The sequence below is a fragment of the Scyliorhinus canicula genome, chromosome 6 (assembly GCF_902713615.1).
Source record: "Scyliorhinus canicula chromosome 6, sScyCan1.1, whole genome shotgun sequence".
NCBI lineage: Eukaryota > Metazoa > Chordata > Chondrichthyes > Carcharhiniformes > Scyliorhinidae > Scyliorhinus > Scyliorhinus canicula.
In genome coordinates this window covers 210,282,798-210,426,976 of record NC_052151.1, presented here as the reverse complement: position 1 = coordinate 210,426,976, position 144,179 = coordinate 210,282,798, and the positions used below count along the sequence as shown (strand labels likewise).

The 144,179-nt window shown below is 44.9% G+C and overlaps 1 protein-coding gene, 1 long non-coding RNA gene and 24 other non-coding genes across 27 annotated transcripts; 1 reads left to right on the top strand and 25 right to left on the bottom strand.

Annotated features, from left to right (window-relative positions):
• Positions 1-2,997: 2,997 nt before the first annotated feature.
• trnat-agu lies at positions 2,998-3,072 on the bottom strand. The gene has a single exon. It is a non-coding gene; the product is annotated as a tRNA-Thr (tRNA).
• Positions 3,073-3,514: 442 nt separating this feature from the next.
• On the bottom strand, positions 3,515-3,587 carry trnak-uuu. The gene has a single exon. It is a non-coding gene; the product is annotated as a tRNA-Lys (tRNA).
• Positions 3,588-5,810: 2,223 nt separating this feature from the next.
• On the bottom strand, positions 5,811-5,883 carry trnak-uuu. The gene has a single exon. It is a non-coding gene; the product is annotated as a tRNA-Lys (tRNA).
• Positions 5,884-10,445: 4,562 nt separating this feature from the next.
• On the top strand, positions 10,446-12,996 carry LOC119968007 (probable G-protein coupled receptor 139). Its single transcript, XM_038801109.1, has 2 exons — positions 10,446-10,512; positions 12,062-12,996. Exons 1-2 carry the CDS (start codon positions 10,446-10,448, stop codon positions 12,994-12,996), a joined length of 1,002 nt encoding a protein of 333 aa, XP_038657037.1.
• A 12,387-nt stretch (positions 12,997-25,383) lies between these two features.
• On the bottom strand, positions 25,384-25,456 carry trnak-uuu. The gene has a single exon. It is a non-coding gene; the product is annotated as a tRNA-Lys (tRNA).
• Positions 25,457-53,679: 28,223 nt separating this feature from the next.
• trnak-uuu lies at positions 53,680-53,752 on the bottom strand. Its single transcript has one exon. It is a non-coding gene; the product is annotated as a tRNA-Lys (tRNA).
• A 1,052-nt stretch (positions 53,753-54,804) lies between these two features.
• trnat-agu lies at positions 54,805-54,878 on the bottom strand. The gene has a single exon. It is a non-coding gene; the product is annotated as a tRNA-Thr (tRNA).
• A 439-nt stretch (positions 54,879-55,317) lies between these two features.
• trnak-uuu lies at positions 55,318-55,394 on the bottom strand. The gene has a single exon. It is a non-coding gene; the product is annotated as a tRNA-Lys (tRNA).
• A 3,215-nt stretch (positions 55,395-58,609) lies between these two features.
• trnak-uuu lies at positions 58,610-58,682 on the bottom strand. Its single transcript has one exon. It is a non-coding gene; the product is annotated as a tRNA-Lys (tRNA).
• Positions 58,683-59,748: 1,066 nt separating this feature from the next.
• trnat-agu lies at positions 59,749-59,822 on the bottom strand. Its single transcript has one exon. It is a non-coding gene; the product is annotated as a tRNA-Thr (tRNA).
• A 654-nt stretch (positions 59,823-60,476) lies between these two features.
• trnak-uuu lies at positions 60,477-60,549 on the bottom strand. The gene has a single exon. It is a non-coding gene; the product is annotated as a tRNA-Lys (tRNA).
• A 1,580-nt stretch (positions 60,550-62,129) lies between these two features.
• trnak-uuu lies at positions 62,130-62,202 on the bottom strand. Its single transcript has one exon. It is a non-coding gene; the product is annotated as a tRNA-Lys (tRNA).
• A 1,380-nt stretch (positions 62,203-63,582) lies between these two features.
• trnak-uuu lies at positions 63,583-63,655 on the bottom strand. Its single transcript has one exon. It is a non-coding gene; the product is annotated as a tRNA-Lys (tRNA).
• A 6,938-nt stretch (positions 63,656-70,593) lies between these two features.
• trnat-ggu lies at positions 70,594-70,667 on the bottom strand. The gene has a single exon. It is a non-coding gene; the product is annotated as a tRNA-Thr (tRNA).
• Positions 70,668-71,109: 442 nt separating this feature from the next.
• Positions 71,110-71,182, bottom strand: trnak-uuu. The gene has a single exon. It is a non-coding gene; the product is annotated as a tRNA-Lys (tRNA).
• Positions 71,183-76,402: 5,220 nt separating this feature from the next.
• On the bottom strand, positions 76,403-76,475 carry trnak-uuu. Its single transcript has one exon. It is a non-coding gene; the product is annotated as a tRNA-Lys (tRNA).
• A 1,579-nt stretch (positions 76,476-78,054) lies between these two features.
• trnak-uuu lies at positions 78,055-78,127 on the bottom strand. Its single transcript has one exon. It is a non-coding gene; the product is annotated as a tRNA-Lys (tRNA).
• Positions 78,128-79,712: 1,585 nt separating this feature from the next.
• On the bottom strand, positions 79,713-79,785 carry trnak-uuu. Its single transcript has one exon. It is a non-coding gene; the product is annotated as a tRNA-Lys (tRNA).
• A 20,818-nt stretch (positions 79,786-100,603) lies between these two features.
• On the bottom strand, positions 100,604-100,676 carry trnak-uuu. The gene has a single exon. It is a non-coding gene; the product is annotated as a tRNA-Lys (tRNA).
• Positions 100,677-102,629: 1,953 nt separating this feature from the next.
• Positions 102,630-102,703, bottom strand: trnat-agu. Its single transcript has one exon. It is a non-coding gene; the product is annotated as a tRNA-Thr (tRNA).
• Positions 102,704-114,091: 11,388 nt separating this feature from the next.
• trnat-agu lies at positions 114,092-114,165 on the bottom strand. The gene has a single exon. It is a non-coding gene; the product is annotated as a tRNA-Thr (tRNA).
• A 443-nt stretch (positions 114,166-114,608) lies between these two features.
• Positions 114,609-114,681, bottom strand: trnak-uuu. The gene has a single exon. It is a non-coding gene; the product is annotated as a tRNA-Lys (tRNA).
• Positions 114,682-116,264: 1,583 nt separating this feature from the next.
• On the bottom strand, positions 116,265-116,337 carry trnak-uuu. The gene has a single exon. It is a non-coding gene; the product is annotated as a tRNA-Lys (tRNA).
• Positions 116,338-117,406: 1,069 nt separating this feature from the next.
• trnat-agu lies at positions 117,407-117,480 on the bottom strand. Its single transcript has one exon. It is a non-coding gene; the product is annotated as a tRNA-Thr (tRNA).
• A 443-nt stretch (positions 117,481-117,923) lies between these two features.
• Positions 117,924-117,996, bottom strand: trnak-uuu. Its single transcript has one exon. It is a non-coding gene; the product is annotated as a tRNA-Lys (tRNA).
• Positions 117,997-124,315: 6,319 nt separating this feature from the next.
• On the bottom strand, positions 124,316-141,873 carry LOC119966863. 2 transcript variants are annotated; one of them, XR_005460864.1, is made up of 3 exons: positions 141,814-141,873; positions 125,576-125,693; positions 124,316-124,583 (listed from the first exon to the last, which is right to left on the bottom strand). It is a non-coding gene; the product is annotated as an uncharacterized LOC119966863 (long non-coding RNA). The 2 variants fall into 2 exon arrangements; XR_005460865.1 differs by lacking the exon at positions 141,814-141,873 and adding an exon at positions 141,736-141,803.
• Between the last annotated feature and the right edge of the window lie 2,306 nt (positions 141,874-144,179).

Genomic DNA, 144,179 nt, shown 5'->3' with positions numbered 1-144,179 from the left:
AACACCTCATGGAGTAGATGGAGGGGTGGGGGGTAGAGCCCTGGATGTTCAACCATCTGAGAGAGAAGGACTTCTCTTATTCCAGGTCCACAAAGTCCAAAATTGGTAATTTGATGCTTCCAGGAGGTAATAGGGGTGGCATACTCAGCAATAGTAATCTCCAATCAAGCACCACACGACATCTTCACAAGGTTGGAGATGGGCCGGGATCAGATCCTCCCCATGGAGGCTGAACACAGCCATCTGCGTTAACGAGGTGTTCTGCAAAAGAATATCACACGCCATTGACGGATATGCAACTTGCAACCAAAATGGAAGGTCTCACCCTCTACGTTTTGGGAGGCACTGAAGGCGGTGGGTGATAAGGGGGAGACAGTAGTAGAGTATAGGGCACTCAGGGACAGGAAGGAAAGGGTGGCGAGGCAACGGCTGATCGACTCTATATTGCATGTGGATCAGCGGTACTCCACCGCTCCGGGGAAATACTGGCGGAGAGGGAAAAGCTACAAATAGAATTTGACCTGCTTTCCACTGGGAAACCTGTAAAGCAGCTCTGCCAGACATGGTGGACCTTTTATGAACATGGAGACAAGGCCAGCCGCCTGCTGACTCACCCGCTGAGAAAGCAATCAGCCACGAGGGAGATAGCGCAAGTGAGGGAAGGGATGGCACACCAGCCACGATGCCAGACAAAACTAATGAGGCCATCGCAACATTCTACTGAGAGTTGCATGGTGGCACAGTGGTTAGCACTGCTGCTTCACAGCTCCAGGGACCCGGGTTCAATTCCAGCCTCAGGTAACTATGTGGAGTTTGCACTTTTTCCCCATGTCTGCGTGGATTACCTCAGGGTGCTCCGGTTTCCTCCCACATTCCAAAGATGTGCAGGGTAGGTGGATTGGCCATGCTGCATTGCCCCTTAGATTCCAAAAAAGGTTAGGGGGGCTTAATGGGTTACGGGGATAGGGTGAAAGCGTAGGGTGCTCTTTCCAAAGGCTGGTGCAGACCTGATAGGCCGAATGGCCTCCTTCTGCACTGTAAGTTCTATGATTCTATGAGTTGTACATCTCCGAACCCCCGGAGGCAGACTCGAAGATTAAGCTGTATCTGGATCTGCTGGACATACTATTGATGGGGGAAAGAAAGGAGGCAGGGACTGGAAGCACCAGAAGAACTGGGGGAAGTCATGGACAGCATTAACTCCATGCAGTCAGAGAAGGCACCGGGTCCAGGTAGATTTCCGGTGGAACTCTATAAAAGGTTTGTGGCAGCACTGACACCGCACCTGCAGGATATGTTCAATGACTCGCTGCCAAGGAGGGTACTGCCGCCCACACTGGCACAAGCCTCAATATCGCTGTCCCCGAAAAAAGACAAAGACCCAATGGACTGCAGCTCATACTGACCTATCTCACTCCTAAACACGGACTGGCAAATGTCCTGGCGAGGCGACTGGAGGTTGTTGTGGAGGTTCATTCGGGCTTGGTCAAGGGCAGGCAACTAACGACGAACATCAGGCGCCTACCTAATATGGTCATGACCCCACCAGGGGAGGAGATACCAGAATTGATCATCTCCCTAGATGCATATAAGGCCTTCAACAGAGTCGAATGGAGGCACCACATGGAGCAACAGGAACGGTACAGATAAATGCCACCATTCGGAGTACTCCGGCTGTACAGAGGCACGAAGCAGGGATTCCCATTGTCCCGCTGGTATTCCGGCAATTGAGTCATTGGCTATCAATCTCAGATCAGCGCAGGATAGAGAGGCATCCAGAGGGGACACAAGGAGCAGAGTATCACCCTATGTGGAGTGACCTGATCCTCTACAGCGCAAAACTCCTAGCCAGCATGGGAGGAATAATGAAGCTGCTAAGGGCAGAGCCTCAAGCAAAATACAGCTAAAGGTAGTGCACAAGGCGCACTTGACCAGAACGCGTATGAGTGGGTTCTTCCCAGAGGTGGAGGACAAATGTGAATGGTGCCAGGGAGGCCTAGCTAACCACACCCACATGTTCTGGCCTTGCACCAGACTTGTCAGGTTATGGACCGCCTTTTTTATAACATGTAGGAGGGACATGGGGGACTTAACCCTTCCGAACCTCAATACACGAGCCACATGTAAATAGTCAAACAGTACGGTTGTTGTAACCGACCACTGGGGGCCCAATGTAAACAGGCCTCGTAGCTGCATATATGTTTCCTATGTATTCATAACTGATTGCCCGGTTTCCCCTCCTTTCGTTTTATTTTTCAGTTTATACGTTGTACTCTGTTGTCTTTGTGTTGTGCAATATAGTCACAATTAAATGCAAAAACTAATGAAAAATATATTTTTTACAATAATGCAGTGTCAGGCATCGAGTTATTCAAAATACAATCTCACACACTCTGGCACTTACTCCAATTCCTGTTTTTTTTCTGTCTTGGTTCCTCAGAGCCGTAGACAATAGTTTCACTCCTGAATCTCCCAGTTCGTTATCCCTCAGTCTGAAAACAAATAGGCAGGGAGTGAGAAACAGACATTGGAGCTGAAATAATTACCTTAAGGAAATAGTTCACCAGATTTTCCTGTCAGTGATGGTAAATCTCACTCTGTCCATTATGTATAAGGTCCGTATGAAGCTTTTAAATATCACCCCCATCTGATCACATTTCCTGATTATCAGAATTACCCTCCTGAAGCTCAGTCAGCAGAAACTAATTTTACTTCTGTTGCTCCTCGTATCCTGAATTTTTTGAGAATATGGTAAATTTCTTGGAATGATTTTTTCTGAAACAATAATCAATACCTTTTATGTTATTCTCTGTGCAATATATTAATATTTACAATGAACCTGGGAGTGTAATATTGCGAAACTGTACTAAATGCTGCTGTAAAATTTGTTGTTTAAATGTTTGTTGTCGCAGAGCGTGAACACAATTAAACTCATCATGTTTTGCATTCACCATTGAATTCGAAACATTTCTTGACAGGTTTATAGCTTTGACCCAAAGGCACTGCTGAGATTTGAACTCAGGGTCTTCCTGTATACTAAACAGGTGCTTTAACCATCTAAGCCACAGCGCCAACCTTGATTGAGAGTTTGCAAGTTTAGAACAGATTTCAATTATTTTAATTAAACACCAGTATTGTTGATTTCTTATGCTGACTTTGAGAGTGCAAATTAAAATATTCATCCGCAATGGGATTTGAAACTGTAAAAATTGCAGTAATTTCTGAAAGTTATTAATTTATAGCAGTCCTGCAGGGAAGAAGTAAACAAACAGGAAATATTTTACGAATTTTGAAGTGATTAAACATGACTTGAAAACTATAGTGGTATAATGCAGGACAAGACCAGGAGCGAGTTTTTACATTAACCGAAAATCTAGCAAAACTTCTTGATGGCTGTTGCAATTTGGCCAACACAACATTGTCACAATTCTTCCACTTTTCATAAATCATCCTGCATTTTTTATTCTTTTTTCCTACTGTTCATTGGGGAGCAAGCGCCTTGAGACAAAATGAAAGCCCTGACAGGGACTTAAACCCTGGGCCCTCAGATTAAAAGTCTGATGCTCTACCGACTGAGCTACCAGGGCCCATTCTTTAAAATTCCTCATTGCTCACTTCAAACTCTCATATTGTACCTTTTGAATTTTCTTCATTGTTAATTCAGCCTCTCTTGCTCATTTTCCTCACAAGCAGGGCGACAGCCTTCCTTTGGCATCCTTTCTCAAATTCTTCAGCTTGTACTTGCTTTTTACCAGTGACATGTGATGTGACAACTGTTGTTACCCAGAATTGTTGATTTCTTCTGCTGACTTTGAGAGTGCAAATTGAAATATTCATCTGCAATGGGCTTATTAAACTGTAGAAATTGCAGTAATTTCTGAAAGTTATTAATTTATAGCAGTCCTGCAGGGAAGAAGTAAACAAACAGGAAATATTTTACGAATTTTGAAGTGATTAAACATGACCAGAAAACTATAGTGGTATAATGCAGGACTAGACCAGGAGCGAGTTTGTACATTAACTGAAAATCTAGCAAAACTTCTTGATAGCTGTTGCAATTTGGCAAACACAATATTGTCACGATTCTTCCACTTTTCATCAATCATCCTGCATTTTTTATTCTTTTTTCCTACTGTTCATTGGGGAGCAAGCGCCTTGAGACAAAATGAAAGCCCTGACAGGGCCCTCAGATTAAAATCTAATGTTCTACCGACTGAGGTACCAGGGCCCATTCAGAAATGTCCCTCATTGCTCACTTCGAACTCTCATATTGCATCTTTTGAATTTTCATCATTGGCAATTCAGCCTCTCCAGCTCATTTTCCTCACAAGCAGAGCGGCAGCCTTCCTTTGGCTTCCTTTCTCAAATTCGTCAGCTTGTACTTGCTTTTTACCAGTGACTTGTGATGAGACAACTGTTGTTACCCAGGCACCTGCACTGGTACTTCGAGACATTGAAGATGGCATATAGTTTGATAAGAGATGAGTGGGAAGCTGCAGAGACACTGATTCTAATTTTAGAGATAGAATAAAGGGTATCATCTGATGTTTGTTGTGGCAGAGCGTGAACGCAAGTAAACTCATCTAGTAAAGGAGCAAATTATGCAAATTGCAAAGTTTCAGGGTGCAAAAGTGTGTCTGCACCACAACTTCATGGAAAACGCCCCATCAGTTATCCCGCCCGATTCGTTCTTGCTAACATACAGAAATATGAATCGTTCAATATAAAAGCAAATTACTGTGGATGCGAAATTTGAAAAAAAAAACAGGAAATGATGGAAAATATCAGTGGTCTGGCAGCATCTGTGAAGAGAGAACCGAGCTAATGTTTCGAGGCTGGGTCACTCTTCATCAGAGTAAAGCATTTAATCATTCGATCGTTGCTCACAGATATCGCTGAGAAACAGTCAAAATGTTCTTTCTGGTATTCCTCATGTAAATCCTGTCATGCATTCAAAGGAAAATACTGCGGAAGCTGCGACTCTGCGTGAGAAGCTAAAAATGATAGGATTGAGGCTCAAAAAATGAGAGGATATCTTTGGAGCCAGACGCAGTGTTAATTTTTCAAATCCGTGTGATCTTTACTCAGAGCTGAAGCGAGGAGTACATGGAAAGGAGCAGGTGAGGAAAATGGAAGCTGCATGAAATATGGGAGCTATGGAAGGTTGAATCAAGTTTGTCAAAAATTGAGGTAAAGCAAACTAGAAGCTCGGTGCCACAGATATTCTGCCAACGTGTTCTGCATTCACCATTGAATTGGGAACATTTCTTCACTGGCTCCGAGCTTTGACCCAAAAGCAATGCTGAGATTTGAACTCAGGATTTCCTATTTACTAGCAGGCACATTAACCATCTAAGCCACAGCGACAACCCTGTTTGAAGGTTTGCAAGTTTAGAACAGATTTCATTTATTTTGAATAAACACCAGAATTGTTGATTTCTTAAGCTGACTTTGAGAGTGCAAATTAAAATATTCATCTGCAATGGGCTTTTGAAACTGTAAAAATTGCCGTAATTTCTGAAAGTTATTAATTTATAGCAGTCCTGCAGGGAAGAAGTAAACAAACAGAAAATATTTTACGAATTCTGAAGTGATTAAACATGACCAGAAAACTATAGTGGTACACTGCAGGACAAGACCAGGAGCGAGATTTTACATTAACCGAAAATCTAGCAAAACTTCATGATTGCTGTTACAATTTGGCAAACACAACATTGTCACGATTCTACCACTTTTCATAAATCATCCTGCATTTTTTATACTTTTTTCCTACTGTTCATTGGGGAGCAAGCGCCTTGAGACAAACTTAAAGCCCTGACAGGGACTTAAATCCTGGGCCCTCAGATTAAAAGTCTGATACTCTCCCGACTGAGCTACCAGGGCCCATTCTTAAAAATTCCTCATTGCTCACTTCAAACTCTCATATAGTACCTTTTGAATTTCCTTATTTGGTAATTCAGCCTCTCCTGCTCATTTTCCTCACAAGCAGGGCGGCAGCCTTCCTTTGGCTTCCGTTCTCAAATTCGTCAGCTTGTACTTGTTTTTTACCAGTGACTTGTGATGTGAAAACTGTTGTTACCCAGGGACCTGTACTGGTACTTCGAGACATTGAAGATTACATTTAGTTTGATAAGAGATGAGTGGGAAGCTCCAGAGACAGACATTCTATTTTTAGAGATAGAATAAAGGGTGTCATCTGATGTTTGTTGTGGCAGAGCGTGAACGCAAGTAAACTCATCTCGTAAAGGAGCAAATTATGCAAATTGCAACGTTTCAGGGTGTAAAAGTGTGTCTGCACCACATCTTCATGGAAAACGCCCCATCATTTATGTCGCCAGATTCGTTCTTGCTAACATACAGCAACATAAATCGTTTAATATAAAAGCAAATTACATTGGATGTGAAATCTGAAATAAAAAAACAGGAAATGATGGAAAATATCAGTGGGTCTGGCAGCAACTGTGAAGAGGGAACCGAGCTAATGTTTCGAGGCTGGGTCACTCTTCATCAGAGTACAGCATTTAATCATTCAATCGTTGCTCACAGATATCGCTGAGAAATGGAAATGGAAGTTGCATGAAATATGGGAGCTATGGAAGGTTGAATAAAGTTTGACAAAAATCAAGGAAAAGCAAACGAGAAACTCAGTGCCACAGATATTTTGCCAACGTGTTCTACATTCACCATTGAATTGGGAACATCTCTTCACAGGCTCCAAGCTTTGGCCCAAAGGCACTGCTGAGATTTGAACTCAGGATCTCCTGTTTACTAGACAGGCACTTTAACTATCTACACCACGGCGCCAACTTTGGTTGTAGATTTGCAAGTTTAGAACAGATTTCAATTAATTTGATTAAACACCAGTATTGTTGATTTGTTATTGTCTCATCACAAGTCACTGGTAAAAAGCAAGTACAAGCTGACGAATTTGAGAAAGGAATCCAAAGGAAGGCTGCCGCTCTGCTTGTGAGGAAAATGAGCTGGAGAGGCTGAATTGCCAATGATGAAAATTCAAAAGATGCAATTTGAGAGTTCGAAGTGAGCAATGAGGGACATTTCTGAATCGGCCCTGGTCACTCAGTCGGTAGAACATTAGATTTTAATCTGAGGGCCCAGGGATCAAGTCCCAATCACAGCTTTCATTTTGTCTCAAGGCGTTTGCTCCCCAATGAACAGGAGGAAAAAAGAATTAAAAATGCAGGATGATTGATGAAAAGTGAAAGAATCGTGACAATGTTGGTAAAAAGCAAGTACATGCTGAAGAATTTGAGAAAGGAAGGCTGCCGTTCTGCTTGTGACGAAAATGAGCAGGAGAGGCTGAATTTCCAAATAAGAAAATTCAATATGAGAGTTTAAAGTGAGCAATGAGGAACTTTAAAGAATGGGCCCTGGTTTATCAGTCGGTAGAGCATCAGACTTTTAATATAAAGTCCCAGGGTTCAAGTCCCTCTTAGGGCTTTTATTTTGTCTCAAGGCGCTTCTTCCCCAATGAACAGTAGGAAAAAGGAATAAAAAATGCAGGATGATTTATGAAAAGTGGTAGAATCGTGACAATGTTGTGTTTGCCAAATTGTAACAGCAATCATGAAGTTTTGCTAGATTTTCGGTTAATGTAAAAACGCGCTCCTGGTCTTGTCCTGCAGTGCACCACTATAGTTTTCTGGTCATGTTTAATCACTTCAGAATTCGTAAAATATTTCCTGTTTGTTTACTTCTTCCCTGCAGGACTGCTATAAATTAATAACTTTCAGAAATTACTGCAATTTTTACTGTTTCAAAAGCCCATTGCAGTTCCAAATTAAAATATTAATCTGCAATGGGCTTTTGAAACTGTAAAAAGTGCAGTTATTTCTGAAAGTTATTAATTTATAGCAGTTTTGCAGGAAGAAGTAAACAAACAGGAAATACTAAATAGCACCCACCGAAGCCTGCATCGGAGTCAGGGAGTGAGAATCCCTGTTCACCATTTAGAATATCGACCTTTTTTTTGGTATAGGGGGAATTCTAAGAATAGTGGTGGGTTCTCAAATACACAGTCCTGCAGGGAAGAAGTAAACAAACAGGAAATATTTTATGAATTTTGAAGTGATTAAACATGACCAGAAAACTATAGTGGCATAATGCAGGACAAGACCAGGAGCGAGTTTTTACATTAACCGAAAATCTAGCAAAACTTCTTGATGGCTGTTGCAATTTGGCAAACACAACATTGTCACGATTCTTCCACTTTTCATAAATCATCCTGCATTTTAAATGTTTTTTCCGACTGAGCTACCCGGGCCCATTGATAAAAGTACCTGATTGCTCACTTCAAACTATCATATTGTATCTTTTGAATTTTCTTCATTGGTAATTCATCCTCTCCAGCTCAGTTTCCTCACAAGCAGAGATCAGACAGTGTGTAACCCGGGGAGGATCGAGCCAGTGAGATCAGACAGTGTGTAAGCCGGGGAGGATGCAGGCAGTGAGATCAGACAGTGTGTAACCTGGGGAGGATGGAGCCAGTGAGATCCGACAGTGTGTAACCCGGGGAGGATGGAGCCAGTGAGATCAGACAGTGTGTAACCCGGGGAGGATGGAGACAGTGAGATCAGACAGTGTGCAACCTGGGGAGGATGGAGCCAGTGAGATCAGACAGTGTGTAACCCGGGGAGGATGGAGCCAGTGTGATCAGATAGTGTTTAACCCGGGGAGGATGGAGCCAGTGTGATCAGGCAGTGTGTAACCCGGGGAGGATGGAGCCAGTGATATCGGACAGTGTGCAACCTGCCAAAGATGGAGCCAGAGAAATTGGATAGTGTGTCTCCCATGGAGCAACGGCGCACCTTCAATTAAACACACAGCGGTGGCGGCACTGTGGAGCAGGATTAGCTGTGCTGTCTCACAGCACCATGGACTCGGGTTCAACCCGGGCCTCGGGTCACTGTCCGTGTGGAGTTTGCACATTCTCCCCGTACCCCGCATCTGCATGGGTCTCACCACCACAAAGCCAAAGGGTGGGTAGATTGGCCACACTCAATTGCCCCTTATTTGCAAAAAAAAATAATTGGGTACCCTAATTTTAGAGGAAAAAAAGAAGCACAGAGCCTTGCAGCGTGGGGCCCAGGCCATTATGTGCATGTTGGAAGGGTGGGGGCTGGAGAGAGAGAGAGATGCGGGGCACACTGAGAAGCTAATGTGTGGGAAGACCATGAGAATACCCTAACGTTATTGTCAGTCTGAAATTTATGAATGTCTACGTTATCCATACTCAGTTAGTGATCTTCCACAGCCCTCTTGGGTGGGGGGGGGGGGGGGGGGCTCGGAGAAGTTTCAAAGATTAACAGTCTTCTATGTGAAGAAATTCCGACTCACCTTGTTCCAAAGTGCCATTCATTATATTGTGAAATTGTGCCCCTCGACTCAACAAACTTGGGAAACATCTTACCTGCATCTACCCTGTCCTTTGATCTAAGGACTCTTTTGGTTTCAATGCGGTTACCTCCGATTCTTCGAACCTCGAGAGAATTGAGGCCGAGGTTGCCCAATCTGTCTCCCTAAAACAGTGATCTCCGGAATAAGTTTGCTGAACCGTTATTACACTCCTTCTCTGGTGGCTTTACAAGGTGCATGGTTAGAATCTAAAATGAACGGCCTGAGAATGTGGCGAAGCCATATTCAATCAGAATTAAATTGAAAAAGCAACAATTCACAAAACAGCGATGAGGAGGTTGGAAAGTGAGTTGAGCTGAGTTGGTTTTGCAGGGAGCCGACGTTGACAAATGGACAGAATGGCCAACAGCAGAGTTACAAACATGATGTCATTTGTTTCCATTCAAATAATAATTGAAATGAATTGGGCCAGGTAAATAGAACAGCCACATTTCCGAATACAGAGTGTCTGAAAAGAGACTGATGTTAGGGATTTAATTACAGAATGGTCAATCAGAATGAATGCCACCTCTGAAACAGTATACGTTCTCCAGGTATCTGCGTGGATCTCACCCTCAAAACACAAAGGTGCAGGGATAGGCCAGGCTACATTTCTCCTTAATTGAAAACAATTTGGGTACAGTAACTTTATATTTATATGAATTTTAAATTTATATGAAAAATCTCTGAGACAGTATGAGATCAAGCGATGGAAGTCATGATGTTTACTGGAAATTCCCATCGCTGTTTAACACACCTTCCAATTATTAGAATGTGTCTAGTCAATGAGGAATAATGTGGTTCAATTAAATCCCGATGCCTCAACGTACATTACCTCAACAGAGAATTGTCACAGATGTCGTAATCTGTGTGTTAAACTTTTCAGAAAAAAAACAATTTGAATAATTTTGCAATGTCAGTATCTCCATGGAGATCCTGGAGTGTATAAAGTTAGAGCAAAGGGAATATATCACCCAGACTTTAATACAGAACACAGTCGACTGCTGGAAGGGACAGATTGAATTGGCGCAAAAATGCATCGACCAATTCAATGGGTCAGAAAAATATTTTATCCAATTCTTGCAATTGTTGGTGTGCCAGGTAAGTACCACAGACACATTTTGTTAATTAAGCCCGTGTATGCGGTGCTTGTGCTATTATTCTGTGGATGAATTCTTATTATGGTAACTTTGGTCGAATTATTACAGTTATACACTCGCACTTCAATAATATGAATGCAATACATTTTGGGAATTCTCCGTGTGGTTATATTCTGCTGCATCTACTGCTCCAGGTTACAATTGTTGCATTCAGTGTAATGTTATGTCCCGTTGAATCAAATAGCGAAGCAGGAAACCAATGAGAAGAACATCGTAGCTATGAGAAGAAGGCATTAGTAGGTTCCCTGTCGCTGTAGAATTCTACTGAATGAGGTGACTAAATGTAGCGGATCACCAAACCACAGTGCATGTGTCTTATTCTGTATCAGTTTTTGTCAATCTAAAATTTCACCCAGATTACTAACTTGGACTCAGCGCATGAAAACAATGATATGCGTTTCATTGGATATCTGACATTGTACAATTGTATTCAGTGCTTGACACCGTCTTACACTTACTCCAAGTAGAGTTAATTACAGCACTTTCTGGTCCTGATCAATGTCGTTCCGAAAGGTAGTGTTGAGCGCATTGGGTTATGTGCAGTCTTTTTATAAATAATCAATCAGAATATCACAAAAAAAACACTGATAACTATAATTAATTAAAACTCAAGTTACAGGTTTCACAGCAGGGAAATACGTCCGGAAATGGTTTCAATGTGTCTTCAGGATCGATCCGAGCTCCTCTGACCTCCATTCCATTCTCACACAAGTAAAAACTTTGCTTCTTCTGAAATGTTTTTCATCCCAACTACCCCAATCAGTAGCATATCCACATTCTCACCACTTTCCGAATAAAACATTCTCTCTTGATCAATTTTGCGGATTTATGTGGATTTTAGCCTCATATTTCTGTAATTCAGAATTGGACACATGCACAGAGTCTCAGGTAACCTCTCCATATTTCCATTCTCAAACCTCTTTGGAATTGTAAAGACCACCATTAGCTCTCACATCAGCCTTCTCTATGCAAGGCGCATATTTCCCGTTAATTCTCGCCTCATCGTTCTGTTATTTTGTTCAGACAGACGATGTGTCCGTGTGTCACATTCTCAACAATTTGTATTGTGATGGGAAGCACGTTGAGTGACTTTAATTGCAGGTCCGTAAAAATAATTCAGTCTGTCTTCTTGTGAACCAGCAGCAATGAACTCCGGTGCTTTGAAAACATTTACATTTACAGCGATAGGTTTGCAGGCGTACTTCTTTCGAAGTGTAATAACTAATGCATCTGTTACCACGTACCACTGTCACTCTCAATGATCCGAGATGAATGTCATCTCTCTGTCTGATGAACTGCCACTGATCTGGGGGTTGGTGTCCGAGTCGAGGGAGGGATTTAAAGGTGAATTTGAATGCCAACTGAAATCATGGTTGAAATTTGTTAACCTCTGACATTTATAACTCACCATTATTGAATATCAAATTCCACGCTGTGTATACTCAGAAAATGAGTTTTTTGTCACGAAGTTTGCTTCCCTTTCCATACAGTTAACGGAGTCGCAATCGTGATCCTGTCCCATGGAAATATTGGCCTCTCCACCTGCACCACTCGATACTTGGTGGCAATGGCGATGGCGGATCTACTGGTCATTATCACTGAGGTTATTTTCAACCGAATCAATAGTTATTATTTTCCAATAAGTCTCCTCAGAATCACCCCTGTGTGCAGTGTTATCCATGTCCTGAACCGTGCGGCCCTAGACTGTTCTGTTTGGTTTACCGTCGCTTTCACTTTTGATCGATTTGTCGCCATTTGCTGGCTGAAGCTGAAATCGAAATATTGCAGCAAGAGAACAGCGGCGGTGATACTGGCATCAACCGGCATTTTGCTCTGTTTAAAAAATATTCCCATCTATTTCAGATTTAAACCCAAGTATATCGTCTACAATGTACCATTCTACTGTTCTAACAAACCAAGCTATTTTACTGACCCGAGATGGATTGGTTTTAGAAAGTTTGAGAAGATACTAACCCCATTGATACCATTCGGGTTAATTCTGTTGCTTAATGCTCTGACAGTCAATCACATTTTAGTGACCAGTCGAGTTCGTAAAACACTGAGGGGTCAGAGCAAGACAGAGAATCACCATGACCCAGAGATGGAGAGCAGAAAGAAGTCTATTGTTTTACTTTTCAGCATATCCGGCAGCTTCATACTCCTGTGGTTGGTGTACATTTTATATATTTTTGATGCAGCAAGCGGATTAGATGACGATGATTTTTATACCTTTGAGAACATCGCTTATATGCTGCGGAATTTAAGTTGCTGCACAAACACATTTATTTATGTGACAACTCAGTCCAAATTCAGAGAGGGTTTGAAGAAGGCGGTGAAATATCCGTTTGCATCAATTATTAAATTAATTAATAAAGACAAAAATGGAAAGCAGCTCAAAGATCCAGAGTTGTGGAGCAAGAGGTGACTGCTGAAGGACTAAAAGAAAAGGTCAGTAGGATTAAAAACATCAAAGTGTGTTCAGGGGAAGAGGAACAGAGTGACAGAGGATCAGTAGATTAGCAGCAGGTATGTCAAACACCGAGCAGCAGTGAGTCCGGAGGAAGTCAGACACTCAGGGGACCTGAAATAAAGGAGCCAAAGTGATCTGACACAGTGTTGAGCAGTGGTCCAAACACAAAGGAAGATTTCAGATCACCTGCGGTAACCCTGCAGCAGAGTCACAGACAGCAGAGGGCAGAGGGACGATGGCGACAGATGACATGTGGATTCGCGGTTATACGTTAACAGGAGTATCCAGGGGGGCGAGGAAGCAGAAACAAAGGATGAGAGATGATCTTTGGGATAGTGTGCATAATGGGGCCAGGAGGATAATCAGAAAACTCCCCAAACGGACAGGAGGTAAAACAGCGAACACGGTCTCCCCAACTCCTCCTCTGGCTCCATTCCCATCTCCTGATACCTTCTCAACATCCAAGAAAAATCGTTCGTACAAAGACAAAAGTGTGAAACTGAATAAAGCTTGCTTGGGCAAAATATTACTTTAATTTTTTTGTCTCCGTCCTTCTTCCCACCCGTCTGTCCGTCCATCTATTCATCCTTCCGCCCCTCCCTCTTTCTGCCCATTCCACCCTCCGTCTGTCCCTCCGTCCATTTCTCCCTCCCTCTCTCCCTCCCTCTGCCTGTCCCTCCCAGTCATGCAGGACACCTCTGGGCTGGATGGCATTGGTCTCATTATCTGAGGGACGATGCAAATGCATCAGAAACAGTTTGGAGACATTTCACTGGCAGAATAAAAGGACTGGGCGAATTGTCTGATGAGGAAAACTGGGCGAAGTTAGGTTTGCATCCAGTAGAGTTTCAAAGACTGAAGGACGACTTGATGGAATATTTTAAGATCCTGAGGGGTATTTACTGGGTGGATTTGGAAAGGATGTTTCCTCTTGTGGGAGAATCTGCAACTAGAGGCCAATGTTTGAAAATAAGTGAGTCGGACTGTTCCATCCTTCCAGTGAATCATGGATCAACTGATTTGAACCTGACCCTACATTCTTGCCATTCCCCTTGAAAATCAAGGATGTATCCAGCTCAGCCTTAAAAGACCACCTCTATTGCATTTAGAGGATGAGAGTTGAAAGACTCAAATCCAAATGAGCTACACCTTAGATTTAAACAGTAACCCGAGATCCAAATTCTCTGACAAGAGGAAACGTCCTCTCTATATCCACTCTGTCAACAAACCTCTGGATCTTAAAAAGATTTGATCAAGGCGGCTCTTACTCTTCTAAACTCTAATGGGTAGAAACCTAACAACTCAAAGCTTTCCTCATCAGACACCCACTCATTCCTGTTATTAGTCCAGTAAAGCTTCCCTGAACTGCATCTAATGAATTTTCATTTTTCGTGAAATACGGAGCCAAATACCGTGCACTCCAAAGTCAGTCTCACCGATGCCTTCCGCAAGTGGAGTATAACATCCTGGCTTTTGGAAACAACTGCCTCCCAACAGGCAATCGCATTCTGTTACATTCCTCATAACTTCCTGTACACATATACTAATCTTTTGTGATTCATGCACTAGGACACACAGCTCCCTCCGCATCTCAGTGTTCTGCAATCTCTGACCAATTAGATGGCTTAATTTTTATTTGTCTTTAAAAATGGAAAACTGTTTTTCTTCCACATTGCACCCATCTGCCAGAACTTTGCCCACTCACTTTACCCAACCATGACTGTCTGCAGCCTCCTTATGTCCTCTTCTGAAATTACTTCCTTACCTACATTTCTGTGGTTAGCAAATTTCACAAAAGTACCTTCAGTCCCTTCATCCAAGTCCGTCAAAAGAAACTCTAAAAATTACCAGCGCTGATCCCTGTGCACATTACCAGTCACATTCTGCCAATCAGAAAATGATCCATTTATGTAAAATCTCTATTTCCTGTTGGGCAATCAATCTTCTATCCACGATGAAAGGTTACTTCGTCATGAGTTTCTATATTCCACAATAACCTTTAAAGAACACCTCATCAAATTCCTTCCAAGAATCTCAGTGCAGTACAGTTCCTCTCTATCCACAGCACATTGTTCCATAAAAGAAGCAATAAGCTGTTTAAATGCGATTTCTCTTTCACAAAACCGTACTGATGGTGCCTGACTGTCTCGATTATTTCTATGTGCCATGCGATAACATATTAAACAATAGTTTAGAATCTGTTCCCTCTGATTTCTTTTGAGTTACCTGATCTGCAGTTTCCTGTCTTCTGTGTCCCGACATTTCTGAATAGAGGCGTTATATTTTTTATCTTCCAATCTAATGGAAACTTCCCCTCATTTAAGGGATTTTGTAAAATTAACAGCAATGCATCAACTATCTCACTGGTCATTTCTCTCCATCATTTCGTATGTAGTGCATTTGGGTCCCAGGATGTGTCTGCCCGCAGACACAACAATGTTCTCAATTCCACTTCCCTGGTGAGAGTTCTTTTTCTGAGTCCCCAATCTATGGACTGAATTAGTCAATTGATTTGTTAGTGCTGGGGTAGATCTGGAGTATTACTAAACAAATAAAGACAGCGGAAGTTTTTTGTCATCAGGACCTTTCACAAGAATACCTGTAAGGACGCATCAAACAATTTGTACAGAAAGAGAAGATAATACTGATTGGTTGCGCAGTTTTCTCATGGCACTCCGTCACCAATGCTCAAGAAACTAGAATCAAAGCTTTGCCCCTTGTAAATCTCGAATATCTTTGCTGCCCACCTCCTAACGCAGCCCCCCCCCCCCCCCCCCCATATCAGCGGCAGGACCTGGCTGCGTGGTAAGGTCCGCAGTCCAAGTGGGAGGTGAGAGATCCGGGGCTGGGAGTGATGGGCAATGAGAGGTAATGGTTTCCCTGAGCCTTTGTTGTTGGCTGTGCACCGTCCCCATGCCTCCCCCTGGAATACATTTCCAATTACGCTGTGCGTAAATCCTCCCTATCTCTTTCACGTTCCCGAGCCCTACAGAAATAAATGGCGTTGGAAGGTCTTCCAGACCATATAATTCTTTCGAGTTGTATGAGCTCCTCTAGTCCCCACAGCCCTGCCTACCTCCGCAACACCGTCCAGCACCTATAATCCTACATTTATTTGCCATCTCCTCCTGATGCTATCACACTCCATTCCTTTGTAACCGACTGCATTCCCGACAATTTCCTCGTCTCTGCAAACTGCTGGATCCCTAAATATCCTATCTTATTTTTAGCGTCGTCCCAACCACTTCTATCTCTGTGATATCTTCCAACTCCTCCAACTCTCCCTGTATCTGTAAAGTCGTCAAGGCCCTACCACTCTCCCTGAATCTGCATAACCTCCTGCAACCCTTTAAATCTTCCTTTATCTGTAGGCCCTCCTCTAGCCTCTCCACTCTTTCTGTATCTTTCTAACCTCCGCTGCTCACCACAAGTCTCACACTCTCTGTACCCTTCCGAGTCCTGACAACCATCCAGTATATCTGTGCATCGCCATTATGCCTCCCCATATCATCATTACTAATCGCTCCACCATTGGAGGGCATTCCTGCAGCAGTTTGACAGACAAGCCCTGGGATTCCATCTGCAACAACCTCAACCCCTTCCTTGCTGTCATATAGTGAGCATCATAACATCCTTCTCTCCACCATAACACGTCCTTACAATCGGTATAAAGATTATACTGTTTATAATTTTCCTGAGGAGTCTTAAAATGTTTTACTGCAAGAAATTAATCCAATCAATATTCGCTGTTATCAACTAAAACCGTCTGTACCTCCTATCTCTCTCTCTCTTCCTGTCTCCCATTATCTCTGACACTTGTGTATCTTTCTGATGCGTTCATTCTCCCGCTACCATTCACTTCCCATCTCTTTCTCACCTGTCCATTTTGTGTCTCACATTCCACACGATTCTTTCCATCTGTTTTCCATGCAGCCACATTTCCACTCGTCTTACCTTCAGGTTTCACTGCCTGTTTTTCACCTGAGGAACGAGCTGCGTTCCGAAAGCTCGTGTTTGAATCAAACCTGTTGGACTATAACCTGGTGTTGTAAGACTTCTTACTGTGCTTTTTAAAACACATGTTCTCTCTTTCTCTTTCTCGTATATCTTTATTTTCTCTGATTCTTCACCTCTGTCCGTCTGCCCATATCTCGATTCTCTTTCTCTAGTTCTCTGTTCTGTTTTCTCTCCCTTCATTTCTCTCCTCCCCCTCCCTGTTTACTCCCTCTCTTTCTCTCCTTTGACTCCTCTCTCAATCTGCCTCGATCACACTTTTCCTTTCAATTTGTATCCGTCCCTCTTCAGTTCTACCTTTGCAATTGACTGTATTTCTCGTTTACTCATTGCTGACGAATTCCCATCTCTTCCACCCCCCCCCCCCCCCCCCCCCCATCATCCTGCACTGCTCCCTATCCTTTCCAAATTCACTCAGCTTTCTCCTCTGCCCTGTGGGCGCTCTTTTGTCTCTGTCTCGCAACTCTCTCTTCTCACATTTCTTCCCCTTCTCCCAATAACGTCTATAGCTCCATTTATCACTCCACACCTCTCAGTTACTCACCGCTACATCGCTCCCTTATATTTATCTCTCTCCTCTTGCTATTTTATCCCTCTCTCTTGTTCTCTCTCTCTCTCTCCACCTTAGTCTTTGTTCGGATCCGAATGATAGTAATGTTTTGGAGGGCCTGTCTCCGTGCCGTGGGTTCCATGAATCCATTAAAAGGCATTTGGCCAGATACGTGGATAGGAAAGGTTAAGAGGTCTCTGGGCCAAATGTAGGGAAATAGGGTTAGCTTAGATGGACGTTTTGATTGTCATGGACCAGTTTTGGCCGAAGGGCCTGGATCCATGTCGTAGGTTCTATGATTCGAACTCGCTAGTACACTCAAGAGGAAGCTGCCAAGACTCATCACAAATATGCCCAAGAGATTATGGCACTGCTGAGAAAAAACAGAAACTACTTTCAGCTGGAGAAACCTCAGCATTCACAAATTGCTCGAAATATATCATACTCTGGACACACCGTTGAAACAATGGGTACATTTACTAACTTCCAAGGCGTTCATTCCTCTTTCAAAGGTTTGAGAACTCTTCCCTCATGGAGGTGATCGTCCTTCAGTAATGCAGTGCTAATGCAGTGCCTATGTCTATTTACTTTCACTCCCAAGAAAACAACAAAATATTCAACATTACTACTCATACTGTGGGTGTTTGTGTTCTGGCCTTTTATCTCCTCAGCATCTTTGAAATCTGCAGGTCCCTAATCTGCCTTGATCTTATGCCCCACTACTAGGATGTTTGCTGTGCAGATCCATCTGTGTGATTATGTTGGCTGACCCCCATTAGGGATATCTGCCTGCACCCAAAAATATCCTCCACCAGCCAAATTTTTTCTGTTTAGCCACCTGTGTGGCATTTCCCCCCAATTTCTGACAGCTACAAAAACTTTGCAACTGTGTTGACTCTTGCTTATATTACTTTGTCTGGATAGGCTTTCTTTCTCCATTATGATGTGTCGTCTTTTACCGCCTTGACCTCCATCCGTCTGTTGAAGTGTGTCCAGGCGAGGAATACTAAATCACCTGAATACGCTATCTTAGGCCATAAGACCCTACTCAAGCCCACGCCTCTACGCTATCCTTTTAAGCCACCTATTCTTTTGGACACGGGGATAATTTGTCATTGACAATCCATCTAACCTGCACATCTTTGGACCGTGGGAGGAAACCGGAGCACCCTGAGGAAGCCCACGCAGACACGGGGCGAAAGAGAAAACTCAAAGCAGACACTCAGCAGACGCCAGTATTGAACTGGGGTCTCTGAAGCTGTGAGGCCTTTTAATAGAGCTGTGAACTCTCAACACCTTCACTCTATCTCGGCCTCCCAGTCTTCTGTAAGTTTCAATGAGATCGCCCCTCATCCTTCCAAACTGCATCGAGTACAGACCCGGAATCCACAACTGCTCCTCATATAACAAGTCCTTCATTCCGGGGATCATTCTTGTGATCCTCATCCGGACCCTCTCCAAGGCCAGCACAGCCTTTGATACGGGTCCGATACTGCTCACAATACTCCAGTTGGGGTCTGACCAGGGCTAAATAGCCTCAATAGAACATCACTGCTCTTGTATTCTAGCCCGAGTGGCATGAAGGCTAACATTGCATTTGCCTTCCTAACTGCCATCTGAACCTGCCTGTCAATCTTAAGAGAATTCTGAACTAGGACGCCCAAGTCCCAGTGTGCTTCTGATTTCAGAAGCCATTTAGAAAACAGTCGATGCTTCTATTTTTCTGAACAATGTGCGCATCACACATTTCTATATTGTATTCACTCTTCCACTTCTTTGCCCAGTCCCCAGACTTGTACACGTCCTTCTGAAGATTCCTGGGGAATCATATAACTAGGGCTGGAGATAAGGCTTCAAGCTAAATCGCGGTGGTGTGTGTGTGTGTGTGTGTGTGTGTGTGGGTGGGTGGGTGGGGTGGGTGGGGGTGTAGTCAATTGTACGGAAGAATACAAAAGCTCTGCTTCATCAACAACCTGTCCCTCTACGTATCTTTGAATCATCTTCAAACTTTGCAACAATGCCCTCAGTTCCTTCTTCGAGATCATTCATATATAGAACATAGAACAGTACAGCACAGAACAGGCCCTTCGGCCCTCGATGTTGTGCCGAGCAATGATCACCCCACCTAAGCCCATACATCCACCCTATACCAGTCACCCAACAACCCCCATTAACCTTACTATTAGGACACTACGGGCAATTTAGCATGGCCAATCCACCTAACCCGCACATCTTTGGACTGAGGGCCTGAGGGCAACAGTGGAAGATCTGAAGAACAGGTCGAGGCGATAGAACCTCAGGATGGCCGGACTGCTGGAGAGAGTAGAGGGCTCGATGCTAACCGAATACTTCTCGGAGATGGTCTCTCGGCTAGTTGTTGTGGCGGGTCGGGGTGGGGGCGTGGGTTGAGGTGTTTACTTCTCCGGAGATGGTGAGGACCCATTGGGCACTCGGGCAGAAGCCACAGCTAATTGAGCTGCCATGTACAGTGATTATCCGCTTTCATTGTTTCCAGACATAGGAGGAATACTGCAGAGGGATAGGAAGAACCTGTACATTTACTGACAATGAGACGTGCGGCCTTTAACAAGGTGAAGGTGTGTTTTTCTGCAAAGGAGTCCGGTCTGGGGTGGTGTGTCCGGCGTCAGTGAGAGTAAGGTGGAGTTAAAAGGTCAGTTTCTAGATATGCCAGAAAGATAGAGGCCTTAATTGGAAAGAAGGGACTGGGACCGCAGTGAGGGGGTTGTTGGGGACATTGTATACTGTTATGGGCCAGGGTTTAGAGAACCCCAAAGTGTATCATGGTGTTCACCTGACCCACCACATTCAATAGATTGTGGTTATGGGGAGCACACGGGCCTACTTTAGAGGGGTGGTGCAACAGAGTTAAAGTACTTTTAAATTAAAACACTGTTTGTTTATGAAATCAGTGAACACTTTATAAACCCACAGTAAACATTTGAACAACTATCAACACCAATCATCCCACAGATATAAAATTCTATAAGTAACCCTTAACCTTTCCCTGCAACATCCAGAAGACAAAATACCTTTTTAACACAGAGATCAGGGTGGAATTCTCTCCTGACAGCAGTTATCACATTGAATTACCATACCGGCCTCTCTGAGCAGACACCAGAATGTGGCGACTAGGGGCTTTTCACAGTAACTTCATTGAAGTCTACTTGTGACAATAATCGATGATAGATATAAAATCACACATATGATCTGGAGAAAGTCTTTAGATTCCAGAGAGAGTCTTGCGCAGCTGTTTGCTTTTCCTGTAGCTATCCAGCTCTCGAAACTAAATTAAACACACCCTGCAGCAGACAGTCCAAAGCGAAAGGACAAGCAGACAGACAGCCCAGCTCCACACACTCACTGACATCACTGCAGCTATTCGATAAACACCCATTTCTTAATGGTACATCAACTACAGCAATTTCATAAGCACCCAGACCTTAAAGGTTCTCTCACATGACACCTCCCCCTAGAACGAAAATAAACCATCAACTTCAAGATGGTTTCTTATTTCACCTTTTCACTATCCTTTAAGTAACATTGACAGCGAATATACTTTTTTTTTCAAAAAATAAAACACGCATACATTTAATAATCTCAATCGTTGAAAACTTTTTCTGGTCATAATTCAGTTTATTTGAAAAATAACCAATAGCACTGCACGTCCGCCCACATCACTCGCATCAACAGCCACTTTGAATGATTTGGTATAATTTGGGATGGCTAACACAGGAGTAGTGGTTAATAGAGCCTTCAGGCAATCAAATGCCTGTTGACACTCCGCTTTCCACTGAAATATGCTACCCTTCTTTAGCAAGTCGGTCAGTGAAGCAACAACACTGCTAAAATGTGGCACAAATTTCCAATAGAATCCACTCATGCCAAGAAATCGCATTATTTCCCTTTGTGTCGATGGTTTTGGGAACTCCCCAATAACTTTTGTTTTCACATCCCGTGGGTCCATTCGACCCAGCCGATTGTATGGCCCAAGAAAGTGACTTGGGCTTTTCCAAATTCACATTCGGCGAGGTTCATCTCTAAACCCGCCTCCTGAAGTCGATCAAATAGGTCCATCAGATATTTTAAATGTTCTTTCCATGTCTGGCTGAAAATTACCAGATCGTCGATTTATACCACACAATTGGGTAATATGGAAACAACTCTGTTATTTAACCGTTGAAATGTGGCTGGGCGTTTTTCAAGCAAAATGGCATAACTTTGAATTGGTATATATCATCTGGAGTCACAAAAGCTGCAATCCCCTTGGCCCTTTCGGATAAAGGCACCTGCCAGTAACCTTTAAGCAAATCCAGTTTGGAAATATAAGCTGATTGTCCCACTTTCTCAATGCAATCCTCCAAACATGGGATTGGATCAGAGTCCATTCTTGTAACTGCATTAACTTTTATATAGTCCACACATAATCGTTGGTTACCATCTAGTTTAGGTACCATCACTATGGGTGAGCTCCATTGGCTACAACCCACTTCAATTATGCCAATTGTAAGCATACTCTCAATTTCCTTGTTAACCTGTCCCAGTTTGAAATGGTTAAGTCCATATGGATGTTGTTTAATTGGAACAGCATTTCCCACACCTACATCATGGATAGCCATTTTAGTGCTTCCAACGTATCTCCGCAAACTTGTTCATGTGACATCAATAACGCTTTCAGGTCAGCCCGGTTTTCGTCTGGAAGGTACCTCAACAATTTATCCCAATTTTTAAGAACATCCTCGTTTCCCAATTTAATTTGAGGTATGTCAAAATCAAAGTCATCTGGATTTGGTTTGTCAGTTTGTTAGAATCATTAAAATCTCACGCTTTAGCTCTCCTTCCCTTTCAAAGTACCTTTTAAACATATTTACATGACACACTCGGTAATTTTTCCTTCTATCTGCCGTTTTTACCACATGGTTCACCTCATTTAATTTCCTTCCCATTTGATGAGATCCACAAAACCTTGCTTTTAAAGGATCGCCTACCACTGGTAACAATATTAAAACTTGTTCTCCACTGGAAAAACTACGAACTTTGGATTTCTTGTCCACTACCCATTTCATCACATGTTGTGCATTTTTTTAAATGCTGTCTCACCAATTCACCTGTTCAACTTAATCGTGCCCTAAAATATGACACGTAATCCAATAATGTAAGTTCAGTTGTCTCACTCACCAATTTTCCCTGAATCAATTTAAGTGGTCCTCTTACCTCATGACCAAAAATTAGTTCAAAAGGACTGTAATTGGTTGACTCTTTCGGTGCAGCCCTCATTGCAAACAGTATGAATGGAATTCCTTGATCCCAATCCTCTGGATAATCTTGACAATAAGCCCTCAAAATTGTCTTCGTGTCTGATGCCACCTTTCTAATGCGCCCTGTGATTCTGGATGGTACACAGTTAATTTAAGTTGATTTATTCCGAAGCTATCCATAACATCTTTGAATAACTTTGAAGTAAAATCCGATCCTTGATCCGATTGAATTTCTGTGGGTAGTCCATATCTATTAAAGAATTGAAGTAACTCCTCCACAATCCATTTAGCTGTGCTATTACGTACTGGAATGGCATCTGGAAACCTAGTAGACACACCCATTATAGTCAAAAGATATTGATTAACACTTTTTGTTTTAGGAAGCGGTCCTATGCAATCAATTAAGACTCTTGTAAAAAGTTCCTCAAATGCTGGAATGTGTATTAGGGGCGCTGGTTTTATCACTGCTTGAGGTTTCCCTATCAGTTGACATGTGTGACTTGATGGACAAAAATTAACTACATCTGTACGTAGTCCAGGTCAATAAATATGTTTTTGGATTTCAGCTTGAGTTTTCCTTACTACCCAATGACGTCCCACTGGTACCTCAAGTGCTACTCGCAACATCTCCTTTCTCTACCCTACCGGCAATAGCACTTGAAGAACTTCGGCCCACATTTCATCCACCTGCATATCTGAAGGTTTCTATTTTATCATTAAGACATTATTTTTAAGTTAATAACATTCCAGTATACACGCAGATTCCTCTTCCGTGTACGATTCGAATACATCCGTTTTATTTCTAAAACTTTCTGTTGTTACTCCGCCAATTTTTCTGAACAAAAAACATCCGCCCCATCCTGCACTTGTTCTTGCTCTTATTTGAACATCTGATCAAAAATCGATTCTGATAATGGCACTTCAACTTTACCTTCATTCTCTGATTTCTCCTCTTGTCTTAAACTGTGACTTTGCAACCTTGTTACTATACAATCCGGAAAAATCCCAGGATACTCGTTCTTCAACACTTCAGTTGTTTGATTTTCCACTGGCTTATATACCACAGTAGGCATCACTTCCACCTGCGATCCAGCAATATGAAAATGAAAAATGAAAATTGCTTATTGACACGAGTAGGCTTCAATGAAGTTACTGTGAAAAGCACCTAGTCACCACATTCCGGCGCCTGTCCGGGGAGGCTCGTACGGGAATCAAACCATGCTGCTGGTCTGCTTGGTCTGCTTTAAAAGCGAGCAATTTAGACCAGTGAGTTAAACCAGCCCCTATAGATTCACACCTAGTCGCCACATTCCAGTGCCTGTTCGGGGAGTCTGGTATGGGAAGGCTGGTATATCATAACCCAAGATAAACTGTATTCCTGGACAAGATAGTTTCTCGATTATCTCTACTACCAACTTCACCAGTCTTCACTGGACTTTCCTAACAGGGCCTGCATTCTCCCCTACCCGGCGGGGCGGGGGGGGGGGCTGTCCCGGCGCATAGGAGTGGCATCAACCACTCCGGCATTGGGCCTCCCACACGTGTGGATTCTCCGTACCTTTAGGGGCCAAGCCCTCACATTGAGGGGCTAGGCCCGCACCGGAGTGGTTTACGCTCCGCCGAACGGCACGAATGGCCTTTGGTGCCCCGCCAGCTGGGGCCGAAAGGCATTTGCCAGCTGGCAGAAATCCGCGCATGCACAGGTGCGTCAGCGAATGCTGATGTTATACCGGCGCATGCGCAAGTGAGCGTGTCTCTTCTGCCCCCACCAGGGTGAATGCCACGGCGGGGCAGAAGAAAAAGAGGCCCCCACGGCACAGGCCCGTTGGCCTAGCCACCATGGGGGAACCCCCTGGTGTCAGGCAGCCCCACGCCCACAATCCCGCGGCACCAGATGTGTTTTGATTCCTGCCAGCGGGAGAGGCCTGTCAGCGGCTGGACTTCGGCCCATCACAGGCCGGAAAATCGCCGCGGGGAGCCCGCCAACCGGGGCGGCGCAATTCCAGCCACCTGCCAATCCATTGAATTGAATTGGGAGCATTTCTTCACAGGCTCCTAATTTTGAACTCAGGATCTCCTGTTTACTCGACAAGCACTTTAACCATCTAAGCCACAGCACCAATGCAGAAAGCAGGTTTGCAAGTTTAGAAAAGATTTCAATTATTTTGATTAAACACCAGTATTGTTGATTTCTTCTGCTGACTTTGAGAGTGCAAATTAAAATATTCATCTGCAATGGGCTTTTGAAACTGTAAAAATTGCAGTAATTTCTGAAATGTATTAATTGATTGCATTTCTGCAGGGAAGAAGTAAACAAACAGGAAATATTTTACGAATTTTGAAGTGATTAAACATGAAAATGGAGCAAAACTTCTTGATGGCTGTTGCAATTTGGCAAACACAATGTTGTCACAATTCTTCCTCTGTTCATAAATCATCCTGCATTTTTTATTCTTTTTTCCTACTGTTCATTGGGGAGCAAGCGCCTTGAGACAAACTGAAAGCCCTGACAGGGACTTGAACCCTGGGCCCTCAGATTAAAAGTACAATGCTCTACCGACTGAGCTACCAGGGCCCATTCTTAAAAAATCCTCATTGCTCACTTCAAACTCTCATATGGTACCTTTTGAATTTTCTTATTTGGTAATTCAGCCTCCCCTGCTCATTTTCCACACAAGCAGAGCGGCAGCCTTCCTTTGGCTCCCTTTCTCAAATTCTTCAGCTTGTACTTGCTTTTTACCAGTGATTTGTGATGTGACAACTGTTGTTACCCAGGGACCTGCACTGGTACTTCGAGCCATTGAAGATTACATTTGGTTTGATAAGAGATGAGTGGGAAGCTATAGAGACACAGATTCTATTTTTAGAGATAGAATTAAGGGTGTCATCTGATGTTTGTTGTTGCAGAGCGTGAACGCAAGTAAACTCATCTAGAAAAGGACCAAATTATGCAAATTGCAAAGTTTCAGGGTGTAAAAGTGTGTCTGCACCACATCTTCATGGAAAACGCCCCATCATTTATCCGACCCGATTCATTCTTGCTAACATTCAGCAATATAAATCGTTCAATTTTAATGCAAATTCCGGTGGATGCGAAATCTGAAAAAAAAACAGGAAATGTTGGAAAATATCAGTGGGTCTGGCAGCATCTGTGAAGAGAGAACCGAGCTAATGTTTCGAGGCTGGGTCACTCTTCATCAGAGTAAAGCATTTACTCATTCAGTCGTTGCTCACAGATATCGCTGCGAAACAGTCAAAATGTTCCTTCTGGAATTCCTCAGGTAAATCCTGTCATGCATCCAAAGGAAAATACTGCAGAAGCTGTGACTGCGTGAGAAGCTAAAAGTGATGGGATTGAGGCTCAGAAAAGGAGAGGATATCCTTGGAGCCAGACACAGTGTTAATGTTTCAAATCCGTGTGATCTTTACTCAGAGCTGAAGCGAGGAGTGCATGCAATGGAGTAGGTGAGAAAAATGGTAGTTGCATGAAATATGGGAGCTATGGAAGGTTGAATAAAGTTTGACAAAAATCAAGGTAAAGCAAACTAGAATCTCGGTGCCACATATATTTTGCCAACATGTTCTATATTCACTATTGAATTGGGAACATTTCTTCACAGGCTCCTAGCTTTGACCCAAAGGCACTGCTGAGATTTGAACTCAGGATCCTCTATTTACTAAACAGGTGCTTTAACCATCTAAGCCACAGCACCAACCAAGAAATTGTGAAGGATCACCTATGCACGTTTCATCGAGTGCCTTTGGGTGCCCTCTTTGTGTTCCCTGACCTTAGCAAGTTCCTGGGCGTCTTCTCTGTCTTTGACTATGGGAAAAATAATTATCTGACAATCTACTTGGAGCTATGTCAAAGGGGACATGCATTACCAAAACCGGGAACCTCTACCTATCACAACTATTATCCTTATCTGTAAACATTTTATTACAATCTAAAAACCTTGTCCATTCACACCACGTACATATCACTTTCTGACTCGGCAGTCGAGTTCAGAACAATATAATACATTGGTATCCTTTATTAACATAGTGCTTTATTCATTAAGGGGCTGGGGGGATTGGTGAAAACCGAAAATAGGGGATTGAACTCCGTAAATGGTTGAGGGGCAGGAACGGGAAGCTCTCCTTTTCCATTTCCTCAACCTGAGGGTCTGAACAATTACGCAGAGGATTGCAATCACCAACAGTGATTCAATCACGTACGACATTGAATACCATGTGATAACCTTTGTGCACCAGGTCTGAACTTCGCTGATCAGAGCTGAGCATGGGGGAGTTGGTGTGAGGGAAACATTGACGGCGGGGGTTGTGGGGGAAACGTGACTTGCTTCCACATATACAAATACAACATTTAACAGTAATAGGTAGGCTTCCATCATGGTCTTCTCTTCGTTCTCTTTGTTCTCTTCCTCCTGTATGGCCGATCCTTGCCGTGAACCGTCTTTCGTCCTTCGAAAGCTATGGGATCAAGCACAGTATCTGTCAATACACAGTTTAATATCCGTACTTGTTAGTGTATCTGTCCTCTCATTCCAATTGACCCATTAAATGACTGGCCAAGTCACACCCTGTGACTACCCTCATTTTATTTTTTAAAAGCTAATTTTAGGAACAGAATACACCTAACAACTTTCCTCCTGCGAGCCGTCTCGCAGGCTTTGCAAATTTACCATCCGTATGTTCCTGGATGTAAATAGCATGTGGGATGGCGGCCGAAGGGCTACCTAACGAAAAATGAAAACAAATATTGAAACAAAAGGTCGAAAGGGTTGCGTATGGGCCGCTACTGGTAAGATTTGGATGGGATCCCCGGGTAAGGCGTGCTGTGCCGTACCCGAGCTTGGCTGGCCAAAGTGGGTTCTCAGACAGGGCGGGTCCTCAGTGCCGTTTGTCCACTGCCTGAGTAACCTGGAATGAACGGGCAAGAATGTGTTTACCGTGGGTTTGCAGCCTCTATTCACCGAATACAGGGGCACCTAAAACAAGGGAGGAGCCAAGATGCTCCAACATCTAAAAACAGGGAACAAGTCGTGAACCGTGTCGGTTCACCAGAGGATACAACTGAAGTTCTCAGAGGTATCTGCAGATAAACTAGTGTGCGTGTGAGGTGGTCACAATCAAACCATTGGATTGGGAACTGAAGTTCTCAAAGGTTTCAGCGGAGAAACTTAAAGCGCGTGCGAGGTGGTCACAATCTTTTCAGCTGAAAAGAAGGTGGCCAACCTCCAACTGAACCATTAACATTACAAACAAACAAACATAAACTTACAAACAAAACATCCGTGCAGGTTCCATCAGAAAGGATATTGCTTCCCTCAAGCGGTTCCTATTTTACATAATCTGGACACCTCACTTTTCCTCTGCCTCTGTGAACAGGGTCACAATGGGGTTGCCGTATCGGGAGTCAGACACCGTGCCGTCCTGCTCTCCCGGATCCCACACCTTTGTGTTGATAAGGCATGCAATTTTTGAATTATGTGACCGGGGGTCACTTTCATCGTTACGGAGAAGTCTGTATGAATTGTCCCTGTGCCAAAGTGTTGGGTTTAAACCTGAAGGGGTATTGTCCGGGTAGTCGGGGTCGGGTGGTGGGTCTGGATATTTAATGTAGGAGACTTCCATGGGGTCACTGGAGTCGTGGTCGTAGTCGCTACATTGTGGGCTGTGGGGTTGTGTGCTGTGGCTGTCCTCAAAGTCAGTGTCAGTATCGCTGTCTCTGCTGTGGCAGCTTGTGGGCGTTTCGGGGCGTGGTCTGTTGTGGTCAGTGGGCGGAGTCGTGGGCGAGTCCGATGATGAACTGGTCTGTGAGGGGGATGGTGGAAATGTGTCTCTCGTGGGCGGGGCGAGATGTTCTGCTGCGTCCAGTAAGACATGGTGTGCATTGTTAGACTGTGTTCCATATGCCTTCAGTTGGTTAATATGGAACCATGCAGTCTTTCCATTGGGGGTATTTTATCCTGTAAACTGAGGGGCTAATTTTGTCCGAAATTGAACATGGGCCTGAAAATTTTGGTGCCAAAAAACTGCTGGGGTTATACACAGATAGCATTACCTGGTGCCCAACCTGAAATTCTGTGGGGTGTACGTTCTTATTAAAGCGGGCTGTGCTTTGTTTGCGTCATTTTCCTAGTTGAACTGCGGCTGCGATCTGTGCAGACCTCACAGTCTCAACTAGGTCTTTAACTGCCTTTTCATGTGTGAGGGCCGTCACTTCGGGGCTAGTCATGTCCAGTCCTAAAAGGAATTCTTTACCTTTCATAGGGCGTCCGGTCATGAGTGTGTCTGGGGTGAATCCTGTTGATGTGGAAACCATATTTCGGATAAACTTTAGTGCAAATGGGAGTACCGAATCCCATGTTGAGTTGTTTTCCTGAACCATTTTTCTAAGGGTAGATTTTAGGGTCCGATTCATGCGCTCTACAATCCCGCTGGACTGTGGGTGATACGCAATGTGAAAATTTTGTTTAATGCCGAATATGGTCAGGACGTTCTTCATGACACATCCTGTGAAGTGAGATCCCTGGTCCGAATCTATACTTCTGGGTAAACCCCATCTCGTGAAGATGTGGTGGGTCAGGATTTTTGCAGCTGTCTTAGCTGTATTAGTTCGTGAGGGGAATGCCTCTACCCATTTGGTAAAGGTATCAATTACAACCAGCGCGTATTTATAGCCATTCCTACAAGGGGGCAATGGTCCTATAAAGTCGATCTGGAGGTTTGTCCAGGGGCCATTAACTGGTCGAGTATGCCGAAGCTGTGCCTTTTTGGAATACCTCTCCGGGTTATTCTGGGCGCAAATAAGGCAATTCTCAATGTAATGGGTTACATCGGTCCTTAAGTTAGGCCACCAACAGAGTTGCCTGAGGTGCCTCGTGGTTGGGTCGATCCCTTGATGTCCGTCATGGAACAAAGCAATCATTTGGGTTCTGTACTGCTGCGGGACCACATAAAGCTGGTCCTTGATGATCACACCCTCATGTGTGGTCAGAGCGTGTCTAAACTTATCATACTGAGGCACAAAGTTGCCTTTAAAAATCTCCCTGAGATCCTCATCCTGCTTCTGTGCCTCGGCTAAATCCTTAATGTCTGTCTGTGAGACTTGAACTGCACTCACAGGGGCGCTAGCTGGTGCGCTAGCTGGGGGTGTCCAAAGGTGTCCTCGCCTGGAACCTGCTTTTGCCAGTGCGTCGGCTTTTACATTCCCAGGGGGGGATGACCTATGGTGGCTTCTAACTTTTATAATGCCTAAGGTCCTATCCTTCGCTTTGTCTAGAATGTGGCGGAGTAAAGGGGCTGATGGAAAGGGTTTCCCGTCTGCGGAGACAAAACCTTGTGTCCTCCACAGGGGTAGAAAATCCGTTAAGCTGTTGCAGACATATAGACTGTCCGAATATATGTCCGCCGGGCTGGGGAAAGAATCTGGGTGGTCCACTATGTAAGCTATGGCCGTGCGCTCTGCTGCCTGCGCGCCTAAGTGACCCGGCAATTTTAGTGCTATTTCTTCGAGTGCGTGACCCTGCGCGTCCTCGACATAGATGCCGCATCCAGTGATACGCTCACCATCTAAAACCGTGGATGAACCGTCCACGTACATCCTCAGTGGGCCACACGTGTCTGTGTGTTGTGGGCTTTGTCTTGGGTTCCCTATCTTCCTGGGGGGTGTCTTGGCTATGATGGGTCCTGTGTTGTGTAGGGGTGCTACAATTTCACATTCATGGGGCTGTCCTGGATATTGGAGGTTGTCGGCTAAAAATGTGTGTGTGCGGGTCCGTTTTACCGTAATGTTGCGTCCTTGTAAAAGTAGTGTCCACCTAGCTGCCCTAATCTAGCTAACTGAACCGTCCTTCATGCGACCGTCGAGGAGTAACTGTGTGGGGATGTGCTCGGTCAAAATGGTGATGGGGTTGAGTCCGGTAATGTAGGAAAAGTATTGCACTGCCCAGAAAACTGGGGGTCTGTGGTGGGGAGAAACGGAGTGATCTTCTCACACGCGTCCCTGAGTTGGGTTACAGTTAAGGGGGTGGTGTAGGTAATATCGGGTGCACCTTCTGTGGTCGCTTTCCTTTGGGTGGTGACTGGATTCATGGGTGCGGTAGCTATTTGATCTGTGGGGGGTTGGGGTGCTTGTCTTTTCTGCTGCGCTGCTGGTGCACATGTTCCTTGAACATAGCGCTGCGCTGTCTCACTTAATTCCTGCCAGTCTGGGGCATTCTCCTCATCTAGCTGTGTTCCAAAAGTACTTTGGAACCCATTTTCTGCACTGAAAGCAGCGATTGTAGCTCCGCAATCTGCTTTCTACACTTCGCATGATCCACTGTACTTTGCCTTTGTTCTGTGGTGGCAGCATGGAGTGCTCTTAAAGCTGCCTTAAGGTCAGAGCATTGCCTCTGCAATACCTCTACCTGCTTCTCTGATTCTTCTCTTATCAGGACGGCACGTTGCACGTCCTGATAGGCCTTTTCGTACTGGGTCTGGGAACTGCTCAGATGGGCTAGACAAGACTGATGTGCCCTCTTGGCATCATCCACCTCTCTACCCTTCTCTGCCAGCTTCCCGCTAAGTTCCATGTTTTCTTTCTCGATGTCCCTGACATCAACTTTGCTCATCCTATTTCTCTCTTCTAATTCTGCCCGGAGCGTCTGAACGACCTCCTCTGTGCCTCGCAACTGTGCCAAACAGGACACGATTGCCATCAGCTTGCGTGCTTTACTGAGGTTTATCTTATGAATTTGAGAGAGGTTCTCCCACCACGTATGTCCTATACTTCCGGGACCTGTCTCCTCATTCATACAGAACTCTTTCCAAAGGGGCCATCCCTTTCCTTGCAGATACTTGCTGAGTTCCAGCTCCCACACGGGACACTGACCTACTCGGCTACTGCTGGTCGCTGCGACCACAAACCGTTCTGGGTTCATGAGGCGTTCCATTGCCTGCATTGCCATTTTCTCTTACTCACTTAAATTTGGAACAGGGGGTGTTGAGGTTATGTTTTACGAGACGGGTAAGGCATACGCTATGTTCCGTTCACAAAACTCCCGATAGTTCGTCGCAACAAAAGCTCTCAGGTTTACCTTACAACCCTGTTAGTACGCATGCACAAAACACACTTCCGAATTATCTTCATTCGTTTGAACACCTTGATTACTTGTGATTTTGCTTTTTCTTTAAACAGATTTCTAATTCAAATTTCTGGGTCCTCGACGGAGTGGGGGTGCCACTTGTAACCGCGTCCCATCAGGATGTCGCCACTAAATGTTGCTCGTTTTACTGGAGTGTATTAACACGCCTCCGTTTAAAGGCCGTGTGCTTAACACTACTATGGCTCTGTGCATGTCATTATGCTCAGGAGTCGCAAGGTGCCGTATTTAGATGCCTCACAAGTACATCAAGGTCAGGTTCAAAGTAATAAATCTGTACACCGATTAGTAAGTCCAAACGATTGTGTTTATTATAACAAATATAATAAATACACATGCATACGCTAAAAAGACTAACTTACTTCTAATACTAAACAACTAAAATACTTATCTAGAACAGAACAGGCAAGGTCAGGGAGCAAGGCCTTCGTCCCGTTCTTGGTCTGCAACTCTCAGGTATTTAAAGTCGTCAGGGTCTAGCAAAGTCTGGATCACGTAGCGATCGTTGTGGTGGCACTTACAGTTCGATGGCTGATGCTCAACGGCCGGTGCTGAAACTGGAGTCAGGATGCGATTTAACAAGTCTGGGCCGGAGTCTGGAAGCAACAGACCGAACCATGTGCGGGGTCTACTTTTATAGGTCCCCCAAAGTCCGTGCCCCTTCGGGGCGGTCTTTTACCTGCCATGTATCGATTGGGCCTTTTCCCAATCGATATCTTCCAAACCCCCCCCCCCCCAATCTGAGGGTCGCTTCTCGATGGGTGGGGCGGTACCTATGGTTCTTTGTGTTGGATACTATGGTGTCATTCTGTCTGGGCGTCTACTCAAAAGTATCAATTCACACTTAAATGTTTCTATTGTGTGGGGTCTGGATCTGGATCACCTCATTACTATGTAGATCTTGTTGCCATTTACACCTTTGGCTGATACTCTGCACCTGGCCACAAACTGGTTTCTGTACGTGCAGAATGCTAATTAGCCTTCTGCAAACTGCTTGTCCTTGCTAAGACTGTTTTTCCCTGTAGCCTTAGCTGTTCTCCATTTTGTAGCCCAGTGTCCATCTTAGATGGCTACCAGTGAGATCAGACAGTGTGTAACCCGGGGAGGAGGGAGCCACTGAGATCAGACAGTGTGTAACCTGGGGAGGATAGAGCCAGTGAGATCAGACAGTGTGTAACCCAGGGAAGATGGAGTCAGTGAGATCAGACTGTGTGTAACCCGGGGTAGGATGGAGCCAGTGAGATCAGACAGTGTGTAACCCGGGGTGGATGGAGCCAGTGAGATCAGACTGTGTAACCCGGGAAGAATGGAGCCAGTGAGATCAGACAGTGTGTAACCCGGGGAGGATGGAGTCAGTGAGATCAGACAGCGTGTAACCAGGGGAGGATGGAGCCAGTGAGATCGGACAGTGTGTAACCCGGGAAGGATGTAGCCAGTGAGATCAGACAGTGTGTTACCCGGGGAGGATGGAGCCAGTGAGATCAGACAGTGTGTAATCCGGGGACGATGGAATCAGTGAGTTCAGACAGTGTGTAACCCGGGAGGATGGAGTCAGTGAGACCAGACAGTGTGTAACCCGGGAAGAATGGAGCCAGTGTGATCAGACAGTGTGTAACCCGGGAAGAATGGAGCCAGTGTGATCAGACAGTGTGTAACCCGGGAAGAATGGAGCCAGTGTGATCAGACAGTGTGTAACCCGGGGAGGATGGAACCAGTGATATCGGACAGTGTGCAAACTGCCAAAGATGGAGCCATAGAAATTGGATACTGTGTCTCCCATGGAGCAACGGCGGACCTTCAATTAAACACACAGCGGTGGCGGCACTGTGGAGCAGGATTAGCTGTGCTGCCTCACAACGCTATGGATTCGGGTTCAACCCGGGCCTCGGGTCACTCTCCGTGTGGAGTTTGCACATTCTTCCCGTACCCCGCTTCTGCATGGGTCTCATCACCACAAGCCAAAGGGTGGGTAGATTGGCCACACTCAATTGCCCCTTCTTTGCAAAAAAAATAATTGGGTACCCTAATTTTAGAGGGAAAAAAAGAAGCACAGGTCCTTGCAGCGTGGGGCCCAGGCCATTATGTGTATGTTGGAAGGGTGGGGGCTGGAGAGAGAGAGAGATGCGGGGCACACTGAGAAGCTAATGTGTGGGAAGACCATGAGAATACCCTAACGTTATTGTCAGTCTGAAATGTATGAATGTTACCGTTATCCATACTCAGTTAGTGATCTTCCACAGCCCTCTGGGGTGGGGGGGGGGGGGGGGAGACAATTTCAAAGATTAACAGTCTTCTATCTGAAGAAATTCCGACTCACCTTGTTCCAATGTGCCATTCATTATATTGTGAAATTGTGCCCCTGGACTCAACAAACTTGGGAAACGTCGTACCTGCATCTAACCTGTCCTTTGATCTAAGGACTCTTTTGGTTTCAATGCTGCGATTCTTCGAAACTCGAGAGAATAGAAACGAGGTTGCCCAACCTGTCTCCCTAAAACAGTGATCTCCGGAATAAGTTTGCTGAACCATTATTACACGCCTTCTCTGGTGGCTTTACAAGGCGCATGGTTAGAATCTAAAATGAACGGCCTGAGAATGTGGCGAAGCCATATTCAATCAGAATTAAATTGAAAAAGCAACAATTCACAAAACAGCTCTGAGGAGGTTGGAAAGTGAGTTGAGCTGAGTTGGTTTTGCTGGGAGCCGACATTGACAAATGGACAGAATGGCCAACAGCAGAGTTACAAACATGATGTCATTTGTTTCCATTCAAATAATAATTGAAATGAATTGGGCCAGGTAAATAGAACAGCCACATTTCCGAATACAGAGTGTCTGAAAAGAGACTCTGATGTTAGGGATTTAATTACAGAATGGTCAATCAGAATGAATGCCACCTCTGAAACAGTATGCATTCTCCAGGTATCTGCGTGGATCTCACCCTCAAAACACAAAGGTGCAGGGATAGGCCAGGCTACATTTCCCCTTAATTGAAAACAATTTGGGAGCATTAACTTTATATTTACATGAATTTTAAATTTATATGAAAAATCTCTGAGACAGTATGAGATCAAGCGATGGAAGTCATGATGTTTACTGGAAATTCCCATCGCTGTTTAACACACCTTCCAATTATTAGAATGTGTCCAGTCAATGACGAATAATGTGGTTCAATTAAATCCCGATGCCTCAACGTACATTACCTCAACAGAGAATTGTCACAGATGTCGTAATCTGTGTGTTAAACTTTTCAGAAAAAAAACAATTTGAATAATTTTGCAATGTCAGTATCTCCATGGAGATCCTGGAGTGTATAAAGTTAGAGCAAAGGGAATATATCACCCAGACTTTAATACAAAACACAGTCGACTGCTCAAAGGGACAGATTGAATTGGCGCAAAAATGCATCCACCAATTCAATGGGTCAGAAAAATATTTTATACGATTCTTGCAATTGTTGGTGTGCCTGGTAAGTACCACAGACATATTTTGTTAAGTAAGCCCTTGTATGCGGTGTTTGTGCTATTATTCGGTGGATGAATACTTATTATGGTAACTTTGGTCGAATTATTAGTTATACACTCACACTTCAATAATATGAACGCAAAACATTTTTGTAATTCTCCGTGTGGTTATATTCTGCTGCATCTACTGCTCCAGGTTACAATTGTTGCATTCAGTGTAATGTTATGTCCCGTTGAATCAAATAGCGAAGCAGGAAACCAATGAGAAGAACATCGTAGCTATGAGAAGAAGGCATTAGTAGGTTCCCTGTCGCTGTAGAATTCTACTGAATGAGGTGACTAAATATAGCAGATCACCTAACCACAGTGCCTATGTCTTATTCTGTATCAGTGTTTGTCAATCTAAAATTTCACCCAGATTACTAACTTGGACTCAGCACATGAAAACAATGATATGCGTTTCATTGGATATCTGACATTGTACAATTGCATTCAGTGTTTGACACCGTCTTGCACTTACTCCAAGTAGTGTTAATTACAGCACTTTCTGGTCCTGATCAATGTCGTTCCGAAAGGTAGTGTTGAGCGCATTGGGTTATGTGCAGTCTTTTTATAAATAATCAATCAGAACATCACAAACATACACTGATAACTATAATTAATTAAAACTCAAGTTACAGGTTTCACAGCAGGGAAATACGTCCGGAAATGGTTTCAATTTGTCTTCAGGATCGATCCGAGCTCCTCTGACCTCCATTCCATTCTCACACAAGTAAAAACTTTGCTTCTTCTGAAATGTTTTTCATCCCAACTACCCCAATCAGTAGCTTATCCACATTCTCACCACTTTCGGAATGAAACATTCTCTCTTGATCAATTTTGCGGATTTATGTGGATTTTAGCCTCATATTTCTGTAATTCAGAATTGGACACATGCACAGAGTCTCAGGTAACCTATCCATATTTCCATTCTCAAACCTCTTTGGAGTTGTAAAGACCACCATTAGCTCTCACATCAGCCTTCTCTATGCAAGGCGCATATTTCCCGTTAATTCTCGCCTCATCGTTCTGTTCTTTTGTTTAGACAGACGATGTGTACGTGTATCACATTCTCAACAATTTGTATTGTGATGGGAAGCACGTTGAGTGGCTTTAATTGCAGGTCCGTAAAAATAATTCAGTCTGTCTTCTTGTGAACCAGCGGCAATGAACTCCGTTGCTTTGAAAACATTTACATTTACAGCGATAAGTTTGCAGGCGTAGTTCTTTTGAAGTGTAATAACTAATGCATCTGTTACCACGTACCACTGTCACTCTCAATGATCCGAGATGAATGTAATCTCTCTGTCTAATGAACTGCCACTGATCTGGGGGTTGGTGTCCGAGTCGAGGGAGGGATTTAAAGGTGAATTTGAATGCCAGCTGAAATCATGGTTGAAATTTGTTAACCTCTGACATTTATAACTCACCATTATTGGATATCAAATTCCACGCTGTGTATACTCAGAAAATGATTTTTTTGTCATGAAATTTGCTTGCCTTTCCATACAGTTAACGGAGTCGCAATCGTGACCCTGTCCCATGGAAATATTGGCCTCTCCACCTGCACCACTCGATATTTGGTGGCAATGGCGATGGCGGATCTACTGGTCATTATCACTGAGGTTATTTTCAACCGGATCATTATTTATTATATTCCAATAAGTCTCCTCAGCATCACCCCTGTGTGCAGTGTTATCTCTGTCCTGAGCCGTGCGGCCATAGACTGTTCTGTTTGGTTTACCGTCACATTCACTTTTGATCGATTTGTGGCCATTTGCTGGTTGAAGCTGAAATCGAAATATTGCAGGAAGAGAACAGCGGCGGTGATACTGGCATCAACCGGCATTTTGCTCTGTTTAAAAAATATTCCCATCTATTTCAGATTTAAACCCAGGTATATCGTCTACAATGTACCATTCTACTGTTCTAACAAACCAAGCTATTTTACTGACCCGAGATGGATTGGTTTTCGCAAGTTTGAGAAGATACTAACCCCATTGATACCGTTCGGGTTAATTCTGTTGCTTAATGCTTTGACAATCAATCATATTTTAGTGACCAGTCGAGTCCGTAAAACACTGAGGAGTCAGAGCAAGGCAGAGAATCACCGTGACCCAGAGATGGAGAGCAGAAAGAAGTCTATTGTTTTACTCTTCAGCATATCCGGCAGCTTCATACTCCTGTGGTTGGTGTACATTTTATATATTTTTAATGCAGCAAGCGGATTAGATGACGATGATTTTTATACCTTTGAGAACATCGCTTATATGCTGCGGAATTTAAGTTGCTGCACAAACACATTTATTTATGTGACAACTCAGTCCAAATTCAGAGAGTATTTGAAGAGGGCGGTGAAATATCCGTTTGCATCAATTATTAAATTAATTAATAAAGACAAAAATGGAAAGCAGCTCAAAGATCCAGAGTTGTGGAGCAAGAGGTGACTGCTGAAGGACTAAAAGAAAAGGTCAGTAGGATTAAAAACATCGAAGTGTGTTCAGGGTAAGAGGAACAGAGTCACAGTGGATCAGTAGAAAATTAGCAGCAGGTATGTCAAACACCGAGCAGCAGTGAGTCCGGAGGAAGTCAGACACTCAGGGGGCCTGAAATAAAGGAGCCAAAGTGATCAGACACAGTGTTGAGCAGTGGTCCAAACACAAGGGAAGATTTCAGATCACCTGCGGTAACCCTGCATCAGAGTCACAGACAGCAGAGGGCAGAGTGACGATGGCGACAGATGATATGTGGATTCCCGGCTATACGTTAACAGGAGTATCCTGGCGGGCGAGGAAGCAGAAACAAAGGATGAGAGATGATCTTTGGGATAGTGTACATAATGGGGCCAGGAGGATAATCAGAAAACTCCCCAAACGGACAGGAGGTAAAACAGCGAACACGGTCTCCCCAACTCCTTCTCTGGCTCCATTCCCATCTCCTGATAGCTTCTCAACATACAAGAACAAACGTTCGTACAAAGACAAATGTGTGAAACTGAATAAAGCTTGCTTGGGCAAAATATTACTTTAATTTTTTGTCTCCGTCCTTCTGCCCACCCGTCTGTCCGTCCATCTATTCATCCTTCCGCCCCTCCCTCTTTCTGCCCATTCCACCCTCCGTCTGTCCCTCCGTCCATTTCTCCCTCCCTCTCTCCCTCCCTCTGCCTGTCCCTCCCAGTCATGCAGGACATCGATGAGACCACCTCTGGGTCTGATGGCATTGGTCTCATTATCTGAGGAACGATGCAAATGCATCAGAAACAGTTTGGAGACATTTCACTGGCAGAATAAAAGGACTGGGCGAATTGCCTGATAAGGAAAACTGGGCGAAGTTAGGTTTGCATCTAGTAGAGTTTAAAAGACTGAAGGACGACTTGATGGAATATTTTAAGATCCTGAGGGGTATTTACTGGGTGGATTTGCAAAGGATGTTTCCTCTTGTGGGAGAATCTGGAACTAGAGGCCAATGTTTAAAATAAGTGAGTCGGACTGTTCCATCCTTCCAGTGAATCATGGATTAACTGATTTGAACCTGACCCTACATTCTTGACATTCCCCTTGAAAATCAAGGATGTATCCAGCTCAGCCTTAAAAACACTCAAAGACCACCTCAATTGCCTTTAGAGGATGAGAGTTGAAAGATTCAAATCCAAATGAGCTACACCTTAGATTTAAACAGTAACCCGAGATCCAAATTCTCTGACAAGAGGAAACGTCCTCTGTATATCTACACGGTCAACAAACCTCTGGATCATAAAAAGATTTGATCAAGGCGGCTCTTACTCTTCTAAACTCTAATGGGTAGAAACCTACCAACTCAAAGCTTTCCTCATCAGACACCCACTCATTCCTGTTATTAGTCCAGTAAAGCTTCCCTGAACTGCATCTAATGAATTTTCATTTTTCCTGAAATACGGAGCCATATACCGTGCACTCCAAAGTCAGTCTCACCGATGCCTTCCACAAGTGGAGTATAACATCCTGGCTTTTGGAAACAGCTGCCTCCCAACAGGCATTTTTTTACATTCCTCATAACTTCCTGTACACATATACTAACCTTTTGTGATTCATGCACTAGGATACCCAGCTCCCTCCGGATCTCAGTGTTCTGCAATCTCTGACCAATTAGATGATTAGCTTAATTTTTATTTGTCTTCAAAAATGAAAAACTGTTTTTCTTTCACATTGGACCCATCTGCCAGATCTTTGCCCACTCACTCAACCCAACCATGGCTGTCTGCAGACTCCTTATGTCCTCTTCTGAAATTACTTCCTTACCTATATTTCTGTGGCTAACTAACTTCAGAAAAGTACCTTCAGTCCCTTCATCCAAGTCCGTTAAAAGAAACTCTAAAAATTATCAGCACTGATCCCTGTGCACATTACCAGTCACATTCTGCACACCAGAAAATTATCCATTTATGTAAAATCTCTATTTCCTGTTGGGCAATCAATCTTCTATCCACGATGAAATGTTACTTCGTCATGAGTTTCTATTTTCCACAATAACCTTTAAAGAACACCTCATTAAATTCCTTCCAAGAATCTCAGTGCAGTACAGTTCCTCTCTGTCCACAGCACATTGTTCCATAAAAGGATCAATAAGCTGTTTAAATGCGATTTCTCTTTCGCAAAACCGTACTGATGGTGCCTGACTGTCTCGATTGTTTCTAGGTGCCATGCGATCACATATTAAACAGTAGTTTATAATCTGTTCCCTCTGATTTCTTTTGAGTTACATGATCACAGTTTCCGGTCTTCCGTCTCCCGACATTTCTGAATAGAGGCGTTATATTTTTTATCTTCCAATCTAATGGAAACTTTCCCTAATTTAAGGGATTTTGTAAAATTAACAGCACTGCATCAACTATCTCACTGGTCACTTCTCTCCATCATTTTGTATGTGGTGCATTTGGGTCGCAGGATGTGTCTGCCCGCAGACGCAACAATGTTCTCAATTCCACTTCCCTGGTGAGAGTTCTTTTTCTGAGTCCCCGATCAATGGACTGAATTAGTCAATTGATTTGTTCGTGCTGGGGTAGATCTGGAGTATTACTAAACAAAATACTTTGCCCCTTGTAAATCTCGAATCTCTTTGCTGCCCACCTCCTAACCCAGCCCCCCCCCCCCACCCCCCTCCACCCTCGCCCTTCCCCCCCCCCCCCACCCCCTCCCCTCCTCATATCAGCGGCAGAACCTGGCTGCGTGGTAAGGTCCGCAGTCCAAGTGGGAGGTGAGAGATCCGGGGCTGGGAGTGATGGGCAATGAGAGGTAATGGTTTCCCTCAGCCTTTGTTGTTGGCTGCGCACCGTCCCCATGCCTCCCCCCCTGGAATGCAGTTGAAATTACGCTGTGCGTAAATCCTCCCTTTCTCTTTCACGTTCCGGAGTCCTACAGAAATGAATGGCGTTGGAAGGTCTTCCAAACCATATCATTCTAACAAGTTGTATTAGCTCCTCTAGGCCCCACAGCCCTGCCTACCTCCGCAACACCGTCCAGCACCTATAATCCTACATTTATTTGCCATCTCCTCCTGATGCGATCACACTCCATTCCTTTGTAACGTACTGCATTCCCGACAATTTCCTCGTCTCTGCAAACTGCTGGATCCCTAAATATCCTATCTTATTTTTAGCGTCGTCCCAACCACTTCTATCTCTGTGATATCTTCCAACTCCTCCAACTCTCCCTGTATCTGTAAACTCGTCAAGGCCCTACCACTCTCCCTGAATCTGCATAACCTCCTGCAACCCCTTCAAATCTTCCTTTATCTGTAGGCCCTCCTCGAGCCTCTCCACTCTTTCTGTATCTTTCTAACCTCCGCTGCTCACCACAACTCTCACACTGTCTGTACCCTTCCGAGTCCTGACAACCATCCAGGATATCTGTGCATCGCCATTATGCCTCCCCATATCTTCATCACTGATCGCTCCACCATTGGAGGGCATTCCTGCAGCAGTTTGACAGACAAGCCCTGGGATTCCATCTGCAACAACCTCAACCCCTTCCTTGCTGTCATATAGTGAGCATCATAACACCCTTCTCTCCACCATAACACGTCCTTACAATCGGTATAAATATGAACTGTTTATAATTTTCCTGAGGAGTCTTAAAATGGTTTACTGCAAGAAATTAGTCCAATCAATATTCGCTGTTTTCAAATAAAACCGTCTGTACCTCCTATCTCTCTCTCTTCCTGTCTCCCATTATCTCTGACACTTGTGTATCTCTCTGACGCGTTCATTCTCCCGCTATCATTCACTTCCCATATCTTTCTCACCTGTCCATTTTGTGTCTCACATTCCACACGATTCTTTCCATCTGTTTTCCATGCAGCCACATTTCCACTCGTATTACCTTCAGGTTTCACTGCCTGCTTTTCACCTGAGGAAGGAGCAGTGCTCCGAAAGCTCGTGTTTGAATCAAACCTGTTGGACTATAACCTGGTGTTGTAAGACTTCTTACTGTGCTTTTTAAAACACATTTTCTCTCTTTCTCTTTCTCGTATATCTTTCTTTTCTCTGATTCTTCACCTCTGTCCGTCTGCCCATATCTCGATTCGCTTTCTTTAGTTCTCTGTTCTGTTTTCTCTCCCTTCATTTCTCTCCTCCCCCTCCCTGTTTACTCCCTCTCTTTCTCTCCTCTGACTCCTCTTTCAATCTGCCTCGATTACACTTTTCCTTTCAATTTGTATCCGTCCCTCTTCAGTTCTACCTTTGCTATTGACCGTATTTCTCGTTTACTCTCATTGCTGACGAATTCCCACCTCTTCCACCCCGCCCCCCCCCCCCCCCCCCCCCACCCCCTCCATCATCCTGCACTGCTCTCTATCCTTTCCAAATTCACTCAGATTTCTCCTCTGCCCTGTGGGCGCTCTTTTGTCTCTGTCTCGCAATTCTCTCTTCTCACATTTCTTCCCCTTCTCCCAATAACGTCTATAGCTATATTTATCACTCCACACCTCTCAGTTACTCACCGCTACATCGCTCCCTTATATTTATCTCTCTCCTCTTGCTATTTTGTCCCTTTCTCTTCTTTTCTCTCTCTCTCCACCTTAGTCTGTGTTCGGATCCGAATGATAATAATGTTGTGGAGGGCATGTCTCCGTGCCGTGGGTTCCATGAATCTATTAAAAGGCATTTGGCCAGATAGGAAAGGTTAAGAGGGCTCCGGGCCAAATGTAGGGAAATAGGGTTAGCTTAGATGGACGTTTTGATTGTCATGGACCAGTTTCGGCCGAAGGGCCTGGATCCATGTCGTAGATTCTATGATTCGAACTCGCCAGTACACTCAAGAGGAAGCTGCCAACACTCATCACAAATATGCCCAAGAGATTATGGCACTGCTGAGAAAAAACAGAAACTACTTTCAGCTGGAGAAACCTCAGCATTCACAAATTGCTCGAAATATATCATACTCTGGACACACCGCTGAAACAATGGGTACATTTACTAACTTCCAAGGCGTTCATTCCTCTTTCAAAGGTTTGAGAACTCTTCCTTCATGGAGGTGATCGTCCTTCAGTATTGCAGTGCCTCTGTCTATTTACTTTCACTCCCAAGAAAACAACAAAATATTCAACATTACAACTCATACTGTGGGTATTTGTGTTCTGGCCTTTTATCTCCTCAGCATCTTTGTAAACTGCAGGTCCCTAATCTGCCTTGATCTTATATGTCCCACTGCTAGGTTGTTTGCTGTGTAGATCCATCTGTGTGATTATTTTGGCTGACCCCATTGGGGATATCTGACTGTACCCAAAAGTATCCTCCACCAGCCAAATTCTTTCTGTTTAGCCACCTCTGTGGCATTTCCACCCAATTTCTGACAGCTACAAAAACTTTGCAACTGTGTTGACTCTTGCTTATATTACTTTGTCTGGATAGGCTTTCTTTCTCCATTATGATGTGTCGTCTTTTACCGCCTTGACCTCCATCCGTCTGTTGAAGTGTGTCCAGGCGAGGAATAGTAAATCACCTGAATACGCTATCTTAGGCCATAAGACCGAAAGACACACAAGCAGAATTAAGCCATTCAGCCCATCGAGCCTGTCCCGCCAGTCATAAATCCATAGAATCCATACAGTGCAGAAGGATGCCAACTGGCCCATCGAGCCTGCACTGGCCCTTCGTTAGAGCACCCTACTCAAGCCCACGCCTCTACGCTATCCTTTTAAGCCACCTATTCTTTTGGACACGGGGATAATTTGTCATTGGCAATCCATCTAACCTGCATATCTTTGGGCCGTGGGAATAAACCGGACACCCTGAGGAAGCCCACGCAGACACGGGGCGAAAGAGCAAACTCAAAGCAGACACTCAGCAGAGGCAAGAATTGAACTGGGGTCTCTGAAGCTGTGAGGCCTTTTAATAGAGCTGTGAACTCTCAACACCTTCACTCTATCTCGGCCTCCCAGTCTTCTGTAAGTTTCAATGAGATCGCCCCTCATCCTTCCAAACTGCATCGAGTACAGACCCAGAATCCACAACTGCTCCTCGTATAACAAGTCCTTCATTCCGGGGATCATTCTTGTGATCCACATCCGGACCCTCACCAAGGCCAGCACAGCCTCAGATACGGGTCCGATACTGCTCACAATACTCCAGTTGGGGTCTGACCAGGGCTAAATAGCCTCAATAGAACATCACTGCTCTTGTATTCTAGCCCGAGTGGCATGAAGGCTAACATTGCATTTGCCTTCCTAACTGCCATCTGAACCTGCATGTCAATCTTAAGAGAATTCTGAACTAGGACGCCCAAGTCCCAGTGTGCTTCTGATTGCAGAAGCCATTTAGAAAACAGTCGAAGCTTCTATTGTTCTGAACAATGTGCTAATCACACATTTCTATATTGTATTCACTCTTCCACTTCTTTGCCCAGTCCCCAGACTTGTACACGTCCTTCTGAAGATTCCTGGGGAATCATATAACTAGGGCTGTAGATAAGGCTTCAAACTAAATAGCGGTGGTGTGTGTGTGTGTGTGGGTGGGGTGGGGGTGTAGTCAATTGTACGGAAGAATACAAAAGCTCTGCTTCATCAACAACCTGTCCCTCTACGTATCTTTGAATCATCTTCAAAATTTGCAACAATATCCTCAGTTCCTTCTTCCAGATCATTCATATATCTCCTGATAATCTGTGGTCTCAACACTGACCCCTGCGGAACACAACTATTCACTGGCTGCCATCCTGAACCGGACCCCTTCATCCCTAGTCTCTGTGTTCTGTCAATCAGCCAATCTGTTATCCATGCCCGTACCTTCCACCTAACACCATGGGCTCTTTTCTTATGTAGCAGCCTCTTGTATGGCACCTTGTCAAAGGCCTTCTGGAAGTCCAAATAGATAACATCCACTGGTTCTCCTTTGTCCAACTTCCTCATTGCCTACGTAAAAAATCTAATAGAATTGTCAGGCATGACCTTCCTTTGACGAAGCCGTGCTGACTGAGTCCTATTTTACCATGAACTTCTAAGTAATCCGCAACCGCAACTTTAATAATAGTCTTCAAAATCCTAAAACAACCGAAGTCAGGCTAAACGGTCTATAATTTCCTCTCTTCTGCCTCTGTTTTTAAATGAGGTGTTACATTAGCCATATTCATTTGGATACCTTCCTGCATCCGGTGATTCCTAGAAGACCACCAGCAATGTCTCAGTAATCTCCTCAGCCATTTCCAGAGCCCTGCGGTGATTTATGCAACCTCACACCTTTCAGTATCCCGAGGCCTTTCTCCGAAGTGATGCCGCTTTACTCAACTCTTCCACTGAGTCATTTGAAGTTCAGATATGCCACTGGTGTCTTCAGCTGTTAAGACTGACTCAGAGTGTCTATTCAGTTCTTCTGCCGTTCCTTTGTTCCCTATTCCTACCTCTCCAGCCTCATTTGTCAGTGGTCCATACTTTCCTTTCACTTACCTTCTACCCTTCGATTAAAAAAAACTCTTGCACTCTTTGTTTATAATTCTAGGAAGATTACACTCATATTCTATCTTCTCCCCCCCCCCCCACCCACCCCGCCTTATTGCTTTCGTAGGTGTCCTCTGCTTGTTTTTAAAGGTATCCCAATTCTCTGGTTTATCACAAATCCTCGCCACATTGTACGCTTTTTCCTTTGCTTTTATGCTGTCCTAGACTTCTGTTGTCTGCCATGGTTGCCATGTTCTCCCCTGACCATGTTTTCTCCTCCTTGGGATGACCCCTCAAGATCCCTGACGTTGATGATAGGGACCTTTCAGGATCGTCTTGAAAAATACATGAATAGATGGGAACAGAGGGATATGGACCATAGATGTGGAGCCTTTTCTAGGTTAGAAGGGTAACATTGCTGGCACAAGCTTCGAAGGATGAATGGCATGTTGGCGCAATGTACTTTCCTTTGTTCTTTGTTCATTGAACGGTAAGTTGAGAAGACGGTGAGGAAACACAACCACAATCAAGGAGGTTATGGTAAATCCTTCTCAAACTCTTTATCATCCACAACAGACAATAATATTTGATGAATTATTGCCTGATATATGAATTTCTACTCTCTTTGGGAGGGAATAGAAAATCTGAGGTTGTTGTTACCTTGAATTTAAAGTGAATATTTGATAAAACTGTTCAGAATCTGGATAGATTGGACTTCAGGTGACGTCATGTGAGAGCAAGTCGCACGAAAGGCACGATGGCCGCATGGTAGCACAGTGTCTAGCACTGTGGCTTCACAGCACCAGGTCCCAGGTTGGATTCCCCGCTGGGTCACTGTCTGTGCGGAGTCTGCACGTTCTCCCCATGTTTGCGTGGGTTTCCTCCGGGTTCTCCGGTTTCCTCCCACAGTCCAAAGATGTGCAGGTTAGGTGGATTGGCCATGATAAATTGCCCTTATTGTCCAAAAAAGGTTAGGAGGGGTTATTGGGTTATGGGGATAGTGTGGAAGTGAGGGGCTAAGTGGGTTATGGGGATAGAGTGGAAGTGAGGGGTTAAGTGGGTTGGTGCAGATTCGATGGGCCGAATGGCCTCCTTTTGCACTGTATGTTCTAAGTAAAGGTTGCACCTGCCAGGGTCTTTCTTTCCTGATCCCTTTTGCCCGTCTTTCGGGATTTCTGTGCCCACGCCCACTTGGCTGATGTCGGGAACATTACTACGAAAGACCCCACTGGGAAGGAAACGATGGCTGGTACTCGAACAAAGGTATCTGATTGGGAAAAGGTGCTGGAGGTATCTTCGGCCATTACATGTTAGCTTCTGGCTGCTGTTGAGTAAAGAGTCAAGAGTTCTGCTCCTTTTCACGAATACCTTTATTTTCCTTGAACGCACTCTATACTAAACTCTATCACCACATCACATGTCACAAGCGCCACCTGCAACCCCTTTACATAATCAGTGTCAATTATTGGATACTTAGCATCAACGAGACATCTAATTGGAATGCTTCTTAACCCATTCCTTAACATTGCAGTGGAGCTAGCTGCAGTAATGGTACAGGAACTGGAGGAATTTGGGAATCAGGTGGACAGACAGTTTGAGCTTCAAGGTAAAGAGATGAAGGTATCTTTTAAAGCCGCTTTCAAGGAGAAATTGGGCCCAATCGAGGAGCAGCTGGGTAAGACATCGGAGGCTGTTAAAGAGCAAGGTAAGGTGTTGAAGGGCCTGGAGGAGCCTGTGCCGTAGCATGAGGGGTGGTTTGCCCTGTTGGAAGAATAGTTGCTGTTTGTGCTGGAGAGTAACATGGGCCTGAGGGCAACAGTGGAAGATCTGAAGAACAGGTCGAGGCGATAGAACCTCAGGATGGCCGGACTGCTGGAGAGAGTGGAGGGCTCGATGCTAACCGAATACTTCTCGGAGATGGTCTCTCGGCTGGTGGTTGTGGCGGGTCGGGGGTGGGGGTGTGGGATGAGGTGTTTACTTCTCCGGTGATGGTGAGGACCCATTGGGCACTCCGGCAGAAGCCACAGCTAATTGAGCTGCCACGTACAGTGATTATCCGCTTTCATTGTTTCCAGACATAGGAGAAATACTGCAGAGGGATAGGAAGAACCTGTACATTAACTGACAATGAGACGTGCGGCCTTTAACAAGGTGAAGGTGTGTTTTTCTGCAAAGGAGTCCGGTCTAGGGTGGTGTGTCCGGCGTGAGTGAGAGTAAGGTGGAGTAAAAAGATCAGTTTCTAGATATGCCAGAACTGATAGAGGCCTTCATGGGAAAGAAGGGACTGGGACCACTGTGAGGGGGTTGTTGGGGACATTGTATACTGTTATGGGCCAGGGTTTAGAGAACCCCAAAGTGTATCATGGTGTTCGCCTGACCCACCACATTCAATAGATTGTGGTTATGGGGAGCACACGGGCCTACTTTAGAGGCGTGGTGCAACAGAGTTAAAGTACTTTTAAATTAAAACACTGTTTGTTTATGAAATCAGTGAACACTTTGTAAACCCACAGTAAACATTTGAACAACTATCAACACCAATCATCCCACAGATATAAAATTCCATAAGTAACCCTTAACCTTTCCCTGCAACATCCAGAAGACAAAATACCTTTTTAACACAGAGATCAGGGTGGAATTCTCTACTGACAGCAGTTGTCACATTGAATTACCATACCGGCCTCTCTGAGCAGACGCCGGAATGTGGCGACTAGGGGCTTTTCACAGTAACTTCATTGAAGCCTACTTGTGACAATAATCGATGATAGATATAAAATCACACATATGATCTGGAGAAAGTCTTTAGATTCCAGAGAGAGTCTTGCGCAGCTGTTTGCTTTTCCTGTAGCTATCCAGCTCTCAAAACGAAATTTAACACACACCTGTAGCAGACAGTCCAAAGCGAAAGGACAAGCAGACAGACAGCCCAGCTCCACACACTCTATGACATCACTGCAGCTATTCGATAAACACCCATTTTTTAAAGGTACATCCACTACAGCAATTTCATAAGCACCCAGACCTTTAAGGTTCTCTCACATGACACCTCCCCCTAGAAAGAAAATAAACCATCAACTTCAAGATGGGTTTTTTTTCACCTTTTCACTATCCTTTAAGTAACATTGACAGTGAATATACTATTTTTTTCAAAAAATAAAACACGCAAACATTTAATAATAACCTTGTCCATTTTAGTTCTTCTTCCTGCACCGAACCTGCTTCTTGTCATAACATTCGTGACAAAGCATTGGCTATCACGTTTTCTCGTTCTGCTACATATTATTTTTGAATGAAATGACTGTTACAATAAACTCCATCGAAACAGTCTTGCATTGTTTTCCAAAAACGCTCCAAAAACATCAATGGATTTTGATCAGTATATATAGTTGTGTCAGATGGATTGCTGGTCACATAAATGTGAAAATGTTGCAAAGCCAGCACCAAACTCAAAGTCTCCTTCTCAATCGTTGAAAACTTCTTCTGGTCATAATTCAATTTATTTGAAAAATAACCAATACCACTGCACGTCCGCCCACATCACTCGCATCAACAGCCACTTTGAATGGGTTGGTATAATTTGGGATGGCTAACACAGTAGTGGTTAATAGAGCCTTCAGGCAATCAAATGCCTGTTGACACTCCGCTGTCCACTTAAATATGCTACCCTTCTTTAGCAAGTCGGTCAGTGGAGCAACCACACTGCTAAAATGTGGCACAAATTTCCATTAGAATCCACTCATGCCAAGAAATCGCATTATTTCCCTTTGTGTCGATGGTATTGGGAACTCCCCAATAACTTTTGTTTTCACATCCCGTGGGTCCATTCGACCCGGCCGATTGTATGGCCCAAGAAAGTGACTTCGGCTTTTCCAAATTCACTTTCGGCGAGGTTCATCTCAAAACACGCCTCCTGAAGTCGATCAAATAGCTCCATCAGATATTTTAAATGTTATTTCCATGTCTGGCTGAAAATTACCAGATCGTCGATTTATACTACACAATTGGGTAATACTGAAACAACTCTGTTATTTAACCGTTGAAATGTGGCTGGGCGTTTTTCAAGGAAAATGGCATAACTTTGAATTAGTATATATCATCTGGAGTCACAAAAGCTGCAATCCCCTTGGCCCTTTCGGATAAATGCACCTGCCAGTAACCTTTAAGCAAATCCAGTTTGGAAATATAAGCTGATTGTCCCACTTTCTTAATGCAATCCTCCAAACGTGGGATTGGATAAGAGTCCGTTCTTGTAACTGCATTAACTTTTATATAGTCCACACACAACCGTTGGTTACCATCTAGGTTAGGTACCATCACTATGGGTGAGCTCCATTGGCTACAACCCACTTCAATTATGCCAATTGTAAGCATACTCTCAATTTCCTTGTTAACCTGTCCCAGTTTGAAATGGTTAAGTCCATATGGATGTTGTTTAATTGGAACAGCATTTCCCACACCTACATCATGGATAGCCATTTTAGTGCTTCCAACGTATCTCCGCAAACTTGTTCTTGTGACATCAATAACGCTTTCAATTCAGCCCGTTTTTCGTCTGGAAGGTACCTCAACAATTTATCCCAATTTTTAAGAACATCCTCGTTTCCCAATTTAATTTGAGGTATGTCAAAATCAAAGTCATCTGGATTTGGTTCGTCAGTTTGTTAGAATCATTAAAATCTCATGCTTTAGCTTTCAAAGTACCTTTTAAACATTTTTACATGACACACTCGGTAATTTGCCATTCTATCTGCGTTTTTACCACATGGTTCACCTCATTTAATTTCCTTTACATTTGATGAGATCCACAAAACCTTGCTTTTAAAGGTTCACATACCACTGGTAACATTATTAAAACTTGATCTCCACTGGAAAAACTACAAACTTTGGATTTCTTGTCCACTACCCGTTTCATCACATGTTGTGCATTTTTTTAAATGCTGTCTCACCAATTCACCTGTTCAACTTAATTGTGCCCTAAAATTTGACACGTAATCCAATAATGTAAGTTCAGTTGTCTCACTCACCAATTTTCCCTGAATCAATTTAAGTGGTCCTCTTACCTCATGACCAAAAATTAGTTCAAAAGGACTGAAATTGGTTGACTCATTTGGTGCATCCCTCATTGCAAACAGTATGAATGGAATTCCTTGATCCCAATCCTCTGAATAATCTTGACAATAAGCCCTCAACATTGTCTTCGTGTCTGATGCGACCTTTCTAATGCGCCCTGTGATTCTGGATGGTACACAGTTGATTTAAGTTGATTTATTCCTAAGCTATCCATAACTTCTTTGAATAACTTTGAAGTAAAATCCGATCCTTGATCCGATTGAATTTCTGTGGGTAGTTCATATCTATTAAAGAATTGAAGTAACTCCTCCACAATCCATTTCGCTGTGCTATTTCGTACTGGAATGGAATCTGGAAACCTAGTAGACACACCCATTATAGTCAAAAGATATTGATTCCCACTTTTTGTTTTAGGAAGCGGTCCTACGCAATCAATTAAGACTCTTGTAAAAAGTTCCTCAAATGCTGGAATGGGTATTAGGGGCGCTGGTTTTATCACTGCTTGAGTTTCCCTATCAGTTGACATGTGTGAATTGATCGACAAAATTTAACTACATCTGTATGTAGTCCAGGCTAATAAAAATGTTTTTGGATTTCAGCTTGAGTTTTCCTTACTCCCAAATGACGTCCCACTGGTACCTCAAGTGCTACTCGCAACATCTCCTTTCTCTACCCTACCGGCAATAGCACTTGAAGAACTTCGGCCCACATTTCATCCACCTGCATATCTGAAGGTTTCTATTTTATCATTAAGACATTATTGTTACTGTAATAACATTCCTGTATACACGCAGATTCCTCTTCCGTGTACGATTCGAATACATCCATTTTATTTCTAAAACTTTCTGTTGTTACTCCGCCAATTTTTCTGAACAAAAAACATCCGCCTCATCCTGCACTTGTTCTTACTCTTATTTGAACATCTGATTAAAAATCGATTCTGATAATGGCACTTCAACTTTACCTTCATTCTCTGATTTCTCCTCTTGTCTGAAACATAGAACAGTACAGCACAGAACAGGCCTTTCGGCCCTCGATGTTGTGCCGAGCAATGATCACCCTACTTAAACCCACGTAACCCGTATACCCGTAACCCAACAATCCCCCCATTAACCTTACACTACGGGCAATTTAGCATGGCCAATCCACCTAACCCGCACATCTTTGGACTGTGGGAGAAAACCGGAGCACCCGGAGAAAACCCACGCACACACGGGGAGGACGTGCAGACTCCACACAGACAGTGACCCAGCCGGGAATCGAACCTGGGACCCTGGAGCTGTGAAGCATTGATGCTAACCACCATGCTACCGTGAGGCCCACTGTGACTTTGCAACCTTGTTACTATACAATCCGGAAAAATCCCAGGATACTCGTTCTTCAACACTTCAGTTGTTTGATTTTCCACTGGCTTATAAACCACTGTAGGCATCACTTCCACCTGCGATCCAGCAATATGAAAATGAAAAATGAAAATTGCTTATTGTCACGAGTAGGCTTCAATGAAGTTACTATGAAAAGCACCTAGTCACCACATTCCGGTGCCTGTCCGGGGAGGCTCGTACGGGAATCGAACCGTGCTGCTGGCCTGCTTGGTCTGCTTTAAAAGTGAGCAATTTAGCCCAGTGAGCTAAACCAGCACCTATAGATTCGCACCTAGTCACCACATTCCAGCGCCTGTTCGGGGAGTCTGGTATGGGAAGGCTGGTATATCATAACCCAAGATAAACTGTATTCCTGGCCAAGATAGTTTCTCGATTACCTCTACTACCAACTTCACCAGTCTTCACTGGACTTTCCAAACAGGGCCTGGATTCTCCCCTACCCGGCGGGGCGGGGTCCCGGCGTATAGGATGGCATCAACCACTCCGGCGCCGGGCCTCCCCACACATGTTGTTTCTCCATACCTTTAGGTGCCAAGCCCTCACATTGAGGGGCTAGGCCTGCACCGGAGTGGTTGACGCTCCGCCGAACGGCACGAATGGCCTTTGGTGCCCCGCCACCTGGGGCCGAAAGGCCTTCGCCGGCTGGCCGAAATCCGCGCATGCGCCGGTGCGTTAGAGACTGCTGATGTCATTCCGGCGCATGCGCAAGTGAGCTGGTCTCTTCTGCCCCCAGCACGGTGAATGCCACGGCGGGGCAGAAGAAAAAGAGTGCCCCCACGGCACAGGCCCGTTGGCCAATCAGTGGGCCAGGCCACCGTGGGGGAACCCCCTGGGGTCAGACGGCCCCACGCCCTCCCCTGGACACCGCAGCCCGCCGGCACCAGAGGTGTTCTGATTCCCGCCGGCGGGAGAGGCCTGTCAGCGGCAGGACTTCAGCCCATCGCAGGCCAGAGTATCGCCGCGGGGAGCACGCCAAGCAACGCGGGGGGCCTGCCGACCGGGGCGGCGCAATTCCAGCCCCCGCCGATCCGTTGAATTGAATTGAAATGAAAACATTTCTCCACAATCTACTAATTTTTTTTTTTATAAATTTAGATTACCCAATTATTTTTTCCAATTAAGGGGCAATTTAGTTTGGCCAATCAACCGACACTGCACATTTTTGGGTTGTGGGGGCAAAACCCACGCAGACACGGGGAGAATGTGCAAACTCCACACGGACAGTGACCCAGAGCCAGGAACAAACCTGTGACCTCAGTGCCATGAGGCGGTTGTGCTAAGCACTAAGTCACCATGCTGCCCTCCAACCTCCTAATTTTGACCCAAAGACACTGCTGAGATTTGAACTCAGAATTGCTTGCTTCTGAGACAGGCACTTTAACCATCTAAGCCACAGCGCCAAACCTGAAAGTAGTTTTGCAAGTTTAGAACAGATTTCAATTATTTTGACTAAACATCAGTATTGTTGGATTCTCATGCTGACTTTGAGAGTGCAAATTAAAATGTTCATCTGCACTGGGATTTTTAAACTGTATAAATTGCAGTTATTTCTGAAAGTTATTAATTTATATCAGTTCTGCGGGAGACAAGTAAACAAACAGGAAATACTTTGCGAATTTTAAAGTGATTAAACATGAAAATGGAGCAAAACATCTTGATGGCTGTTGCAATTTGGCAAACACAACGTTGTCACAATTCTTCCACTGTTCATCAATCATCCTGCATTTTTTATTATTTTTTCCTACTGTTCATTGGGGAGCAAGCACCTTGAGACAAAATGAAAGCCTTGACAGGTACTTGAACCCTGGGCCCTCAGATTAAAAGTCTGATGCTCTACCGACTGAGCTGCCAGGGCCCATTCTCAAAAATTCCTCATTGCTCACTACAAACTCTCATATTGTATCTTTTGAATTTTCTTATTTGGTAATTCAGCCTCTCCTGCTCATTTTCCTCACAAGCAGAGCGGCAGCCTTCCTTTGGCTTCCTTTCTCAAATTCTTCAGCTTGTACTTGCTTTTTACCAGTGACTTGTGATGTGACAACTGTTGTTACCCAGGGACCTGCACTGGTACTTCGAGACATTGAAGATTATATTTAGATTGGTGACAGATGAGTGGGAAGCAACAGAGACACAGATTCTATTTTTAGAGATAAAATAAAGGTGTCATCTGATGTTTGTTGTGGAAGTGCGTGAACGCAAGTAAACTCATCTAGTAAAGGAGCAAATTATGCAAATTGCAAAGTTTCAGGGTGTAAAAGTGTGTCTGCACCACATCTTCATGGAAAACGCCCCATCATTTATCCCGCCCGATTCGTTCTTGCTAACATACAGCAACATAAATCGTTCAATATAAAAGCAAATTACTGTGGATGTGAAATCTGAAAAAAATACAGGAAATGATGGAAAGTATCAGTGGGCCTGGCAGCATCTGTGAAGAGAGAACTGAGCTAATATTTCGAGGCTGGGTCACTCTTCATCAGAGTAAAGCATTTAATCATTCAATCGTTGCTCACAGATATCGCTGAGAAACAGCCAAAATGTTCCTTCTGGAATTCCTCAGGTAAATCCTGTCATGCATCCAAAGGAAAATACTGCGGAAGCGGCGACTCTGCGTGCGAGTCTAAAAATGATGGGATTGAGGCTCAGAAAATGAGAGGATATCTTTGGAGCCAGACACAGTGTTAATGTTTAAAATCCGTGTGATCTTTACTCAGAGCTGAAGCGAGGAGTACATGCAATGGAGCAGGTGAGGAAAATGGAATTTGCATGAAATATGGGAGCTATGGAAGGTTGAATAAAGTTTGACAAAAATCAAGGTAAAGCAAACTAGAAGTTCGGTGCCACAGATATTCTGCATTCACCATTGAATTGGGAACATTTCTTCACAGGGTCCAAGCTTTGACCCAAAGGCACTGCTGAGATTTGAACTCAGGATCTCCTGTTTACTAGACAGGCGCTTTAACCATCTAAGCCACAGCACCAAACTTGATTGTGGGTTTGCAAGTTTAGAACAGATTTCAATTATTTTGATTAAACACCAGTATTGTTGATTTCTTATGCTGACTTTGAGAGTGCAAATTAAAATATTCATCTGCAAAGGGCTTTTGAAAGTGTAAAAATTGCAGTAATTTCTGAAAGTTATTAATTTATAGCAGTCCTGCAAGGAAGAAGTAAACAAACAGGAAATATTTTACGAATTTTGAAGTGATTAAACATGACCAGAAAACTATAGTGGCACAATGCAGGACAAGACCAGGAGCGAGTTTTTACATTAACCGAAAATCTAGCAAAACTTCTCAATGGCTGTTGCAATTTGGCAAACCCAACATTGCCACGATTCTTCCACTTTTCATGAATCACCCTGCATTTTCAATTCTTTTTTCCTACTGTTCATTTGGGAGCAAGCGCCTTGAGACAAACTGAAACCCCTGACAGGGACTTAAACCCTGGGCCCTCAGATTAAAAGTCTGATGCTCTACCGACTGAGCTACCAGGGCCCATTCTTAAACATTCCTCATTGCTCACGTCAAACTCTCATATTGTACCTTTTGAATTTTCTTCATTGGTAATTCAGTCTCTCCTGCTCATTTTCCTCACAAGCAGAGCAGCAGCCTTCCTTTGGCTCCCTTTCTCAAATTCTTCAGCTTGTACTTGCTTTTATCCAGTGACTTGTGATGTGACAACTGTTGTTACCCAGGGACCTGCACTGGTACTTCGAGACATTGAAGATTACATTTTGATTGGTGAGAGATGAGTGGGAAGCAACAGAGACACAGATTTTATTTTTAGAGATAGAATAAAGGGTGTCATCTGATGTTTGTTGTGGCAGAGCGTGAACGCAAGTAAACCCATCTAGTAAAGGAGCAAATTATGCAAATTGCAAAGTTTCAGGGTGTAAAAATGTGTCTGCACCAAATCTTCATGGAAAACGCCCCATCATTTATCCCTCCCGATTCGTTCTTGCTAACATGCAGCAACATAAATCGTTCAATATAAAAGCAAATTACTGTGGATGTGAAATCTGAAAAAAAAACAGGAAATGATGGAAAATATCAGTGGGTCTGGCAGCATCTGTGAAGAGAGAACCGAGCTAATATTTCGAGGCTGGGTCACTCTTCATCAGAGTAAAGCATTTAATCATTCAATCGTTTCTCACAGATATCGCTGAGAAACAGTCAAAATGTTCCTTCTGGAATTCCTCAGGTCATTCCTGTCTTGCATCCAAAGGAAAATACTGCGGAAGCTGCGACTCTGCGTGCGAGTCTAAAAATGATCAGATTGAGGCTCAGAAAATGAGAGGATATCTTTGGAGCCAGACACAGTGTTAATGTTTAAAATCCGTGTGATCTTTACTCAGCGCTGAAGCGAGAAGTACATGCAATGGAGTAGGTGAGGAAAATGGAATTTGCATGAAATATGGGAGCTATGGAAGGTTGAATAAAGTTTGACAAAAATCAAGGTAAAGCAAACTAGAAGTTCGGTGCCACAGATATTCTGCCAACGTGTTCTGCATTCACCATTGAATTGGGAACATTTCTTCACAGGCTCCAAGCTTTGACCCAAAGGCACTGCGGAGAATTGAACTCAGGATCTCAAGTTTACTAGACAGGCGCTTTAACCATCTAGGCCACAGCACCAACCTTGATTGTGGGCTTGCAAGTTTAGAACACATTTCAATTATTTTGATTAAACACCAGTATTGTTGATTTCTTATGCTGAATTTGAGAGAGCAAATTAAAATATTGATCTGTAATGGGCTTTTGAATGTGTAAAAATTGCAGTAATTTCTGAAAGTTATTAATTTATAGCAGTCCTGCAAGGAAGAAGTAAACAAACAGGAAATATTTTACGAATTTTGAAGTGATTAAACATGTCCAGAAAACTATAGTGGCATAATGCAGGACAAGACCAGGAGCGTGTTTTTACATTAACCGAAAATCTGGCAAAACGTCTTGATGGCTGTTGCAATTTGGCAAACCCAACATTGTCACGATTCTTCCACTGTTCATCAATCATCTTGCATTTTTCGACTGTACATTGGGGAGCAAGCGCCTTGAGACAAAATGAAAGCTCTGACAGGGACTTGAATCCTGGGCTCTCAGATAAAAAGTCTGATGCTCTACCGACTGAGCTACCAGGTCCCATTCTTAAAAATTCCTCATTGCTCACTTCAAACTCTCATATTGTACCTTTTGAATTTTCTTATTTGGTAATTCAGCCTCTCCAGCTCATTTTCCTCACAAGCAGAGCGGCAGCCTTCCTTTGGCTCCCTTTCTCAAATTCTTCAGCTTGTACTTGCGTTTTACCAGTGACTTGTGATGTGACAACTGTTGTTACCCAGGGACCTGCACTGGTACTTCGAGACATTGAAGATTACATTTTGATTGGTGAGAGATGAGTGGGAAGCAACAGAGACACAGATTTTATTTTTAGAGATAGAATAAAGGGTGTCATCTGATGTTTGTTGTGGCAGAGCGTGAACGCAAGTAAACCCATCTCGTAAAGGAGCAAATTATGCAAATTGCAAAGTTTCAGGGTGTAAAAGTGTGTCTGTACCACATCTTCATGGAAAACGCCCCATCATTTATCCCGCCCGATTCGTTCTTGCTAACATGCGGCAACATAAATCGTTCAATATAAAAGCAAATTACTGTGGACGTGAAATCTGAAAAAAAAACAGGAAATGATGGAAAATATCAGTGGGTCTGGCAGCATCTGTGATGAGAGAACCGAGCTAATAATTCGAGGCTGGGTCACTCTTCATCAGAGTAAAGCATTTAATCATTCAATCGTTGCTCACAGATATCGCTGAGAAACAGCCAAAATGTTCCTTCTGGAATTCCTCAGGTAAATCCTGTCATGCATCCAAAGGAAAATACTGCGGAAGCTGCGACTCTGCGTACGAGTCTAAAAATGATAGGATTGAGGCTCAGAAAATGAGGGGATATCTTTGTTGCCAGACACAGTGTTAATGTTTAAAATCCGTGTGATCTTTACTCAGAGCTGAAGCGAGGAGTACATGCAATGGAGTAGGTGAGGAAAATGGAATTTGCATGAAATATGGGAGCTATGGAAGGTTGAATAAAGTTTGACAAAAATCAAGGTAAAGCAAACTAGAAGTTCGGTGCCACAGATATTCTGCCATCGTGTTCTGCATTCACCATTGAATTGGGAACATTTCTTCACAGGCTCCAAGCTTTGACCCAAAGGCACTGTGGAGAATTGAACTCAGGATCTCCTGTTTACTAGACAGGCGCTTTAACCATCTAGGCCACAGCACCCACCTTGATTGTGGGCTTGCAAGTTTAGAACACATTTCAATTATTTTGATTAAACACCAGTATTGTTGATTTCTTATGCTGAATTTGAGAGAGCAAATTAAAATATTGATCAGTAATGGGCTTTTGAATGTGTAAAAATTGCAGTAATTTCTGAAAGTTATTAATTTATAGCAGTCCTGCAAGGAAGAAGTAAACAAACAGGAAATATTTTACGAATTTTGAAGTGATTAAACATGTCCAGAAAACTATAGTGGCATAATGCAGGACAAGACCAGGAGCGAGTTTTTACATTAACCGAAAATCTGGCAAAACGTCTTGATGGCTGTTGCAATTTGGCAAACCCAACATTGTCACGATTCTTCCACTGTTCATCAATCATCTTGCATTTTTCGACTGTACATTGGGGAGCAAGCGCCTTGAGACAAAATGAAAGCTCTGACAGGGACTTGAACCCTGGGCTCTCAGATAAAAAGTCTGATGCTCTACCGACTGAGCTACCAGGTCCCATTCTTAAAAATTCCTCATTGCTCACTTCAAACTCTCATATTGTACCTTTTGAATTTTCTTATTTGGTAATTCAGCCTCTCCAGCTCATTTTCCTCACAAGCAGAGCGACAGCCTTCCTTTGGCTCCCTTTCTCAAATTCTTCAGCTTGTACTTGCTTTTTACCAGTGACTTGTGATGTGACAACTGTTGTTACCCAGGGACCTGCACTGGTACTTCGAGACATTGAAGATTACATTTTGATTGGTGAGAGATGAGTGGGAAGCAACAGAGACACAGATTTTATTTTTAGAGATAGAATAAAGGGTGTCATCTGATGTTTGTTGTGGCAGAGCGTGAACGCAAGTAAACCCATCTCGTAAAGGAGCAAATTATGCAAATTGCAAAGTTTCAGGGTGTAAAAGTGTGTCTGTACCACATCTTCATGGAAAACGCCCCATCATTTATCCCGCCCGATTCGTTCTTGCTAACATGCGGCAACATAAATCGTTCAATATAAAAGCAAATTACTGTGGACGTGAAATCTGAAAAAAAAACAGGAAATGATGGAAAATATCAGTGGGTCTGGCAGCATCTGTGATGAGAGAACCGAGCTAATAATTCGAGGCTGGGTCACTCTTCATCAGAGTAAAGCATTTAATCATTCAATCGTTGCTCACAGATATCGCTGAGAAACAGCCAAAATGTTCCATCTGGAATTCCTCAGGTAAATCCTGTCATGCATCCAAAGGAAAATACTGCGGAAGCTGCGACTCTGCGTGCGAGTCTAAAAATGATAGGATTTAGGCTCAGAAAATGAGAGGATATCTTTGGAGTCAGACACAGTGTTAATGTTTAAAATCCGTGTGATCTTTACTCAGAGCTGAAGCGAGGAGTACATGCAATGGAGTAGGTGAGGAAAATAGAATTAGCATGAAATATGGGAGCTATGGAAGGTTGAATAAAGTTTGACAAAAATCAAGGTAAAGCAAACTAGAAGTTCGGTGCCACAGATATTCTGCCAACGTGTTCTGCATTCACCATTGAATTGGGAACATTTCTTCACAGGTTCCAAGCTTTGACCCAAAGGCACTGCTGAGATTTGAACTCAGGATCTCCTGTTTACTAGACAGGCGCTTTAACCATCTAAGCCTCAGCACCAACCTTGATTGTGGGTTTGCAAGTTTAGAACAGATTTCAATTATTTTGATTAAACACCAGTGTTGTTGATTTCTTATGCTGACTTTGAGAGTGCAAATTAAAATATTCATCTGCAATGGGCTTTTGAAAGAGTAAAAATTGCAGTAATTTCTGAAAGTAATTAATTTATAGCAGTCCTGCAAGGAAGAAGTAAACAAACAGGAAATATTTTACGAATTTTGAAGTGATTAAACATGACCAGAACAGATTTCAATTATTTTGATTAAACACCAGTATTGTTGATTTCTTATGCTGACTTTGAGAGAGCAAATTAAAATATTCATCTGTAATGGGCTTTTGAAAGTGTAAAAATTGCAGTAATTTCAGAAAGTTATTAATTTATAGCAGTCCCGCAAGGAAGAAGTAAACAAACAGGAAATATTTTACGAATTTTGAAGTGATTAAACATGACCAGAAAACTACAGTGGTACAATGCAGGACATGACCAGGAGCGAGTTTTTACATTACCGAAAATCTAGCAAAACATCCCGATGGCTGTTGCAATTTGGCAAACCCAACATTGCCACGATTCTTCCACTTTTCAAAAATCATCCTGCATTTTCTATTCTTTTTTCCTGCTGTTCATTGGGGAGCAAGCACCTTGAGACAAACAAACGCCCTGACAGGGACTTGAACCCTGGGCCCTCAGATTAAAAGTCTGATGCTCTACCGACTGAGCTACCAGGGCCCATTCTTAAACTTTCCTCATTGCTCACTTCAAACTCTCATATTGTAGCTTTTGAATTTTCTTCATTGGAAATTCAGCCTCTCCTGCTCATTTTCCTCACAAGAAGAGCGGCAGCCTTCCTTTGGCTCTCTTTCTCAAATTCTTCAGCTTGTACTTGCTTTTTACTAGTGACTTGTGATGTGACAACTGTTGTTACCCAGGGACGTGCACTGGTACTTCGAGACATTGATGATTACATTTTGATTGGTGAGAGATGAGTGGGAAGCAACAGAGACACAGATTTTATTTTTAGAGATAGAATAAAGGGTGTCATCTGATGTTTGTTGTGGCAGAGCGTGAACGCAAGTAAACCCATCTAGTAAAGGAGCAAATTATGCAAATTGCAAAGTTTCAGGGTGCAAAAGTGTGTCTGCACCACATCTTCATGTAAAACGCCCCATCATTTATCCCGCCCGATTCGTTCTTGCTAACATGCAGCAACATAAATCGTTCAATATAAGCAAATTACTGTGGATGTGAAATCTGGAAAAAAAACAGGAAATGATGGGAAATATCAGTGGGTCTGGCAGCATCTGTGAAGAGAGAACCGAGCTAATATTTCCAGGCTGGGTCACTCTTCATCAGAGTAAAGCATTTAATCATTCAATCGTTGCTCACAGATATCGCTGAGAAACAGCCAAAATGTCCTTCTGGAATTCCTCAGGTAAATCCTGTCATGCATCCAAAGGAAAATACTGCGGAAGCTGCGACTCTGCGTGCGAGTCTAAAAATGATAGGATTGAGGCTCAGAAAATGAGAGGATATCTATGGAGCCAGACACAGTGTTAATGTTTAAAATCCGTGTGATCTTTACTCAGAGCTGAAGCGAGGAGTACATGCAATGGAGTAGGTGAGGAAAATGGAATTTGCATGAAATATGGGAGCTATGGAAGGTTGAATAAAGTTTGACAAAAATCAAGGTAAAGCAAACTAGAAGTTCAGTGCCAGAGATATTCTGCCAACGTGTTCTGCATTCACCATTGAATTGGGAACATTTCTTCACAGGCTCCAAGCTTTGACCCAAAGGCACTGCTGAGATTTGTACTCAGGATCTCCTGTTTACTAGACAGGCGCTTTAACCATCTAAGCCTCAGCACCAACCTTGATTGTGGGTTTGCAAGTTTAGAACAGATTTCAATTATTTTGATTAAACACCAGTATTGTTGATTTCTTATGCTGACTTTGAGAGTGCAAATTAAAATATTCATCTGCAATGGGCTTTTGAAAGTGTAAAAATTGCAGTAATTTCTGAAAGTTATTAATTTATAGCAGTCCTGCAAGGAAGAAGTAAACAAACAGGAAATATTTTACGAATTTTGAAGTGATTAAACATGACCAGAAAACTATAGTGGTATAATGCAGGACAAGACCAGGAGCGAGTTTTTACATTAACCGAAAATCTAGCAAAACTTCTTGCTGGCTGTTGCAATTTGGCAAACCCAACATTGCCACGATTCTTCCACTTTTCATAAATCATCCTGCATTTTCTATTCTTTTTTCCTACTGTTCATTGGGGAGCAAGCGCCTTGAGACAAACTGAAAGCCCTGACAGGGACTTGAACCCTGGGCCCTCAGATTAAAAGTCTGATGCTCTACAGACTGAGCTACCAGGGCCCATTCTTAAATATTCCTCATTGCTCACTTCAAACTCTCATATTGTACCTTTTGAATTTTCTTCATTGGTAATTCAGCCTCTCCTGCTCATTTTCCTCACAAGCAGAGCGGCAGCCTTCCTTTGGCTCCCTTTCTCAAATTCTTCAGCTTGTACTTGCTTTTTACCAGTGACTTGTGATGTGACAACTGTTGTTACCCAGGGACGTGCACTGGTACTTCGAGACATTGAAGATTACATTTTGATTGGTGAGAGATGAGTGGGAAGCAACAGAGACACAGATTTTATTTTTAGAGATAGAATAAAGGGTGTCATCTGATGTTTGTTGTGGCAGAGCGTGAACGCAAGTAAACCCATCTAGTAAAGGAGCAAATTATGCAAATTGCAAAGTTTCAGGGTGTAAAAGTGTGTCTGCACCACATCTTCATGGAAAACGCCCCATCATTTATCCCTACCCGATTCGTTCTTGCTAACATGCAGCAACATAAATCGTTCAATATAAAAGCAAATTTCTGTGGATGTGAAATCTGAAAAAAAAACAGGAAATGATGGAAAATATCAGTGGGTCTGGCAGCATCTGTGAAGAGAGAACCGAGCTAATATTTCGAGGCTGGGTCACTCTTCATCAGAGTAAAGCATTTAATCATTCAATCGTTGCTCACAGATATCGCTGAGAAACAGCCAAAATGGTCCTTCTGGAATTCGTCAGGTAAATCCTGTCATGCATCCAAAGGAAAATACTGCGGAAGCTGCGACTCTGCTTACGAGTCTAAAAATGATCGGATTGAGGCTCAGAAAATGAGAGGATATCTTTGGAGCCAGACACAGTGTTAATGTTTAAAATCCGTTTGATCTTTACTCAGAGCTGAAGCGAGGAGTACATGCAATGGAGTAGGTGAGGAAAATGGAATTTGAATGAAATATGGGAACTATGGAAGGTTGAATAAAGTTTGACAAATATCAAGGTAAAGCAAACTAGAAGTTCAGTGCCACAGATATTCTGCATTCACCATTGAATTGGGAACATTTCTTCACAGGCTCCAAGCTTTGACCCAAAGGCTTTTGAAAGTGTAAAAATTGCAGTAATTTCTGAAAGTTATTAAATTATAGCAGTCCTGCAAGGAAGAAGTTAACAAACAGGAAATATTTTACAAATTTTGAAGTGATTAAACATGACCATAAAACTATAGTGGCATAATGCAGGACAAGACCAGGAGTGAGTTTTTACATTAACCGAAAATCTAGCAAAACTTCTTGATGGCTGTTGCAAATTGGCAAACCCAACATTACCACGATTCTTCCACTTTTCATAAATCATCCTGCATTTTCTATTCTTTTTTCCTCCTGTTCATTGGGGAGCAAGCGCCTTGAGACAAACTGAAAGCCCTGACAGGGACTTCAACCACGGGCCCTCAGATTAAAAGTCTGATGCTCTACCGACTGAGCTACCAGGGCCCATTCTTAAACATTCCTCATTGCTCACTTCAAACTCTCATATTGTACCTTTTGAATTTTCTTCATTGGTAATTCAGCCTTGTTGCACGTTTTGGTATGTGGGCAAAACGCGTTTATTGGGGTGTATTAACTTCCAAGTGCTTAACACCACTAGGCTCTGTTCTATGTATTTTTCAGCTCAGGAGTCGCCAGGTGCCGTATAGACACCGTCACGAGTATTCCAGGTCAAGTTCAAAGTAATAAAGACGATAGACCGATTAGTAAGGTCCAAACGATAATATTTATTATACAGTAATAATAAATATTCATGTACACACTAAGAGACTAAGCTATGACTAAACTAAAGTAATCAGAATACTTATCTAACAGGAACAGGCAAGGTCAGGGAGCGAGGCCTTCGTCCTGGTCTTGGGCTGCAACCTTCAGCAAGCGTTCTGGTCACTGGGGGTTCTAGCGGGCTTAGTTCGCGTAGCGAGCGTCGTACTGGCACTTACGGTTCGGCGGCTGGTGCTCGACGGCTGGAGTCAGAGTGTATCTTCAAGGTCTTGGTCAGGGCCGGAGCACGGAATAACAGACCGGACAACACGAGGTCCCTGTCTTTTATAGGGATCCCATTGTCCTTCCCTCTTCTTGGGCGGGCTTTAACCTTTGGATATCTATTGGGTCAATTCCTCATCGATACTGTTTTAATTCCCCAATGCGAGGGGGTCTCCGTGATGGGGGGGGGCGTTTCTTATGCCCTTTTGTTTGGAGGTTTCTGGTGCCTCGATGTCTGGGCCTTGATTCAAATGTGTCCATTCAGAATCAAATGTTTCTATTGTGTGGGTGTTCAGGTCTGATTGCCTCATTAGCATGCAAAGCGTTTTGCCATTTGCACCTAGCTAAGGTCTTCTCACCTGAGCCCAAACTGGTTTCTGCTACTTGCAGAATGCAAAATGCTCTCTTTGCAGACTGCTGTTCTGGCTAAACTGCCTGTTTCCCTGCAGTCTTAGCGCTTGGCTTACTTTGTAGCTCAGCGTCCATTTTAGGTGGCTACATTCCCTCCTTGTGATTCTCACAATCAAAATATTGTGAAGGATCACCTATGTACGTCGCCTTGAGTGCATCTGGGTTGCCTTCTTTGTGTCCCCTGACCTCTTGCCAGTTCCTGGGCTACTCTATCTTAAACTATGGGAAGAAAAAATTTTTACCTTACATCTCTACTTGGTGCTATGTCAAAGGGGACATGCATTACCATAAACTGGGAACCTCTACCTATCACAATTATCCTCAACTTTACTTAAACATTTCCTCACACTCTAAAACCTTAACCATTCACACCACAACATCGCACTTCCTAATTCGGCAGTCGAGTATAGGACAATACAATACAGGGTCGAATTTTTTTATTCATTACACAGTGCTTTATTCATCATGGGGCAAAGGGGATTGATGAAATCGGAAAATAGGAGATCGAACTCCATAGACGGAAGGGCAGGAACGGGAGGCTCTCCTCTTCCACTTCCTCAACCTGAGGGTCTGTACAAGGATAACGAGGATCGCAATCACCAGTAGTGATTCAATTACGTATGACATGGAGTACCATGTCATAAATTTTGTGCACCAGGTCTGAACCTCACTGATCAGAGCTGAGCACTGGGGAGTGGCTGTACGGGAAACATTTACGGTGGGGGTTGTGGGGGAAACGTGTCTTGCTTCCACACAAACAGATATAACAGTTAACAACAGTAGGTGAGCTTCCATCATCTTCAACTTGGTTTTCCTTCTTTCTTCCTCCTGTATGGACAATCCTTGCTTCGATCCCTGTCTCGTCCTTCGAAAGCTATGGGATCAAGCACAGTATCTGTCAATACACAGTTTAAGATCTTTACCTGTTAGTGCATCTGTCTTTTATATTCCAATTGACCCTTTAAAAATGACTGGCCAAGTCACACCCTGTGACTCCCCTCATTTTTTTTTTCAAAAGCGAATTTGAAGACCAGAATACACCTAACAATCCTTCTCCTGCGAGCCGTCTCGCAGGCTTTGCTAGTTTACCATCCGAATGTTCCCGGATGTAAATAGCATGTGGGATGGCGGCCTAAGGGCTGCCTAACGAAAAATGAAAACAAAATTTTGAAAGAAACGTCCGAATGAGTTGCGTATGGACCGCGACGGGTACGAGTTGGATGGGACCCCCGGGTAGGGCGTGCTGTGCCATACCCGAGCTTGGCTGACCAAAGTGGGTTCTCAGACAGGGCGGGTCCTCAGTGCCGTTTGTCCACTGCCTGAGTAACCTGGATTAAAACGGGTACGAATGTGTTAACTGTGACTTGCAGCCTCTATTCACCGAATAGAGGGGCACCTAAAAACAAGGGAGCCAAGATGCTCCTTCATCTGAAAGCATGAGCTGGGCATCAGACAATTTAGCTGATAAGGTGAGCTGCTCACCATAGAAGTTCTCAGAGGTTTCGGCAGAGAAACTAAAGTGCGTGTAAGGTGGTCACAAGCCTTACAACTTTGAAAAGATCTCCAATCAAACTGGTTTTTTGGAACCGAAGTTCTCAAAGGTATCGGCGGACAAGCTAACGTGTATGTGAGGTGGTCACAATCTTTTCAGCTGAAAAGAAGATGTCCATCCTCCAGCTGAACCATTTACAGTACTGAGACAAAACAAACATAAAACGATAGACAAACATACGTGCAGGTTCCATCAGAAAGGACATCGCTTCCCTCAAACGATTCCTATTTTACATCATCTGGACACCTCACTTTTCCTCTGTCTCTGTGAACAGGGTCACAAAGGGGTTGCCGTATCGGGAGTCAGACACCGTGTCGTCCTGCTCTCCCGGATCCCACACCCTTGTGTGGATCAGGCATGATATTTTCGAATTGTGTGACCGGGGGTCACTTTCATCATTGCGGACAAGTCTGTATGAATTGTCCCTGTGCCATAGTGTTGTGTCAAGTGTGTTGTCGGGGTAGTCGGGGTCGGGTGGTGGGTCTGGGTTTTTAAGGTAGGTGACTTCCATGGGGTCACTGGAGTCGGGGTCGTAGTTGGTGCAGTGTGGGCTGTATGGCTGTGTGCTGTCGCTGTCCTCAGAGTCAGTGTCTGTCCTGCTGTCTCTGCTGTGGCAGCTTGTGGGCGTTTCGGGGCGTGGTCTGTTGTGGTCTGTGGGCGGAGTCGTGGGCGAGTCCGTTGATGAACTGGTCTGTGAGGGGGATGGTGGAAAAGTGTCTCTGGTGGGTGGGGTGAAGTGTTCTGCTGCATCTAGCAGTACATGATGAGCATGGTTAGACTGTGTTCCATATGCCTTTAACTGGTTGATATGGAACCACGCGGTCTTCCCATTAGGATATTTTATCCTGTAAACTGAGGGGCTAATTTTATCCGAAATTGAGTATGGACTGGAATATTTTGGAGCCAAAAAACTGCTGGGGTTGTAAACAGATAACATTACCTGTTGCCCAACCTGGAATTCTGTGGGGAGTACGGTCTTATTAAAACAAGCTGTGCGTTGTTGACGGCGTTTGCCTAGCTGAACTGCGGCTGCAATCTGTGCAGACCTCACAGTCTCAACAAAGTCTTTAACCGTCTTTTCGTGTGTGAGGGCCGTCACCTCGGGGCTGGTCATGTCCAGTCCTAAAAGGAATTCTGTACCTTTCATAGGGCGTCCGGTCATGAGTGTGTGTGGTGTGTTGCCTGTGGAAGTGGAAACAGTGTTCCTTATGAACATGAGTGCAAATGGGAGCACTGAATCCCATGTGGAGTTATTCTCCTGAACCATTTTCCTAAGGGTAGTTTTTAGAGTCCGATTCATGCGCTCCACAATCCCGCTGGACTGTGGATGATACGCAATATGAAAATTTTGTTTTATTCCAAATATTGTCAGGACGTTCTTCATGACCCGTCCTGTAAAGTGAGATCCCTGGTCCGAATCAATACTTCGGGGTAAACCCCATCTCGTGAAGATGTGGTGGGTCAGGATCTTTGCAGCTCTCTTGGCTGTATTTGTTCTAGAGGAGAATGCCTCTACCCATTTGGTGAAGGTGTCGATGACCACCAGAACGTATTTATAGCCATTCCTACAAGGGGGCAATGGTCCTATAAAATCGATCTGGAGGTTTGTCCAGGGGCCGTTAACTGGGCGAGTATGCCGAAGTTGTGCTTTCTTAGAATATCTCTCCGGGTTATTCTGAGCGCAAATAAGGCAATTCTCAATATAATGCGTTACATCAGTCCTGAGATTAGGCCACCAACAGAGCTGCCTGAGGTGCCTCGTTGTTGCATCAATTCCCTGATGCCCGTGGTTATCATGGAATAAAGCAATCATTGCATTCCTGTCCTGCTGCGGGACCACATAAAGTTGTTCCTTTATGATCACACCCTCATGTGTGGTCAGTGCGTGTTTAAATCTCTCGTACTCTGGCACAAAGTTGCCTTTAAAAACCTCCCTGAGGTCCTTATCCTGCTTCTGTGCTGCTACAAGATCTTTAATATCTGTCTGTGAGATTTGGACTGCGCTCACAGGGGCGCTAGCTGGTGCGCTAGCTGGGGGGGTCCATAAGTGTCCTCGCAGATATTTGCGGAGTTCCAGCTCCCACGTGGGACACTGACCTACCCTGCTACTGCTGCTGGTCGCTGCGACCACAAACCTTTCTGGATCCATCAGACGTTCCATTGCCTGCATGGCCATTTTCTCTGACTCTCTTTTAGTTAATTTGGAACAGGGGGTTGCTGGGGTTGTGTTTCAAGAAACGGGTACGGCTTACGCTATGTTCCGTTCACAAAACTGCCGAAAGTTTGTCGCAACAAAAATGCTTTCAGTTTTAACTTACAGCCCTGTTAGTACGCATGCACTAAACACACTTCCGAATTACGCTTATTAGTTTGAACACCTTGAATACTCGTGATTTTCTTTACTTTCTTACTTTCGCTGTAATTTGGAGTTCTAATTCAAATTTCAGGGTCCTGGACGGCGTGGGGTTTCCACTTACAACCGTGTCCCACCAGAGTCGCCACTAAATGTTGCACGTTTTGGTATGTGGGCAAAACGCGTTTATTGGGGTGTATTAACTTCCAAGTGATTAACACCACTAGGCTCTGTTCTATGTATTTATTCAGCTCAGGAGTCGCCAGGTGCCGTATAGACACCGTCACGAGTATTCCAAGGTCAAGTTCAAAGTAATAAAGACGATACACCGATTAGTAAGGTCCAAACGATAATATTTATTATACAGTTATAATAAATACTCATGCACACACTAAGAGACTAAGCTATGACTAAACTAAAGTAATCAGAATACTTATCTAACAGGAACAGGCAAGGTCAGGGAGCGAGGCCTTCATCCTGGTCTTGGGCTGCAACCTTCAGCAAGCGTTCTGGTCACTGGGGGTTCTAGCGGGCTGAGTTCGCGTAGCGAGCGTCGTACTGGCACTTACGGTTCAGCGGCTGGTGCTCGACGGCTGGAGTCAGAGTGTATCTTCAAGGTCTTGGTCAGGGCCGAAGCACGGAATAACAGAGGTCCCTGTCTTTTATAGGGACCCCATTGTCCTTCCCTCTTCTTGGGCGGGCTTTAACCTTTGGATATCTATTGGGTCAATTCCTCATCGATACTGTTTTAATTCCCCAATGCGAGGGGGTCTCCGTGATGGGGGGGCGTTTCTTATGCCCTTTTGTTTGGAGGTTTCTGGTGCCTCGATGTCTGGGCCTTGATTCAAATGTGTCCATTCAGAATCAAATGTTTCTATTGTGTGGGTGTTCAGGTCTGATTGCCTCATTAGCATGCAAAGCGTTTTGCCATTTGCACCTAGCTAAGGTCTTCTCACCTGAGCCCAAACTGGTTTCTGCTACTTGCAGAATGCAAAATGCTCTCTTTGCAGACTGCTGTTCTGGCTAAACTGCCTGTTTCCCTGCAGTCTTAGCGCTTGACTTACTTTGTAGTTCAGCGTCCATTTTAGGTGGCTACAGCCTCTCCTGCTCATTTTCCTCACAAGCAGAGCGGCAGCCTTCCTTTGGCTCCCTTTCTCAAATTCTTCAGCTTGTACTTGCTTTTTACCAGTGACTTGTGATGTGACAACTGTTGTTACCCAGGGACGTGCACTGGTACTTCGAGACATTGATGATTACATTTTGATTGGTGAGAGATGAGTGGGAAGCAACAGAGACACAGATTTTATTTTTAGAGATAGAATAAAGGGTGTCATCTGATGTTTGTTATGGCAGAGCGTGAACGCAAGTAAACCCATCTAGTAAATGAGTAAATTATGCAAATTGCAAAGTTTCAGGGTGTAAAAGTGTGTCTGCACCACATCTTCATGGAAAACGCCCCATCATTTATCTCGCCCGATTCGTGCTTGCTAACATGCAGCAACATAAATCGTTCAATATAAGCAAATTACTGTGGATGTGAAATCTGAAAAAAAAACAGGAAATGATGGGAAATATCAGTGGGTCTGGCAGCATCTGTGAAGAGGGAACCGAGCTAATATTTCGCGGCTGGGTCACTCTTCATCAGAGTAAAGCATTTAATCATTCAATCGTTGCTCACAGATATCGCTGAGAAACAGCCAAAATGTTCCTTCTGGAATTCCTCAGGTAAATCCTGTCATGCATCCAAAGGAAAATACTGCGGAAGCTGCGACTCTGCGTGCGAGTCTAAAAATGATAGGATTGAGGCTCAGAAAATGAGAGGATATCTTTGGAGCCAGACACAGTGTTAATGTTTAAAATCCGTGTGATCTTTACTCAGAGCTGAAGCCAGGAGTACATGCAATGGAGTAGGTGAGGAAAATGGAATTTGCATGAAATATGGGAGCTATGGAAGGTTGAATAAAGTTTGACAAAAATCAAGGTAAAGCAAACTAGAAGTTAGGTGCCACAGATATTCTGCCAACGTGTTCTGCATTCAACATTGAATTGGGAACATTTCTTCACAGGCTCCAAGCTTTGGCCCAAAGGCACTGCTGAGATTTGAACTCAGGATCTCCTGTTTACCAGACAGGTGCTTTAACCATCTAAGCCAAAGCACCAACCTTGATTGTGGGCTTGCTAGTTAAGAAAAGATTTCAATTATTTTGATTAAACACCAGTATTGTTGATTTCTTATGCTGACTTTGAGAGTGCAAATTAAAATATTCATCTGCAATGGGCTTTTGAAAGTGTAAAAATTGCAGTAATTTCAGAAAGTTATTAATTTATAGCAGTCCTGCAGGGAAGACGTAAACAAACAGGAACTATTTTACGAATTTTGAAGTGATTAAACATGACCAGAAAACGATAGTGGCATAATGCAGGACAAGACCAGGAGCGAGTTTTTACATTAACCGAAAACCTAGCAAAACTTCTTGATGGCTGTTGCAATTTGGCGAACCCAACATTGTCACGATTCTCCCACTTTTCATAAATCATCCTGCATTTTCTATTCTTTTTTCTACTGTTCATTGGGGAGCAAACACCTTGAGACAAAATGAAAGCCCTGACAGGGACTTGAACCCTGGGCCCTCAGATTAAAAGTCTGATGCTCTAACAACTGAGCTACCAGGGCCCATACTTAAATGTTCCTCATTGCTCACTTCAAACTCTCATATTGTACCTTTTGAATTTTCTTCATTGATAATTCAGCCTCTCCTGCTCATTTTCCTCACAAGCAGAGCGGCAGCCTTCCTTTGGCTCCCTTTCTCAAATTCTTCAGCTTGTACTTGCTTTTTTCCAGTGACTTGTGATGTGACAACTGTTGTTACCCAGGGACCTGCACTGGTACTTCGAGACATTGAAGATTACATTTTGATTGATGAGAGATGAGTGGGAAGCAACAGAGGCACAGATTTTATTTTGTGAAGAGAGAACCGAGCTAATATTTCGAGGCTGGGTCACTCTTCATCAGAGTAAAGCATTTAATCATTCAATCGTTGCTCACAGATATCGCTGAGAAACAGCCAAAATGTTCCTTCTGGAATTCCTCAGGTAAATCCTGTCCTCAGGAAAATACTGCGGAAGCTGCGACTCTGCGTGCGAAGCTAAAAATGATAGGATTGAGGCTCAGATAATGAGAGGCTACCTTTGGAGCCAGACACAGTGTTTTTTTTTTTTTTTTACAGAAATACAGCACAGAACAGGCCCTTCGGCCCACGATCTTGCGCCGAACTTTTGTCCTAGGCTAATCATAGAATTTTGGACAATTTTACATGGCCAATCCACCCAACCTGCACATCTCTGGACTGTGGGAGGAAACCGGAGTGCCCGGAGGAAACCCACGCAGTCACGGGGATGATGTGCAGACTCCACACAGACAGTGACCCAAGTCGAAATCGAACTTGGGACCCTGGAGCTGTGAAGCAATTGTGCTATCCACAATGCTACCGTGCTGCCCTTAAGAAGTTAACCTACACTCCATTATTCTACCCTAATCCAAGTACCTATCCAATAGCCGCTTGAAGGTCCCTAACTTTTCCGACTCAACTACTACCACAGGCAGTGCATTCCATGCCCCCACTACTCTCTGGGTAAAGAACCTACCTCTGACATCCCCTCTATATCTTCCACCATTTATCTTAAATTTATGTCCCCTTGTGATGGTGTGTTCCACCCGGGGAAAAAGTCTCTGACTGTCTATTCTATCTATTCCCCTGATCATCTTATAAACCTCTATCAAGTTGCCCCTCATCCTTCTCCGTTCTAATGAGAAAAGGCCTAGCACCCTCAACCTTTCCTCGTGTGACCTACACTCCATTCCAGGCAACATCCTGGTAAATCTCCTTTGCAACTTTTCCAAAGCTTCCACATCCTTCCTAATGAGGTGACCAGAACTTCACACAGTACTCCAAATGTGGCCTGACCAAGGTTTTGTACAGCTGCATCATCACCTCACAGCTCTTAAATTCAATCCCTCTGCTAATGAACGCTAGCACACCATAGGCCTTCTTCACAGCTCTATCCGCTTGAGTGGCAACTTTCAAAGAACTATGAACATAGACCCCAAGATCTCTCTGCTCCTCCACATTGCCAAGAACCCTACCATTAACCCTGTATTCCGCATTCAGATTTGTCCTTCCAAAATGGACAACCTCACACTTGTCAGGGTTAAACTCCATCTGCCACTTCTCAGCCCAGCTCTGCATTCTGTCTATGTCTCTTTGAAGCCGACAACAGCCCTCCTCACTATCCACAACTCCACCAATCTTCGTATCATCTGCAAATTTACTGACCCACCCTTCAACTCCCTCATCCAAGTCGTTAATGAAAATCACAAACAGCAGAGGACCCAGAACTGATCCCTGCGGTACGCCACTGATAACTGGGCTCCAGGCTGAATATTTGTCATCCACCACCACTCTCTGTCTTCTATCGGTTAGCCAGTTTGTTATCCAACTGGCCAAATTTCCCACTATCCCATGCCTCCTTACTTTCTGCATAAGCCTACCATGGGGAACCTTATCAAATGCCTTACTAAAATCCATGTACACTACATCCACTGCTTTACCTTCATCCACATGCTTGGTCACCTCCTCAAAGAATTTAATAAGACTTGTAAGGCAAGACCTACCCCTCACAAATCCGTGCTGACTATCCCTAATCAAGCAATGCCTTTCCAGATGCTCAGAAATCCTATCCCTCAGTACCCTTTCCATTACTTTGCCTACCACCGAAGTAAGACTAACTGGCCTGTAATTCCCAGGGTTATCCCTATTCCCTTTTTAGAACAGGGGCACGACATTCGCCACTCTCCAATCCTCTGGTACCACCCCTGTTGACAGCGAGGACGAAAAGATCATTGCCAACGGCTCTGCAATTTCATTTCTTGCTTCCCATAGAATCCTTGGATATATCCCGTCAGGCCCGGGGGACTTGTCTATCCTCAAGTTTTTCAAAACGCGCAACACATCTTCCTTCCTGACAAGTATCTCCTCAAGCTTATCAGTCTGCTTCACGCTGTCCTCTCCAACAATATGGCCCCTCTCGTTTGTAAATACTGAAGAAAAATACTTGTTCAAGACCTCTGCTATCTCTTCAGACTCAATACACAATCTCCCGCTACTGTCCTTAATCGGACCTACCCTCGCTCTAGTCATTCTCATATTTCTCACATATGTGTAAAAGGCCTTGGGGTGTTCCTTGATCCTACCCGCCAAAGATTTTTCATGCCCTCTCTTAGCTCTCCTAATCCCTTTCTTCAGTTCCCTCCTCGCTATCTTGTATCCCTCCAGCGCCCTGTCTGAACCTTGTTTCTTCAGCCTTACATACGTCTCCTTCTTCCTCTTAACAAGACATTCAACCTCTCTTGTCAACCATGGTTCCCTCACTCGACCATCTCTTCCCTGCCTGACAGGGACATACATATCAAAGACACGCAGTACCTGTTCCTTGAACAAGTTCCACATTTCACTTGTGTCCTTCCCTGACAGCCTATGTTCCCAACTTCTGCACTTCAATTCTTGTCTGACAGCATTGTATTTACCCTTCCCCCAATTATAAACCTTGCCCTGTTGCTCGCACCTATCCCTCTCCATTACTAAAGTGAAAGTCACAGAATTGTGGTCACTACCTCCAAAATGCTCCCCCACTAACAAATCTATCACCTGCCCTGGTTCATTACCAAGTACTAAATCCAATATGGCCTCCCCTCTGGTCGGACAATCTACATACTGTGTTAGAAAAGCTTCCTGGACACACTGCACAAACACTACACCATCCAAACTATTTGATCTAAAGAGTTTCCACTCAATGTTTGGGAAGTTGAAGTCGCCCATGACTACTACCCTGTGACTTCTGCACCTTTCCAAAATCTGTTTCCCAATCTGTTCCTCCACATCTCTGCTGCTATTGGGGGGCCTATAGAAAACTCCCAACAAGGTGACTGCTCCTTTCTATTTCTAACTTCAACCCATATTACCTCAGTAGGCAGACCCCCCTCGAACTGCCTTTCTGCAGCTGTTATACTATCTCTAATTAACAATGCCACCCCCCACCTCTTTTACCATCCTCCCTAATCTTGTTGAAACATCTATACCCAGGGACCTCCAACAACCATTTCTGCCCCTCTTCTATCCAAGTTTCCGTGATGGCCACCACATCGTAGTCCCAAGTACAGATCCATGCCTTAAGTTCACCCACCTTATTCCTGATGCTTCTTGCATTAAAGTATACACACTTCAACCCATCTCCTTGCCTGCAAGTACTCTCCTTTGTCATTGTTACCTTCCCCACTGCATCACTACGTGCTTTGGCGTCCTGACTATCGTCTACCTTAGTTGCTGGACTACAGATCCGGTTCCCATTCCCCTGCCAAATTAGTTTAAACCCTCACGAAGAGTACTAGAAAACCTCCCCCCCCAGTATATTGGTGCCCCTCTGGTTCAGATGCAACCCGTCCTGCATGTACAGGTCCCACCTTCCCCAGAATGCGCTCCAATTATCCAAATACCTGAAGCCCTCCCTCCTACACCATTCCTGCAGCCACGTGTTCAACTGCACTCTCTGCCTATTCCTAGCCTCGCTATCACGTGGCACCGGCAACAAACCAGAGATGACAACTCTGTCTGTCCTGGCCTTTAACTTCCAGCCTAACTCCCTAAACTTGTTTATTACCTCCACACCCTTTTTCCTACCTACATCGTTGGTACCAATGTGCACCACGACTTCTGGCTGCTCACCCTCCCCCTTCAGGATCCTGAAGACACGATCAGAGACATCCCTGGCCCTGGCACCCGGGAGACAACATACCTTTCGGGAGTCTCGCTCGCGACCACAGAATCTCCTATCTATTCCCCTAACCATTGAATCTCCTATTACTATTGCTTTTCTATGCTCCCCCTTCCCTTCTGATCCCCAGAGCCAGACTCTGTGCCAGAGATCTGGCCGCTGGGGCCTTCCCCCGGTAGGTCATCCCCCCCAACAGCATCCAAAACGGTATACTTGTTTTGAAGGGGAACGGCCACGAGGGATCGCTGCACTATCTGCCTGTTAGTTTTCTTTCCCCTGACTGTACCCCAGCTACACTTGTCCAGTTTTTGTCAATGTTTAAAATCTGTGTGATCTTTACTCAGAGCTGAAGCGAGGAGTACATGCAATGGACTAGGTGAGGAAAATTAAAGTTGCATGAAATATGGGAGCTATGGAAGGTTGAATAAAGTTTGACAAAAATCAAGGTAAAGCAAACTAGAAGTTCGGTGCCACAGATGTTCTGCCAAAGTGTTCTACATTCACCATTGAATTGGGAACATTTCTTCACAGGCTCCAAACTTTGACCCAAAGGCACTGCTGAGATTTGAACTCAAGATCTCCTGTTTACTAGACAGGCGCTTTAACCATCTAAGCCACAGCAGCAACCTTGATTGTGGGTTTGCAAGTTTACAACAGATTTCAATTATTTTGATTAAACACCAGTATTGTTGATTTCTTCTGCTGACTTTGAGAGTGCAAATTAAAATATTCATCTGCAATGGGCTTTTGAAACTGTAAAAATTGCAGTAATTTCTGAAAGTTATTAATTATAGCAGTCCTGCAGGGAAGAAGTAAACAAACAGGAAATATTTTACAAATTTTGAAGTGATTAAACATGACCAGAAAACTATAGTGGCATAATGCAGGACAAGACCAGGAGCGAGTTTTTACATTAACCTAAAATCTAGCAAAACATCTTGATGGCTGTTGCAATTTGGCAAACCCAACATTGTCACGATTCTTCCACTTTTCCTAAATCATCCTGCATTTTCTATTCTTTTTTCCTACTGTTCATTGGGGAGCAAGCGCCTTGAGACAAAAAGAAATCCCTGACAGAGACTTGAACCCTGGGCCCTCAGATTAAAAGTCAGATGCTCTACCGACTGAGCTACCAGGGCCCATTCTTAAAATTTCCTCATTGCTCACTTCAAACTCTCATATTGTACCTTTTGAATTTTCTTCATTGGTAATTCAGCCTCTCCTGCTCATTTTCCTCACAAGCAGAGCGGCAGCCTTCCTTTGGCTCCCTCTCTCAAATTCTTCAGCTTGTACTTGCTTTTTACCAGTGACTTGTGATGTGACAACTGTTGTTACCCAGGGCCCTGCACTGGTACTTCGAGACATTGAAGATTACATTTAGTTTGATAAGAGATGAGTGGGAAGCTACAGAGACACAGATTCTATTTTTAGAGATAGAATAAAGGGTGTCATCTGATGTTTGTTGTGGCAGAGCATGAACGCAAGTAAACCCATCTAGTAAAGGTGCAAATTATGCAAATTGCAAAGTTTCAGGGTGTAAAAGTGTGTCTGCACCACATCTTCATGGAAAACGCCCCATCATTTATCCCGCCCGATTCGTTCTTGCTAACATACAGCAACATAAATCGTTCAATATAAAAGCAACTTACTGCGGATGCGAAATCTGGAAAAAAAAAACAGGAAATGATAGAAAATATCAGTGGGGCTGGCAGCATCTGTGTAGAGAGACCCGAGCTAATATTTCGAAGCTGGGTCACTCTTCATCAGAGTAAAGTATTTAATCATTCAATCGTTGCTCACAGATATCGCTGAGAAACAGTCAAAATGTTCCTTCTGGAATTCCTCAGGTAAATCCTGTCATGCATCCAAAGGAAAATACTGCGGAAGCTGCGACTCTGCGTGAGAAGCTAAAAATGATAGGATTGAGGCTCAGAAAATGAGAGGATATCTTTGGAGCCATCACAGTGTTACTGTTTCAAATCCGTGTGATCTTTACTCAGAGCTCAAGCGAGGAGTACATGCAATGGAGTAGGTGAGGAAAATGGAAGTTGCATGAAATATGGGAGCTATGGAAGGTTGAATAACGTTTGACAAAAATCAAGGTGACGCAGACTAGAAGCTTGGTGCCACAGGTATTTTGCCAACGCACTCTGCATTCGCCATTGAATTGGGAATATTTCATCACAGGCTTCAAGCTTTGACCCAAAGGCTGAGATTTGAACTCAGGATCTCCTGTTTACTAGACAGGCGCTTTAACCATCTAAGCCACAGCACCAACCCTGATTGTAGGCATGCAAGTTTAGATCAGATTTCAATTATTTTGATTAAACACCAGTATTGTTGATTTCTTATGCTGACTTTGAGAGTGCAAATTCAAATATTCATCTGCAATGGGCTTTTGAAACTGTAAAAATTGCAGTAATTTCTGAAAGTTATTAATTTATAGCAGTCCTGCAGGGAAGAAGTAAACAAACAGGAAATATTTTACGAATTTTGAATTGATTAAACATGACCAGAAAACTATAGTGGTATAATGCAGGACAAGACCAGGAGCGAGTTTTTACATTAACCTAAAATCTAGCAAAACATCTTGATGGCTGTTGCAATTTGGCAAACCCAACATTGTCACGATTCTTCCACTTTCCATAAATCATCCTACATTTTCTATTCTTTTTTCCTACTGTTCATTGGGGAGCAAGCGCCTTGAGACAAAAAGAAATCCCTGACAGAGACTTGAACCCTGGGCCCTCAGATTAAAAGTCAGATGCTCTACCGACTGAGCTACCAGGGCCTATTCGAAAAAAAAACCTCATTGCTCACTTCAAACTCTCATATTTTACCTTTTGAATTTTCTTATTTGGTAATTCAGCCTCTCCTGCTCATTTTCCTCACAAGCAGAGCGGCAGCCTTCCTTTGGCTTCCTTTCTCAAATTCTTCAGCTTGTACTTGCTTTTTACCAGTGACTTGTGATGTGACAACTGTTGTTACCCAGGGACCTGCACTGGTACTTTGAGACATTGAAGATTACATTTAGTTTCATAAGAGATGAGTGGGAAGCTACAGAGACACAGATTCTATTTTTAGAGATAGAATAAAGGGTGTCATCTGATGTTTGTTGTGGCAGAGCGTGAACGCAAGTAAACTCATCTAGTAAAGGAGTAAATTATGCAAATTGCAAAGTTTCATGTTGTAAAAGTGTGTCTGCAACACATCTTCATGGATAACCCCCCATCAGTTATTCCGCCCGATTCGTTCTTGCTAACATACAGCAATATAAATCGTTCAATATATAAGCAAATTACTGTGGATGCGAAATCTGAAAACAAAAACAGGAAATGATGGAAAATATCAGTGGGTCTGGCAGCATCTGTGAAGGGAGAACCGAGCTAATGTTTCGAGGCTGGGTCACTCTTCATCAGAGTAAAGAATTTAATCATTCAATCGTTGCACACAGATATGGCTGAGAAACAGTCAAAATGTTCCTTCTGGAATTCCTCAGGTAAATCCTGTCATGCATTCAAAGGAAAATACTGCGGAAGCTGCAACTCTGCGTGAGACGCTAAAAATGATAGGTTTGAGGCTAAGAAAATGAGAGGATATCTTTGGAGACAGACACAGTGTTAATTTTTCAAATCCGTGTGATGTTTACTCAGAGCTGAAGCGAGGAGTACATGCAATGGAGTAGGTGAGGAAAATGGAAGTTGCATGAAATATGGGAGCTATGGAAGGTTGAATAAAGTTTGACAAAAATCAAGGTAAAGCAAACTAGAATCACAGTGCCACAGATATTTTGCCAACGTGTTCTATATTCACTATTGAATTGGGAACATTTCTTCACAGATTCCAAGCTTTGACCTAAAGGAACTGTTGAGATTTGAACTCAGGATCTCCAGTTTACAAGCCAGGCACTTTAACCATCTAAGCCACAGCGCCAACCTTGATTGCAGGTTTGCAAGTTAAGAACAGATTTCAATTATTTTGATTAAACACCAGTATTGTTGATTTCTTATGCTGACTTTGAGAGTGCAAATTCAAATATTCATCTGCAATGGGCTTTTGAAACTGTAAAAATTGCAGAAATTTGTGAAAGTTATTAATTTATAGCAGTCCTGCAGGGAAGAAATAAACAAACAGGAAATATTTTACGAATTTTGAAGTGATTAAACATGACCACAAAACTATAGTGGCAGAATGCAGGACAAGACCAGGAGCGAGTTTTTACATTAACCAAAAATCTAGCAAAACAACTTGATGGCTGTTGCAATTTGGCAAACACAACATTGTCACGATTCATCCACTTTTCATCAATCATCCTGCATTTTCTATTCTTTTTTCCTACTGCTCATTGGGGAGCAAGCGCCTTGAGACAAACTGAAAGCCCTGACAGGGACTTGAACCCTGGGCCTTCAGATTAAATGTCTGATGCTCTACCGACTGAGCTACCAGGGCCCATTCTTAAAAATTCCTCATTGCTCACTTCAAACTCTCATATTGTACCTTTTGAATTTTCTTCATTGGTAATTCAGCCTCTCCTGCTCATTTTCCTCACAAGCAGAGCGGCAGCCTTCCTTTGGCTTCCTTTCTCAAATTCAGTGTGTAACCCGGGAAGAATGGAGCCAGTGTGATCAGACAGTGTGTAACCCGGGGAGGATGGAGTCAGTGAGATCAGTCAGCGTGTAACCCAGGAAGAATGGAGCCAGTGTGATCGGACAATGTGTAACCCGGGGAGAATGGAGCCAGTGAGATCAGACAGCGTGTAACCCGGAGAGGTTGGAGCCAGTGAGATCAGGCAGTGTGTAACCCGCGGAGGATGGAGCCAGTGAGATCAGACAGTGTGTAACCCGGGGAGGATGGAGCCAGTGAGATCAGACAGTGTGTAACCCTGGGAGGATGGAGCCAGTGATATCAGACAGTGTGTAACCCGGGGAGGATGGAGCCAGTGAGATCAGACAGTGTGTAACCCGGGGAGGATGGAGCCAGTGCGTAACCCGGGGAGGATGGAGCCAGTGAGATCAGACGGTGTGTAACCCGGGGAGGATGGAGCCAGTGAGATCAGACAGTGTGTAACCCGGGGAGGATGGAGCCAGTGAGATCAGACAGTGTGTAATCTGGGGAGGATGTAGCCAGTGAGATCAGACAGTGTGTAACCCGGGGAGGATGGAGCCAGTGAGATCGGACAGTGTGTAACCCGGGGAGGATGGAGCCAGTGAGATCAGACAGTGTGTAACCCGGGGAGGATGGAGCCAGTGAGATCAGACAGTGTGTAACCCGGGAGAACTGAGCCAGTGAGATCAGACAGTGTGTAACCCGGGGAGGATGGAGTCAGTGAGATCAGACAGTGTGTAACCCGGGGAAGATGGAGCCAGTGAGATCAGACAGTGTGTAACCCGGGGAGGTTGGAGCCAGTGAGATCAGACAGTGTGTAACCCGGGGAGGATGGAGTCAGTGAGATCAGACAGTGTGTAACCTGCAAAGATGGAGCCAGAGCAATTGGATAGTGTGTCTCCCATGGAGCAACGGCGGACCTTCAATTAAACACACAGCGGTGGCGGCACAGTGTAGCAGGATTAGCTGAGCTGCCTCACAGCGCTATGGACTCGGGTTCAACCTGGGCCTCGGGTCGCTGTCCGTGTGGAGTTTGCACATTCTCCCTGTACCCCGCATCTGCATGGGTCACACCACCACAAAGCCAAAGGGTGGGTAGATTGGCCACACTCAATTGCCCCTTATTTGGAAAAAAAATAATTGGGTACCCTAATTTTAGAGGAAACAAAGAAGCACAGAGCCTTGCAGCGTGGGGCCCAGGCCATTATGTGTATGTTGGAAGGATGGGGGCTGGAGAGAGAGAGTGATGTGGGGCACACTGAGAAGCTAATGTGTGGGAAGACCATGAGAATACCCTTACGTTATTGTCAGTCTGAAATGTATGAATGTCTACGTTATCCATACTCAGTTAGTGATCTTCCACAGCCCTCTGGGGTGGGGGGGGGGGGGGGGAGGGTAGACAATTTCAAAGATTATCAGTCTTCTATGTGAAGAAATTCCGACTCACTTTGTTCCAAAGTGCCATTCATTATATTGTGAAATTGTGCCCCTCGACTCAACAAACTTGGGAAACATCTTATCTGCATCTAACCTGTCCTTTGATCTAAGGACTCTTTTGGTTTCAATGCTGTTACCTCCGATTCTTCGAAACTCGAGAGAATAGAGGCCGAGGTTGCCCAATCTGTCTCCCTAAAACAGTGATCTCCGGAATAAGTTTGCTGAACCATTATTACACTCCTTCTCTGGTGGCTTTACAAGATGCATGGTTAGAATTTAAAATGAATGGCCTGAGAATGTGGCGAAGCCATATTCAATCAGAATTAAATTGAAAAAGCAACAATTCACAAAACAGCGATGAGGAGGTTGGAAAGTGAGTTGAGCTGAGTTGGTTTTGCAGGGAGCCGACATTGACAAATGGACAGAATGGCCAACAGCAGAGTTACAAACATGATGTCATTTGTTTCCATTCAAATAATTATTGAAATGAATTGGGCCAGGTAAATAGAACAGCCACATTTCCGAATACAGAGTGTCGGAAAAGAGACTCTGATGTTAGGGATTTAATGACAGAATGGTCAATCAGAATGAATGCCACCTCTGAAACAGTATACATTCTCCATGTGTCTGCGTGGATATCACCCTCAAAACAAAAAGATGCAGGGATAGGCCAGGCTACATTTCTCCTTAATTGAAAACAATTTGGGTACAGTAACTTTATATTTATACGAATTTTAAATTTATATGAAAAATCTCTGAGACAGTATGAGATCAAGCGATGGAAGTCATGATGTTTACTGGAAATTCCCATCGCTGTTTAACACACCTTCCAATTATTAGAATGTGTCCAGTCAATGAGGAATAATGTGGTTCAATTAAATCATGATGCCTCAACGTACATTACCTCAACAGAGAATTGTCACAGATGTCGTAATCTGTGTGTTAAACGTTTCAGAAAAAAAACAATTTGAATAATTTTGCAATGTCAGTATCTCCATGGAGATCCTGGAGTGTATAAAGTTAGAGCAAAGGGAATATATCACCCAGACTTTAATACAAAACACAGTCGACTGCTCAAAGGGACAGATTCATTTGGCGCAAAAAATGCATCGACCAATTCAATGGGTCAGAAAAATATTTTATACGATTCTTGCAATTGTTGGTGTGCCTGGTAAGTACCACAGACACACTTTGTTAAGTAAGCCCGTGTATGCGGTGTTTGTGCTATTATTCTGTGGATGAATTCTTATTATGGTAACTTTGGTCGAATAATTACAGTTGTACACTCACACTTCAATAATATGAATACAATACATTTTGGGAATTCTCCGTGTGGTTATATTCTGCTGCATCTACTGCTCCAGGTTACAATTGTTGCATTCAGTTTAATGTTATGTCCCGTTGAATCAAATAGCGAAGCAGGAAACCAATGAGAAGAACATCGTAGCTATGAGAAGAAGGCATTAGTAGGTTCCCTGTCACTGTAGAATTCTACTGAATGAGGTGACTAAATGTAGCGGTTCACCAAACCACAGTGCCTATGTCTTATTCTGTATCAGTGTTTGTCAATCTAAAATTTCACCCAGATTACTAACTTGGACTCAGCACATGAAAACAATGATATGCGTTTCATTGGATATCTGACATTGTACAATTGCATTCAGTGTTTGACACCGTCTTGCACTTACTCCAAGTAGAGTTAATTACAGCACTTTCTGGTCCTGATCAATGTCGTTCCGAAAGGTAGTGATGAGCGCATTGGGTTATGTGCAGTCTTTTTATAAATAATCAATCAGAACATCACAAACATACACTGATAACTATAATTAATTAAAACTCAAGTTACAGGTTTAACAGTAGGGAAATACGTCCGGAAATGGTTTCAATGTGTCTTCAGGATCGATCCGAGCTCCTCTGACCTCCATTCCATTCTTACACAAGTAAAAACTTTGCTTCTTATAGAACATAGAACAGTACAGCACAGAACAGGCCCTTCAGTTCTCAATATTGTGCCGATCCATGATCGCCCTACTCAAACCCACGTATCCACCCTACACCCGTAACCCAACAACCCCCCCCTTAACCTTACATTTATTAGGACACTAAAGGCAATTTAGCATGGCCAATCCACCTAACCCGCACATCTTTGGACTGTGGGAGGAAACCAGAGCACCCGGAGAAAACCCACACACACAGGAGGAGGATGTGCAGACTCCACACAGACAGTGACCCAACCAGGAATTGAACCTGGGACCTTGGAGCTGTGAAGCATTTATGCTAACCACCATGCTACCCTGCTGCCCCTAATGTTTTCTGAAATGTTTTTCATCCCAACTACCCCAATCAGTAGCATATCCACATTCTCACCACTTTCGGAATAAAACATTCTCTCTTGATCTATTTTGCGGATTCATGTGGATTTTAGCCTCATATTTCTGTAATTCAGAATTGGACACATACACAGAGTCTCAGGTAACCTCTCCATATTTCCATTCTCAAACTTCTTTGGAATTGTAAAGACCACCATTAGCTCACACATCAGCCTTCTCTATGCAAGGCGCATATTTCCCGTTAATTCTCGCCTCATCGTTCTGTTATTTAGTTCAGACAGACGATGTGGACGTGTGTCACATTCTCAACAATTTGTATTGTGATGGGGAGCACGTTGAGTGGCTTTAATTGCAGGTCCGTAAAAATAATTCCGTCTGTCGTCTTGTGAACCAGCAGCAATGAACTCCGCTGCTTTGAAAACATTTACATTTACAGCGATAAGTTTGCAGGCGGAGTTCTTTCGAAGTGTAATAACTAATGCATCTGTTACCACGTACCACTGTCACTCTCAATGATCCGAGATGAATGTAATCTCTCTGTCGAATGAACTGCCACTGATCTGGGGGTTTGTGTCCGAGTCGAGGGAGGGATTTAAAGGTGAATTTAAATGCCAACTGAAATCATGGTTGAAATTTGTTAACCTCTGACATTTATAACTCACCATTATTGAATATCAAATTTCACGCTGTGTATACTCAGAAAATGATTTTTTTCTCATGAAATTTGCTTGCCTTTCCATACAGTTAACGGAGTCGCAATCGTGACCCTGTTCCATGGAAATATTGGCCTCTCCACCTGCACCACTCGATACTTGGTGGCAATGGCGATGGCGGATCTACTGGTCATTATCACTCAGGTTATTTTCAACCGAATCATTATTTATTATTTTCCAATAAGTCTCCTCAGAATCACCCCTGTGTGCAGTGTTATCTCTGTCCTGAGCCGTGCGGCCATAGACTGTTCTGTTTGGTTTACCGTCGCATTCACTTTTGATCGATTTGTGGCCATTTGCTGGCTGAAACTGAAATCGAAATATTGCAGCAAGAGAACAGCGGCGGTGATACTGGCAACAACCGGCATTTTGCTCTGTTTAAAAAATATTCCCATCTATTTCAGATTTAAACCCAGGTATATCGTCTACAATGTACCATTCTACTGTTCAAACAAACCAAGCTATTTTACTGACCCGAGATGGATTGGTTTTCGCAAGTTTGAGAAGATATTAACCCCATTGATACCATTCGGGTTAATTCTGTTGCTTAATGCTTTGACAATCAATCACATTTTAGTGACCAGTCGAGTCCGTAAAACACTGAGGAGTCAGAGCAAGGCAGAGAATCACCTTGACCCAGAGATGGAGAGCAGAAAGAAGTCTATTGTTTTACTCTTCAGCATATCCGGCAGCTTCATACTCCTGTGGTTGGTGTACATTTTATATATTTTTGATGCAGCAAGCGGATTAGATGACGATGATTTTTATACCTTTGAGAACATCGCTTATATGCTGCGGGATTTAAATTGCTGCACAAACACATTTATTTATGTGACAACTCAGTCCAAATTCAGAGAGTATTTGAAGAAGGCGGTGAAATATCCGTTTGCATCAATTATTAAATTAATTAATAGAGGCAAAAATGGAAAGCAGCTCAAAGATCCAGAGTTGTGGAGCAAGAGGTGACTGCTGAAGGACTAAACGAAACGGTCAGTAGCATTAAAAACATCAAAGTGTGTTCAGGGGAAGAGGAACAGAGTGACAGAGGATCAGTAAAAGATTAGCAGCAGGTATGTCAAACACCGAGCAGCAGTGAGTCCGGAGGAAGTCAGACACTCAGGGGACCTGAAATAAAGGAGCCAAAGTGATCAGACACAGTGTTGAGCAGTGGTCCAAACACAAAGGAAGATTTCAGATCACCTGCGGTAACCCTGCAGCGGAGTCACAGACAGCAGAGGGCAGAGGGACGATGGCGACAGATGACATGTGGATTCCCGGTTATACGTTAACTGGAGTATCCAGGGGGGCGAGGAAGCAGGAACAAAGGATGAGAGATGATCTTTGGGATAGTGTACATAATGGGGCCAGGAGGATAATCAGAAAACTCCCCAAACGGACAGGAGGTAAAACAGCGAACACGGTCTCCCCAACTCCTCCTCTGGCTCCATTCCCATCTCCTGATACCTTCTCAACATACAAGAAAAATCGTTCGTACAAAGACAAAAGTGTGAAACTGAATGACGCTTGCTTGGGCAAAATATTACTTTAATTTTTTGTCTCCGTCCTTCTGCCCACCCGTCTGTCCGTTCATCTCTTCATCCTTCCGCCCCTCCCTCTTTCTGCCCATTCCACCCTCCGTCCATTTCTCCCTCCCTCTCTCCCTCCCTCTGCGTGTCCCTCCCAGTCATGCAGGACATCGATGAGACCACCTCTGGGCTGGATGGCATTGGTCTCATTATCTAAGGAACGATGCAAATGTATCAGAAACAGTTTGGAGACATTTCACTGGCAGAATAACAGGATTGGGCGAATTGTCTGATGAGGAGAACTGGGCGAAGTTAGGTTTGCATCCAGTAGAGTTTAAAAGACTGAAGGACGACTTGATGGAATATTTTAAGATCCTGAGGGGTATTTACAGGGTGGATTTGGAAAGGATGTTTCCTCTTGTGGGAGAATCTGGAACTAGAGGCCAATGTTTAAAATAAGTGAGTCGGACTGTTCTATCCTTCCAGTGAATCATGGATCAACTGGTTTGAACTTGACCCTACATTCTTGCCATTCCCCTTGAAAATCAAGGATGTATCCAGCTCAGCCTTAAAAACACTCAAAGACCACCTCTATTGCCTTTAGAGGATGAGAGTTGAAAGACTCAAATCCAAATGAGCTACACCTTAGATTTAAACAGTAACCCGAGATCCAAATTCTCTGACAAGAGGAAACATCCTCTCTATATCTACACTGTCAACAAACCTCTGGATCTTAAAAATATTTGATCAAGGCGGCTCTTACTCTTCTAAACTCTAATCGGTAGAAACCTAACAACTCAAAGCTTTCCTCATCAGACACCCACTCATTCCTGTTATGTCCAGTAAAGCTTCCCTGAACTGCATCTAATGAATTTTCATTTTTCCTGAAATACGGAGCCATATACCGTGCACTCCAAAGTCAGTCTCACCGATGCCTTCCGCAAGTGGAGTATTACATCCTGGCTTTTGGAAACAACTGCCTCCCAACAGGCAATCGCATTCTGTTACAGTCCTCATAACTTCCTGTCCACATATACTAATCTTTTGTGATTCATGCACTAGGACACCCAGCTCCCTCCGCATCTCAGTGTTCTGCAATCTCTGACCAATTAGATGATTAGCTTAATTTTTATTTGTCTTCAAAAATGGAAAACTGTTTTTCTTCCACATTGCACCCATCTGCCAGATCTTTGCCCACTCACTTTACCCAACCATGACTGTCTGCAGCCTCCTTATGTCCTCTTCTGAAATTACTTCCTTACCTACATTTCTGTGGTTAGCTAACTTCACAAAAGTACCTTCAGTCCCTTCATCCAAGTCCGTTAAAAGAAATTCTAAAAATTATCAGCACTGATCCCTGTGCACATTGCCCGTCACATTCTGCCATCCAGAAAATGATCCATTTATGTAAAATCTCAATTTCCTGTTGGGCAATCAATCTTCTATCCACGATGAAAGGTTACTTCGTCATGAGTTTCTATTTTCCACAATAACCTTTGAAGAACACCTCATCAAATTCCTCCCAAGAATCTCAGTGCAGTACAGTTCCTCTCTATCCACAGCACATTGTTCCATAAAAGAAGCAATAAGCTGTTTAAATGCGATTTCTCTTTCACAAAACCGTGCTGATGGTGCCTGACTGTCTCGATTATTTCTAGGTGCCATGCGATAACATATCAAACAATAGTTTAGAATCTGTTCCCTCTGATTTCTTTTGAGTTACCTGATCTGCAGTTTCCTGTCTTCTGTCTCCCGACATTTCTGAATAGAGGCATTATATTTTTTAAATTCCAATCTAATGGAAACTTTCCCTAATTTAAGGGATTTTGTAAAATTAACAGCAATGCATCAACTATCTCACTGGTCACTTCTCTCTATCATTTCGTATGTGGTGCATTTGGGTCGCAGGATGTGTCTGCCCGCAGACACAACAATGTTCTCAATTCCACTTCCCTGGTGAGAGTTCTTTTTCTGAGTCCCCAATCTATGGACTGAATTAGTCAATTGATTTGTTAGTGTTGGGGTAGATTTTAGAACAGAACAGGCCCTTCGGCCCTCGATGTTGTGCCGAGCAATGATCACCCTATTCAAACTCACATATCCACCCTATACCCGTAACCCAACAACTCCCCCTTAACCTTACTTTTTTGGACACTACGGGCAATTTAGCATGGTCAATCCACCTAACCCGCACATCTTTGGACTGTGGGAGGAAACCGGAGCACCCAGAGAAAACCCACGCACACACGGGGAGGACGTGCAAGCTCCGCACAGACAGTGACCCAGCCGGGAACCCAACCTGGGACCCTGGAGCTGTAAAGCATTGATGCTAACCACTATGCTACCGTGCTGCCCTGGAGTATTACTAAACAAGATTTGGAGTATTACTAAACAAATAAAGACAGGGGAAGTTTTTTGTCATCAGGACCTTTCACAACAATACCTGTAAGGACAAAACAACAATTTGTACAGAAAAAGATAATACTGATTGGTTGCGCAGTTTTCTCATGGCACTCCGTCACCAATGCTCAAGAAACTAGAATCAAAGCTTTGCCCCTTCTAAATCTCGAATCTCTTTGCTGCCCACCTCCTAACGCAGCCCCCCTCCCCCCTCCCCAACCTCCCCAACCTCCCCTCCCCATATCAGCGGCAGAACCTGGCTGCGTGGTAAGGTCCGCAGCGCAGTCCAAGTGGGAGGTGAGAGATCCGGGGCTGGGAGTGATGGGCAATGAGAGGTAATGGTTTCCCTCAGCCTTTGTTGTTGGCTGTGCACCATCCCCATGCCTCCCCCCTGGAATACAGTTCCAATTACGCTGTGCGTAAATCCTCCCTATCTCTTTCAAGTTCCGGAGTCCGACAGAAATGAATGGCGTTGGAAGGTCTTCCAGACCATATAATTCTAACAAGTTGTATTAGCTCCTCTAGACCCCACTGCCCTGCCTACTTCCGCAACACCGTCCAGCACCTATAATCCTACATTTATTTGCCATCTCCTCCTGATGCTATCACACTCCATTCCTTTGTAACCTACTGCATTCCCGACAATTTCCTCGTCTCTGCAAACTGCTGGATCCCTAAAGATCCGATCTTATTTTTAGCGTCGTCCCAACCACTTCTATCTCTGTGATATCTTCCAACTCCTCCAACTCTCCCTGTATCTGTAAAGTCGTCAAGGCCCTACCACTCTCCCTGAATCTGCATAACCTCCTGCAACCCCTTCAAATCTTCCTTTATCTGTAGGCCCTCCTCTAGCCTCTCCACTCTTTCTGTATCGTTCTAACCTCCGCTGCTCACCTCAACTCTCACACTCTCTGTACCCTTCCGAGTCCTGACAACCATCCAGGATATCTGTGCATCGCCATTATGCCTCCCCATATCTCCATCACTAATCGCTCCACCATTGGAGGGCATTCCTGCAGCAGTTTGACAGACAAGCCCTGGGATTCCATCTGCAACAACCTCAACCCCTTCCTTGCTGTCATATAGTGAGCATCATAACATCCTTCTCTCCACCATAACACGTCCTTACAATCGGTATAAAGATTATACTGTTTATAATTTTCCTGAGGAGTCTTAAAATGTTTTACTGCAAGAAATTAATCCAATCAATATTCGCTGTTTTCAACTGAAACCGTCTGTACCTCTTATCTCTCTCTCTCTCTTCCTGTCTCCCATTATCTCTGACACTTGTGTATCTCTCTGACGCGTTCATTCTCCCGCTATCATTCACTTCCCATCTCTTTCTCACCTGTCCATTTTGTCTCACATTCCACACGATTCTTTCCATCTGTTTTCCATGCAGCCACATTTCCACTCGTCCTACCTTCAGGTTTCACTGCCTGCTTTTTAAAACACATTTTCTCTCTTTCTCTTTCTCGTATATCTTTCTTTTCTCTGATTCTTCACCTCTGTCCGTCTCCCCATATCTCGATTCTCTTTCTCTAGTTCTCTGTTCTGTTTTCTCTACCTTCATTTCTCTCCTCCCCCTCCCTGTTTACTCCCTCTCTTTCTCTCCTTTGGAGACGGTTCTAGGTTAGAAGGGTAACATTGCTGGCGCAGGCTTCGAAGGATGAATGGCATGTTGGCGCAATGTACTTTCTTTTGTTCTTTGTTCATTGAACGGTAATTTGAGAAGACGGTGAGGAAACACACCCACAATCAAGAAAGTTATGGTAAATCCTTCTCAAACTCTTTGTCATCCACAACAGAGAATAATATTTGATGAAATATTGCCTGATATATGAATTTCTACTCTTTTTGGGCGGGAATAGAAAATCTGAGGTTGTTGTTACCTTGAATTTAAAGTGAATATTTGATAAAACTGTTCAAATCTGGATAGATTGGACTTCAGGTGACGTCATGTGAGGCAAGTTGCACGAAAGGCACGACGGCTGCACGGTAGCACAGTGTCTAGCACTGTGGCTTCACAGCACAAGGTCCCAGGTCCAATTCCCCGCTGGGTCACTGTCTGTGCGGAGTCTGCACGTTCTCCCCATGTTTGCGTGGGTTTCCTCCAGGTTCTCCGGTTTCCTCCCACAATCCAAAGATGTGCAGGCTAGGTGGATTGGCCATGATAAATTGCCCTTATTGTCCAAAAAAGGATAGGAGGGGTTAGTGGGTTATGGGGATAGAGAGGAAGTGAGGGGTTAAGTGGGTTATGGGGATAGAGTGGAAGTGAGGGGTTAAGTGGGTTGGTGCAGATTCGATGGGCCGAATGGCCTCCTTTTGCACTGTATGTTCTATGTAAATGTTGCACCTGCCAGGGTCTTTCTTTCCTGATCCCTTTAGCCCGTCTTTCGGGATTTCTGTGCCCACGCCCACTTGGCTGAAGTCGGGAACATTACTACGAAAGATCTCACTGGGAAGGAAATGATGGCTGGTACTCGAGCAAAGGTATCTGATTGGGAAAAGGTGCTGGAGGTATCTGCGGCCATTACATGTTAGCTTCTGGCTGCTGTTGAGTAAAGAGTCAAGAGTTCTGCTCCTTTTCACGAATACCTTTATTTTCCTTGAACGCACTCTATACAAAACTCTATCACCACATCACATGTCACAAGCGCCACCTGCAACCACTTTACATAATCAGTGTCAATTATTGGATACTTAGCATCAACGAGACATCTAATTGGAATGCTTCTTAACGCATTCCTTAACATTGCAGTGGAGCTAGCTGCAGTAATGGTGCAGGAACTGGAGGAATTTGAGAATCAGGTGGACAGACAGTTTGAGCTTCAAGGTAAAGAGATAAAGTTATCTTCTAATGCCGCTATCAAGGTGAAATTGGGCCCAATTGAGGAGCAGCTGGGTAAGACATCGGAGGCTGTTAAAGAGCAAGGTAAGGTGTTGAAGGGCCTGGAGGAGCCTGTGTCGTAGCATCAGGGGTGGTTTGCCTCGTTGGAAGAACAGTTGCTGTTTGTGCTGGAGAGTAACAAGGGCCTGAGGGCAACAGTGGAAGATCTGAGGAACAGGTCGAGGCAATAGAACCTCAGGATGGCCGGACTGCTGGAGAGAGTGGAGGGCTCGATGACAACTGAATACTTCTCGGAGATGGTCTCTCGGCTGGTGGTTGTGGCGGGTCGTGGGTGGGGGCGTGGGATGAGGTGTTTACTTTTCCGGAGATGGTGAGGACCCATTGGGAACTCCGGCAGAAGCCACAGCTGATTAAGCTGCCACATACAGTGATTATCCGCTTTCATTGTTTCCAGACAAAGGAGGAATACTGCAGAAGGATAGGAATAACCGGTACATTAACTGACAATGAGACGTGCGGCCCTTAACAAGGTGAAGGCGTGTTTTTCTGCAAAGGAGTCCGGTCTGGGGTGGTGTGTCCGGCACGAGTGAGAGTAAGGTGGAGTTAAAAGATCAGTTTCTAGATATGCCAGAACTGACAGAGGCCTTCATGGGAAAGAAGGGACTGGGACCGCTGGGAGGGGGTTGTTGGGGACATTGTATACTGTTATGGGCCAGGGTTTAGAGAACCCCAAAGTGTATCATGGAGTTCACCTGACCCACCACATTCAATAGATTGTGGTTATGGGGAACACACGGGCCTACTTTAGAGGGGTGGTGCAACAGAGTTAAACTACTTTTAAATTAAAACACTGTTTATTTATGAAATCAGTGAACACTTTACAAACCCACAGAAAACATTTGAACAACTATCTACACCAATCATCCCCACAGATACAATATTCTAAACGTAACCCTTAAACATTTCCTGCAACATCCATAAGACAAAATACCTTTTTTAACACAGAGATCAGGGTTGAATTCTCTACTGAGAGCAGTTATCACTTTGAATTACCATACCGGCCTCCCTGAGCAGACGCTGGAATGTGGCGACTAGCGGCTCTTCACAGTAACTTCATTGAAGCCTAATTGTGACATTAATCGATGATAGATATAAAATCACGCAAATGATCTGGAGACAGTCTTCAGATTCCAGAGAGATTCTTGTGCAGCTGCTTGCTTTTCCTGTAGGTCTCCAGCTCTCGAAACGAAATTAAACACACCCTGTAGCAGACAGTCCAAAGCGAAAGGAAAAGCAGACAGACAGCCCAGCTCCACCCACTCTCTGACATCACTGCAGCTATTCGATAAACACCCATTTCTTAAAGGTACATCCACTACAGCAATTTCATAAGCACCCAGACCTTAAAACATTCTCTCACATGACACCTCCCCTAGAAAGAAAAACCATCAACTACAAGATGGTTTCATTTTTCACCTTTTCACTATCCTTTAAGTAACATTAACAGTGAATATACATTTTTTTCAAAAGATAAAACACGCAAACATTTAATCCATTTAATCCATTTAAGTTCTTCTAAAATTTGTCGATTTTAGTTCTTCTTCCTGCACCGAACCTGCTTCTTGTCATAACATTCGTGACAAAGCATTGGCTATCACGTTTTCTCGTTCTGCTACATATTATTTTTGAATGAAATGACTGTTACAATAAACTCCATCGAAACATAGAACATAGAACGATACAGCGCAGTACAGGCCCTTCGGCCCTCGATGTTGCACCGACATGGAAAAAATCTAAAGGCCATCTAACCTACACTATGCCCTTATCATCCATATGCTTATCCAATAAGTTTTTTAATGCCCTCAATGTTGGCGTGTTCACTACTGTTGCAGGTAGGGCATTCCACGGCCTCACCACTCTTTGCGTAAAAAACCCACCTCTGACCTCTGTCCTATATCTATTACCCCTCTATGTCCCCTCGTGCTAGCCACCTCCATCCGCGGGAGAAGGCTCTCGCTGTCCACCCTATCTAACCCTCTGATCATTTTGTATGCCTCTATTAAGTCACCTCTTAACCTTCTTCTCTCCAACGAAAACAACCTCAAGTCCATCAGCCTTTCCTCATAAGATTTTCCCTCCATACCAGGCAACATCCTGGTAAATCTCCTCTGCACCCGTTCCAAAGCTTCCACGTCCTTCCTATAATGAGGCGACCAGAACTGTACGCAATACTCCAAATGCGGCCGTACTAGAGTTTTGTACAACTGCAACATGACCTCATGGCTCCGGAACTCAATCCCTCTACCAATAAAGGCCAACACACCATAGGCCTTCTTCACAACCCTATCAACCTGGGTGGCAACTTTCAGGGATCTATGACACCGAGATCCCTCTGCTCAGCCACACTACCAAGAATTTTACCATTAGCCAAACATTCTGCATTTCTGTTATTCTTTCCAAAGTGAATCACCTCACACTTCTCCACATTAAACTCCATTTGCCACCTCTCAGCCCAGCTCTGCAGCTTATCAATGTCCCTCTGTAACCTGCAACATCCTTCCGCACTGTCTACAACTCCACCGACTTTAGTGTCGTCTGCAAATTTACTCACCCATCCTTCTGCGCCCTCCTCTAGGTCATTTATAAAAATGACAAACAGCAACGGCCCCAGAACAGATCCTTGTGGTACGCCACTCGTAACTGAACTCCATTCTGAACATTTCCCATCAACTACCACTCTCTGTCTTCTTTCAACTAGCCAATTTCTGATCCACATCTCTAAATCACCCTCAATCCCCAGCCTCTGTATTTTCTGCAATAGACGACCGTGGGGAACCTTATCAAATGCTTTACTGAAATCCATATACACCACATCAACTGCTCTACCCTCGTCTACCTGTTCAGTCACCTTCTCAAAGAACTCGATAAGGTTTGTGAGGCATGACCTACCCTTCACAAAACCATGCTGACTGTCCCTAATCATATTATTCCTATCTAGATGATTATAAATCGTATCTTTTATAATCCTCTCCAAGACTTTACCCACCACAGACGTTAGGCTCACCGGCCTATAGTTACCGGGGTTATCTCTACTCCCCTTCTTGAACAAAGGGACCACATTTGCTATCCTCCAGTCCTCTGGCACTATTCCTGTAGCCAATGATGACCTAAAAATCAAAGCCAAAGGCTCAGCAATCTCTTCCCTGGCTTCCCAGAGAATCCTAGGATAAATCCCATCCAGCCCCGGGGACTTATCTATTTTCACCTTGTCCAGAATTGCCAACACTTCTTCCCTACGCACCTCAATGCCATCTATTCTAATAGCCTGGGTCTCAGCATTCTCCTCCACAATATTATCTTTTTCTTGAGTGAATACTGACGAAAAGTATTCATTTAGTATCTCGCTTATCTCCTCAGCCTCCACACACAACTTCCCACCACTGTCCGTGACTGGCCCTACTCTTACCCTAGTCATTCTTTTATTCCTGACATACCTATAGAAAGATTTTGGGTTTTCCTTGATCCTACCTGCCAAAGACTTCTCATGTCCCCTCATTGCTCGTCTCAGCTCTCTCTTTAGATCCTTCCTCGCTTCCTTGTAACTATCAAGCGCCCCAACTGAAACTTCACGCCTCATCTTCACATAGGCCTCCTTCTTCCTCTTAACAAGAGATTCCACTTCTTTGGTAAACCATGGTTCCCTCGCTTGACCCCTTCCTCCCTGCCTGACTGGTACGTACTTATCAAGAACATGCAATAGCTGTTCCTTGAACAAGCTCCACATATCCAGTGTGCCCAACCCTTGCAGCCTACTTCTCCAACCAACACATCATAAGTCATGTCTAATGGCATCATAATTGCCCTTCCCCCAGCTATAACTCTTGCCCTGCGGGGTATACTTATCCCTTTCCATCACTAACGTAAAGGTCACCGAATTGTGGTCACTGTTTCCAAAGTGCTCACCTACCTCCAGATCTAACACCTGGCCTGGTTCATTACCCAAAACCAAATCTAATTTGGCCTCGCCTCTTGTTGGCCTGTCAACATATTGTGTCAGGAAACCCTCCTGCACACATTGTACAAAGAATGACCCATCTAATGTACTCGAACTATATCTTTTCCAGTCAATATTTGGAAAGTTAAAGTCTCCCATAACAACTACCCTGTTACTTTCGCTCTTTTCCAGAATCATCTTCGCCATCCTTTCCTCTACATCCCTAGAACTATTAGGTGGCCTATAGAAAACTCCCAACAGGGTGACCTCTCCTTTCCTGTTTCTAACCTCAGCCCATACTACCTCAGAAGAAGAGTCCCCATCTAGCATCCTTTCCGCCACCGTAATACTGTCCTTGACTAGCAGCGCCACACCTCCCCCTCTTTTGCCCCCTTCTCTGAGCTTACTAAAACACCTAAACCCCGGAACCTGCAACAACCATTCCTGTCCCTGCTCTATCCATGTCTCTGAAATGGCCACAACATCGAAGTCCCAGGTACCAACCCATGCTGCCAGTTCCCCTACCTTATTTCGTATACTCCTGGCATTGAAGTAGACACACTTCAAACCACCTACCTGAACACTGGCACCCTCCTGCGAAGTCAAATCTGTGCTCCTGACCTCTATACTCTCAATCTCCCGTACCCCAAAAATACAATCCAGGTTCCCATGCCCCTGCTGAATTAGTTTAAACCCCCCCAAAGAGCACTAACAAATCTCCCCCCCAGGATATTGGTGCCCCTCAGGTTCAGATGTAGACCATCCTGTCTATAGTGGTCCCACCTTCCCCAGAAAGAGCCCCAGTTATCCAGATAACAGTCTTGCATTGTTTTCCGAAAACGCTCCAATAACATCAATGGATTTTGATCAGTATATATAGTTGTGTCAGACGGATTGCTGGTCACATAAATGTGAAAATGTTGCAAAGCCAGCACCAAACTCAAAGTCTCCTTCTCAATCGTTGAAAACTTTTTCTGGTCAGAATTCAATTAATTTGAAAAATAACCAATAGCACTGCACGTCCGCCCACATCACTCACATCAACAGCCAGTTTGAATGGTTTGGTATAATTTGGGATGGCTAACACAGGAGTAGTGGTTAATAGAGCCTTCAGGCAATCAAATGCCTGTTGACACTCCGCTGTCCACTTAAATATGCTACCCTTCTTTAGCAAGTCGGTCAGTGGAGCAACCACACTGCTAAAATGTGGCACAAATTTCCAATGGAATCCACTCATGCCAAGAAATTGCATTATTTTCCTTTGTGTCAATGGTATTGGGAACTCCCCAATAACTTTTGTTTTCACATCCCGTGGGTCCATTTGACCTGACAGATTGTAAGGCCCAAGAAAGTGACTTGGGCTTTTCCAAATTCACTTTTGGTGAGGTGAATCTCCAAACCCGCCTCCTGAAGTCAATCAAATAGCTCCATCAGATATTTTAAATGTTCTTTCCATGTCTGGCTGAAAATTACCAGATCGTCGATGTATTTCGCACAATTGGGTAATACTGAAACAACTCTGTTATTTAACCGTTGAAATGTGGCTGGGCGTTTTTCAAGCAAACTGGCATAACTTTGAATTTGTATATATCATCTGGAGTCACAAAAGCTGCAATCCCCTTGGCCCTTTCGGATAAAGGCACCTGCCAGTAACCTTTAAGCAAATCCAGTTTGGAAATATAAGCTGATTGTCCCACTTTCTCAATGCAATCCTCCAAATGTGGGATTGGATAAGAGTCCGTTCTTGTAACTGCATTAACTTTTATATAGTCCACACACAACCGTTGGTTACCATCTGGTTTAGGTACCATCACTATGGGTGAGCTCCATTGGCTACAACCCACTTCAATTATGCCAATTGTAAGCATACTCTCAATTTCCTTGTTAACCTGTCCCAGTTTGAAATGGTTAAGTCCATATGGATGTTGTTTAATTGGAACAGCATTTCCCACACCTACATCATGGATAGCCATTTTCGTGCTTCCAACGTATCTCCGCGAACTTGTTCATGTGACATCAATAATGCTTTCAGGTCAGCCCGTTTTTCGTCTGGAAGGTACCTCAACAATTTATCCCAATTTTTAAGAACATCCTCGTTTCCCAATTTAATTTGAGGTATGTCAAAATCAAAGTCATCTGGATTTGGTTTGTCAGTTTGTTAGAATCATTAAAATCTCACGCTTTAGCTCTCCTTCCCTTTCAAAGTACCTTTTAAACATATTTACATGACACACTCGGTAATTTGTCCTTCTATCTGCCGTTTTTACCACATGGTTCACCTCATTTAATTTCCTTTCCATTTGATGAGATCCACAAAACCTTCCTTTTAAAGGTTCACATACCACTGGTAACATTATTAAAACTTGATCTCCACTGGAAAAACTACAAACTTTGGATTTCTTGTCCACTACCCGTTTCATCACATGTTGTGCATTTTTTTAAATGCTGTCTCACCAATTCACCTGTTCAACTTAATCGTACCCTAAAATTTGACACGTAATCCAATAATGTAAGTTCAGTTGTCTCACTCACCAATTTTCCCTTAATCAATTTAAGTGGTCCTCTTACCTCATGACCAAAAATTAGTTCAAAAGGACTGAAATTGGTTGACTCATTTGGTGCATCCCTCATTGCAAACAGTATGAATGGAATTCCTTTATCCCGATCCTCTGAATAATCTTGACAATAAGCCCTCAACATTGTCTTCGTGTCTGATGCCACCTTTCTAATGCGCCCTGTGATTCTGGATGGTACACAGTTGATTTAAGTTGATTTTGTTCCTAAGCTATCCATAACTTCTTTGAATAACTTTGAAGTAAAATCCGATCCTTGATCCGATTGAATTTCTGTGGGTAGTTCATATCTATTAAAGAATTGAAGTAACTCCTCCACAATCCATTTAGCTGTGCTATTTCGTACTGGAATGGCATCTGGAAACCTAGTAGAGACACCCATTATAGTCAAAAGATATTGATTCCCACTTTTTGTTTTAGGAAGCGGTCCTACGCAATCAATTAAGACCCTTGTAAAAAGTTCCTCAAATGCTGGAATGGGTATTAGGGGCGCTGGTTTTATCACTGCTTGAGTTTCCCTATCAGTTGACATGTGTGAATTGATCGACAAAATTTAACTACATCTGTATGTAGTCCAGGCTAATAAAAATGTTTTTGGATTTCAGCTTGAGTTTTCCTTACTACCAAATGATGTCCCACTGGTACCTCAAGTGCTACTCACAACATCTCCTTTCTCTACCCTACCGGCAATAGCACTTGAAGAACTTCGGCCCACATTTGATCCACCTGCATATCTGAAGGTTTCTATTTTATCATTAAGACATTATTGTTACGGTAATAACATTCCTGTATACACGCAGATTCCTCTTCCGTGTACAATTCGAATACATCCATTTTATTTCTAAAACTTTCTGTTGTTACTCCGCCAATTTTTCTGAACAAAAATCATCCGCCTCATCCTGCACTTGTTCTTGCTCTTATTTGAACATCTGATTAAAAATCGATTCTGATAATGGCACTTCAACTTTACCTTCATTCTCTGATTTCTCCTCTTGTCTGAAACTGTGACTTTGCAACCTTGTTACTATACAATCCGGAAAAATCCCAGGATACTCGTTCTTCAACACTTCAGTTGTTTGATTTTCCACTGGCTTATAAACCACTGTAGGCATCACTTCCACCTGCGATCCAGCAATATGAAAATGAAAAATGAAAATTGCTTATTGTCACGAGTAGGCTTCAATGAAGTTACTATGAAAAGCACCTAGTCAACACATTCCGGCGCCTGTCCGGGGAGGCTCGTACGGGAATCGAACCGTGCTGCTGGCCTGCTTGGTCTGCTTTAAAAGTGAGCAATTTAGCCCAGTGAGCTAAACCAGCCCCAATAGAGTTGCACCTAGTCACCACATTCCAGCGCCTGTTCGGGGAGTCTGGTATGGGAAGGCTGGTATATCATAACCCAAGATAAACTGTATTCCTGGCCAAGATAGTTTCTCGATTACCTCTACGACCAACTTCACCAGTCTTCACTGGACTTTCCAAACAGGGCCTGGATTCTCCCCTACCCGGCGGGGGGGGGGGGGGGGGGGGGGGGTCCCGGCGTATAGGAGTGGCATCAACCACTCCGGGGCCGGGCCTCCCCACACGTGTGGATTCTCCGTACTTTTGGGGGCCAAGCCCTCACATTGAGGGGCTAGGCCTGCACCGGAGTGGTTGACGCTCCGCCGAACGGCACGAATGGCCTTTGGTGCCCCGCCAGCTGGGGCCGAGAGGCCTTCGCCGGCTGGCGGAAATCCGCGCATGCGCCGGTGCGTCAGAGACTGCTGATGTCATACCGGCGCATGCGCAAGTGAGCTGGTCTCTTCTGCCCCCACCACGGTAAATGCCACGGCGGGGCAGAAGAAAAAGAGTGCCCCCACGGCACAGGCCCGTTGGCCAATCAGTGGGCCAGGCCACCGTGGGGGAACCCCCTGGGGTCAGACGGCCCCACGCCCTCCCCTGGACACCACAGCCCGCCGGCACCAGAGGTGTTCTGTCAGCGGCAGGACTTCAGCCCATCGCAGGCCAGAGAATCGCCGCGGGGAGCACGCCAAGCATCGCGGGGGGCCTGCCGACCGGGGCGGCGCAATTCCAGCCCCCGCCGATCCGTTGAATTGATTTGAAATGAAAACATTTCTTCACAAGCTACTAATTTTTTTTTTATAACTTTAGATTACCCAATTATTTTTTCCAATTAAGGGGTAATTTAGCTTGGCCAATCAACCAACACAGCACATTTTTGTGTTGTGGGGGCGAAACCCACGCAGACACGGGGAGAATGTGCAAACTCCACCTGGACAGTGACCCAGTGCCAGGAACAAACCTGGGACCTCAGTGCCGTGAGGCGGTTGTGCTAATCACTAGGCCACCATGCTGCCCTCCAACCTCCTAATTTTGACCCAAACGCACTGCCGAGATTTGAACTCAGGATCGCCTGCTTCTGAGACAGGCACTTTAACCATCTAAGCCACAGCGTCAAACCTGAAAGTAGTTTTGCAAGTTTAGAACAGATTTCAATTATTTTGACTAAACATCAGTATTGTTGGATTCTCATGCTGACTTTGAGAGTGCAAATTAAAATGTTCATCTGCACAGGGATTTTAAAACTGTATAAATTGCAGTTATTTCTGAAAGTTATTAATTTATAGCAGTTCTGCGGGAGACAAGTAAACAAACAGGAAATACTTTGCGAATTTTAAAGTGATTAAACATGAAAATGGAGCAAAACATCTTGATGGCTGTTGCAATTTGGCAAACACAACGTTGTCACAATTCTTCCACTGTTCATCAATCATCTTGCATTTTTTATTATTTTTTCCTACTGTTCATTGGGGAGCAAGCGCCTTGAGACAAAATGAAAGCCCTGACAGGTACGTGAACCCTGGGCCCTCAGATTAAAAGTCTAATGCTCTACCGACTGAGCTACCAGGGCCCATTGTCAAAAATTCCTCATTGCTCACTTCAAACTCTCATATTGTATCTTTTGAATTTTCTTATTTGGTAATTCAGCCTCTCCTGCTCATTTTCCTCAGAAGCAGAGCGGCAGCCTTCCTTTGGCTTCCTTTCTCAAATTCTTCAGCTTGTACTTGCTTTTTACCAGTGACTTGTGATGTGACAACTGTTGTTACCCAGGGACCTGCACTGGTACTTCGAGACATTGAAGATTATATTTAGATTGGTGACAGATGAGTGGGAAGCAACAGAGACACAGATTCTATTTTTAGAGATAAAATAAAAGGTGTCACCTGATGTTTGTTGTGGAAGTGCGTGAACGCAAGTAAACTCATCTAGTAAAGGAGCAAATTATGCAAATTGCAAAGTTTCAGGGTGTAAAAGTGTGTCTGCACCACATCTTCATGGAAAACGCCCCATCATTTAGCCCGCCCGATTCGTTCTTGCTAACATACAGCAACATAAATCATTCAATAGCAAATTACTGTGGATGTGAAATCTGAAAAAAAAAACAGGAAATGATGGAAAATATCAGTGGGTCTGGCAGCATCTGTGAAGAGAGAACCGAGCTAATGTTTCGAGGCTGGGTCACTCTTCATCAGAGTAAAGCATTTAATCATTCAATCGTTGCTCACAGATATCGCTGAGAAACAGTCAAAATGATCCTTCTGGAATTCCTCAAGTAAATCCTGTCATGCATTCAAAGGAAAATACTGCGGAAGCTGCGACTCTGCGTGAGAAGCTAAAAATGATAGGATTGAAGCTCAGAAAATGAGAGGATATCTTTGGAGCCAGACACAGTGTTAATGTTTCAAATCCTTGTGATCTTTACTCAGTGCTGAAGCGAGGAGTACATGCAATGGAGTAGGTGAAGAAAATGGAAGTTGCATGAAATATTGGAGCTATGGAAGGTTGAATAAAGTTTGACAAAAATCGAAGTAAAGCAAACTAGAATCTCAGAGGCACAGATACTTTGCCAACTTGTTCTACATTCACCATTGAATTGGGAACGTTTACTTCACAGGATCCTAGCTTTGACCCAAAGGCACTTCTGAGATTTGAACTCAGGATCTTCTGTTTACTAGACAGGCACATTAACGAGCTATGCCACGGCGCCAACCATGATTGTGGATTTGCAAGTTTAGAACAGATTTCAATTATTTTGATTAAACACCAGTATTGCTGATTTCTTATGCTGACTTTGAGAGTGCAACTTAAAATGTTCATGTGCAATGGGCTTTTGAAAATGTAAAAATTGCAGTTATTTCTGAAAGTTCTTTATTTATAGCAGTTCTGCAGGGAAGAAGTAAACAAACAGGAGATATTTTACGAATTTTTAAATGATTAAACATGACCAGAAAATTATAGTGATATAATGCAGGCCAAGACCAGCAGCGAGTTTTTACATTAACCGATACTCTAGCTAAACTTCTTGATGGCTGTTGCAATTTGAGAACCGAGCTAATGTTTCGAGGCTGGGTCACTCTTCAACAGAGTAAAGCATTTAATCATTCAATCGTTGCTCACAGATATCGCTGAGAAACAGTCAAAATGTTCCTTCTGGATTCCTCAGGTAAATCCTGTCATGCATTCAAAGGAAAATACTGCGGAAGCTGCGGCTCTGCGTGCGAGTCTAAAAATGGTAGGATTGAGGCTCAGAAAATGAGAGGATATCTTTGGAGCCAGACACAGTGTTAATGTTTAAAATCCGTGTGATCTTTACTCAGAGCTGAAGCGAGGATTACATGCAATGGAGTAGGTGAGGAAAATGGAAGTTGCATGAAATATGGGAGCTATGGAAGGTTGAATAAAGTTTGACAAAAATCAAGGTAAAGCAAACTTGAAGTTCGGTGCCACAGATATTTTGCCAACATGTTCTGCATTCACCATTGAATTGGGAACATTTCTTCACAGGCTCCAAGCTTTGACCCAAAGGCACTGCTGAGATTTGAACTCAGGATCTCCTGTTTACTAGACAGTTGCTTTAACCATCTAAGCCACAGCGCCATCATTGACTGTAGATTTGCAAGTTTAGAACATATTTTAATTATTTTGATTAAACACCAGTATTGATGATTTCTTATGCTGCCTTTGAGAGTGCAAATTAAAATATTCATCTGCAATGGGCTTTTGAAACTGTAAAAATTGCAGTAATTTCTGAAAGTTATTAATTTATAGCAGTCCTGCAGGGAAGAAGTAAACAAACAGGAAATATTTTACGAATTTTGAAGTGATTAAACATGACCAGTAAACCATAGTGGCATAATGCAGGACCAGACCAGGAGCGAGTTTTGACATTAACCGAAAATCTAGCAAAACTTCTTGATGGCTGTTGCAATTTGGCAAACACAACATTGTCACGATTCTTCCACTGTTCATCAATCATCCTGCATCCAGTAACTGCAGGAGTTAATTCACTGTAAACCTGAATTCTGGAAAATAAGATCTAAATGGATTAGATTGAATGATTAAATGCTTTACTCTGATGAAGAGTGACCCAGCCTCGAAATATTAGCTTGGTTCTCTCTTCACAGATGCTGCCAGACCCACTGATATTTTCCATCATTTCCTGTTTTTTTTTCAGATTTCGCATCTTGGGGAGCAAGCGCCTTGAGACAAACTGAAAGCCCTGACAGGGACTTGAACTCTGAGCCCTCAGATTTAATGTCTGATGCTCTACCGACTGAGCTACCAGGGAAAATTCAGAAAAATTCCTCATTGCTCACTTCAAACTCTCATATTGTACCTTTTGAATTTTCCTATTTGGTAATTCAGCCTCTCCTGCTCATTTTCCTCACAAGCAGAGCGGCATCCTTCCTTTGGCTTCCTTTCTCAAATTCTTCAGCTTGTACTTGCTTTTAACCAGTGACTTGTGATGTGACAACTGTTGTTACCCAGGGACCTGCACTGGTACTTCGAGACATTGAAGATTACATTTAGTTTGGTAAGAGATGAGTGGGAAGCAACAGAGACACAGATTCTATTTTTAGAGATAGAATAAAGGGTGTCATCTGATGTTTGTTGTGGCAGAGCGTGAACGCAAGTAAACTCATCTAGTAAAGGAGCAAATTATGCAAATTGCAAAGTTTTGTTGCTCATTCTACTGTTAGTGTGATTGACACGCCTCCATTTAAAGGACATGTGCTTGACACTGGTTTGGCTCTGTATCTGTATCTATGCTCAGGAGTCGCCAGGTGCCGTCAGAGACACCGTCTCAATTTATCAAGGTCAAGTTCATAGCAATAAGGCTTAACACCGATCAGTAAGTCTAAACAATTAGTGTTTATTATAACAGATATAATAAATACTCTGACACGCTAAAGGACTAGTACTTATTTCTACTATTAAACGACTATATACTTATCTAAGTAGGAACCAGCAAGGTCAGGGGACAAGGCCTTTGTTCCTTTCTGGACTGCACATTCTGTTCACTAATAGTTGGCAAGAGTATAAGCAATGCCTGGATCACGCAGCGATCGTTGTTTGGCACTTACTGAAAGATGGCTCATGCTCAACGGCCGGTGATGAAAGACAGGATCTGGAGGCTGGGGTCGGAGTCAGGATGCAACAGATCTGGGCCGGAGTCTGGAAGCAACAGACCGAATCATGTGCTTGACTTTCTCTTTATAGGTCCTGGAGGTCCGTGCCCCTTGGGGCCGGCTCTTTCACCTGCTAGGTATCGATTGGGTCTTTCCCAATCGATATCATTCGAATTCCCCTATCCTGGAGTCGTTTCTCGATGGCGGGGGTGGTTCCTAGGGGTCATTGACCTGGGTTCTCTGGCGCCATTCTGGCTGGGTAGGTATAGAAAGTATCAATCGATACATAAAATGTTTCTATTGTATCTGGGACTGGGCCGGTATCATCTCATTAGTATGCAGATCGCTTTCCTATTTGCACCTTTGGCTGGGTTTCTGCAACTGCCTTGAAACCGGTTTTGTACGTGCAAAATGCTACTGCAAGCTGTGTGTCTTTGCTATGGCTGTTTGTCCCTGCAGTCTTAGCAGTTCTCCATTTTGTAGACTGGTGTCCATTTTAGAGGGCTACATTCCCTCCTTGTGATCCTCACAAGAAATTGTGAAGGATCACCTACGTATGGTTCTTCTATGTTACTTCGATTTCCTTTGGGTTCCTTTTCGGGTTCCCTGACCTTAGCAAGTTCCTGGGCGTCTATTCTGTCCTTAACTATGGCAAGAAAATTTTAACTCCCATTTTCTACTTGGCGCTATGTCAATGGGGACATGCATTACCAATATTCGGGAACCTCTACCTATCACAATTCCTATTCTCATCTTACTTTAAACATTTCATCACATTCTAAAGTCTTATCCATTCACACCACATTACATGTTGCTTTCTGACTCGGCAATCGAGTTCAGAACCATATAATACATCAGTGTCTCATTTTTATTTACATATCGCTATCAATACATTTCCGATGCATCAAGGGGTTGGGGGGATTGGTGAAAACCGAAAATAGGGGATTGAACTCCGTAAATGGTTGAGGGGCAGGAACGGGAGGCTCTCCTTTTCCATTTCCTCAACCTGAGGGTCTGTACTATGATGCAGAGAATTGCAATCACCAACAGTGATTCAATCACATACGATATTGAGTACCAGGTCATGAATTTCGTGCACCAGGTCTGAACCTCACTGATCAGTGCTGAGCACGGAGAAAACGGTGTGTGGGAAACATTAATGGCGGGGGTCGTGGGGGAAACATGATTTGCTTCTACATGCAAAAATACAACATTTAATAGTAATAGGTAGGCTTCCATCATGGTCTTCTTTGTTCTCTTCCTTCTCTTCCTTTGTATGGCTGATCCTTGCCGTGAACCATGCTTCGACTTTTTGAAAGCTATGGGATCAAGCACAGTATCTGACAATACAGTTTAATATCTGTACTGTTAGTGTATATGTCCTCTCATTCCAATTGACCCTTAAATGACTGGCCAAGTCACACCCTGTGACTCCCCTCATTTTTATTTCAAATGCGAATTTAGGAGCAGATATACACCTAACAACTTTACCTCTGCGAGCCGTCTCGCAGGCTTTGCAATTTACCATCCGAATGTTCCTGGATGTAAATAGCATGTGGGATGGCTGCCGAAGGGCTACCTAAAGAAAAATGAAACAATGTTTGGAACAAAAAGTCCGAATGAGTTGCGTATGGACCGCTACGGGTAAGATTTGAATGGGATCCCCGGGTAAGGTGTGCTGTGCCGTACCCGAGCTTGGCTGACCAAAGGGGGGTTCTCAGACAGGGCGGGTCCTCAATGCCGTTTCTCCACTGCCTGAGCAACCTGAGATGAACGGGTAGGAATGTATTCATCGTGGGATTGCAGCCTCTATTCACAGAATAGAGGGGCACCTGAAAAACAAGGGAGGAGCCAAGATGCTCCAACATCTGAAAACAGGGGACAAGTCGTGAACTTTGTCGGTTCACCAGAGGATACCTAACAGAAGATCTCAGAAGTTTCTGCAGACAAGCTAACGTGCGTGCGAGGCGGTCACAAGCTTTTCAGCTGAAAAGAAGATGGCCAACCTCCAATCAAAACTTTAACAAACAACAAAGTGATCTGATCTCCAATCAAACCCTTAATATTATCAAAAACAAACAAACATGAACAAACAAACATACGTGCAGGTTCCATCAGAAAGGATATCGCTTCCCTCAAGCGGTTCCTCTTTTACATCATCTGGACACCTCACTTCTCCTCTCTCTCTGTGAACAGGGTCACAAAGGGGTTGCCGTATCGGGAGTCAGACATCACGTCTTCCTCTTCTCCCGGATCCCACACTCTTGTGTGGATCAGGCACGCGATCTGTGCGTTATGTGACCGGGGGACACTCTCATTATTGCGGACAAGTCTCCATGAATTGTCCCTGTGCCAAAGTGTGGTATCTGAGTTTGAAGGGGTATTGTCGGTGTCGTCGGGGTCGGGTGGTGGGTCTGTGTATTTAACGTAGGTGACCTCCATGGGGTCACTGGAGTCGGGGTCGTAGTCGCTAAAGTGGGGGATGTAGGGTTGAGTGCTGTGGCTGTCCTCATTGTCTGAGTCAGTGTCGCTGTCACTGCTGTGGCAGCTTGTGGGCGTTTCGGGGCGTGGTCTGAAGTCAGTGGGCGGAGTCGTGGGCGAGTCCGATGAGGAACTGGTCTGTGAGGAGGATGGTGGAAATGTGTCTCTTGTGGGCGGAGTGAGATGTTCTGCTGCGTCTAGCAGGACATGGTGTGCGTGGTTAGACTGTGTTCCATAAGCCTTTAGCTGGTTAATATGAAACCACGCAGTCATACCGTTGGGGTATTTTATTCTGTAAACGGAGGGGCTAATTTTGTCCGAAATTGAATACGGGCCACAAAATTTAGGTGCCAAAAAGCTGCTGGGGTTATAAACAGATAACATTACCTGTTGTCCAACCTGAAACTCTGTGGGGTGTACATTCTTATTAAAGCAAGCTGTGCTTTGTTTTCGTCTTTTTCCTAATTTTACTGCGGCTGCTAACTGTGCAGACCTCACAGTCTCAACTAGGTCTTTGACTGCCTTTTCATGTGTGAGGGCCGTCACTTCGGGGCTAGTTATGTCCAGTCCTAAAAGGAATTCTGTACCTTTCATAGGGCGTCCGGTCATGAGTGTGTGTGGGGTGAATTCTGTGGATGATGAAACCGTGTTGCGGATGAACATGAGTGCAAATGGGAGTACTGAATCCCATGTAGAATTGTTCTCCTGAACCATTTTTCTAAGGGTCGATTTTAGGGTCCGATTCATGCGTTCATCTATCCCGCTTGACTGGGGGTGATACGCAATGTGGAAATTTTGTTTAATGCCAAATATTGTCAGGACGTTCTTCATCACCCGTCCTGTAAAGTGAGATCCCTGATCTGACTCAATACTTCTCGGTAGACCCCATCTCGTGAAGATGTGGTGGGTCAGGATCTTTGCAGCTGTCTTAGCTGTATTCGTTCGTGAGGGGAATGCCTCTACCCATTTGGTAAAGGTGTCTATAATGACCAGAACATAATTATAGCCATTCCTAAAAGGGGGCAATGGTCCTATAAAATCGATCTGGAGGTTAGTCCAGGGGCCATTAACTGGTTGAGTATGTCTAAGTTGTGCCTTTTTCAAGTACCTCTCCGGTTTATTTTGTGCATAAATTAGGCAATTCTCGATGTAATGGGTCACATCGTGTCTTAAATTTGGCCACCAACAGAGTTGCCTGAGGTGCCTTGTGGTCGGGTCGATCCCTTGGTGTCCATGACTGTCATGGAACAAGGCAATCATCTGATTCCTATCCTGTTCCGGAAAGTTTATCCTTAATGATCACACCCTCATGTGTGGCCAGAGCGTGTCTGAACTTATCATATTGGTGCACAAAATTTCCTTTAAAAATCTCCCTGAGATCCCTATCCTGTTTCTGTGCCTCAACTAAATCTTTAATTTCCGTCTTTGAGACCTGAACTGCACTCACAGGGGCGCTAGCTGGTGCGCTAGCTGGGGGTGTCCAAGAGTGTCCTCGCCTGGAACCTGCTTTTGCCAATGCGTCGGCTTTTACATTTCCAAGGGGGGATGACCTATGGTGACTTCTAACTTTGATTATGCCATACGTCCTATCCTTTGCCTTGTCTAAGATATGGCGGAGTAATGGGGCTGATGGAAGGGGCTTCCCGTCTGCGGAGACAAAACCTCGTGTCCTCCACAGGGGTAGAAAATCTGTTAAACTGTTACAGACATACAAACTGTCCGAATATATGTCTGCCGGGCTGGGAAAAGAATCTGGGTGGTCCACTATGTATGCAATGGCCGCGAGCTCAGCTGCCTGCGCGCCTAAGTGTCCCGGTAATTTTAAAGAGATTTCTTCTAATGCGCGACCCTGCGCATCCTCAACATAGATTCCGCATCCAGTGATGCGTTCTCCATCTAAAACTGTGGATGAACCGTCCACATATATTTTCAGTGGGGCACACGTGTCTGTATGCTGGGGGCTCTGGGTTGAATCCCTATCTTTCTGGGGGGTGTCTTTGCTATGAAGGGTCCTGTGTTGTGTAGGGGTGCTACAATCTCGCATTCATGGGGTTGTCCTGGATATTGGAGGTTGTCCGCTAAAACTGTGTGTGTCCTGGTCCGTTTAACTGTGATGTCCCGTCCTTGTAAAAGTAACGTCCATCTAGCTGCTCTAATCTGGCTAACTGAACCGTCCTTCAGTCGACCGTCTAGAAGTAACTGTGTGGAGGTGTGCTCGGTCAAAATGGTGATGGGGTTGAGTCCGGTAATGTACGCGAAGTACTGTACTGCCCAAAAAACTGCTAGGAGGTGCCTCTCGCAGGCTGAGAATCCTTGTTCTACTGGGTCTAAAAGTCTGGAGGCATAAGCCACTGGTCTTACCTGCTCGTGCCGTTCCTGGAGTAACACGGCCGAGAGGGTCAGATCTGTGCTCGCTACCTCTATTGCATAGGGGGAGAGTTGGTCTGGGACTTGTAGCGCGGGTGCTGCGCTAAGGGCTTTCTTTAAATCTTCCACAGCCTCTGTATGCTGCGGAAGCCATTCCCATGGGGCTCCTTTCTTAAGGAGGTCTGAGAGTGGGGCTGCCTTTGTCGCGAAGCCATCGATATGGTTCCGACAGTAACCAACCAGTCCTAAAAACGAGCGGAGAGCTGAAACATTCTGGGGAAGGGGCAATTTGACAATCGAATCAATCCTTTTGAATTCGATCTCGCGTTTGCCGTGCGTGATGACTGTACCCAAATACATCACTTTGTTTTCTAATATCTGGGCTTTTCTGGGGTTAACTTTACATCCAATCGAGGTTAAAATTTCCAGGAGCTCGGCCAGAAGCGTAATGTGCTCTGCCTTTGTGTCTGTCTGCAGTAATAGGTCGTCCACATACTGTACCAGACATTCGGGGCGGGAAAATTTTACTAAACCATTTGCCAGCTGTCGTTGGAAAATGGAGGGGGAATTTTGGAATCCTTGTGGGAGGCATGTCCACGTATACTGCTGTCCTTTGAATGTGAAGGCAAATTTGTACTGGCACGCCTTTGCCAATGGGATTGACCAGAAGCCAATTGCTAATGTCCAATTCGGTGAAATATTTGGAGTGGAGTCCCTGTTTGAGCATGGTTTCGGGACTTGTTGCTACCGTGTGGGCTACTGCTGGGGTTACTTTGTTGAGCTCCCGATAATCAATGGTCAGACGCCATGATCCGTCGGGCTTTCTGACTGGCCAAATAGGAGCATTATTGGTCGAGGCTACTGTCCTAAGTACACCTAGCTCCAATAAGCTATCTATTACTTTTCCTATTTCTCCCTCTGCTTCTAGGGGAAATCGGTATTGTCTCTGTGGTCGGAGGTCAGGTCCGGTAACGTGAACTTGTCCAGTCATTCTGCCGCAGTCAGCCGGTGACTGGCAAATGCTGTCCTGTGTTTATTTAAAACTACTCTCACTTGTCTGTCCGTACTAAGCGTGGTCGGGTCGAAACAAAAGTCGCCTACTGCGCTAATCCTATTCGCATACTCTCCTACTGTGAGAGTAGCGGGTGCTCTGTCTGATTTTGCCATTCGTCAGACACCCTGGTTTACTGGATCGAACGACAGGCTATGGGCATTCATGAAATCTATACCCAGTATGTGTTCTGCTGTACGGGGTAGATTAACTAATACAACGGGGTGTCTGGTGGAGATGTTCCCTAGCTGAATTGCTACGGGGGCTGTGATGTGTCCCTGCTGTGAGTGTCCTGTAAAACCGCTGAGTGTAATGGTGGATGTGGTCGGCCACGTGTCTGCCAGTGCCGTGGTGGTGGAATTAATTGTGGTGCGGGACCCTCCTGTATCCCAAAGTAACTCTATGGGCTTCCCTCGAACCTTTGCTGTGACTTCCGGTCTCCCGGATTGGTCCCAGAGGGTGTCACAGACCCAAGTGGGGGAGCCCGAACACCGTCAGTCCGTTCAGTCCACATTGGTCTGTCCTGACTGTATTCCTATACTGTGAATAGGCTTCGCTCTATTTCTGTTCAGAGTGCCTGTCTGCTGGCCTCTCTGTGATCTTTGGGGTGCATTGCATTCCTTAGCAAAATGTCCTAACTGGCCACAGTTGTAGCATTCCTGCGACTTCTGTGGAGGGCTGGTCTTCCCTTCATTTACCCATGCGGGGTTTTGGTGCGCTCTCACTGCCTGAATGTCCGCTGCAGCCTGAGCTTCATCTGGGGTCTTTATTTTAATTTTGCCCTGAACCGATTGTTCCCAAGCGCGGGACAATCTTTTCAGAACCCATTTCTCATTATGGGCCTCCTCTGAGGGGTCGTAACTATTGCAAGCACTCTGTCCTGCATCTGTGGCATGGGAGATTATGGTGCGGGTCCATTTAACCATGTTGTCACGGTTCAAATGCGCTCGGTTTAATTCGCCGAAAACTGCCGTGAAATGGATCCGCAGCTTTCCTGCAAATGCTGTGGGATGCTCTGTTCTCTTTTGTCTGCATTTATTTAGTCCTTCAACTGGGTCTCCTCTGTTATACCGAATTGCATCTAAAATGGAGGTGTGCATTTCCTCTAGTGTGCCTCCTCCAACATTCTGTGGGTCGGGGAGGGCTGCTACTACGGATGAGTCTAAGCTCAGAACCGTGAGCTTAACCTGCTCTCTAACGTCCAGGCCGTACATGGTAGCCTGCTGTTTAACATTTGCGAAAAATTGGTGGGGATGATTTTCTCACACGCGTCCCTGAGTTGCGTTACAGTTAAGGGGGTGGTGTAGGTGATATCGGGTGCGCCGTCTGTGGTTGCCTTTCTTTGGGTGGTGACTGGATTCATGGGTGCGGGTGCTGTCTGATCTGTGGGGGGTTGGGGTGCTTTCCTTTTCTGCTGCACTGCTGGCGCACATGTTCCTTGAACATAGCGCTGCGCTGTCTCACTCAGTTCCTGCCAGTCTGGGGCATTCTCCTCATCTAACTGCGTTCCAAAGGTGCTTTGGAACCCATTCTGCACTGAAAGCAGCGATTGCAGCTCCGCAATCTGCTTCCTGCATTTTGCATGGTCTACTGTGCTCTGTCTTTGCTCAGTAGTGGCAGCGTGGAGTGCTCTTAAAGCTGCCTTTAGGTCAGAGCATTGCCTCTGCAATGCCTCTGCCTGCTTTTCAAACTCTTCTATTATCAGGACTGCACGCTGCATATCTTGATAGGCTGTTTCATATTGTGTCTGGGAACTGCTCAGATGGGCTAGACAGCACTGATGTGCCCTCTTAGCATCATCCACCTCTCTACCCTTCTCTGCCAGCTTCCCTCTTAGTTCTAAGTTTTCATTCTCGATGTCCCTGACATCCACTTTGCTCATTCTATTGCGTTCTTCCAATTCTGCTCGGAGCGTCCGAGCGTCCAAACAGGGCACTGTTGCCATCGGCTTGCGTGCTTTATTCGGATTTTTCTTATGAATTTGAGAGAGGTTCTCCCACCAAGTATGTCCTATACTCCCGGGACCTGTCTCCTTATTCATACAGAAATCATTCCAAAGGGGCCATCACTTTCCTTTCAGATACTTGCGGAGTTCCAGCTCCCACACGGGACACTGACCTACTCTGCTACTGCTGGTCGCTGCGACCAAGAACTGCTCTGGGTTCATGAGGCGTTTCATTGCCTACATGACCATTTTCTCTTTCTTACTTAAATTTGGAACAGGGGGTGTTGAGGTAATGTTTCAAAAAGACGGGTAAGTCTTTCGCTATGTTCCGCTTACAAAACTCCCGACAGTTCGTCGCAACAAAAAGCTCTCAGGTTAACTTTACAACCCTGTTAGTACACATGCACAAAAATAACTTCCGAATTATCATTATTGGTTCGAACACCTCGATCACTTGTGATATTTCATTTTTTCCAATCAGATTTCTAATTCAAATTTCTGGTGTTCTCACGGAGTGGGGGTGCCACTTCTAATCGCGTCCCGTCAGGAGGTCACCACTAAATGTTGCTCGTTCTACTGTTAGTGTGATTAACACGCCTCCATTTAAAGGACATGTGCATAACACTGGTTTGGCTCTGTATCTGTATCTATGCTCAGGAGTCGCCAGGTGCTGTTATAGACACCGTCACAAGTTATCAAGGTCAAGTTCAAAGCAATAAGTCTTAACACCGATCAGTAAGTCTAAACAATTAGTGTTTATTATAACAGATATAATAAATACTCATGCACACGCTAAAAGACTAATACTTATTTCTACTATTAAATGACTAAATACTTATCTAAGTAGGAATCAGCAAGGTCAGGGGACAAGGCCTTTGTTCCTTTCAGGACTGCACCTTCTGTTCACTAATAGTCGGCAAGAGTATAAGCAATGCCTGGGTCACGTAGCAATCGTTGTTTAGCACTTACTGAAAGATGGCTCATGCTCAACGGCCGGTGATGAAAGACAGGATCTGGAGGCTGGGGTCGGAGTCAGGATGCAACAGATCTGGGCTGGAGTCTGGAAGCAACAGACCGAATCATGTGCTTGACCTTCTCTTTATAGGTCCTGGAGGTCCGTGCCCCTTGGGGCGGGCTCTTTCACCTGCTAGGTATCGATTGGGTCTTTCCTAATCGACATCATTCGAATTCCCCTATCCTGGAGTCGTTCCTCGATGGCGGGGGGCGGTTCCTAGGGGTCATTGACCTGGGTTCTCTGGCGCCATTCTGGCTGGGTAGCTATGGAAAATATCAATCGATACTTAAAATGTTTCTATTGTATCTGGGACTGGGCCGGTATCACCTCATTAATATGCAGATCGCTTTCCTTTTTGCACCTTTGGCTGGGTTTCTGCACCTGCTTTGAAACTGGTTTTGCACGTGCAAAATGCTAACTGCTTCTGCAAGCTGTGTGTCCGTACTATGGCTGTTTTTCCCTGCAGTCTTAGCAGTTCTCCATTTTGTAGACTAGTGTCCATTGTAGAGGGCTACAGAAGAGAGAACCGAGCTAATGTTTCGAGGCTGGGTCACTCTTCATCAGAGTAAAGCATTTAATCATTCAATCGTTGCTCACAGATATCGCTGAGAAACAGTCAAAATGTTCCTTCTGGAATTCCTCAGGTAAATCCTGTCATGCATTCAAAGAAAAATACTGCTGAAGCTGCGACTCAGGGTGAGAAGCTAAAAATGATAGGATTGAGGCTCAGAAAATCAGAGGATATCTTTGGAGCCAAACACAGGGTTAATCTTTCAAATCCGTGTGATCTTTACTCAGCGCTGAAGCGAGGAGTACATGCAATGGAGGAGGTGAGGAAAATGGAAGTTGCATGAAATATGGGAGCTATGGAAGGTTGAATAAATTTGACAAAAATCAAGCAAACTAGAATCTCAGTGCCACACGTATTTTGCCAACATGTTCTGCATTCACCATTGAATTGGGAACATTTCATTACAGGCTCCAAGCTTTTGCCCAAAGGCACTGCTGAGATTTGAACTCAGGATCTCCTGTTTACTAGACAGGCGCTTTAACCATCTAAGCTACAGCACCAACCTCGATTGTAGGCTTGCAAGTTTAGAACAGATTTCAATTATTTTGATTAAACACCAGTATTGTTGATTTCTTATGCTGACTTTGAGAGTGCAAATTAAAATATTCATCTGCAATGGGCTTTTGAAAGTGTAAAAATTGCAGTAATTTCTGAAAGTTATTCATTTATAGCAGTCCTCCAAGGAAGAAGTAAACAAACAGGAAATATTTTACGAATTTTGAAGTGATTAAACATGACCAGAAAAATATAGTGGCATAATGCAGGACAAGACCAGGAGCGAGTTTTTACATTAACCGAAAATCTAGCAAAACTTCTTGATGGCTGTTGCAATTTGGCAAACCCAACATTGCCACGATTCTTCCACTTTTCATAAATCATCCTGTATTTTCTATTCTTCTTTCCTACTGTTCGTTGGGGAGCAAGCGCCTTGAGACAACCTGAAAGCCCTGACAGGGAGTTGAACCCTGGGCCCTCAGATTAAAAGTCTGATGTTCTACTGACTGAACTACCAGGGCCCATTCTTAAACATTCCTCATTGCTCACTTCAAACTCTCATATTGTACCTTTTGAATTTTCTTCATTGGTAATTCAGCCTCTCCTGCTCATTTTCCTCACAAGCAGAGCGGCAGCCTTCCTTTGGCTTCCTTTCTCAAATTCTTCAGCTTGTACTTGCTTTTTACCAGTGACTTGTGATGTGACATCAGTTGCTACCCAGGGACCTGCACTGGTACTCCGAGACATTGAAGATTACATGTTGATTGGTGAGAGATGAGTGGGAAGCAACAGAGACACAGATTTTATTTTTAGAGATAGAATAAAGGGTGTCATCTGATGTTTGTTGTGGCAGAGCGTGAACGCAAGTAAACCCATCTAGTAAAGGAGCAAATTATGCAAATTGCAAAGTTTCAGGGTGTAAAAGTGTGTCTGCACCACATCTTCATGGAAAACGCCGCATCATTTATCCCGCCCGATTCGTTCTTGCTAACATGCAGCAACATAAATCGTTCAATATAAAAGCAAATTACTGTGGATGTGAAATCTGAAAAAAAAACAGGAAATTATGGAAAATATCAGTGGGTCTGGCAGCATCTGTGAAGAGAGAACTGAGCTAATATTTCGAGGCTGGGTCACTCTTCATCAGAGTAAAGCATTTAATCATTCAATCGTTGCTCACAGATATCGCTGAGAAACAGCCAAAATGTTCCTTCTGGAATTCCTCAGGTAAATCCTGTCATGCATCCAAAGGAAAATACTGCGGAAGCTACGACTCTGCGTACGAGTCTAAAAATGATAGGATTGAGGCTCAGAAAATGAGAGGATATCTTTGGAGCCAGAAACAGTGTTAATGTTTAAAATCCGTGTGATCTTTACTCAGAGCTGAAGCGAGGAGTACATGCAATGGAGTAGGTGAGGAAAATGGAATTTGCATGAAATATGGGAGCGATGGACGGTTGAATAAAGTTTGACAAAAATCAAGGTAAAGCAAACTAGAAGTTCGGTGCCACAGATATTCTGCCAACGTGTTCTGCATTCACCATTGAATTGGGATCATTTCTTCACAGGCTCCAAGCTTTGGCCCAAAAGCACTGCTGAGATATAAACTCAGAATCTCCTGTTTACTAGACAGGTGCTATAACCATGTAAGCCACAGCACCAACCTTGATTGTGGGCTTGCAAGTTTAGAACAGATTTCAACTATTTTGATTAAACACCAGTATTGTTGATTTCTTATGCTGACTTTGAGAGTGCAAATTAAAATTTTCATCTGCAATGGGCTTTTGAAACTGTAAAAATTGCAGTAATTTCTGAAAGTTATTAATTTATAGCAGTCCTCCAAGGAAGAAGTAAACAAACAGGAAATATTTTACGAATTTTGAAGTGATTAAACATGACCAGAAAACTATAGTGGCATAATGCAGGACAAGACCAGGAGCGAGTTTTTACATTAACCGAAAATCTAGCAACACTTCTTTATGACTGTTGCAATTTGGCAAACCCAACATTGCCACGATTCTTCCACTTTTCATAAATCATCCTGCATTTTCTGTTCCTTATTCCTACTGTTCATTGGGGAGCAAGCGCCTTGAGACAAACTGAAAGCCCTGACAGGGACTTGAACCCTGGGCCCTCAGATTAAAAGTCTGATATTCAACCGACTGAGCTACCAGGGCCCATTCTTAGACAATCCTCATTGCTCACTTCAAACTTTCATATTGTACCTTTTGAATTTTCTTCATTGGTAATTCAGCCACTCCTGCTCAATTTCCTCACAAGCAGAGCGGCAGCCTTCCTTTGGCTCCCTTTCTCAAATTCTTCAGCTTGTACTTGCTTTTTACCAGTGACTTGTGATGTGACAACTGTTGTTACCCAGGGACGTGCACTGGTACTTCGAGACATTGAAGATTACATTTTGATTGGTGAGAGTTGAGTGGGAAGCAACAGAGACACAGATTTTATTTTTAGAGAAAGAATAAAGGGTGTCATCTGATGTTTGTTGTGGCAGAGCGTGAACGCAAGTAAACCCATCTAGTAAAGGAGAAAATTATGCAAATTGCAAAGTTTCAGGGTGTAAAAGTGTGTCTGCACCACATCTTCATGGAAAACGCCCCATCATTTATTCCGCCCGATTCGTTCTTGCTAACATGCAGCAACATAAATCGTTCAATATAAAAGCAAATTACTGTGGATGTGAAATCTGTAAAAAAAAAAACAGGAAATGATGGATAATATAAGTGGGTCTGGCAGCATCTGTGAAGAGAGAACCGAGCTAATATTTCGAGGCTGTGTCACTCTTCATCAGAGTAAAGCATTTAATCATTCAATCGTTGCTCACAGATATCGCTGAGAAACAGCCAAAATGTTCCTTCTGGAATTCCTCAGATAAATCCTGTCATGCATCCAAAGGAAAATACTGCGGAAGCTGCGACTCTGCGTGCGAGTCTAAAAATGATAGGATTGTGGCTCAGAAAATGAGAGGATATCTTTGGAGCCAGACACAGTGTTAATGTTTAAAATCCGTGTGGTCTTTACTCAGAGCTGAAGCGAGGAGTACATGCAATGGAGTAGGTGAGGAAAATGGAATTTGCATGAAATATGGGAGCTATGGAAGGTTGAATAAAGTTTGACAAAAATTAAGGTAAAGCAAACTAGAAGCTCGGTGCCACAGATATTCTGCCAACGTGTTCTGCATTCACCATTAAATTGAGAACATTTCTTCACAGGGTCCAAGCTTTGACCCAAAGGCACTGCTGAGATTTGAACTCAGGATCTCCTATTTACTAGACAGGCGCTTTAACCATCTAAGCCACAGCACCAACCTTGATTGTGAGCTTGCAAGTTTAGAACAGATTTCAATTATTTTGATTAAACACCAGTATTGTTGATTTCTTGTGCTGACTTTGAGAGTGTAAATTAAAATATTCATCTGCAATGGGCTTTTGAAAGTGTAAAAATTGCAGTAATTTCTGAAAGTTATTAATTTATAGCAGTCCTGCAAGGAAGAAGTAAACAAACAGGAAATATTTTATGAATTTTGAAGTGATTAAACATGACCAGAAAACTATAGTGGCATAATGCAGGACAAGACCAGGAGCGAGTTTTTACATTAATCGAAAATCTAGCAAAACTTCTTGATGGCTGTTGCAATTTGGCAAACCCAACATTGCCACAATTCTTCCACTTTTCATTCATCATCCTGCATTTTCTATTCTTTTTTCTTACTGTTCATTGGGGAGCAAGCGCCTTGAGACAAACTGAGAGCCCTGACAGGGACTTGAACCCTGGGCCCTCAGATTAAAAGTCTGATGCTCTACCGACTGAGCTACCAGGGCCCATTCTTAAACATCCCTCATTGCTCACTTCAAACTCTCATATTGTACCTTTTGAATTTTCTTCATTGGTAATTCAGCCTCTCCTGCTCATTTTCATCACAAGCTGAGCGGCAGCCTTCCTTTGGCTCCCTTTCTCAAATTCTTCAGCTTGTACTTGCTTTTTACCAGTGACTTGTGATGTGACAACTGTTGTTACCCAGGGACGTGCACTGGTACTTCGAGACATTGAAGATTACATTTTGATTTGTGAGACATGAGTGGGAAGCAACAGAGACACAGATTTTATTTTTAGAGATAGAATAAAGGGTGTCATCTGATGTTTGTTGTGGCAGAGCGTGAACGCAAGTAAACCCATCTAGTAAAGGAGCAAATTATGCAAATTGCAAAGTTTCAGGGTGTAAAAGTGTGTCTGCACCACATCTTCATGGAAAACGCCCCATCATTTATCCCGCCCGATTCGTTCTTGCTAACATGCAGCAACATAAATCGTTCAATATAAAAGCAAATTACTGTGGATGTGAAATCTGAAAAAAAACCAGGAAATGATGGAAAATATCAGTGGGTCTGGCAGCATCTGTGAAGAGAGAACCGAGCTAATATTTCGAGGCTGGTTCACTCTTCATCAGAGTAAAGCATTTAATCATTCAATCGTTGCTCACAGATATCGCTGAGAAACAGCCAAAATGTTCCTTTGAATAAACAAAACTAGAGCAGAAGAAGGTCACTGGGCCTCTCAAGACTGCACCAACATTCAATAAGATTATCATAGAATTATAGAAGTTCCAGTGCAGAAGGAGGCCATTCGGCCCATCGAGTCTGCACCGGCTCCTGGAAAGTGAACATTCAATAAGATTATGGATGATTTGATTGTGTTTCGATTTCTAAATTCCCAACGCTTCTCAATAACTTTTGATGCCCAATAAGATCAATTTATCTCCGATTTAACAATATTCAGTGACCCCGCTTCCATTGCTTTCTGAGGTAAAGCCTCAAAGTTGGATAACCCATTGACAGAGAAAAATTAATCTCCACTTCTCTATCCCATAAGGGTGCCTGGATGTTAAAAACAGCGCCGCTAGTTCTCAGCTCACAAGAGGAAACATCTTTCCACAGAGAGCTTGTCAATACCATTCAGGCTTTTATATACTTCAAAATTATGCCAAATTAAATTTACATGAGAGAGCTGAATTGCTGACACAGGCACCAAGTTACATTGGATTATACATCCAGGTCGGACAAGATTTATGATGATCAGTCATTCAGATCTCAATTTAGCATCTTTGCTCCACCTGTGGGAGTCTGCAGGCAGATTCGGCTTATCACTATGTCTGATGGCATCGAGCCGCCTGCTCCTGCTCCGTGTCTGCACTGCACCCTTATATATTGCCACCTTCTTCAACATCTGTTGCCAGTTGAATAGGGGAAGAGGAAGAGGGAACAAGCTTTACATCTCCAAATGGTTCAGAGACCAGAGGTTGGCTCCAGGGAATGGAGTATTTGAAAACGAAGCTTCAAAAGCGGAGGAATGCTCTTTCCACCATTTTACAGTGGGCAGGAGTGGTAATTTGTCTGGTCGGCGATGTTGCTGTGAGGGGTAGTCACTTCGAAACAATGGACAAAAAGTTTTTGCTCTGTCTCGGTCTGAATAAGCCAAACTACACAAAACCCAGGGCAATGTGAAGCTACAATTTGAGAAAGGAATCCAGTCGCTCCAACTTCTTGATCAATGATCTTTGTTGCACAGAACATCATCGACCATTGTTCCATTATCCCGTCAGTTAGAATGATCTACATGCAGGAGTTGCTGCTTCAGACACTGACCATCCCGACTGACATGGCCAAGAATCTCTGCTCCCCATCCCCGAGACCTCCCCAACTCCTCCTCCCACAGCCACCCAAGGAAAATGGGTCCTGGTGATACCGACCAACCATCCACACCGCTCTGCCAGAGTCAAGGGTTGACCACACCCCACCTTTCTCATCCAGCAAATTCGCCATCCCCATCTTCCCCACCCCCCACCTTCTTTATACTCCTCATTCCCAACATTCCCCATCCCCTATCTACCACATTCCGTACCTTCTCCCGTCGCCACCTTCCCAATCATGAATGTTCCACATTGGACACCTTTGCCATCCCAACCTCCCCATCCCCTAACTTTCCCACCCTCACCATGCCAACACCCCACTCCACCCCCATGACACTAATTTCCCACCCGCCTGCCCCAACAACACACTCCCAACCCCACCCCCTTCCTCGTCACCCAACTTTCCCATTTCCCATTTACCCATCCCCTAACTTCACCATTCCTCAACTTGCCCCAACCCACATTTTCAATCCTCCACAATCCGCATCCATGACATTCCCCATCCTCCACCCTCTCACCTTCCCATTTCCCACAATCTCCAGTCCCACCTGCCCCATCCTGCATGTTCTTTAAGCCCATCTTCCACACCCGACCAGGCTGATCATGTGGAACGTGAGGGGCCTGAATGGGCCTGTCAAGAGGTCACACGTGTACTCGCACCTAAAGGGGTAGAAGGCAGACGTGGCCATGTTGCAGGAGACGCAATTAAAGCTTGCTGACCAGATGAGGATGGGTAGGCCAGGTGTTTCACTCGGGGTTAGACTCAAAGACCAGAGCGGTGGCAATTTTGGTTAGTAAACGAGTGGCGTTTGATGCGGGGAGCATCGTGGCGGACAAGGGGGGCAGGTACATAATGGTGAGTGGCAAGCTGCAGAGGGCCCAAGTTGTGTTAGTGAATGTGTATGCACCGCACTGGAACGATGCGGACCTCATGAGGCGCGTGTTGGGTAGGATCCTGGATTTGGAGTCCAGTAACGTGATTATGGCAGGGGACTTCAATATGGTCTTGGATCGTTCCAAGTCCAGGTCAGGAAAGTGGCCGGCGGCAGCCAGGGCCCTGTGGGAGTTCATGGACCAGATAGGAGGCTTGGACCCGTGGAGATTTGCGCGGCCAAGGACAAAGGAGTTCTCCTTTTTCTCTCACGTCTACAAGGTCTATTCGCGGATAGACTTCTTTGTGTTGAGCAGGGCGCTAATTCCGAGGGTGGAGGGGGTCGAATACTCAGCCATTGCGGTCTCAGACCATGCCCTGCACTGGGTGGTCCTGCAACTTCAGGTGGAGCGGGGGCAGCGCCCTCTCTGGAGACTGGATGTGGGGCTGCTGGCAGATGCAGAGGTGTGTGGGCGGATAAGGAGCATCGAGAACTATGTGGGAGCGAATGACACAGGGGAGGTAACAGTGGCAGTGGTTTGGGAGGCTTTGAAGGCGGTCATTAGGGGGGAGTTAATTTCTATTAGGTCCCACAGGGAGAAGGAGGAGAGGGCGAAGAGGTAGAGGCTGGTGGGAGAGAAACTTAGGTTGGACAGGAAGTACGCAGTTGCCCTGGAGTGGGGGGGGGGGGGGGGGGGGGTTGGTTGCTAAACGAGCGCCGGAAACTGCAGGCAGAGTTCAACTTGCTGACCACGAGGAAGGCGGAGGCACAGTTGAGGAAAGTGAAAGGGGCAGTCTACAAGTATGGGGAGAAGGCGAGTAGGATGCTGGCACACCAATTGCGCAGGAGGGAGGCAGCTAGGGAGATTGAGGCAGTGTGGGATAAGGAAGGCAACATGGTGTTGAGCCCAGAGGGTCTACAAAGTCTTCAGGGAGTTCTACGGGAAGCTGTACGAGTCGGAACCCCCGAGGGGAGGGGAAGTGATGAAGCAATTTATGGACCGATTGAGGTTCCTGAGGGTGGAAACAGAGCGGGTGAAGGGGTTGGGGGCCCCGATTGAGTTGGAGGAGGTAGTTAAGGGGCTGGCAAGCATGCAGTCGGGCAAGGCCCCGGGCCGGATGGCTTCCCTGTAGAATTCTATTAGAGGTTCTCGGAGCTGCTAAGCCAATCCCTACTAAGAACCTTTAATGAGGCAAAGGAGGGACTCCTCCCCCCGACAATGTCCCAGGCATTAATTTCGCTTATTTTGAAGAAGGAGAAGGATCTGCTCCAATGTGGGTCCTACAGGCCGATATCGCTCCTGAATGTAGACGCTAAATTGTTGGCAAAATTTCTAGCCACCAGAATAGAGGATTGTGCCCCGGGAGTGATTGCGGAGGATCAGACGGGTTTCGTCAAGGGCAGGCAGCTGAACACGAATGTGAGGAAGCTCCTGAACATTATCATGATGCCCTCGGAGGGGGGGAATGCGCAAGTAGTGGCTGCAATGGATGCGGAGAAGGCCTTTGACAGGGTGGAGTGGGAGTACCTGTGGGAAGCGTTAAGCAGGGTTGGATTTGGCGAGGGATTTATAGGGTGGGTCAAGCTGCTGTATCAGGCCCCTAGGGCGAGTGTGTCCACGAACCGGCTAACGTCGGATTATTTCAGGCTGCATCGGGGGTCGAGGCAGGGGTGCCCCCTGTCCCCGTTGCTGTTTGCCCTGGTAATTGAGCCGTTGGCCACAGTGCTCAGGACTTCAAGGGACTGGAGTGGGTTGGTGCGCAGGGGGTGGGATGACCTGCTGTTGTACATTTCGAACTCGCAAGATGGGATGGGGGAGGTCATGCGAATCATGAAGGACTTTGGGAGCTTTTCGGGATACACGTTGAACGTGGGGAAGAGTGAGCTGTTCATGATTCACGCTAGGGGCCAGGAGGAGAGACTGCGGGAGCTCCCACTCAAGATAGTGGAGAGGAGTTTTCGGTACTTGGGGATACAAGTGGCTCGGAACTGGGATGCCCTGCACAGGCTCAACTTAACCTGGCTGGTGGAGCAGATGGAGGGAGATTTTAAAAGGTGGGACATGCTGCCGCTTTCCCTGGCGGGACGGGTGCAGACTGTGAAGATGACGGTTCTCCCCAGATTCCTCTTTATTTTTCAGTGCCTCCCCATTTTCATCCCCAAGCCCTTTTTTAAGCGGGTGAATAGGATTGTTACGGGACTTGTGTGGGCGAATAAAACCCCGTGAGTTAAAAGGGCATTCTTGGAGCGTAGTAGGGCAGTGGGGAGGACTGGCTTTGCCGAACTTCTGCAGCTATTATTGGGCGGTTAATGTGGCCATGATTAGGAAGTGGATGATGGAGGAGGGGGCGGCGTGGGGCCGGCTGGAGGCGGCGTCATGCAGAGGCACCAGCCTAGGGGCACTAGTCACGGCGCCGCTGCCATTCTCGCCGGCGCGATACACCACAAGGCCGGTGGTGACGGCGGCACTGAGGATTTGGGTGCAGTGGAGAAGGCATAGGCAGGAGGAGGGGGCCTCAGTGTGGACCCCGATACGGAATAAGCACAGATTTGCTCCGGGTAGGGTAGATGGGGGGTTCCAAGGCTGGTATAGGGCAGGCATTAGGAGAATGGGGGACCTGTTTATAGACAGGACTTTCCCCAGCGTGCAGGCTCTGGAGGTGAGGTTCGGCCTGCCCCCGGGGAATGCGTTCAGGTACCTGCAGGTTCGGGACTTGAAAAGCAGGCGGGGACATTTCCACTGCTGCCCCCGCATAGGAAACAGGACAGGATTGTGTCTGGCATCTGGGTAGGGGTGGGAAAGGTGTTGGACATATATCAGGAGCTGCAAGAGGCAGAGGAAGCCTCAGTGGAGGAGTTGAAGGGTAAGTGGGAGGAGGAGCTGGATGAGGGCCTGTAGGCTGATGCCCTGGGCAGGGTAAATTCCTCCTCATGATGTGTCAGGCTCAGCTTAATTCAGTTTAAGGTGGTGCATCGGGCTCACATGACGACGGCAAGAATGAGTAAGTTCTTTGGGGTGTAGGACAGGTGCGCGAGGTGGGCAGGGAGTCCGGCGAACCATGCCCATATGTTTTGGGCTTCCCCAGCGCTTAAAGAATTCTGACAGGGCTTTGCGAGGGCAATGTCTAGGATTTTGGACACTCGGGTGCAGGTGAGTCCAACAATAGCGATATTTGGGCAGTCAGAGGATCCCGGAGTGCAGGAAGCGAAAGAGGCCGAGGTATTGGCTTTTGCCTCCCTGGTAGCCCGGAGACGGAGCTTGTTAATGTGGAGGGACTCGAAACCCCCAAGTGTGGAATCTGGGTTAGCGATATGGCGGGGTTCCTCAGCCTGGAGTCAATAAAGTTGGCCTTGAGTGGGTCCTTGATGGGGTTCTCCCGGCGATGGCAACCTTTCCTTGACTTTCTAGGGGAGCAGTGTGTAGCAGCAGCAGCATCCTGGGGGGGGGGGGGGGGGGGTGGGGGGGGGGGTTGGGGGGGGGGGGGGGGAATTGTTGATATAATGTGAACTTCGTTTAGTATAAAGATAACACCCACCCAGTTTTGTTTAATAATTCTTGTTTATTTTTGTTATGTAAAAACATTGGTTGAAAAAACCTTTAATAAAAACATTTATTAAAATAAAATTGGCAAAGGGCGATATTCCGCCCGGTGACAGGCGATGATTGGGTCCTACCCGAGTGGGATTGTTTTCAGATCACCATAGAAAGGATGTTCGGAGCCTGTACGCTGAGTTGCGCAGCTGTGAATGTCTTTCTCTTTCACACTCTCTCTCTCTCTCTCTTCCTCCATTAATGCTGCCTCATGCAGATTTCTGTACCTGCAGAGAGGTCCTTGAGACTTGGATGAATCTGTAGTGAAAACCATTATGGACTGAAAACAAAATCCTCGAACTGAAGGCCTAGACTGTAGAAAGGTGTATAAGAAGGCCAACGTATGAAAAAGCTGAACTATAATACAACCATTTGAAACAAAGACCCTTGTCCTTTTACTTCCATCATTATATTTACACCCTTTTCCCCCTCTGTGTTTGTCTGTCTTGCGTGTGTGTGTGCAGAGAGCGGGGCTGAATTAAAGAGGTGGGTTAGTAATTAGATAATAGTTAACCACTTTTATCTACCGCATATTTAATTATAGTTATTGTTATTAATTTTTCAAAATGTGTTTACATTTACAAACGTGATGACTGTCGTCTTTTGTCAACGAAAGTCCAGATATTTTCTAAGAAATAATTATTAATTTAAATTGTGCTGTGATTCAGGGTAAAGTGAGGTTGGAATTGACGGTGCACGAGCCGAGGGTGGCGGAACACAGCGGAACAACCATCGTGGTGAAATGTGAGTTTTCTGCCGAAAGGAACACATGCCCAGACATCTCAGAACATCTCTTCTCGTCAATGGTATTGTGAAGTGCCCAATCGCTTTAAGCTTCTCATTCCATGCGTTAATCTGACCATGAGCAACAATGCGGCTTAATAATGTGGTTTTGTTTTGGAAACCAGACGTTGAGTCAGGTTTACCACCAAATCATCCCACTGTGGACAATCGAGCAAATCCTTTCGATGTTCCAAAAGCTCCTTTTGCAGTGAACTGAACACCACCAAATCTGCAGTGTGCACTGCAGAATTGTGTGGTCCAGTTAGTCTTTGCAATGTTGCTCACACATTATTCATTCCAAATGGCACAACTTTAAACTGATGCAGGCCATTTGGTGATACAAAAGCCAGAATCTCCTTTAGCCTTTCTGTTAAAGGTACTTGTCAGTATACTTTTAGTAAATAAACTTTGGTATTACACATTGCTTGTCCAACACACAATTATTTTGTTTCATCTGGTTTTCATACCATCACAATAGTTGATCGCCAATCGTTGTAACTGACTTCAATGATATTCTTAAGCGTGCTTGCAATCTCCTTTTGTATCTGCGTGATATTTGTATCTGTAGCCATCTAAAATGGTCACCTGCAAAGGATCATGGGAATTATTGTCAGCTTGGACACAGACAAGTACACAGCTTCTGTATATTGTGCAAAGAAGCCAGGCCTGACTGAAACTTGTATCTATTATGAGTCAATCACCATTTCCCCCCAGGACAATCAAGTTTGAATCAAGGAGTTACAACATTTGCAGACTAACCGGCGCCATTTCCTGTTATTTGGAAAGGCGTACGTGCCTATGACTATTGGAGCTAGGACCCGCCCATCAACCAAGGTGTCCCCCCCTAATTGGCCAGGATCAATGAGGGTGATCGAAACCCTATCGATCTATTGGATCTGGAGTTAGGACAGCCCCAAAGGGCGCGAAAGCCCAGGGGGATAAGAAGAACTGCAAACCGAAGGATCGGCCTCTTTTGGGCCAGCCGGTGTGCGACCAATTGCAGCATATCAACTAGCCAAGTTCAAGGACCCGCGATCGTTACCTGAAGGACGAGCCCAGCTGAGACGAACCTGAAGACTTCCAACCGACCCACGTGGATACAGATAAAGGCCTTATCTCTCGCACAGAGCCGGTCACCCCGAAGTTAAGTACGGCCATCTTTGTGATTAGGTCTAGTTTAGTGCGCAGTCACGTGTATCATTGCATATAGAAATAAGTCTTGTGTTGTTAATAAACTGTCTTTGAACTAGTACACTAGTCGTGTGGTCATTCGGTCAATATAGGAAACAGCTTGTGGTTCACAGAGAAATAAAGAAGTCAACACAGTCAATATGGATGTTGTCTTTAAAGTCTGATTCCACTTTTCAAATGCCACCTTTGTGAAGCTCCTTCTGATGCTGGATGATACACTTTATTCCTCAGCTATTAATAACTTCCCTGAAAAATGTTGCCATAAAATTGGATTCCTGATCCGATTAGATATCTTTTGGTAGCCCGTATGTGGCAAAAACAAAGTTAAATCCTCAACAACCTTCTTTGCTGTAATATTTCGCAACAGAATTGCTTCCGCAAATCTAGTACACTCCCATTCTTGTCAACAAACATTGATTACTTTGAATCATCTTAACAATTGATGCCTCACTAAATGTTTCCTCAAAAGCAATAATGGGTATTTGGGTCGCTGGTTTGTTTGCTGTTCAAGGTTTTCAAACACCAATCAAGTATGACATGTACAGCAAAGTTCAACTACATCCCGTTGCAGGACAGGCAAATGAAAATGTTTTTGTATATTTGCTGGAGTTGTCCTTACTCCGAAATGACCCCCTACAGGAATCTCATGTGCTACCCACAGAACTTCATTTCTATAACGCACTGTTAATACCATGTGATCAAGCTCTGACCGTTTATCATCAACCTGATCGTTTAAAGGGCTTCACTTCCTTATTAATACATTATTTATTGTGTAATAACACTCCTGTTTACACTCAGATTCTATCTCTGTGTATGCTTTCCGATCAACTTTATCTCTGAATTCCTCTGTTGTAATTCTCCTAATTTTCTGGAACTAAAGATATGCGGAATTCTCCGGTCCACCAGCCACGTTTTCCTGCACGACTCACCCCTGTCAGCAGCAGGATTCCCCGTTCCCGTAGCTGGACAATGGAGTACCCGATTGTGGGCCAACCCTCACGTCGGCAAACGTGCGGCTGTGGGTGTGCTACCGGTGGACCGAAGGATCCGCTGACAGAGAATTCCACAGCTGAACTTCACCCTCCACTTGCTCTTGTTCTTTATCAGTCATCTGGTTAAAGGCTGTACCTGATAAATGAACCTCAATCTCACAATCTGTACTCCTTGTTTTCTCCGTCTCATGTCTCAACCTGTGACTTTGTGATTTCATGACCACACAATCTGGAAACACCACTCGGATAGGATTCTTGAAACACCTCAGTCATTTTTTTTCCACCGCCTTTCAACCACAGTAGGCATCACTCGCTATATAATTACCCACGAAGGACTGAACCTGCCTTTAAAAGATAATTACTCTGCAACCACTTCACCAGTTTTCAATGGATTGCCTAACCTTATTTTACATAATGGAATACGACATACTTCATTGTGATTCTACATTTTACCACTTTTTCGGGCAATTCTTAATCTTAACTACATAACTCCGTCTCTCACCCATTAAAGATTGACTTCCTCCTGTCTGCCTGAAAATCTTAATCTCTTCACAGACAACACCTTGTAGACATGTGTAAACACACCCCCACAACTAATCTTTTACAGCGAACCTGACACCTTCCTAACATGCACCTTCTGAGCCGGTGTGCACTACTGTGCACCTCTTGAGTGGTAACCACATTTTTTTCCCCATTTTAATAAACCCTGCTAGTTTATCCTCTTTGTCTTCCTAGTTCTTATCTCAAGACATCAACACTGTGACTATGAATCCAACCTTATTACAACGAAAACATTGAACTTTTCTTCAATCTCTTCCACACCCATACAATTCCTTTCTGAATTGAGGTAAAATGTCATCAATATCTCCGATAGGACCTGCTTTGCCTTCACTACCTGCAGTCTTCTCATTTCCCCAGCTCCTGCCCTTCACAGTTTAAAATTGATGTTGAAACACAAACCTTGATTTATGAACGAATTCACAATGTTCTGCTGCCAGTCTAGCAGTTTTAACTCTTTGCTCTTTCACACAAGTTCTCACTACTATAGGAAGTGAATCTTCGCATTGGTCAACAATTACCAATCTCCCCATGGGTTTCATGCGCTAAGTCTATTTTTAATTCTCTTATCCATATATCAAAATTATTTTGTTTAATTCTTTCAAATTCCATACACGTCTGACATGATTCCTTCCATAGATTTCTAAACTTTCATCCATAGGAATCTGGCACTAGTCCATATGCATTGTTATTGGCTTTAGTCACCTCATCATAATCCCCAGATAACTCCTCTGATAACAATGCAAACACTTCACTCGCTGCACCTAACAATTTTGTTTGAACCAACAATACCCACATGGTTTTTGGCTAATTCAATTATTCAGCTATTTTCTCAATGAGAAAAAAGACGTTTTTCAAAATCTTTCTCGTCAACCGTTGGAAGTTCATGAATATATTTAAACATTTTCACTCTAGGCTTTTGATTAAGAGGGGTCCTGCCTTCCTCTGAACTTCCCTCTGTAGTTTAATTGTAACTAAATTTTAACTAGTTCTAGTGATTCAAAATTATGCCTTTGGTGAATTTAAATGCTGAGCTATCGCTTTAATTATCTGCAACGTCTGCACCCCTTCAGGTAAAGTCAATTGTAGTTTGACCGCCAAATCCAAAACTTTTGTTTTAACCACTCTTTGGAAAATAACTGGAGTAAATTCTTCAACACCCAGGAAACTTGTCCTCACTGAAAGAGTAATTTTACCAGTAAATTCCTACTTAAACCGAGTGATCACTCTGATTAATAAGTATCCTTTATTTCAAATAAACTTTAATTTAAGCACAGAATTACCCACATTTAGATCAACGAAGATAGCTTTACAACTATCAGTTAAAGAGCTCTTAAACAGAAGGGAAATCTTAAACTTATGCCTTGCACCATCGCCATACATATTCCAAATATGCAAACCAAGATGGTGTAGCGCCAATAATTATACTCAAAGCCAAGAGACTGGTTCAATAGAGGCTTTATTGTTGTACGATGTTGTCCCTCCATCTGCAACTGTAGACTAAGGGTCTGAGTGGCTCTCATGCATATTTATACACAAGCTCCCTGTGGGTGGAGCTAGCCGGCAGGGGCTCACCGGAGGAACCTGTATTACAGGTACAGGCATACATCCCCCTACTGCAGTACGCATAACTACAATGGTTATCTCACCACATTCACCCCCTATAAAAAAATGAGTCCGGCGGGGGTGACATGTAACTCTAATACAAAGGATGCTATTTACAAGAGGGTCCAAACAAGGAAAATCAAGAGTCCATCCGGTTTAGCAGGTTACAGGTTGAGCCGAATCGGTGGTCGAACGTTCCGCTGTAATCAGCATAGCTGTGGTGGTGACGTCGGCACAGGCGGTGATGGCAACGATGGTGCAGGTGTTGGCGGTGTTGGTGCTGGCTGCTGGCGGGATGATTCCGAGAGCAAGCCAAAATCTTCCGTGTCCTCCAGGGTGGGCAGGGGGATGAGGGATTGAAATGAAATGAAAATGAAAATCGCTTATTGTCACGAGTCGGCTTCAATGAAGTTGCTGTGAAAAGCCCCTAGTCGCCACATTCCGGCGCCTGTCCGGGGAGGCTGGTACGGGAATCGAACCGTGATGCTGGCCTGCTTGGTCTGCTTTAAAAGCCAGCTATTTAGCTTTGTGAGCTAAACCAGCCCCTCCAGGATTGACGTGGTGGGGACGAATAGGGGGGCGCCGGGGTTGGCATGGAAAGAGAAAGGGGTGTGGGCATGGGATCAGCACCTGAGGGAGCCAGGTCCCGGAGCGAAACTGTGTCCTGGCGGCCATCGGGGAACTCCACGTAGGCATACTAAGGGTTGGCGTGGAGAAGGCGTACTTTGTCCACCAGGGGTTCCACCTTGTGGTGCCGTACATGCCTACGGAGAAGTACTGGGCCCGGAGTCGTGAGCCATGTCGGGAGCAACACCCCGGATGTGGACTTCCGAGGGAAGGCAAAAACACATTCATGGGGTGTACTGTTAGTTGCGGTACACAGTAGCGACCGAATGGAATGGTACGCATCAGGGAGGACCTACTGCCAGCGAGCGGCTGGGAGGTTCCTGGACCGTAGGGCCAGCTGGACGGCCCTCCATACTGTCCCGTTCTCCCTCTCTACCTGCCCGTTACCCCGGGGGTTGTAGCTGGTCGTCCTGCTGGAGGCGATACCCCTGCTGAGCAGGAATTGACGCAGCTCATCGCTCATGAACGAGGATCCCCTGTTGCTGTGGATGTAGTCGGGGAAACCGAACAGGGCAAAAATGGAATCCAGGGCCTTGATGACAGTGGCAGACGTCATATCCGGGCATGGGATGGCGAATGGGAACCTAGAAAATTCATCGACCACACTAAGGATTTGGGTGTTGCGGTCGGTGGAGGGAAGGGGCCCTTTGAAATCCACGCTGAGGCGTTCAAAGGGGCGGGACACTTTCACCAGGCGCGCGCGATCTGGCCGGTAGAAGTGCGGCTTGCACTCCGCACAGATCTGGCAGTCTCTGGTGACTGTCCGTACTTCCTCGACGGAGTAGGGCAGATTGCGGGCTTTGATCAGATGGTACAAGCGAGTGACCCCCAGATGGCAAAGGCTCTCGTGCAAGGCACGGAGCTGGTTCACTTGTGCGCTGGCACATGTACCTCGGGAGAGGGCGTCTGGGGGCTCGTTGAGCTTGCCCGGGCGATACAAGATCTCGTGGTTAAAGATGGAGAGCTCGATTCTCCACCGCAAGATTTTGTCATTCTTGATCTTGCCCCGCTGCGTGTTGTTGAACATGAAGGCAACCAACCGTTGGTCAGTGAGGAGACTGAATCTCCTGCCGGCCAGGTAATGCCTCCAGTGCCGCACCGCTTCAACGATTGCCTGGGCCTCCTTTTCAACAGAGGAATGCCGAATTTCGGAGGCGTGGAGGGTGCGTGAAAAGAATGCCACGGGTCTACCTGCCTGGTTTAGAGTGGCGGCAAGGGCGACATCTGAAGCGTCGCTCTCTACTTGGAAAGGCAGTGTCTCGTCTACTGCATGCATCCCCGCCCTGGCTATGTCAGATCGAATGCGGGCGAAGGCCTGTTGTGCCTCGGCCGAGAGGGGAAAATGTGTGGACTGGATAAGTGGCCGGGCCTTGTCCATGTATTGTGGGACCCACTGGGCGTAATAAGAAAAAAACTCAAGGCAGCGTTTGAGGGCCTTGGGGCAGTGGGGAATTGGGAGCTCCATGAGGGGGCGCATGCGGTCGGGATCGGGCCCCAGTAGTCCGTTTTGGACTACGTAGCCAAGGATGGCTAAGCGGTCTGTGCGGAACACGCAATTTCTCCTTGTTGTACGTGAGATTAAGGAGAGATGCGGTGTGGAGGAATTTATAAAGGTTGGCATCATGGTCCTGCTGGTCATGGCCGCAGATGGTGACATTGTCGAGGTACGGGAAGGTGGCCTGCAGTCCGTACCGGTCAACCATTCGGTCCATTTCTCGCTGAAATACCGAGACTCCATTCGTGACACCAAAGGGAAGCCTAAGAAATTGGTACAGACGACCGTCCGCCTCGAAGGCAGTGTAGGGATGGTCCAATTTACAGATGGGGAGCTGGTGGTAGGCGGATTTCAGGTCAATAGTAGAGAAGACCCGGTACTGTGCAATCTGATTGACCATATCAGAAATGCAGGGGAGGGGGTACGCGTCGAGCTGTGTGCACCGATTGATGGTCCGGCTGTAGTCCACGACCATCCTGTGCTTCTCCCCGGTCTCAACCACTACCACCTGGGCTCTCCAAGGGCTGTTGCTGGCCTCGATGATATCCTCCCGAAGCAGCCGCTGGGCTTCGGACCTGATGAAGGCCTTGTCCTGGGTGCTGTACCGTCTGCTCCTGGTGGCGACGGGCTTGCAATCTGTGGTCAGGTTGGCAAAGAGTGAGGGAGGCTCGACCTCGAGGGTCGCGAGGCCGCAAACGGTGAGGGGAGTTAGGGGTCCGCCGAATTTGAGGGTTAGGCTCTGGAGATTGCACTGGAAATCCAGGCCTAGTAAGAGTGAAGCGCAGAGGTTGGGGAGAATGTACAGACAGAAACGGTCGAATTCCACGCCCTGTACAGTAAGTTTAACCAGGCAGAAACCCCGGATCGGGACAGAATGGGACCCGGAGGCGAGAGAGATCTGCCGGTTGGTGGGATGGACCGCAAGGGAATAGCGCCTTACCGTGTCTGGGTGGACGAAGCTCTCGGTGCTCCCGGAGCCGATGAGGCAGGAGGTCACGTGGCCGTTGATCAGCACCGATGTGGAAGAGGGTGCCAGGTTGCGAGGACGGGACTGGTCGAGCGTAGCGGAGGTGAGCAGCAGTTGATCGGCGGTTGAGTCAGATGAGTCCAACGAGGAGCGGTAGCGACCCGTGTCCCGTGGCCCCGTCCCGGGGAGAGGACAAAATGGCGACACCTGGAGACAAGATGGCGGCATCTGCAGTACCTGTGGGTAAAATGGCGGCGTCCATGGAGCGCACGTTGTGGGGTCGGAACAAAATGGCGGCGCCCATGGAACGCACATGGCGGTGGTGGATGAAGATGGCGGCGCCCATGGAGCGCACGTGGCGGGGACGGCGAAAGATGGCGGCGCCCACTGATCGCACGTGGGGTCGGGGGAAGCGGACGGCGGGGCCCATTGAGGGAGCGGCTGAGGCGTGGGGACCGGCGGCGCGATAGCGGCGACCGTCCAGGACTGATGCACCGCTGCAAAATGGCCTTTCTTGCCGCAAGCTTTGCAGGTCGCTGTGCGGGCCGGGCAGCGCTGGCGGGGGTGCTTCTGCTGACCGCAGAATTAACAGTGCGCGTGGGCGTCCGCTGGGGGGGCCGTTTGCGGGATCCACGAGGGGTAGGATGGATGGGCCTGGGGGGCCGTTTGCGGGGTCCACGAGGGGTTGGAAGTTCGCGCACTACGGGAGGCGGCCGTCATGGAAAGCGCCAGGGCCTTGGCGGCCGCGAGGTCGGGGGCGACCCCTTCCAGCAGTCGTTGCCGGATGGGGTCCGATGCAATGCCTGTAACAAAGGCATCGCGCATGAGTAAATCAGAATGTTCTGTGGCTGTGAGGGCCCGGCAGTCGCAGTCTCGTACCAGAGGTATAAGGGCCCTCCAGAAGTCCTCAATCGACTCACCCGGCTGCTGGACGCGAGTTGAAAGTTGATGCCTCACAAACAGGGTGTTCGCCGATGGTGCATAGTTCTCCTTGAGCAGTTTCATAGCTGTGGTGTGGTCAGTTGCATCTCGAATGAGCGGAAAGACACTCGAGCTAAGTCTGGAGTACAGGAGTTGCTTTTTCTGAGCCTCCGTCAGGGGAGGGTCCGCTGAAGAGATGTAGGCCTTGGAGACTGCGAGCCAGTGAACAAAGTCTTTTCTGGCGTGAGGCGACTGCGGATCCAGCTGCAGACAGTCAGGCTTGATTCTGATGTCCATGGTGAATGGGAAATCGTACAACAATAAATTGTCGCGCTAACAATTATACTCAAAGCCAAGAGACTGGTTCAATATAGGCTTTATTGTAGTACGATGTTGTCCCTCCATCTGCAACTGTAGACTAAGGGTCTGAGTGGCTCTCATGCATATTTATACACAAGCTCCCTGTGGGCGGAGCTAGCCGGCAGGGGCTCACCGGAGGAACCTGTATTACAGGTACAGGCATACATCCCCCCACTGCAGTACGGATAACTACAGTGGTTATCGCACCACAGATGGTTCAAATGCCACTTAGAAGTAAAGTTAACACAACGGTTTATCTGCTTATGTGAGACCATTGGAGAGGGTTCCCTTTCAGGAAGTCTGAAAATCCTTCTGTCTTATCAGACTCTTGTGCCCAGCCAGGCTGCATTTGGCAAGCCTGCTATTAAACTAAAACCTTCTGCCAGACTGAAAAAATGCACACAGATCTGGCTTCTCCCATTGTTTATATCATCTGTATATCCCACTAGGTTCCATGACCTGCTTAGCTAGGACTGACCACCACTCCTTATAAACTTATCTGTCCTCCAGTCAATCTCCAGCAATCAAAACACATTTCCATTGGTTGCTTTATTTTTAAATAATTAAGTGGTTGTCATCAATAATGGCCACACCTGGGCAGCACGGTGGCGCAATGGGTTAGCACTGTGGCCTCACGGTGCCGAGGTACCAGGTTCAATTCTGGCTCTGGGTCACCGTCCGTGTGGAGTTTGCACATTCTCCCTGTGTTTGCGTGGGTTTCACCCCCACAACCCAAAAATGTGCAGGCTAGGCCTCGATAAATTGCCCCTTAATTGGAAAAAAAAATGAATTGCGTATTCTAAATGTATAAAAATAAATAATGGCCACACCTTTTATACCGAAGCACAGCTTTAGCTGATATAGAGATTGGACACCTTAACATTGATTAGTTAGTCACATTGCTGCCACGAACGTAAAATATATTATGTAACAATTTCTGCATTCAGCACGCAGACCAAAACCAAAAACCAGCTTTTAAGCAGTTTTCCAGGCACGTCATATCTTTCAAACAATTCAGTGCATCTCCTTATGGAACCAGTTCATCATGATCAAACTATTTGCAGCTTCTTTTTCATTACGTAATTATCCTTTCTTTTAAAATGCTGTGATTTCCAGGACCAGCAACAACCAGTGTCCTTGAATTAAACAATAATGTTCTTAATCCTTAGTGATGAACGATTTTCTGTGACCAAAGCAGCCATGAGAAGGGGAATTCCAGAAACCAGCGCATGTGCAGAATTTCAGAACCTCATTTGTTATAGACCCTTAGCTGGAACACCAATTATAGCAAGTATCAAGTAGTATTTTCCTGACCCTCTGAATTGGTCGATGCATTTTCTGTGTGGAGTGAATCTCTTCCTTTGAGAAGGAACCAATGTCTCTCAATGAAACTACATTCATTTTATACTCTCCAGGATCTCTACAGGGAAGCTGAGGTTAGAAAACGGTTCAAGTTGTTTCTTTTTGTAATTTTCCACAAACTGGTTGCGACAGTTGAATGAATTCCCTTGTAGAAACTGTGATGTAATTGTACTCCATACACCTCCTCACCCCAAGCGTGTACAAGTCCCGTCACATGTAATAAAAAAACAACTGGCAGCTGTATTAACCAGCATTAGAATCGTTCCTGTAAACAGCATGAGTCCCATATTTAGATTTCATATAATTTCACTGAATGGCCTTTGTCTTTATATTATTTTTTAATTATTTTTTTCAAAATTTTTGTCAAAAACATAATCTTTGCATAACCGTGCACAACCATTCACACACCAAAATGAAATAAAAGTTAACCAACCGTCTCACAAACTGAAAGGGGTTCCTCTCGATGAGCGTGCAGCTTGTGTATGACCATGAGATGTGCATGATGCACCTCTTCAACTGAAACCTGGGCATTATGCACGTCTACACCGGAAAACCCGGGTAGTGCGCACGGCGCCTTTATCTTGGCACACTTGACAGTTCATGAACTCTTCGAGGCGCCCAGACCAAAGTCGCAATGCTCGCGACCATGGAGGGCAGGGAGTGGAACACATCCCTCTAGGACTGCGCCATTTCACCCAGGGACTGGGCCACCACACTCCGGGTCTGTGGCACGGCGGCCAGTGACTATGCCTCCTCCCTCTGGGTCTGTGGCACGGCGGCCAGCACCTGGGCAATGCTGCCGAGGCCCTGAGTCATGGTCCGCTGTGACTGGGCCATGCCCAGGAGTGCTGCTGCAAAATCCAGGTGGCCCTGGCACATGGCTGCCTGGGAGAGGGTAGCCCTGTCCTGGGCCTTGGCCACTGCCAGCACAGAGTGGCCCTGGCCTTGGACATCTTGACCCATGGCCGAAACCTTCGACCTCAAGGCCTCCATTGCAAATACTGCACGTATGGTGTTGACCTTAGTCGTACGCATGGTCGGCACCAACTCCTGCACCTACAGGTGGTTCACCAGCTCTAACTGCATCTTCAGGTGATAGATGGTTGCCCACCCCACTCATGTAGTCCATGGCTCTGAGACTGCATCTCCACAATAGATGGGACCGCCCTTTCCTGAATCCCGAAACTTGCCCAGACAGCAGCTAGTCCCTGGGAAAGGGCCTCTGTCCCACGCTTCGGGGGATCCTACCTCCACCTGCTGTACTGCTCCACGTGTGTGATGTGCACCACATACTGCCACAAGAGCCTCTTCACTGAATTGCCCAACCGAGGTGAGTGTCTCTGGGGTGGTGGAGGGTGTTGGAGACAGCTGTGATGGGAAGTCAATTTCATCCCCAGACTGGTGCTCTGGGGGTACCTCTGGCTGCGGGTCGAGGGCTCCCATCCGTGCCCATGCCCGTGTCTTCATCCTCCTCGCTGCTCACCTGGGATTGGGGTTTTGGACACCAGAAGGGCCCGCATCATCGCCAGGTGATCCTGCAAAACACATGACCCACGATTGGTGGATGATGGTGAGGGGATGGTGTTGGGGTGGTGAGGGGATGGTGGGAATGGGAATCCACAATGCAGCGAGGAGCTCACTTGGTTGCCCAATTCAGATCTCCGTCTCGGTGACAGCCCTCTCTCCGAGCCCACCTGCCAAGTCCAGTGCCCGCTGTTCCGCAGCTGCTGAGGTCCAGCGGTCCCCCTCCCTCTCTCTCGCTGGTCCTCTCTCTCGCTGTGTGATTATTCACCATCTTCTCCTGTGGGAGGGAGGAGACAGAAAGTGGACAGTGTTCGACCGTCAGACCCATGCCACATTCGGTGAGGCTTCCGTGGTCAGGGCACCGGCCATGGTGGCCGATATGGGTGCTGACATTTGTTGCAGTGTGGGGTGCATGCACACCGCTGACGGGTGGGGTTTGGTCGCCCTCTGGGTGGGGGAGGAGGGGATTACAGGTGTTTTGGATGGGGTTTAGTGCCAGGGGCACAATTCTGCCTGCTCACCCTGACCGCCCTGAGGAGCTGGTGCAGTGTCTCCCACCATTGCTGGCCAGTCCTGTCGGTGGGGCCCACGGCACTCACAGCCTCTGCCACCTGTGCCCAGATCCATTGTATGGTGGCAGTTGGCAGCCTCCTTCCCACCTTGGGGAACAGAGTGTCCCACCTTTCTTCCATGGCGTCCAGCAGGGACCCGAGCTCTGCATCTACGAATCGGGATCCGCACTCTGTGATGTCGTCTTCCTGGCTGGAATGAGTGTGTGTGGGGATTGGAGAGCTAACCTGCGGCTGCAATTTGTCAGTCACCTGTTGTGCAACAAACACTCTATTAACTTATTCAGCCTCCATCACATTGCCGGCAGTCCCTCTGAGCTACAGAGGAAGGGTTCCTGGCCACTTCCTCATGCACACTTCTGAATGGGCCTCCACCAAGACAAGCATCTGCTGGGAGGCACCCTGCGTCTCCACCTCATTATTTCCCCTCGGTTAAAATGTTTGTGCAGGGGACAGTCACAAATGCTTCTCTCCATCTCTCGGAGGAAGGCATGGGAGTCACTGGGACGGAAGGACAAGATCACGGGGCTGCAAACCTTTCTCCGTCCATCTAAACCCAGGGAATAGGCACAGGCACAGATTAATAATGAGAGGATCTACATCTCGTCCAACCATAACTCCTCTTATTTAGAACATAAAACGTAGAACAGTATAGCACAGAACAGACCCTTCGCCCTCGATGTTGTGCGGAGCTTTGTCCGAAACCAAGATCAAGCCATCCCACTCCCTGTCATTCTGGTGTGATCCATGTGCCTGTCCAATAACTGCTTGAAAGTCCCTAAAGTTCCTCCACTATCACAGCAGGCAGTCCATTCCACATCCTAACCACTCTCTGAGTAAAGAACCTATCTCGGACATCCCTCCTATATCTCCCACCCTAAATCTTAGTTATGTCCCCTTGTAACAGCTACATCCCCCCGAGGAAATAGTATCTGAACGTCCACTCTATCTATCCCCCTCATCATCTTATAAACCTCTATTAAGTTGCCTCTCATCCTCCTTCGCTCCAATGAGAAAAGCCCTAACTCCCTCAACCTTTCCTCATAAGACCTACCCTCCAATCCAGGCAGCATCCTGGTAAATCTCCTTTGCACCCTTTCCAATGCTTCCACATCCTACGTACAATGAGGTGACCAGAACGGCACACAATACTCCAAATGTGGTCTCACCAGGGTCATGTACAGTTGCAGCATAACCCTACGGCTCTTAAACTCAAGCCCCCTGTTAATAAACGCTGACACACTATAGGCCTTCTTCACGGCTCTATCCACTTGAGTGGCAACCTTCAGAGATCTGTGGACATGAACCCCAAGATCTCTCTGTTCCTCCACACTCCTCAGAACCCTGCCACTGACCCTGTAATCCACATTTAAATTTGTTCTACCAAAATGAATCACCTCGCACTTATCAAGGTTAAACTCCATCTGCCATTTTTCGGCCCTGCTCTGCATCCTGTCAATGTCTCTTTGCAGCCCACAACAGCCCTCCACCTTGTCCACTCCTCTACCAATCTTGGTGTCATCAGCAAATTTGCTGACCCACCCTTCAGCCCCACCTCCAAGTCATTGATAAAAATCACAAATAGCAGAGGACCCAGCACTGATCTCCGTGGTACACCGCTGGTAACTGGTCTCCAGTCTGAAAATTTGCCATCCACCACCACCCTGTCTTCCATGTGATAGCCAGTTACTTATCCAATTGGCCAAATTTCCCTCTATCCCACACCTCCTTACTTTCTTCATGAGGCAACCATGGGGAACCTTATCAAACGCCTTCCTGAAATCCATGTACACGACATCAACTGCTCTACCTTCAGCTACACACTCAGTTACCTCCTCAAAGAATTCAATCAAATTTGTAAGGCAAGACTTACCCTTCATGAATCTGCGTTGACTATCCCGGATTAAGCTGCATCTTTCCAAATGGTCATTAATCCTATCCCTCAGGACCTTTTCCATTAACTTACCGACCACCGAAGTAAGACTAACCGGCCGATAATTACCAGGGTCATTCCTATTCCCTTTCTTGAACAGAGGAACAACATTCGCCACTCTCCAGTGCTCTGGCACTATCCCTGTGGACAGTGAGGACCCAAAGATCAAAGCCAAAGGCTCTGCAATCTCATCCCTTGCCTCCCAAAGAATCCTTGGATATATCCCATCTGGCCCAGGGGACTTGTCGACCCTCAGGTTTTTCAAAATTGCTAATACATCTTCCCTCAGAACATCTATCTCCTCCAGCCTACCCACCTCAACAACATAGCCCCTCTCCTTGGTGAACACTCAAGAAAAGTATTAATTCAACGCCTCTCCTATCTCTTCTGACTCCATGCACATGTTCCCACTACTTTCCTTGACCGGCCCTAACCTCACCCTGGTCATTCCTTTATTTCTCACAGAAGAGTAAAAAGCCTTGGGATTGTCCTTGATCCCACCTGCCAAGGACTTCTCATGCCCCCTCCTAGCTCTCCTAAGCCCTTTATTTAGCTAATTCCTTGCTACCTTGTAACCCTCAAGCGACCCAACTGAACCTTGTTTTCTCATCCTTACATCCCTTTTTCCTCTTGACAAGATATTCAACCTATTTTGTGAACCATGGTTCCCTCACACGTACATTTCCTCCCTGCCTGACAGGGACATACCTATCAAGGACACGCAGTATTTGTTCCTTGAATAAGCTCAACTTTTCATTTGTGCCTTGCCCTGACAGTTTCTGTTCCCATCTTATGCTCCCTAATTCTTGCCTAATCGCATCATAATTACCCCTCCCCCAATTATAAACCTTGCCCTGCCGTATGGCCCTATCCCTCTCCATTGTAACAGTGAAAGATAACGAATTGTGGTTGCTATCTCCAAAGTGCTCTCCCACAAACAAATCTAACACTTGGCCCGGTTCATTACCGAGTGCCAAATCCAATGTGGTCCCACCTCTTGTCGGTCTATCCACATATTGTGTCAGGAAACCCTCCTGCACACACTGTAGAAAAACTGCCCCATCCAAACTGTTCGACCTATAGAGGTTCCAATCAATATTTGGAAAGTTAAAGTCACCCATGACAACTACCCTGAGACCTCCACACCTATCCATAATCTGCTTTGCAATTTCTTCCACCACATCTCTATTGCTATTTGGGGGCCTATAAAAAAACTCCAAACAACGTGACTGCTCCTTTCCTATTTCTAACTTTGGCCAATATTATCTCAGTAGGCAGAACCCCCTCCAACTGCCTTTCTGCAGCCGTTAAACTGTCCTTGATTAACAATGCTACTCCTCCACTTCTTTTACCACCTTCCCTACACTTACTGAAACATTTATACCCCGGAACTTCCAACAACCATTCCTGTCCCTGTTCTAACCATGTCTCCATAATAGCAACAACATCGCTGTCCCAAGGACCAATCCAAGCTCCAAGTTCACCTACCTTATTCAGAATGCTCCTTGCATTAAAGTAGACACACTTCAACCCACCTTCCTGTCTGCCTGTACACTCCTGCGACCTTGATACACTCCTCAGTACCTTACTACTCTCAACCCTGGACTACAGCTCGTTTTCCGATGCCCCTGTCAAATTAGTTTAAACTCCTCCGAAGAGCTGTAGCAAATTTTCCTCCTAGGATATTGGTGCCCCTCTGGTTCAGGTGCAAACCGTCCTGTTTGTACAGGTCCCACCTTACCCAGAATGTGCTCCAATTATCCACGTAACTGAAACCCTCCCTCCTACACCATCACTGCAGCCACGTGTTTATCTGCACTCTCTCCCTGTTCCTCAACTCGCTAGCACGTGGCACCGGCAACAAACCAGAGATGACAACATGGTTTGTCCTGGCTCTCAGCTTCCACCCTAGCTCCCTAAATTCCTGTTTTAAATCCCCATCCCTACTCTTACCAATGTCGTTGGTACCGATGTGTACCATGACTTGTGACTGTTCCCCCTCCCCCTGAAAACATGGTCCGAGACGTCACGGACCCTGGAACCCGGGAGGCAACATACCATCCGTGAGTCTCTTTCGTTGCCACAGAAACGTCTATCTGTCCCTCTAACTATCGAGTCCCCAATAACTATTGCTCTCCTGCTCTCCCCCTTCCCTTCTGAGCCACAGGGACGGACTCAGTGCTGGAGATCCGATCACCGTGGCTTACCCCTGGTAAGAACCCCCCCACCAGTATCCAAAGCGGTATACTTGTTACTAAGGGGAACGACCACAGGGGATCCCTGTACTGACTGCTTCCTCCCAGCCCCTCTCACCGTCACCCATCCATCTTCATTCTTCAGAAGAACCACATCCCTGAAGCTACTATCTATGACCACCTCTGCCTCCAGAATTATCCGAATTTCACCACCCAACTTAAATACAGGTAAAAATAAAATATTTAACCAGCAACCACTGCGTTCCGCGCTATAACAGCAATAAGCTGTTATGGGCCCGTGAAAACAATTTAAATCTGTACTACTTACCCAGCAGTCACTCTGTCCTCACTCCAACAGGATTCAGTTGGAAACTCCCAACGGTAAGTTTTTTAAAAATTCACTCACCTTCCCAGCAAGCACTCAGCAACCACTGCGCACTGCACTATAATTTAGGTGTGATAGTAATTCCACTCCTTGCCCAGGGTAACTAGGGGCTGATTCCCGTCTCCAGCTGACATCACAAATGGAGCCGAGGACCAAACAATGAATCTTTGAGGCACAAACCCTTGCATATTGATGGACCCTTAACTGCAACAATGAAAGGGCCGTCCCATTTGTAATGTCTAAAACATTGATCCTTAGTCACCTAACCTAACATTCCCGCCATACCATATGGGAAACATTCCAGTTTTGGCTTGTTCTACGCCTCACTGACCCAGGGTCTGAGTTTAGATGGGAACCGGATTAATCGGCAGCACAGTGGTTAGCACTGTTGCTTCAACAGCTCCAGGGTCCCAGGTTCAATTCCCGGCTTGGGTCGCTGTCTGTGTGGAGTCTGCACATACTCCCTGTGTTTTTGTGGGTTTCCTCCGGGTGCTCCGGTTTCTTCCCACAAGTCCAAAGTTGTGCAGGTTAGGTGGATTGGCCGCACGGAGACATGGTGGCGGTGTGGGCTTAAGTAGGGTGCTTTTTCCAAGGTGCAGACTTGATGGGCTGAATCACTGTAAATTCTATGCATTATGTTACTCTCACTGGAAGTGTGTGCACCGTGTTATACAGTCACTTCTGGGTTCTCTACTCTGGAGTCATCTGTGCCCTTTTGGTTTAATGTTATGACAGAAATAATGTTCTGTGAACATGCAGAACATGCTCAAGGAATTTGACCACAAAGAGGCAATGGAGGCGTTGAGCAAAGTGGTGTTGAGGCAGAGAGTCTGGAATGTGTATGTGAAATCTGATCAGGTGTTTCTCAATAACTTCGCCAAAGTTAGGCTGGACAATGAAGAATAACAAGGTGAGCGGGACAACCAGTGGAAAGGGAGGAGGTAGCAGTGCCAGCACTCCATGGTGAATCATTCCAGGATATTCTCTCTGTATCTGACCGCAGAGGTACGAGTAGGACCAGGCGAGGGCAGTCCCACCCATCTGCTAACAGGAGCCTTCAGTTTAGAGTGGAAGGCGCGCTCTAACCATGTCAAAGACAGGACGAATGACACCATCGCCTTTTTAAAATTTTGTGAAAGATTATTTCACTGCTGTATCAAAGGCACAAAACTGAAACCGGAGGCGGATGAGAGGTTTGGGCAGACGAGAAAACATTGAAGGATTCTGGAGAGGGAAAGCAGGATGGAGCTGGGATAGTAGATGAGAACCACAGGACGCAAAAGTGTATTTGGTCGGAGCTGTGTGATTTTGGCTAATTTAAAAGGGAGACGGATATAATAAACCATTAGTATTATCAGCTAACCTGCGGTTCAGAACGATCAATAGGCGAATCGGGTTGAGAGGTCACGAGTTGGACAGAATTCACACTAATGAGCTTGGAGAATATACACCGGAAATAGAGAAAAGGGAAGGGAGCTGGTAATACAGGAGCTGCTCAAAGAGAGAGGGTAGTGAATTGAGGGGAATAGGACAATTGCTTACTTATCACGGGAATAAAGGAAGTTGAAAATTGGTAACTCGTAAACTGCAACTGGAGGACATTGGAATTTTGAGGAATGCAACAATAATATAATTTGTCAAACCAAAGTGGATTTAATGAGACTAAGTGACTTATTATTAGAATAGAATAAAAATACCTTGAATGAACTGCTGTGATGTTTAATAAGGAATAGAGAAGAAGGGAACTTAATGGAACATATAGATTGTTAGATTAGAAATAGGGCAGAGGAGAGTTGTGGAGAAGATTAAACTATAGGATGTATGCAATGTTTGTAAGTAAATGACAGGGAAGGCATTCAGTGTTTAAAAAGAAATAGATGGCACAGAATGCCAGAGAAAGACTTACAGTGGAATTGGTAAAGAAAAACTCAAGACTCAAGGCAAAAAACAATTGTTTCAATAAAAGAGGGTACGGGAAACCTCTCCCCTATCTGACTGAGATTGAGACGGAAATGTACGAATTATTACATGAGTGAGGGATTTGCTCTCTACTTTCCATGCGGATTTCTGATAATATGGTTGATTCCTCATCAGCTAGTCACAATTGTCGCTGCGGGTCGATAAATCATTGACTGGTGAACACCTTTCTCCAAATTCCCCACTGATCAGAATAAAGATTGATGAAATATACATCAATGACCTCTGTTCATTCCATCGCTTGTCATTTCACTCTGAAACTGACCTTGGCTGCAAGGATAGCCCACTCGCATTCTCGTGAGACACATTTTATGCAATAGATTGACACTGTAACAGCCCATATTCTGAACTCATCTTCATAGAGTCTAAATCATGTACATAACAAGCAAAAAGCTTCAAATGTGACACAT

Excerpts from the sequence above, each read along its gene's own strand:
- LOC119968007 (XM_038801109.1), top strand. The coding sequence starts at position 10,446 with ATGCATCGACCAATTCAATGGGTCAGAAAAATATTTTATCCAATTCTT. Across the intron at positions 10,513-12,061 it reads TGCAATTGTTGGTGTGCCAG|TTAACGGAGTCGCAATCGTG; the intron begins GTAAGTACCACA and ends CTTTCCATACAG.